The sequence below is a fragment of the Ochotona curzoniae genome, unplaced genomic scaffold (assembly GCF_017591425.1).
Source record: "Ochotona curzoniae isolate NIBS_2020 unplaced genomic scaffold, NIBS_Ocur_1.0 scaffold_4506, whole genome shotgun sequence".
NCBI classification, from domain to species: domain Eukaryota; kingdom Metazoa; phylum Chordata; class Mammalia; order Lagomorpha; family Ochotonidae; genus Ochotona; species Ochotona curzoniae.
In genome coordinates, this window is record NW_024467119.1 from 51,602,228 (window position 1) to 51,739,023 (window position 136,796).

Genomic DNA, 136,796 nt, shown 5'->3' on the forward strand with positions numbered 1-136,796 from the left:
TCTTGCTAATGCAACTGGTTTAATGGCTCAAGAAGTTGGGTGTCTGCCACCTAGAAGGGACACCTGAATTGAATTTCTAATTCCTGACTTCAGCCTGGCCCAGCCACCAGCCACTGAGGGCGTTTGAGGAGTGAACCAGCAGACAGGAGCTCTTCCATCTGTCTCTCGCTCTCTGCTTCTCACAAAGGTAATTTTTGAGAAATACAAAGGACAATTTGACTATTGCATATTGATATGAAAGTGATCTGGGAGTTTTAGTGGTTGTTTAAAACATACTTGAATGTTGAATGACCCAGTCTGTCCACAGCTCCTCTGCAAAGGTCCAATGAAAGTGACCTCTTTGAATTCTATACGTCAGTTTCCCCCACTGAGGGCTGAAGTGAGACCAAAGGAAACACCTGGCACAGGTTGAACAAATCTACAAACTGGATCCCCTGGATTCTGATTTGTTTAATTGTCAAAGTATAATCTGTGTACCAAATGTGTTCATGTCTGCTGGGACCTTATTAAAAAGGCTATCTCCTCCTCTTGGATTTGCTGAATTATGTTTTGCATTTTTAGAAGTTATGTATTTCTTCGAAAGGAAGAAAGAGAGAATGAGAGAAACTGAGGGAGAGAGAGAGATCTTCCATCCACTGGTTCACTCCTCAGTGGCCACAATGACTCAGCCTGGGTCAGGCTGAAACTAGGATCCAGGAGCTTGCTCTAGATCTACCATGTGGGTGCAGAGGCCCAAGCACCTGGGTGATCCTCTGCTACTTCTCCAAGCACATTAGCAGAGAGCTGAACCAGACATAGAACAGCCAGGGCAAACTGGTATGGGAATTTGGCATTGCAGACAGAAGTTTTACGTGCTATGCCACAGCACTGGCACCCATCATTTGCATTTTAGCAAGATTCCCTAGGTGATGTTGTGGATGTTAAAATTTGAGAACTGGTGTTAAGGGTGGGGGCATTTGAAATGAAATGTTGTGTAGTCCCCTGGTTTCATGGCACATTGGAGCACAGGCACGTCAAAGTACTCAAGATATATAAAATACATGAAAAGAGTACTTTGCCAGGAGAAGATGGAGCATGGAGCAGACCTGCGGAGAGAGGCAGAAGAAACAAGAAAGCCCAGCTCCTGTGGCTCCTGTCTGATGCCCCAAGCACCAGGAAGTATCTTGGATGGATGCCTTGGCAACTTAGCAATGAACACACTTCTTTAGGGCAGTTAGGTCTAGTGAGGTTTGGGTGCTAATTCCTGATTTCTTCTTTGCAAGAAGGCTCCTGAAAGTTTGTGGTGAGTGCGGAGGTTGGAGTAGCAGTTAAATCACTGCTTGGAACACAGAGTCCTATGTCCAATCACCTGGTTCAACTTCCAGCTATTCTAATTCTAATCCAGTTTTCTACTAAAGCACATGGTGGTAGGCAGCAGATGAGGGCTCTGTACTTGAGTGCCTGTCACTCGTGTGGAATGTCTAAATGGAGTTTTGGGCTCCTACTGACAGCCTAGGAGCCCCCATTGTTACAGGGTATGTGTGTGTTGTGGGGGGAGGCATTAGGAAGTGGCCCAGTGAACGGAAGGTCTCAATCTGTCTTTGTCCTTCAAATAAAATGCCAATAAAAACGATGAAGATATATTGTCATTGGAAAGGCAGATTTATGGAGAGAAGGAGATCAAGAGACAAAGATTTTCCATCTGCTGGTTCACTTCCCAGGTGGCCACAGTGGCTGGAGCTCAGCCAATCTGAAGCCAGGAACCAGGAGCATGTTCCAGGTCTCTCGCATGGGTGCAGGGCCCCAAGGCTTTGGATCATCTTCTGTTGGTTTCCCAGGCCATAGGCAGGGAGCTGGAAGGGAAGTGGAATAGCAGGATTAGAACAAGTGCCATGTGGGATCCCAGCACTTGCAAGGGAAGATTTAATTGAGCCTTCACACAGGGACCTACAAACCTATTTTTTTTTTAAAGAACCCTCATACACGCTTGACTATTACATGATTTCTTTCAATATTAGCAGAATGTGGCAAGTATACTATGAAAGGGGGAAAGCAGTCACTCAGTACCACCCAGGGTTTGGCCACACTTGGAGTGTGGTGCCCACTTAGAGCGCCCCACATGAGAAAAGGGATGCTGTCACATTAGAGTAAGTGGTAAAGAGGGAGCACAGCATATAGTCCAGAGACTATTCCTGCTAATTCTGAAAACATAATCCACAACAAAATGGCCCAGACCAATCAAGAAGACATCAGGAGCCAAAGGGACACTATTTGAAATATCTGAAGCATTGGCCTTTGCGGCATCCAGCCCTAGCCGGGTGCAGAGCCGTAATAGCTCTCTGTGGAAAATTTGGTCTCAACTCCAAGGACACAACAGCTGTCCTTCAAAGTCGCCAAGTTCCCTGTGACAGCAAGTGGTAGAAGTGAAAGACTGAAGCCAAAGAAGGAGAGGCAGGAGAGGAAATTCTCCTGGGAGTAGATGTGGCTGGGCCTAGGGTAGGACACGCTTTATCATGAAGATCTTCCGAGTGGTCGGGGCAGCAGCTGTATTGATCCACTGAGTCTCTGCAGTCTCCGGCGTCCTGATCTTCACATGTGTGCCCTGTTCTCTGAGAATTTTGCTGACCGATTTATGAATCAGAAAAGGATGTGGTAGAATCAGAAGTCATTAGGAGCCACGGTGGAAGAGAACTCTGGTTTGGGAATGAGAAAGGAACAAGGCTGGTTCTGAGAGATTAGGAAAACCTTGAAGCACCTGCTTCTACCTGTAGTAATTTTTGAGTTCCTTCAAAAAGAGATCCCTATCCAAAATTGCATGAGTGCAGAGAGCAGTTTCATTCTGAACCCTAGCTCCGGACAAACACAGGCATTGCTGTATGAATCTGCTTAATAATTTAGCAAACACAGAATCGCTTGCACAAGGATTTGAAAAGGAGCATTTAAAACTGAAAGTTAACACAAAACCCAAACAATGGATTGTTGAAGGTTAGCTTGTATTAGCAGGAGAGCAACACCCAGCCCAAATGAACACGGGATATTCTCAAGGCTCCATCTCATCACACTTGCTGAACACCATTTTTATTATTTTATTTTTTATTGGAAAGGCAGATACACAGAGAGAAGGAGATACAAAGGGAAAGATCTTCAGCCCGCTGGTTCACTGCTCAAGTGATCACAGCACGGAGTTGAACTGATCTGAAGCCAGGAACCACGAGCCTCCTCCAGGTCTCTCATGTGGGTGCAGGGTCCCAAGTCTTTGGGGGCATTCTCTACTGCTTTCCTAGAGAGCTGGATGAAAAGTGGAGCAGTCAAGACATAAATTGGTGCCTGTATAGGATCTTGGCAAATGCATGGCAAGAACTTAGCCACCAGACTATCGTGCCAAAACATCCCCAACCCAATAATTTTGTATGAGATTCAAAAAATAAGTATAATGTGCATGTTGTCTTGAGCTTGCTATATCCCATTATCCTATTTCCCCCTTATCTTCCAGTGTCCCGGTTTTCCTTATTATTCTTCTGTTCACCAAGAGTGTTCAAAGTTGTGTAGTAGAAGGTGTTTTCCTTTTCTTCCTTTTTTTTTTTTTTTTTTTTTTGCTTCTCTTCCGTTCCTCTAACTGGGGAGGAAAATTCCCAGCTCAGAAATATGTTAATCCAGCCTTTTGTGTAGCTTCAGGGATCCAGAGTCCAGCAAAACCAGCCAGAATGAATGCAAGGAATGTAAGTAATTCTGCCCTGGATTCCAACAGGGGCTTCAACAGAATTTAAGGACAATTTCTTTTGTGTCCTTTTCACTCTTTTATGAAGTGTAAAATATGTCACAGGGGGAAAAAAGTGAGAGTATATGCCTGTGGGCAATTCACAGAGAAATTGTTGTAACCAAAACAGAGCTGAGGCTTGGGCCAGAGCCCTGCTGCAAGCTCTGGGGTCCCCATTACGGATGGGTTCCTCTCCTGGCACCCAAGACAGCTCCAGTTCTTGATGATGCTCTGACTTTCTTTTGTCTTCCACCACATGGGCCTTCATCAATTCACAACACACTGTTTGATTTTCCTGGTGCATAACATTCATATACAATGTTTCCCTGGTAAAATGTGAACCTTTCCTGTGTGTGTGTGTTTTTTTTAAAGCCTTATTCATATTCAATACATTCTTTTAAATTAATGCATTGTCATGTAAGATTTATTTATTGAATTTGTTTGCTTAAAAAGAGAGGTCTTTCAGCTCCTGGCTCCCTGCGCAAATGCCTGCATAAGCCAGTGGGGTGGGGGCCAAAGCATGGAGCCAGGCTCTTCCTTTAGAGTGGCAGGAACCCAACTACCTGAGGCACACCTGCTGCCTCCCTGCTCCTGCCCCGCTGGCAGAAAGGTGCCAGAGTCAGGGGTTGAACTTGGGCACTCCAGAGTGACATGGGCATTAACCACTAGCACATGCAGCCCAATGCACACACTTCAGTTGCTACACAGTATCCCATAAGAAAATTATATTCTGTGATTTTTTTAAAAATGACTTTTTTTTCATTGCAAAGTCAGATATGCAGAGAGGACAGACAGACAAATCTTCCATCCATTGGTTCATTCCCCAAATAGCCACAATGGTTGGCTCTGGGCCTATCTGAAGTAGAGAGCCAGGAGCTTCTTCTAGCTCTCCTACTTGCAGGTAGGAGTGTAGAGACCCAAGGACTCAGGCCAGCTTCCACTGCTTTTCCAGGTCATTAGCAGGAAGCTGCATCAGAAATAGAGCATCCTGAACTCAAATTGCTGCCCATGTGGGCTGCCAGTGCCACAGAAAGAGGCTTAGCCTTGAACAACACCACAGCAATCACAGTTTGTAACATTTTTGAGTTATTGCTCCTCATTTTTAGACTGTTCTCATATGTCATTCATCTCTTTAAACATTGCTTTTAGGGCATAGCATGATGGCCCAGCAAAATGGCTAAATTCTCACCTTGCAAGCACCAGGATCCCATATAGCCATTGCTTTGTGTCCCGGCCACTCCACTTTCCATCCAGCTCCCTGCATGTGGCCTGGGAAAGCAGTGGAGGACAGCCCAAAGCCTTGGGCCCCTACACCTATGTGGAAGACCAGGAAGAGGCTCTTGGCTCCTGGCTTTAGTTTAGCTCAGTTCCAGCCATTGCAGTTGCTTGGGGAATGAACGAGCAGATGAAAGGTCTTTCTCTCTGTCTCTCTTTATTTCTGTAAATATGCCTTTCCAAAAACAAATCTCTTTTAAAAAATATTATTTTTGACCATTTCTCTTCTAAAATTGAAAACATATGTTTTGGAAGAATTTTGTCCTCACACATTATTCTTTTTTCTGTATTTTGCATCATTTTTCTCTTTTTCTTTGTGGATCAATAGTCATCACTTCTTGTGTGTATGATCTGCAGTTAGATCCATTCGCTAAGTTCTTCATTTCACTTATTGTGTTTTCCAGTGCATTATTTGTAAGGACTCAAATCCACAGTGAAATTATTTTTCTCTGTGTATCTTCTTGTGCAAAAGCTTACATTATTTCAACCCAACATCTGATAAATCTAATAGCTGGATTCCCTGTAGGTCTGTGTACTTGACCTGATTTTCCTTTTCTTGGCTAATTGTTCAGGTTTTTTTTTTTTTCTGAATACCAGATGCCACATATAAAATTTTGAGGAAATAATTAGAGATTCTGAATTATATTATGTTTCCGCAGAGAGGATTCATTTTTGCCAGTAGCAAAGTTAAGGGTTGGATTAGATCATCTTAATCTTATTTTAGAATGAGCTAATTTGAATCTGTGTCTCTGTGTGAGTGCTGGACTATTTCTAATTAGCTTTTGTGCATAGGCTGTGGCATCGCACATATCTTATGTGAAAGCCTGGATTTGTTATCAGGGTCACTTTTCTTTGCCAGTCAGATTTTTATGCACGTCTTCTGGCTCACTAAACTATTAAAACTCTGCCCAATTTCTATCCCATATTACTACTATTCTCTGTTTAACCCTGCATAAATTAACAAGTGCTTAAAGACAGAGAATGACAGGTTTACCTCCTTGCATTTTCCAACTTAAAAAAATTTTTTTAAATTTCTTTTATTTTGACAATCTTTACATAGTTAATTAGGGTAAAAAGTTTCAAGGGCTACAGGAACGTGGGTAGGACTAGTATTTTTTCCATATTGTTTCCTTCATGTTTAAAGGGGGATATTAAGGGAGAAGGCCCACCCAATTTCCCACCCTCCCCAGATCCCGGATGTAGGGTATGCTCTGAGGTTCTTGCTCAGGTGGTTTAGATATTTCAACAGTTATGAATCGCTGCCCATCTTGCCACTCCAAGCACTATGAGGTCCTTGAAGAATCCACTGATTGACATAATCCATCATAGCTGAGATAGTTAGTTGACCTGTTCTGTCTTCTCTCTTTTCATGGTTAGGGTTCTGAGTCCAGCATTTTGATTAGGGAGATCTCCAAAGAAACTTTGTCTGAGGTGTTCTCAGACCAGATTCTTGTATGTGCTAGCAAGTACAGGGCCCGGCACAGTCCATCACCTCGCTCAGCTGGTGGTTGCAATTGCTGGGTTGGTTCTGTTTTCACTCCGACTTCCATTGGAACCAATTGGTGTTGCAGTCCAGCCTGGTTCTGCCCAGCACATATTTGACCCTCGCATAAACCAGTGGGAGCTGCAGCCTAGTTGGAGCGACCCGCAATAATCCTCACCAGGCCCGCCCCCTACCCTGGTTTGCCAGTATGTGTAGCAGTAGCCCAGTCTGTCCCACACCCCATTCCACCCCAGCCGTTGTCCTAGTTTTATGCCCTCCCATGGAAGTGGTAACCCAAGAGGGATGAGCCCACTATTTCCCTCCCAGGCCTCTCCCACTCCCAGATTATGCACTCTCCAGATAATTCTGTGGTTTGACTTGACAGAACTAGCCCACAATGCCAGCTTCTGCCAGCTGATGCTGTGGCTAAGCCCGAACAACCCTCACCCACTCTAATTTTGTTTGCACCAGTAGGAATAATCAGCCCAGCCTGGCTTTTCCCTGATCTAGTCCACATGAGGCGCACAGGTGTTGTAGCCCTGCCTAGTCTGGTCTGCCCCCATCCCAGTTCACGCTCTCCAGTGGGAGTAGCTGTCCAGCAAAGGAACCCTCCCTTATTCCCCTGCCGGCTCTGCCCCTCCCTTCCTTGTTCTCATGCTTGCTGGTTGGGCACTGTGGTCCCTTCCGGTACAGGCAACCTCACCTTGGCATTCCGTATTGTGCACTAGTCTTTGTTGCAACTGCTCTGGTGCTTGAATTTGCCAGTGGATGACGTGGACAGATTCAGCCTGGTCTTCCCCCGAACCCTGCCAATTGTATGTCCGTGGGTAACTTTCCATGGCCTGTTCTGGGCTATTTCCTATCATGTTTCTTGCGCTTACCTGCCGGGTCTGTGTCCTGCCAGAGAAGTTGCTCAGGCTTCTCCATCAGAACCTCTCCCAATGCCAGGTTTCACGCTTACCAGTGGGTTCATAAGCCAGCCCTACTCAGTCCACCTCCTGTCATAGCAGGAACAGTGGCTTTTCCTGACTGGCCTTCAACCCAAGCTGGTTCTTGTTGTTGGATGTTTCAGCCCAGCCATGGCTCTCCATACCCACATATAGCTTCATACATGGCTCAGTAGGGGTTTGAGACCTTGCCTAGTCCATCATAAATCTATCCCGGTCCTCCAGGACACCAGAGGGTGTTGGGGTCTGGCCTGGTTTGGTGCATCCAATCCCAGTCCACACTTGTGTCAAGGGAGACTACAGCTGTTTCCAGATCAGAACACAGCCCCCATTCCAGGTTACACGCCCCTTGGTGGGAACCTCAACCCAGCTAGGGTTGTCCCCTTAGCTCCCCAACTGGGCCTGTTCCCAGCCATAGATCACATGCATGCCAGTGGTTGCTCTGACTCAGCTTGGCACAGCCCCTCACCTTTCCTGACCTCTGCCTTAGACACTGTGGCTTAGCGTTCCTGGCTCACGCAGACCAGTAGGTATAAGAGCCTAGCTTGGTATGACCTGTGCTCTGTCCTGGTCTCTAGTTTTGCTTGTGGGCTAAGGTTTGCTCAGTCCTGCCTGATCTACCCTGTTCCATTACCAATTGACACATTTGCCAGCTGTTGGAGCTACTTTGCTCAGCTTGGCCGACTCCCAGGTCTGGACCAGATGTTCACGAGCGGGAGCTATGACTCACCAGGGGAGTTTCCCAAGTTCCTCCACTTAATCCACTCCCGGACCCAGTTCTCATACATGCCATTGGGTATAGGCCAGTGCCCGTCGCAGTCTGGCCTTCCATTTGGCCTTCTATGAGCTGGTGAACGTTGCAGCCTAGCCCACCCCAGACCCTAATCAGGATGCACATTCGGGTGCTTCTGCCTTGACCAGTTCAGACTATTGGGGGTTCCTTTACCTGTGATTGATGGCAGGCTCCTTGATCACACCTAGCTTAGTCCATCACCACCTCAACTCTTGAGATAACCAGTGGGGCTAGAATTTTCACAGGATGTGGCCCACACATCCCTCACAGAATTTACCCCCGGTTATGGTTCTTGAGTGCTAGTTAATGTAATGGCCCTGCTTAATGTGACCCTTCTCCTGATCCATCATCATGTCAGGTAACATGATATAAATCTGCAGGACAAGCCCCAAGCCATAATTCCTGCATGGACTGGTATTTGGTGGTCAGCATTGTTCAGTGATTACAAGTTTTACAAAGGAAGAGTTACTGCCAATGGGAATCTTTATGATTGCTTCACATCCTAGAAGCACAATGGGTTCAACTTGGAGCTAGTTAAGCAGCGATTCAAAGAACCAAAACCCCAGAGCTTCCTGGCTGGGCGGCCAGTAGGCAGATCCTGGCACCAAATGGGCGCACTGGGCGCCCAGGGACAGCTCACCACGTGCACATGGTGGCTGTCTTCTGGGATCCAGGCATGAGACACCCCGTCCTGAGACCCACCAGCAGCCGGGAGGCTGCTGGAAGTTTAAACTCCCAGGCCCAAGGTCGCGCCCCTCCCCAATCCCATTCACCACCCAATGAAGGCGGTGGATGGGTCCTGGACCTGCCCAGTCACGGAGACCTCCCCGCTCAGTGTACTCACCCCGAAGGGAGCAGCCCCCGGAGCCCAGGCAGGCCCAGGGCAGCTCACCATGTGCACATGGTGGCTGTCATCTGGGATCCAGGCATGAGACACCCCGTCCTGAGACCCACCAGCAGTCGGGAGGGTACAGTAAGTTTAAACTCTAAAAAAACATTTTTAAAGCCTATTTCTTTTAAGGATGACAAAGAAAGACGGAGAGACAAAGAGATCAGTATATTTATTGGCAAACTGCTTGTTCACTGCTCAGAAAAACAGTGAGTACTGTATCAAGGGGAAGGCAGACACAGGGAACTCCATCTAGGGCTTCCACACATGTGGGCAGTGTCCAAGCACTTGGGTCCCTTCCATTGCCCTTCTAGGTTTCATTAGTCAGGAGGCAGATCAGAAGCAAAGCAACCAGGAGTTGAACTAGCACTCCAGTATGGGATGCATAACACTGCTGCACCACCAACACCAGTCCCTGTACATCCAATCCTTTATCTCCAAAATCTCAGCCCTTTGAATTCTCACAGCCTTAAAAAACACACAATGTCTTCCAATGAATTTTGTTGGAATTTTATCTCATTTCCCAAAAACTTTTCCTAGCAGGAGGTTTCTGATAAATCTAGACTTTCATAGTCAGACCTTTTATATGGAATCTAATGACATTAGCCAACTTTTTAAAATGAGATTTTAATTGAAATGTTATTGTGTATGTATGTATGTGTGTGTACATGTACTAAGGGAAAATTGATGACAACAGCATAACATTAAGACTTTATGAACATGGTATATCTTCTTTTAGGTCTTTTTAAATGTCTCATCACTTTTTAATTTTCTAGTATATCTCACCTAGCATATCTTCTAATGTATTCATAATTACTTTACTTTTATATTACCATTATTACTTAAATGCTAATATTATTTGTATTTTCTAGTCAGTAATAGCGAGATAAATTTTGTTACTGCCTATAATTTAACTATAGATAATTTTTGCATTTTGCGGACAACTATGAAAATAATTAACACCATTTCCTCATTTTTACTCTTAACAAATTCCTAAAATATAACCTTAGTACTGAGTGTGATGTCACATTTTTAAGATCTCCAGAACAATGCAGAATATAAATCACGACAACCTTTGTCGTAGTCCCGATCTTAGTGCTAAAAGGAATGCTTTCAACATTCATCATAAAGTATAATGTTTGCCGGAGGGAAGAGAAGATGTTGGCAAATTTCCTTCATCATGATAAGGAATTAAACATTGCTTTATATTTTACTGAGAAGTTTTGTCATGAATGAGTGTTAAGGTTGAAAAATTTTATGCCTCTATTAGAACATGCCAAGTTCCTTTTTCTCTGTTATCATATTAAATTACACATATGGTTTTAAATATCTAATTTTTCATGAACTAGATACCGCTTGATCATAACATGATAGTTTTTTAAAATGCTGCCAAGCTTATTTTAATAGACTTTAAATTTATATATTCGTAACTGAATTTCCTATGTTATATATTGTCATCTGTAGAAATACTGTTAGACCAATCCTATAAAATGAAAGGAAGTGTTTTCTCTTTTCTATTCCATGGAAGAATTTGTGTGAGACTCTAAGTGTATTTAAATATCTAGATGAATTTCTTGTATCAGTCTTCAATAAAGGAAGTGATTCACTGGATATTAGATCACAAGCAATTTATTATAGACATTGACCTTTATAGAATTACAAAGGGAGCTGGGAAAAACAAGCTCCAGAAAGAGGACCTGGAGGATCTGAGTTTCCTAATCAGCATCCCTGCCACGATGCAATACAGGGAAAGGTTGGGCATTGGCAGTGAAACTTACAAAGCCAGGCACTTTTGGCTTCTTACAAGGCATCATGAAAAGGACATCATTTGGAAATCATGGCTAATGGGAAGAAGTGGAATCATATGGTTTCAAAAAATTCAATGTTCAAAGCTTTCTTTGGGTGCTAGAAGAGAGAACAGAATGCTCATTTTAGAAGGTAATATTTAATCAAAAGGAATTTCAATCAGGTAATGTGCACATGAGACCCTGAGGATTGGGAAATATATTCAGTCTGGAAAACATGCAAATCAAACACTGTAGGTGAAAATGCTCTTTTTGTAACCCTAGAATTTTAAAGAAGGGAGAATATTTCTGTAGAGATGTGGAGCTGCAAGAAGTGAAGATGTCATCTGGGGATGACTTGTTGCTTTGTTGCATTGTCTTCAATCTGACCAGGGAGCCGACTGGATAGCCTGGGCAGATTTAACATGGTGACAGTTTTTAATGGTATCTCACTCGTCAAAAATCTCAAAGTACATAGGAAATTTCTGGTTCAAATATACTGGTATATTATAAGTGCTTGCCATATCATATCATTTCCTCAGTGATTTTCAAACCCATAAAAGAAGGTTGTACTAAAGGACAAAAACTGTAATCTAAACATTTAAAGTTTCATTTCACTCATCAGAAATAAAAGACAGGTCTTCTGATCCTTCACGTTATCAATTATCAATCAAAGCAAAACTGAATACAGGAAAATCTAAAGTAGCTGGCACAAATGATGTAACATTTGTAGATCTCAAGTCATCCTCCCCATTGCCATGACGAAATCTGCAGCACAGTTTGGATAAAGTAGTCATTTCAAAGCATGCATTTCAATTCCTTTTTATTCTCTGTTCTGATGTAATCAAAGTCCAAGTCATTTAGGAGAAGTAAAACATAAAAGGCAAGTGAAGGGACTAGTTCATGTATTAACCAAATCTCAATCCAAAGTTATTGTAATAGATAGACTGTGTCATCTATTGTAACAATGCCCTCACTGTAAGAAAAATGATAAATTGGAACACTGTGTGAAGTTTTACTTTATGATGTTGTAGTTTTGAAAAAAAAAAAAAGGTTATAACAACAAGCCTGACAAAACCATTTGGTTCAAGTCTAATATCTCTTTTGATCACAATTGCTTTCATCAAGTAAACAATAAAATATTTGTTTTATGCTGACTTTATCTTAATAATTAAAGAAATTAACTATAATCCATGACAAAAAATAAATAGATCAGGCTGTGTATTTACAACCTCATACCAGGAAACAGGTAGAAAATTGCATACAAACACACAGTGGGAAAATTCAGTATTTTCACTGGAGAAGACATGGTGACAATTGACAGTAATGGCAGGGAAAGTCTCTTGGGTAATATTTAGAAGTTAAATCTTTCCAAAGATTTTAAAATAGAAAAATTAAGCTGTTTAACTTTGAGGAAATTGGTTCACGGATTTATCACAATTCATTCTGCAAAGTTACTAGCAGGGACCAAACTGAAGATCAGTTAAAGATTATGTTGTAACTTAAAAATGATATTCCAATATTTCCATCTAGTTGAGCTAAATGGTCTGACTAGATCAAAAGCTTGCTTTATAACTGACCAAAACCATGGAACTGTCTGTTCTAATCCCATTCTGAGCCTACACGAAGGAAGAAAATATCTATATTTACTATCAAAGACAGCATAGCTTATAAAGTACTATTGCACCAATTTGGTTTTTAATGCTACCAGGTGGTTCTCTTGGTTACTTTAATTTGAATATCTGCCGTGAGATTGCCTGAAAGAAGAAACAAAAGCCTAATCATGCATCTATGTCCAGATTCCTGGATAATTGATTGGTTGTAGAGGATATGAACCCAGTATCTGTAGATTTCCTAGACAATTTATAAGGAGCCATACTACCCACATGTGTGGTTTGTTCCTCTTGGCCTTCCTTATAATTCCAGCTTTTCACTGTACTGGTTCCACCTGGTATGATGAATCTGAGGCCCTTTGCTACCATGATGGATTAGCAGATGAGAAAAACTGGAGCTTATTAACTCCCACAGCAAGGGACTGTGCCCCATGCGAGGGAAGATGCAAGCTTTGCTCCATTAGCTGGGGACCATTCCCCTGAGCACAGGATGGTAGAGTCAAGCAGTCTGGTTCCATGGTCACTCCAAGTATCTGGGGCTCCTTCCCCGCTGGAATCACTTGTATTGATTCTACCAAAAAAAAAAAAAAAAGAATTTTCATCATTCACAGTGGTCAGCAAGAAATATCTTAATAGTGGTGGTTGCAGAAGAGGCCTGAAAAGAGAGAAATGGGAAAATTCTCATTTCCCATTCTCAAATTACTCTAGAATAAATTTTAAATTTTTAAAATGACTTTGACTGGTTGAGCTGATTCAAAAAACTTAACTGTCTGATACTATTCTTTAGCTTCCCTAAGCAACTCCTATATCCCACCTGATCCCTAAGTGATATATGAGCCGAACTCCAGTTTCAAATTATGGGAGCCAGTGTCATGTGATAGTGGGTTAAGCCATTGCTTGCAACACCAACTCCCATATCCAAGTGCTGCTCCATTCCTGAACCAGTTTCCTGTTTTGCCTAGAAAGGCAGTGGAAGGTAGCTCAAGCACTTGGGCCCCTGTCTCATATATGGGAGACCTGGAAGAAGTTTCTGGCACCTGGATTCAGCATGCTCCATATCTGTCTGCTGAGGTTATTTGGAGAATGAATCAGCAGATGGAAGATCTTTCTGTCTCTCCTTCTCTCTGTAAATCTGCCTTTCCAATAAAAAAAAATCCTTTAAAAAGAAAGTAAAATACTGGCCACAAGCTAAATATGATTATTCTATTCCCAAGTCTACCTCACTCTTTCAGGCACATTAGAAAGGAATTCAAATAGAAATGAAGCAGCTGAGACTTGAACTGCTGCCCATAAAGGATGCACAGTGTTATAGTCCACAGCTTAACCCACTTTGCCAAAGCACTGGTTCCTCTGTTGTATTTGATAGAGTCAGTATTACAGCACCAGCAGATTTCCTTTAGGACTTACTTTAGGAAACAGCAAGAATATATAAAAGCTATTTACATGTAAAAGATAATATAGTTTTATGTACATAACCATATAAATTATAGCTTTTATATTTAATCCTTAGGTATACCTTAATACTCAGGCCTCCCTTACATTAGGCCATAAAATTCTACCAAATTTATAACTTTAGATCACAAAATCATATATGTACAAGGGGGTATTTAGAGTGAATTTTTCAAAACAAGAAGCCCATGTTCTCTTTACAAAGGAATCTAAGGAGGGACAATAATAAAAACATTGATAAATATCAACAGATAAAAGTGTAATTAGTATTTCATTAGCTCCTTTGTTTAGCAGAGAAACTGTTTCTGTTGGCTCAAAGTTTCTCTGAACCATACCAAAGGTTTATGGAATTAACTGTGACCAATAATATCCTCTGGATTGTGAAATTAAGCTACAATAACTGAGACCCAATCCAAGAGATTGATCAAAATTGAACTGTTGGCAAAACTATTATGTCAAAGGTTATCTGACTCCATTTCCACCTGTAGCAAACCACATTCCAGAACAGTATGAGAATCCAGGCAGATCTGATAGTCTCAAGAAATGTTTGGTTGGACCTCCTTGGCTGGACCCAGGGGTCTAGCTGAGGTCTGAAATCCCCAGAACAACTAACAAAACAACTTAAATTTACAGGCACCCTTCATTCTAGAACACAGAGATTTTTTAAAGAACAATTTACAGTTGCACCAGAGCCATGTTTAACAGCTACCAACGCAGAACTCCCAAGTTCCAGGAGTGATCCTACAGTGATCCAGGAGACTGCTATAGGACAAGAGTGTTGAGTCAACCTGGAAACCTCACAAAAGACAGAAAGCTACTCCAAGGTTCTTTTCTAAAGCTCCATGCATTCCAAAACAGCCCAGCTGCTCACACATCTTAGACATCTTCACTACTGTCTTTCTAGTTAGACGAGAGTTTTCATCGGAAGACCTCAGGTCCCAGATAATCACTCACCTGGCTTCAGGGAGGACACGTGGCCAACAACTGCTTCCTGGCCATCTGGGCCGGCCACAGGCTGACTCCCCTGCCTGAAGTCCTGCTGTTCCTTTATGACCACAAACTGCAGAAAACAAAAAAGGTAGGGATATGTGGCACAGTATCTCAACACACGTTAAATTAAAGACTGTGGCTTCATCATGTTCATCCTAGGGAAGTTAGAAGTTAGAAGAAAGGTCCTATCAAATGTGTCAGACTTCAGTTAATAAAAGGTTACATTTCCAGTGATCAAATTTCTGTTATTTTTTTCTGTTACATTTTATGAAAGCCAATAGACTACCAGTATTTTCTCTAAAGAATCGATTCTGAAATGTCAACTTTGGGTCATGGATTCTTGGGGACTCCTGTTTTATTATAAGTAACCCACTACTTCCTAAGTATTTTGAGCATATTTTGAGCTCACAAACAATATCACATGTATGTCTATGCTATCACGTTTAAGAAGATGTCATATTTTAAGTAATGAGTCATTTCCATATACCAGTAAATTCTGAATAATGAGTCATTAATAGACATTCTCAGGACATTGATAGTACAGTCATTATTTGGTAAGCAATCTGCCTAATATTTTTGTGTGTTTGAATAGCTTGGGAACCAGAATCCTGACAGGGAGCCCTAGGAAAAAATGTCATTTCTCAGAATAATTTGTTTTTGTCATTATTCATATTGTCTCAAATTGGGCACTTGCAATGCAAGCTGATCACAGTTTATTGGCTCATACTCACTTTAGAGATATAAGGTATCAAAGCAATAAATGACAAAAGGAAAGAAAACAAGGGAATCCAGGATACAGGACACAGGTTGGTGAAGTCCCTCCCTGTCAATCAGCAACCCTGAGGAAGGACTTCCCCGTGGTTTTAGCTGATTGAACTCCACTGGTTCAGAAGAATGGGCTATGAACAGGAGATAGCCTACAGCTCCAATGGGTAAAAGGAAAGAGGGGGAACCATCTTTTGACTACATTTCTGTATGGGCAGATTGCATGAGAGGACGGTGGATGGATTCAGATGGAGGGAGGGAAATGTTGGTCATGGGAAAGCAAGGCCTATGAGCATATTTTTCATTTTCTGGTTTCCAACATTAACTTCATTACCTCCTCATTAGCATTCCTTCAGCCCCTCCTGCTTAGAGGCCTCCCTGTAGCAGCACATGACTTCACCGATGCAAGACCTGTGGCTTAAGAGCTCATGCCCGTTATTTCCGGTTCCAGTTAGAATCCACCTTTACTGCAAACTGTCCAACTCTGAGATTCTCTGCATCAAGAACACGGGGCCGAGAACTCTGGGCTGGGACGAGGAGGGCAGCTGCTGGCACTGGATTTGTTTCAGCTGTCTCTTCTCCCAGTCTAGGTATTTGGTTTGTTCTTACTCATGTCAATTTCTGTTGTAGCAGCTGCTGTGGACATTTTATGATGACTACGAGTGTGAAGTTCATTAGCCCCAGGGTCTTTTAACAGTTCTGGGCCAGTAAGTTGCTCATGTCAACAGCAAATGATTTGGATTTAAAAACAAACAAGAACCACACACACACACACACACACACACACACACACACACACACACAGAGTTTCTTCTTCTTTCCTGTGATGTAAGTAAGATGAATTAAAATCTACTAACCAAGCCTTGAAAGAAATACCTGGTAGACTGACAAAGGCACTGTGGGTTAATTGAAGTCCACAAAATTATGAGGTTTCAAAGAAGAGAGCCCATTCTATAGCTACGTCCCTTATAATCACACACACATGGAATTTACAGAGACAGAAAGGAGCTTAGAAGTCATCCAATCTGGAGTCTGGCATGGTAGCCTAGCAGCTAAAGTCCTTGCCTTGCATGCACCGGGATACCATATGGACGCTGGTTCATGTCCCAGCGACCCTGCTACTCATCCAGCTCTTTGCTTATGGCCTGAGAAAGCAGTCAAGGATGGCCCAAAACCTTGGGACCATGCACCTGCAGGGGAGACCCAGAAGAGGCTTCTGGCTCCTGGCTTTGGATCACTATATCTCTGGCCATTGCAGCCAGTTGGGGAGTGAACCAATGGACAAAAGATCTTTCTCTCTGTGTCTCATTTTCTCTATATTTTCCAGTAAAAATAAACAAATGTTTAAAAAAAGAGAGAAGTCATTTGTTGTACTGAAGAGGCTGCAGTGTCTGCAGAGGTTAAAGACTTGGCTGAAGGTTAGGATTGTCCATATGGGAGAGGCAAAGGCTGGAACTCACATTTGTTATCTTAACTTGTATACTCAAACTCAATCAAAAACTAAGTCAACACTGAGCGTTTATAAGAGGCAGGAACAGAGAGTCGCTTGTTAGCCAGAAGCGGAAGGCACAGGGTGGTGGGAGGCTCTGAGGAATTGGTGAAAGGATTTGGGAAGGATTCCCAAATATTTTGTGTTTGCCCATCCCTAACTTTCTAACAGCTCTTTCTTTACGGTTCCAATTCCCCATGGATCCGTTATGTGTGTAGGCCTCTCCTACAATATACACCACAGAAAATACCAACACTGCCCAAGAAACCAATCAAGTTACCTCTCTGACAGAATTCTGCAAATTGAAATTCCCCAAGCACTTCAAGAGAGTTTAACTTGTCTCACGTCTGCCCCCTAGCGTACTGAAAGGTGATCTATGGAAGCATCTTGACCTCTGCCCACCGCAGTTTTTGGGAAAATATATAGGTTCCCTAATTAAATACAGAAAGCCCAGTTAAATCTGGATTTGGATTTAAACTGAAATTTTATTATTAACACAAAATAAGCACACATATTGCATTCTTATTTGCTGCATCTAGCAACTATTTTATTACTTAAAGTTTAAGCACTGAAAACATTTGTGAGAAAAGCCAACCATGGTTTGAGAAAAGCCCTTGGATTCTGTATCCATGGATTCAACCAACTATGGACATAAAATGTCATTAGGCTACTAATGGTTATGTTTGTGCTGAACAAGTATAGATGTCATTATTCCATAGGGAACAAGCATAACAACTATTTTCCTATCACTGACATTATATGAGGTAATTTACATAAATTATAGATTGGGATGAGCATAGGCAATATGCAGCGCCATGCTATTTTAAGTAATGGATTTGCTATTCAAGGACATTCGTATGTATGGGTGAAGTGGTTCTCAAACCAATCCCCCTCAGATACCAAGGAAGGACTGTATTAAGAAGGTAAGAAGCATTGTATTGTTGTTGTTGTTTTTTAAGACATTAACCCGGATCCAGTACAATGCATATGAGGTTATTCTGCCACCTAAAATGCCAGCATGTTTGTTGGGCACCTGTTCTTGTCTTGGCTGCTCCACTCCCAATCCAGAACTCCCTTTGTATGGCCTGGAAAAGCGGTAAGGATGGCCCAAGACCTTGGGTCCCTATACCCATTAGCAGGCTGGGAAAAAGCTCCTGGCCCCCAGTCTGATCAGCTCAGCTCCAGCCATTGCAGCCATCTGGGGAGTGAACCAGTCGATTCAAGACCTCTCTGAGTGTCTCTCCTTTTCTCTCTGTAAAAATCTGCCCTTAAAACAAACAGACATTCACTGTAAGGGATGGTCTAAGAATAAGAGTTGGGAAGGACATATTATAAAACACACAAAAATCTAAGTGTTTGGAAGAAGCTAGGTAACAGGGAAAGTTTCATCGAGTTTTTGCGCCATTAAATTATGGTTCCACTTTCACTTGTCCAATATGCTTAAGGACACGATTCACCTACCCTCCCGCCTAGGGCCACCCCAGATCATACGGTGCCAGCATTGATATCAGATGGAAGCTCTAATAGATTCCATTCACTCTCACTCAGTTATGAATGGGCAAAAAATGGGCTCAGGTTAACAGCAAGCCACTTCCTCGTTTCAGATGGTTTGTATACATTACCCAAGGTTGAGGGCAAGAAGACATCCCAGTCTCGGTAGGCCTGTTACTGCTCCCATTTCCGCTTGACTCTTCATAAGGGTTCTTTGGATGTTTTAATTGCATCTTCTGAGTCCTGCAATAAGCCAAAGTTTGAGACAGACTCAACATTCAACAAAGTACCCCCCACTCAGAAACGGTCAGGAACGACTATCTTGCTAACAACAGTCTATCCTCAGTGAAAACATAATCAAACGCATCACTGAAACCTTGCAGAGGTAGTCAGCTACACTGATAGGAATTGTTAGGTAAGATACCAAAGACTGCTACTGGCACCATGCTGCAGTGGGTCAAGCCACTGCCTGTGATGCTGCCATCCCATACTGCAGTTCCTATTCCCGTCCTGGATGCTCTGCTTCCAATCCTGCTTCACACAAACACACATGGGCAAACGGAGGAAGATGGCCCAAGCACACGGCCCCCTGTCCTAGAGTGCAGCTTTAGCCTGGCCCAGCCCTGGCAATTACAGCCATCTGGGGAAGTGAACCAGCAAAGGAAGATCTATTTCTCTCCATGTCTCTCTGCCTTTCAAATAACTAAATCGTCTTTAAAGAGAAAAAGACACCAGAGATTCATGCAGAAGCAATTTTACTACTCTGATTCCATTTTAGCCACAAGAATGTGTTCCGTAGAGCTTTCTCTTTGAAGAAATTATCCTAGCCTCAATTTTCAGCAAATGGAAGTAACAGGGTGACGATTTTAATACCAGTATCTGGTGCCTATAGGCGCCTTTCAGCAGAAATGGCCTTTGAATCCTAAGACAAAAATCTAGCAATTCACCATTCCCTTTCAAACCAGATCTCTGAAAAATTTAAAAAGTAGATTTAAAGTAAACTTAAAAATAAGAATTTATGTATGTGCAATTAATATTTACATATCAGCGCATGTTTAATATATTAGATCAATAAATGTAATTATCACATATCAATAATGTGGTAATATCTATTTCCACATAAACTTAAATCTCCTTAAATTTCCCAAGCACCTTCCTTCCCTTTGGCATTCTCCATTGCATTCTCTTTTTTCCACATCCTTTTTTGCAAACTTCTTAGATATTGAACATTAGGCTAAAAAGCGAAAGTGTTCATGATGAACTACTGAATTGTGATTTTAAGTTTCTGCCTGAGAATACTGTTGCTCATGAGGTGGCAAAAAAGGAATTTGAAGCGTATGACTCATTTAAGCAAGATTCCAGTTCGTATAAAATCATAATAATAACAACAGATGACATTCGTTACACCAGATCTACCTTAAACCTTTGCTTAGATTAATTCAATTCATCTCAGTACTGTTCTCATCCATCTTTTAATAAAAAGTGAAACTAATGAATAAAGGGGTTAGGAGGTATGTCTGATGTCATTTGACACCGACTAGGATTTGAACTTGTGCACTCTTGGATAGAGCAGGATTTGAGACAAGTGTATCTTGGCTGATCTGTTGGATTTTCCGCGATACAGGACTGTTGCCACTCCCGTGGCTGTGGGACACCTGTAAATGTGGTTGTGTTTCATATGCAGGTAGGAGGCATTTGGATATTCTCAGAGAAGTGGGATGCATTAGTTAAGTGGCTCTTAGGTTCTTCAGCACGGGATGATGATAGTGACCTGGATAATTCTATAAAGTTCCCTTCATCCCCAAAATATTATGTCTCAGATTTTGTACAACACAACTGTAACAGTAAGTAAAATGCTTTTCTATAACGGTAACAGTAGAGAATACTGCCCCACTTTTGAAAACATGGAAAATGGGACCTGGTGCAATAACACAGTGGCTAAATCTTTGCCTTACACACCCAGGATCCCATATGAGCATCAGTTAGTATCCTGACTGCTCCACTTCCCTTCTAGTTCCCTGTTTGTGGGCTGGGAAAGCAGAAGAGGACGGCCCAAAGCCTTGGAACCCTGTACCCATGTGGGAGACACAGACAAGGCTTCTGGCTCCTGGTTTTTGGCCTCTGATGCGCACAGTTCCAGGCATTGTAGTCATTTGAGTGAATCAGCAGACAGAAGACCCCCCCCCCGTCTCTTCTTCTCTCTGTAAATCTGCCTTTCCAATAAAAATAAATACATCTTTAAAAGAAATGGAAAATGAGAAGTGTCATGCCAATACAGGCAAGGAAAAATATGAGATGCTAAGAGAGGAAAGTAGAACACAACAACACACAATTTTAACGAACAACAACCACATTTAACACACAAATTTATGGAAAAGATTGATGAGGAAAAGTAAAAGCACTGATGATTTTAGACAAGAACATCCTAGGTCCATAGGGGACATAACAAATGCACTTAAAAACTAGCATTATTTATTTAAGAAGCACGAATACCAACAAAGGAGAGACAGAAAGAGAGATTGTTTAAGAAAAAGAGAAGTTTTATTTACTGATTGACTTATTAAAGATTTATTGATTTTTGTTGGAAAGAGAGGATGAGAGACAGAAAGGAAGATCTTCCATCTGATGATTCACTCCCCAAGCGGCCACAACAGCCGGAGCTAAGCCAATTCGAAGCCAGGAGTCAGGAGCTTCTGCCGGTCTCCCACGCGGGTGCAGGGTTCAAGGCTTTGGGCCGTCCTCAACTGCTTTCCCAGGCCACAGAGAGTGGGTTGGGAAGTGGGCCGCTGAGATATGAACTGGTGCCCATAGGATCCTTTAATCTCTCTGGTCCACTTTCTAAATGCTCATAATAGCTGGGGCTGTACTAGGAAAAAGGCAGGAGCTATGAACTCAACCCAGGGCTTCCATGTAGATGGCAGAGATCCAAATCCTGCGGCTTTGCGGGGTCTGCGTTGGCAGGAAGCTGCCCATGGGAATCAGAGCCAGGACTCCAGGCCAGGTACAGGCATCTGAAGCCCTTGGCCAAATAGCTGCCTCTATTTACGTTTCTAAAGGCAGCAAGGACACCCAAGTTCACCTCCAGGAGACGGGGGCTCCTCTGGCCCAAAGGAAGGAAGGGGTCACCTGTAGGAATGAGCCCCCCAGAGGCCCAGGAGGAGCAGCAGCAGCAGCAGCACCACGCAGACGATCGCCACAGTGAGATCCCGCTGCCGAGCTCTGCCGGCATGGCGCAGCTCCCACCACCTGAGGTCCCGGTGCTGACAGCGCTCCCCGACGTAGCCAACCACACAGCTGTGACAACACATAAAGAACCGCCATCAGAGACTGCAGCGCCATAGCTGCCACCCAGGCATCTCTCCTCCCCTACGTGTTCACTCAGTGCTATGGAAGCCTGGGGGGCGAGGGAGAAAAAGCCATCAGGGGTCAGGTGCAAACACCACAACTCACAAGTCTATGCAGCATGATCTTCCCCGTTGCCTTGGAGAGAAAGGGAGGGAGGGAAATATTGTTTTCATAGTGCCTCCACAAGGCTTCAGAGGAAATTGATTAAAGATCAATTTCTGTTAGGCTGAAATCTGGAGGAGTCACCTTTTAAGGCCAATGCCAAGAGACTGTGTCCTCAGGGCCCAGGGAGTTGGGAAGCAAATGTTTGCAATAAGCAGAGGTGAACAGAAGGAAGAATCTGAGGCAGAGCCCCTCCCTGGGAACCAGGCTGTCCAAGACGAATGTGCCCAGCACAGCAAGCGCAACCCAGCCTGTCACCACTGACAGCCTATCACCACTGACCCAAGGAAAAGACACTTCCATGGTAACACAGGGATTCTCCAGTTTTCTGCAAGGTGGGGAAGAACTCTAGAGCAAAAAAGAACTTTCCCACATAGACGCTGGGCTGTCCAACAAATGAAATTGTTACTGGAACTGTCCGGGAAGGATGCACTGTGGAACCTTTGCAGTCAATGAAACAATGCTGCCATCTACTGGACATGTTCGTACCCAGAAATTGTCAGGACATTGGTTAACAAGCGGTCTTCTGTTTGCAAGAGCACTAATAGAAACACCTGGTTAACACTTTGTTATGCTCACTTACTAGGAATTCCCTCTCCTTGAAACAGCTATCTATGTGTGCAGGTCCCCTGCCTGTTCCAAAAGGACTTGAAGGAATGAGTCCAGAGAACAGATATGAGCACCTGTGGCAGAAGACGTAGCATGCAGAAAGCACAGGAAAGCTTCTGAAGGCCTGGGCCCTGGTCCCCGTTCTATAATGAGCTCACCCTGAGGGCTCTAAGAGGCAGGAAGAAAAGGAATGAGCACTCGCCATGTGCCTTTGTATGTCTGATGCCGTGGTAGGCATGTTACCTCAATGTCATGCTCCATTTTTACAGATGAGAAAACGGAGGCTTGAGGAATTCATTGGCACAAGGTTGAACAACTAACGACAGGTTTGATTCAGGCCTTGCACCAAGACAGAGCCATCGGTGGCTTCACTCTCTTCCACGAATTCTGGGGTCTGCTTCAAATGACTCTTCAACATCCAAGCCCATGTTCTTTCTACTACATTTGGCTCATTCCCAAAAGAGTGTGCAGGGCTATTCACCTCTGAAAAGCTATTCTTCTAGAACTGACCACATGAGAGATGGTAGGGCCTGAGTGTAGAACCAATGGGACCATCATGCTGTCTCAGACTTTCCCGGGCACACTCTTCACTCTAGCTCTCTTTGGTTATGGCCACTCCCATCAATGTCTAGCATCTGCTTTTAAGCTGCTACATATTAACAGACCACATACTCCTCTGATGCTCTGAGAGATGTGGGGAGCTTGTGGACTCGGCCAGTCATGGGTCCATGAGTTCTCCAGAGCCACGTTAGCCTGCAGGAGCAGAGCTTCTCTGGGCTTTTATTATGGGGTGGGACAGAAACTCCAAGTTCTTTGGGTTGTCAAGACTCTCTAGCCAAATATGTTCCATTTCCCTTGGTCAAATAAGTTACATAAAGGCAAGTAAGTCTTGTCAATGAGTTGCAGTGAACCGAAGGCTAGAGTATCAGGCATTTCTTGGACTGCAATGATCACACAACAAGGGCTAAGGGATCTTGATTTAAACACCTGCCCAGAAAGTGGCTGGACCAAAAGCTAAAGCAGAAGGCACAGAGACCTCTTGTGAGCTCAAGAGGCTTAAAGCTACTTGAAAATTGGCACAGCAGGAGACTTCTGAGGAACATGGTGGGCATGGGGTCTTCCAGTTCTCTGTCCTTCCACCTCTCAGAAAGTCTGGGCTCCCACGAATTTCAGGGGAATGTCCACTGCCTCCAGGTAAGAAAGAGCCAGCCCACTGGAACGTGCTGTGCAGAACGGTGCCTACAAAGTGCTTCTTGTAAAAACTGGACTGATAAGCACTTCCTAGAGATTTGCTGATTGGGAATTAATAAGGCATAAGGTGAGGTTATTAGGGTAGGGTGGGGGGGAGGGAAGAGTTGAATATTTGTTTAAACAATACTGTTAAATTGAATGCACAAGTCAAAAAGCTATGATTCAGATTATGGTGAATTCTGATGTCATTTTAAACATTGCTTTCCACTAAAGGCCCTTCGAGTTGAATGCAACCTCCAGTTTAATTATCACTTTGCAGCAATTTGTGTTTAAATTATTATCAGGTACATACAATATTTCCATCAGGAGTGACTGGTAAAAAAAAACACACTGAGCTAAACAGCTCATCAATCATTAAGGGGATTGGTGCTATCAGTTCCACATGAAAAGACTGCATGAAATACAATATACAATACCCCATCTCCCACTCTACCCTCTGTATATTATGATTTTGGAATAGAAAGTTACAGCATCATAGAGGAAAACAATGAATGACCTGATAAACCAGAATATTTCTTTTTGTAATTTTCTTATCTGTGATAAGAAAAAATGAACTGATTTTACTAACCTGGCTCTTAATGTTAAAATTAAAGAGAATGAAAGCATTAGTTTTATCATTCATTAGAGAGTTACGGCCCGTAAATATGAAGATGAAAGCAGAAGTCCACCAGAAGAAAGCCCTTTTTGCTGACACTTTAGAGCCCTTCCCTGACTTGCGTCCCACTCACATGGTTTCCAAAACAAGACCATACACTCAGAGAATATAGCTTATTCTAACCATTTAGACTGTAATTCCACTCATTATCACTGATGACATTTTTAAAAATCCTCTCTGCTTTAACATCTGTTTGTGAGGATCAGAATATTCTATGACACCTCCCCCAACACACACACACACGCACACAGAAAATTATTAAAGAATCAGGACTCTAACTGTGGGAGATCTACTTATTTTCACTACCAGTGGCTTTGAGATATGAAATTAATCTAGGGAAAAACTTGATACCTATCAAGATACTGTCAGCTTGGGTTTTGTTAAAGTCTCCATGGAAAGGTCTTCCCAGTAAATACCCTACACATTCAGACCTTCCTCTGATATCCATTTTGTGCTGACAGTGTCCACAAGAAACCCCCAGGCCAAGAGAGAGCAGCAACAGCAGTTGCAGAATCCACTGATTCTCACTAAATGACAAAAATGCAAAGCCAACTATTAGGAAGTAAAGTAATAAAAGGTTTTTAAACACAAAGCAAGAAACCCAGTGTGGATATGTACACATTTTTGTAACTCTAGACAAATACTGTGGCCTGTGAATGCTCTCCACATATTTGGCAGGAAAGAAATTGCAATTTCAAGAAATCCTCTCACAAACCTGCATCTTTTTTTTTTCCAATCAGTATGAGAAGCACAATCCCCAGATAATGCTAATAGTAATGTTGAATGATTTAAGAAAAACAAAAATCCCCAGCTCTGTCAGCTATAATTTAGCACTGGTGGTTGGCCAGGGAGGAAAGGGGTCATATATAAATATGGAGGGTGCTATGGAACATGCACGTGGGCCCACACACACACAACACAGTTTTTGTGTGTGTGCATCTTCCTAAGTACAAACCTAATGGTAGAAAAGTTACTTCTTATAAATTTCACCAGCTAGTGAAAAGTTCTAGACCGTGAGACAGGTGACGTACTTGCATGCATAGTTGTCCACTGCTTCAATGTACATGCACACGCCACCATGGAGGCAGTAGCCGTCGTGTGATGCGGGGCATCCCGGGTAACTATTTCTGCCGGGAGAAGGCTCATCTTCCCTGAGGTGAGATGGTGGAACGGAATCTAGGAGAATCAAAGACATGGCTTTTATTTTCTGAAGTGATCAGAGTGTTTAGGAACGAGTTTCTGTGAACAACTTGTGATAGAGCAGGGACAGTAGAACCATCAGGAAAGGCAACAGGTTCACTTTCCTCAATAGATCTTATGTCACTCAGAGTGACCCAGATATAAAGCACCCTGGAGAAAAGTAAGTTACCGTATGAACTTGGTCAATGACCCCCTTACTATAGCAAATCTATCGTCCATGGATATGCACTGACTTCATGAACTGACAGCCTGAAGAAGGTTTCACTGACCAACCATTATCTTTGTATGACTTCATAAGTACACAGCCTATTCCCCTTAGTATCTTGAGTCTCAAAAATTTCTCCCATATAATGTTGTCTACTAAAAACGAACTATCCTGGGAAACTTCAAACACAAGACTATAGCAACTTGGACAGGAAGGGAATGTTACTATAACAGAGGGAATGCCAAAGCAATGAAGTCTTCTTTATTGAATGGTTCACTGCTCCTTGAAACAAAACATCAGGGTGTGCCGCTGACTATACAAACAGTAGGTTTTTTCAGTATCTTAAAGAACAATATTTTCTTTTCCTTTTTTTTTTTTTGTAGAAAAGTCTCAAGCTAAACAGACCAGGTACGTGTAGGATTTTCGTTTTTCATAATGTTTTTGCTTGCAGAGAGAGGGAGACAACTAGGGACACTGCAATGGAATCCTGATTTCGGTTTCATGGTCAAGATCAAACCAGCTTCTTTTGTGGGGTGCTGATGGTGAGACGTTTTAAGAAGCATGAGGTGACCCTTTGTGAACATCTTAAAACAAAAGTAAGAGAGCTGGAGTTCTAACTCAGATCAAGAAATGTGAACTTTTAGAAGTAGTATTTGAAAATTCTTGACTGCAGCTGAAAATGTTAGGAGTCCCCAGACACCCTCACGACCTGCCTGCCCTGTGAAAGTTTTTCCAGCAGCCCCAGGAATCAACATTTCAAGCTGGGAGATTAGTTGCATGGTTAAAAAGAGCCATCTGTGGTCCCAGCTTCACTGAATTGTGAACAATAAAAAGGGATTTCTTCCAGATACTTCTAAATGAAGAAAGCCTGGATCATTTCAAATTCTCAAGCCCAGCATCAACCTGCCCAGAATAATCAGTTTTCCAGCCTGATCAAGTGCAATGATTTCTAGATTAACACAAACATTCTGGGTGCAGAATTTCCCAGAAACAGTCCCCTCCCTTTCCAACCAGGCCATCCACCCACCTACCAGGGCACATCAGGCCAGGTTCAGATGGGCTGCCAGCACACGTGCATGTGTAGCCTCCCTCTGTATTTGTGCAGTTGGCATTCTCTCCGCAGCTGTGCACCCCCAAGTGGCACTCATCAATATCTGCCAGAAAAATAGGGTGCAGGGAAGGAAAGAGTGTTACATAAGCAAGCCCAACACCCTGAAGGGATGCCTCCTCGGGTCTGCCCCACGGCCTGTTCTCCGAGGCTTGTGCATTTTCATGTGTACAGGTGATTAGGCGGATTGCCAGAGAGAGAGTTTTGGCCCTTCAGCTGCATGTGCACACAGATGAGCCACACTTCTGGTGGATGTTTTCCAATTGCCAAGTCTTCCTCCTGCTTGGCAGGAAAAGAGACTTGTCCAAATTATCCACTGGGAAACTACCTCGGTCAATCATTTTAGAAGGTCAGATACTAAAGATTCATAACTTCACTTTCATGATTTGATATCTAACTATTCACACACACACATGCTATATCAGACATGATATTTTTAGGTTTACACATAAACATGAATGACATAATTAAGCCAACTTTGACTTTCTGACTTATCCAATCCACATTTTCTTGTCTCAGCTAATGCTACCCTAACAGGTCTCTCCTTGCACCTGCCATCACTGCACGCACAGCCCCATCCCATTCCTGCATCCTAGCTCTCCTCAAGCTCCACACCTAAACATCAGTACCAGGCGGTTGTCCCTGGATCACATGATGATAAAACCATCACAAACTCAGACGTTGCCAGTGGCTCTCTCAGATCCTTATGGAAAGGCTGGCATTGTAGCCATCACCAAATGTGGGCTTCAGCCACTTGAAGTGCATGATTCCACACAGACATGGACTATAGGTATCAAGCATACAGCAGATTCTGAAGACTCAATATCAAAATCAGAAAGAATGTAAGATAGTTCAATCATGTTGATGCTTACCACACATTAAAATGTTAATATTTTAGAGATGTTAGAATAAAAACCGTGACATGAAAATTAATTTCAACCATCCTTTTTATTCCTTATAACATGGCTACCAGAAAACCTGTGAGATCACTGGTCAAAGGAAGTAAATTCCCAATGACTGACCCTCACATTCCAGTCTTCCACAAGTCCTAACAAAATGGAACTTATGTCCTTAAAGTAGCAGAAGAACTCTCAGAGTGCCCACTCACTCGATCTTTCTGGCATGCTCTCTTGTCACTCCTGGCTCTCTCCGAACACTGCAGAGAAAAAGCTGTCTAAGCTAATGAAAAAGAGGCTGTCTACAATTTAGGAAGTGATCCTTCACCAGACACCAAGCCAACTAGAATGATCTCTGGGGCTTGTAGATTCCAGAACTGTGAGGAATCAAACTTCTGTTATCCAAGTCACCAGCTCGATGGTACTCAGCTTCTGCCCTTCTCACTCTCGGTGCTCACCTAGACTATTCTTAACCGCACATAGAAGACACATGGTTTGTTTACACCTGGAATACTCTCTACTTCTGCCAATGTCACCTAATGAAAGTGTATTCATCCTTTCATGGTCCCATTAGAATCACATTGTCTCTGTGTCATCCCTCCTGACCCTTCATATATTTCTCCAAGTTTTGAATTTCCACTGTAGTTCTAACTTTTGACATGACCATTTCTTCATGAACTTTGCTTACAATCATGTGTTTTGGCAGATGACATCATTCTCAGTACAAACAAGGATTGCCTTTCCTATCTTGACATTCCCCATAATTCCTAGCACTGCGCCTTTGTACCTAAAAGAGACTGATCAAATATTCATCATGGCGATTCACTAGTCTGAATGACCCAATCAACTCCTTTACCATGAACCATAATTTGATAGAGAAATAGAAAATTTTTGCAAATGTAAAAACAAAAATGCATTCTTGGCCAAGATTTAAACTATTGTTCATAATAACAACAATAAGACTTTTCTATAACAATTACTGTGTATAACCCACAGTCTATAGAATTTTATCTACATGTCTTTAGGAAGACAGAGAAAGAGGAAATAATAGGGAGAGAAAGGAGAGTAACACAGGGAGTGAGCCCTATGTCTCAGTGGAGGCCCAAGGACTGTGCCAACCAGACAGGCAGGGTCATGATCTCGTCTTGTGTATTTGACACTGGAAGGGGGTAGGTTAGTAACCCAGAGGGAACCAAGAGGAGAACGAGGTTAAACATCCACAAACGAGACCTCTTTCTCTTCAAAGCAAATTAAGAAATCTGCCTAATTATCTATGAGTCAGCTTAATTAGAGTAGTGACATTTTCCTGACTGATAGCCAACTCAGTGTTTATAAGAGCATTTGCAGTTGTCAGTGGACTATACAAAATGAATCTGATAAAGGGTTGATTCAAATCAACTCCATCTAGAAAATTCTGCATTTTCACTGCTATGTCATCCTTAGCCTTAACACATGGGACAAGGCAGTATCACTGGAGTTTGCTAGCAGGGCATCTGCACCTCAGCTTCCAGAAGAAGGAAAGCACAGAAAGGAAAATTCTACAGCTTGATAAAACTGCAGATAACCCCTTGACTAGGTCACAGAGAGCTTCAGGCAGGCCTGTGCTCGCAGGGCGATGCTCTGCTACAAACACCTGGCAAGGTGCATCTGCCGGGTGAATTCCCAACCAATAGACCTTCCCCAGCCTTGGCCAAGGATGGTGACTATGCAAGAGCTTTTAAACACTCTTTACTTATACCCTAAGTGCCAGTGGCTGGAATCTCTCATCTGCTAAACTCACAAGAAACACTGATGAATCCCTTCACAGAAGCAAGTCACGCCTTTTTAAAATTTGCTTGTAGCGGGCGGGGACTTTAAACAAACCCACAGCAGCCCTTAATTCACCCCCACTCCAGCTGCCAAACGCAGTGACAAAAACAGTGTGGCTTGATTCCTTCACATTGGTTCAAAATGCAGAGTACCAATGAGACACTAGTAGCACTGGGACCCCCAGAGAAAGAGCAAGAAAGACATGGGGGATTGAGCAGGCAGGGCAAGGACTTGGAGCTGACTAATGCAGCAAACACAAGGAAACACACACTCAACTATTTACCAAGAATCGAACTATGCCAGTTTGAACTGGTTGTACAACTTGTCTTTCAGTCTTGTTATGTGTCACCTCAGTTATTCCCCGTCTTCTCTCAGCCTACCACACCCACAGGGTATAAGATTGCCCAGGGCTGGCCCCCGCCCTTTTCCCTTGGCACACGTTCTCTCACCGAGACAGTGAATCCCATCTCCGTGGTAGCCTTCTGAGCACTGGCACACATAACCACCTTCCGTATTGATGCACTTGGAGGAGACAGGAGGGCAAATTGTGTTCCCCATCTCACATTCATCTATATCTATGGGTAAAACAGGGAGCTAATGAGGTATTCAGGCAATCCTGGTAGCAATGGGTACAGCAGGAAACAACAAACAGAATCTGAAATGCAGCTAATCAGTCAATTACAGGCACTGTCTGCAAAAATAACACAAACCATTGCCTCATGAATGTAAAGCTCACTTCTGAATCAACTTTTAGAGTTCTCAGTCTGACGGCTAAATGGGTTTAAATAAATCACCTTCCTAGAGTTTCAGACCACAGATAGTGAGCTCTTTTCAGCAATCACTAACATAATTTTCAGACTTTCAATATAAAACAGAAACCTAATCTATCACTTGATGAATACTTAGACCTAAGCTTCTGGTGAACAAAAACAAAAGTTGCATTTTCATCAGAATTGGTGGATTCATAAATGTGACCTGAACTCCAATCTGTGCTTCTCAAACTAATTATAAATTCTCCCCCTTAACTTTAACTGCTTGTATTATGTAATATTAATGCAAATGCAGCATAATGTTTATATTGTATATTTAAAATGTTTAGTATTTTCTATGCATATTATCCAATATCTTTTAGTTATCATATAATAACTTACTCAAATCTGTTGATTATGTAAATCTTCCTGGAGATTTTTAGGCAATATGAGCAAAAAAATGTTTTTGGTTTAAGGTTTTCCAAATGTGTATGCCTGGCCTTTACTCTTACCAGAACAAAGCTTTCCATCTCCAGCAAATCCTTCCAAACACTGGCATGTGGCAACCTCTCCCTCAGAGATACACTGGGCATGCTCACCACAGCCTGTAGGTACGCAGTCATCTTGCTCTGCAAACAAGGAGAACCACGTGCTATATAATTTCCAGATCTTAGAGGAGAGAATGGACTTTAATGTTCCACATGCTACAGAACATCCCAGCATTTCCCTTCTCCAGTGCTGGGACAGGTTAATCCAGATAGAAACGCTTCACTTGCCTAAAAGCTACGTTGTAGTACTCAGGATCCACACACCAGGTGACTCCATTTACAAGCTCCCATTAAGGTTCCATCTTGGAGGATGATGTGGTCTCCAACGAGCCCTGTGTGCCCCTGTTTATGAACCTTTTAAAAATGCTTGCAAACTTGAGCTATAAAATTATTAGAACAGATTGACTCAAATTTTAAGAAGCCTGGTTACTTATTTTACAATCCTAACCATTTGAAACATACAAGGAATCAATCTCTTTTTATTCCCCTAAGACACACAGATCAATTTGAAGTGAGAAGATCTGTTCACCAAAGTGGCCAAGAGCTTCAACCATAAAAAGATTTATTGTTGATTTCCTAATAGTCAGTCTCATATGTAATAGAATACAGATAATCAACTACGTATGTTGATTATTCAGAGCTATGCAGTGACTTGCAAGCCTCCAGGCACTTTTCCAAAGTCATTAACCATGTTAGTTAGATGCTATAAAAGAATCATTTTATTCTGCACTAAAATCAAATGCAAATGCCCCAAGGGACAGATTTACTACATGCTGAGCCATAAATGTGAACAATTTTGTTGTTGTTGTTGTTGTTGTTGTGTGTGTGTGTGTGTGTGTGTGTGTGTGTGTGTACGATCATTCTTCAAATTCTATCCCTCCGATACTTAGAGTTTGGGGAACCTGACACACAAACTATTACCTATTCATTGGAAAATGAAGCACAGAATAGACCAAAGAAACCCTCCAATCAGTCTATAAATTAGACAGTTAAATGGGCAGGATCCAGGTGCAGACATTGGATACTGAACATGACTTGCTTATAGAAGGTTTCTGTTGATGGAACACATCCCTTTCATGGTTGTTTGATCATCTCTTGTCACTCACAACTCCTGAAGATGGATACATTCAGGCTAATCACGCTTTCATTTCATTCAGTGTTTGTTCGGAAAGAGGGTGGATGGTGCCCAATTACTCAAGATATGATGTAAATACCTGCAGAATCATCTTAAATAAGAATATGATTCTGAACTTAATGTGGCAACTTGTACAATCAAAGCCAGCTTTGCATAATGAAAAGTGAGTGGGTATGCAGTTTTACAGGGAAGGGGGTTAGGCTAGAGTTGATCCCACCTTAATGGTTGTTGCATTTTAAGGGGTAAGCCAGTGGATGGAAAATCTCTCTGTGTCTGTCTCTGTCTTCCTTGTCATTCAAATATATTAAAATGAGTAAATAGATGTTTACTATCTGTTCCTCCTACTTCTGGAAGTACAGCTAGATGGACCCAAATCCTAAAACATTGGGTATGGACAGAGACATCGAAATCTTCTCTGGCCTATTCTTCACCGTTGTTTCAAAGTTACACAAGGAATCTTCAAAAAGTTCACAGAAAATCTGTAATTATGAAAACCATCAGGCCCGGCGGCGTGGCCTAGAGGCTAAAGCCCTCGCCTTGAACGCCCCGGGATCCCATATGGGCGCTGGGTCTAATCCCAGCAGCTCCACTTCCCTTCCAGCTCCCTGCTTATAGCCTGGGAAAGCAGTCAAGGACGGCCCAAAGCCTTGGGACCCTGCACCCGTGTGGGATACCCAGAAGAAGTTCCTGGATCCTGGCTTTGGATCAGCATAGCATCGGCCGTTGCACTCACTTGGGGAGTGAATCATTGGACAGATGATCTTCCTCTCTGTCTCTCCTCCTCTCTGTATATCTGACTTTCCAATAAATAAATAAATCTTTAAAAAAATAAAGAAAACCATCATGAATTCCAAGATTGTTTTAATACCAAACTGAATTCATCTTTTAATTCCATTTCCCACAAACTGTTTGAAGTTGCTCTTGTATTTCTCCAAAGAATGATCATTCCAAAAGCTCTCAAGGTACATAGTTTATGTTTACTGTGGAGCCATCTGCCTCAGGCTCTCCACCCAAAGGGAAGGCCTGTACTCCTAGGCTTGGCTTCGTTAACTTTGTGTAGGTATAGCTTACATTCAATAAGACAGAAATCAGAATTTTTCACATGTCAGATGGCAATTGTTGGAACCAAGGCTGTGCCAGAAAACTCCCCATTCATACCTGACACCATGATCTCTATCACCAGTGTGTGCTTAGATGCTGCAACATCCTCTTCTGATGCTCTGGTCCCCAAGGTGTCCACTGGGGTCATCTGACTATTCAGATCAGCTTCACCACCTGCTGGAGGACAACAAATTCAATTAATGGTGTTTCTATTGCAAAGGGAGTATGATTTGATTTATATGCATGGTGATTCACTAGTTGTGAGGTCAGCTCCTTCTTACAGTTGAAGATTCAGGAAAATTGGAGGGTCTCAGTGATTCAGCACATCTTGCTCTGCTCTCTCCCATTCTTCCAACTTCATTCAGTGCACTTATAGATTCAGGGAACAGAGCCAAGCAGGGAAGGTAAGTAGGCCTCTTTTAGGTACTGCCAAAATACATGCATCAAGTACCAAAATCCTTTGGAATATATTCAGTTGATAATCTCAGCATGCCTCTGGCAACGACCAAGGAGGGATGATTGCAACCTACCTTCCATACACACCCCTGCTTTAATGCTTACATTAGCTTCATTTTACCAGAATGATACAATGTGAAAAGACATAAACAAACAAACCATGATTTAATATAGACATTGAATTCTTGACCCTTCCATCCCAAAACATGAAGAAGTGGATTCTCTAAGGAAGCTGTTCTCTAAATTGTGATCTGCAGACCCTTGGCAGACTCGGTGCAGAGAGTCCATTTCATCAAAACTGTGACTGTGTTTATAATCTAATGGTCTTTGCCTCTTTTGACTGTGTTCATGTTCATACTAATACAACAAGAGCTAAGAGTGGGTAAAACATGCCTCATCATGGATCAAGGCAATGACACCAAACTCCACCAGCATTCACATTAAAAAACAAACAGGTTTCACAAGAAGATTGTGGCAAACCAATAAGAATTAGTAATTTCTGAAACTCTCAACTATTTACTGCATGGTTTGTAATATTCTGTGATACAAAAGGAATGATAAACATTATTTCTTCCAATGTATACTGAAGCTATGATGGCAATTCAGTGACAAAGTGCTCAAGCAACTTTCGAGTTGTGATCAGAAATTAACCCTAACCCTGCCCACTGACTTAGTGTTTGGCAAGCATTTTCTCAAAACGAATGAAGTGAACCTGTTACTTTAAGGAAAAAAAAACCTACCTATATTTGTTGCCACAGTCAGATTTCATTTTGTCTCTGAGCTGCAAGACTACCAGCTTTGGTGCAGTATTAAAAAAACAGAACCCCAAAAAGACACTTTAAACAGGCTGTTGGACAATACTCTCTTCTCCAACTTCACATCTGTGAGAGGTCAGCTTTTCTTCACTGATTTTAACCAAAACAATGCATAACAACCAGGAGTGGCTACAAGAATCCAGCTGTCCTGTCAAGCCAGACACCCAAACCATATAGAAAAGGAAAACCATACCACTCTTCTCACTACAAACCTTCACATCTTGAAAATATGGTTATCTTAGCTTTATGAATATGTATTATATTAATAAACAATGGACTTATTATTACAATTTCAATAGAAACCTTTAAAATGTTTTTACTTCAATATAATAAATATTGAATAGGCATAAATAAGAACTCTTTGGAGCTCTCAAAAATTTTTAAGAGCATAATGAGGTCGGAAACTAAGAGTTCTGAAACTGTTGTCTTAAAGCAAACAAAACAAAACAAAACAAAACAAGCCCACTAATAGAAAACTTTGAAAATCACCCAAATATCTGGCTCTGGTGTAGGATAGAGCAATCCATTTATTTGTTATCCACCTAGCACCCATCTTATATTTATACTGTGCTTACCAAGTAAACATAAATTCTTTTAAAATGCTGTAGTAAAATTTATTTTTGACCTATGTTTCATATAAAGATATCAAAGTTGAATTTAAAAATGCCTAAATTGTTTGATAAATACATGGACACATTACAAGGGAGGCTAATCAGTGGTACTAGTTACATATCACTCTTGGTTTTCTGATCCTTTCTCGTCCTCAAAATTATATTTAGTTTGCTAAAAGTGGATCAAATATTAAGTTTTTCACAACTTAAATTCAAGAAATTTACTGTTCATATTAATACCTTTCTGGTGGCAGGGTCAAATATATGACTACCTGTAAATTTGAGAACATAAACTTCTACACAAAATGTCTCTAAACATTTTTAAAAATTTGATAAATTTCCTGTATCCATTCCACTTCAAACAGGCAAACAGGTAGATTAAAGTGTAAAACTTTTACAATTGGATATCATCCTCTAACAAGGAGTTCAAAACATATCAGGGTAGGAACTCGAAAATATTCTTAACAGTCCTAAGAAGAGTAGTTTTTAGTAATAAAATATTAAAAGTCAGGTTGTGCAACTCTATTCCTGAACTGAGGGAGGACCCTTCAACTATAGCATGTATTATTAGGTTACCTGCCCACATCGGGTCACCATTCAGAGCCAAGCACTTTTTCCCATCTGGGGATTTTATAAAACCTTCACGACATGAACACTGAGCAGTTCCAAATCTCTCTTGGCAAGTATGTTCACAGCCTCCATTTTGGTGTAGGCAGGGATTTGTTCCTAGCGGAGAAGAGAGACAAATTCACACATGGGCTTGGAGATGCAAAGGATGCTGTAGATGCAAATCACCTTCTACAACTTTCGGGGAAAAATATTGAGTGAGACTAAACACAGAGTGTGTCAAGAGCTATCCCAGAAGTGTTCCCATAGTGAGCCACGGATTCTAAGAGAAGTTTAGGATGCAGTTGCCTTTTCCATATCTACTGAGTATAGACAGCCCTCTGGTTCAAGAAGCTCCTTGGTCAGATGTGATTCCTATCGCTTGATCCATCCTCCAGTCAGACTGCAAAGAGCAACTCAGAAACGAGGAGACTGAAGGCAGGTGCCTTTTGCATTTGCTTAGCCCTGGCTGACACTAATTTCTTGGCACTCTCTAGGGGGAGAGGAGACCCAGTGCAGGTTTCTAAATTGTCTGCCCTTATTGCCTTTAATCCAAGGGTCTCTGCAATGTAGCCATCAAGAAAAGCTGATCCTGGAAGGAAAATCACCAAATTGAAGTTACCAGACTACCAAACTGTCTTAGTTATAATGAAGTCCAAATTTCAAAAAATGCTAGCATCTTTTCAGACTAGTGAGAACTGCAAAGCTCTCTTGATGTCCCCTGCCCGTCATGAGTTAAAACAGTCACAGATTGCAGCCAAGGAAAAGGCTGATTAACTTCCAGTGTACCTGGTTTTGCCAACGGATGGACCACAACCAGTGATGAGGGCTTCATCATGCTGCCTCGCAGACGTACCCTGTTTTTGCCAGTCCTCTTGTTCATTCTTATTACAGATGGCACAGCCCAATCTGAGAACCACACATAATCCTCAAATACAGCTACAGCAAACGGGTGACCTGAAAGTAATTCAGACCCATTAAGTACACCCTCGGTGGCATGGTTGTGAAAACTTACCAAAGGACAGATTTCAAACATACACAACTCCAGCACTAAAGCAGTACTTTATCTGCTTAGACATGGTATAGGCTACTGGTTCACAACATTAAGCAGAACCCACACAATAAAGGCCCCTCGTTTGAGAATGGGAGTCTGTTGGTATGAGGTACTTGCAAAGCCCAGCATCTCTTCAGCATTTGGACAGAGAGAGAACTTGGGCTGATTGATTTTACAGTACTAAGAAGAGGGGGTCAAGATGGGCGTTTCCTATTCGTACATCTGTCATTATTTACAGACTCAGCTCCAGTGATTGCTCTATGCTTTGCTCCTTACCCTGGGTTCTTCATCATTTGAGTGGCAATAATGTACCATAGACCAAATTCATAGGTTGCAAACAAATGTTATTAAATATTTGGGTAACAGTCTCCCGAAAGTCCCCTGGTAGCCCCGCTCTCCTGCCTCTTTCTTCCCTTTCCTCTTGGCACAGACCTGTGCTCCTGACATCATCTTTCCTTCCTTGATCCATCAACAATCACCACTTTACTCTTTCTCTCATTCCACTTTCCCTCAGTCTACTAACACCCCATCTTCACCTCCTATTCCCCGTATGCCCTCTGGTTTCTCTTTGTCAAGTTTTGTTAGTTTGTTTTAATTTGAAAGGGACAGACATACAGGAGAAACAGAGATCCTCCATCTGTAGGTTCACTTCCCAAAATGCCTGCACCAGTCAGGGCTGCGCCAAGCCAAAGCCAGGTGTCTGAAACAATCTGGCTCTCCCACATGAGCAGCAGCAGGCAGCTGGGACTGGAAGTTGAGCTGAGACTGTGCTCTGGAATGCAGGCATCCTAAGCGGCATCTTAAATGCTGCCCAAATGATTACTCCAAAGCTAAGAGTCATTTATCATCTACTGCCTCCATTCTCATGGTCCCTGTTGACTTCCAAATGAATTGCATTTGCAGTCCAATTCAGCCAAATCCAAGTCAGGCTTTCAAATCCCTGGAATACCCCTGATGAGGTATTCAAAGATACAACAGGCAAGGAAATGTTTCCTTTCTCAAGCACTTAGAAACTAAACTTAAATAGGCCTAAATTTGGAAGTTTGAACCAGTGTCTACTCACATTCCTTTAGGTAGGGTTTTTTGGGTTTGTTTTTGTTTTTGTTTTGCCTAGGAGTAATGTTATTTGGTGAATTAGAGGGGATGTCTCCCTCTACTGGCAGCAAACCCAAGTGACTTGAGAACAATGAGTTTCCACTCGTTGCTGACCAGTCATTAAGACTTATTTTTTGGTCTAGTTTATAATCCAACTACAGTAGTCTCCCTTATCCATAGGAACTTCTCAAGATGTTCTGCAGAAGTCATTAACATTACTAAACCTATACTTATATGTACCTAAATGCTGGTTTTTCCTGTATGAGAGATCTTCAAATACATTTTTGCAAGAACTCACATTATGAAAAACTATGCCTGGATTCCAAAAAAGATGTGACACTAAAATCAATTTATTTTTAATTTAACTTTCCACAAACTTTCTGAAGTACTCTCATACATATATATCAATGGTAAATTTTATATATTAGGCGCAATCTAAGATTAAGGACAGTAATAGCATAGAACAATCATTAACAACTGACTTCAACAAAAGCTACTTAAAACTTATGGATTGTTTATTTCTCTTTTTTTCTTCACACAATTTACCACAGTTAACTAAGGCTGTGAGAAACAAAACTTATGAAAAAAGGAGGTTTATTTTAAAACCATGAATACAGAATGACCATTTTTTTTATGTACCCACAGTTATTTTCATTGTGGCACCACATTTTTCCAATTTTGACCATCTCTCAGCGAACCATTCAGAAGAGGTAAGTCCATTCAGAAACTGATAGGCAACTAATCTTTGGAACTTTTCATCTTGCAAAGCCCACCCTCTGTGCCTTGAAGCAGCTCTGCATTTCCTTCTGTCCTCAGTCCCCGGAAATCACCATTCCCTCTTCTGTTTCCTTAAATGTGACCACTCTAGATATCTCAAACAGGAGGGATTGTATAATACGTGCCTTTTGGTGACTAGCTTATTTCACTTAGCACAATGTACTCAAGGTCCATCCATGTTGAAGTACATGTTAGAATGATAGTGTTTCAACAGATAACCTACATGACAAATCATCTTCATTATTTTTTTTATTAGAAGAAGTACATTGGTTGTACTTCAACGATAAGAAGGGGTCAGTAAGCTCATTCAATCCTGAGTTTGATTCCCAGTTCTGGCTCTTCAGATTCCCAACCAGTACAAATTGTGAGGCCTGAAGTGATTGGCTCACGTAATCAGGTTCCTGCCAGCCCTGTGGAAGATGTGGATTGCATTCCCATCTCCCAGATCATGCCTTGACCTGGCTCAGGCTGCAGGCTGTTGGGTAGTGAACTAGTGCCTGGGAATACGCACTCATTCTCTCTTCCCTTTCATCCCCTCCCCTGAATAAGTAAGTAAGTAAATAAATAAACCATGAATTGGAGTTATGAAGAATATATACCAGCAGAGGGCACTATTATGATGGGAATGGTTAGATTACTTTAACACAAAATTAGCTGGTAATGACTGTCAATGGAAAATTGGGTTCACCATAGATACAGTAGTAATATAAATTATTCTCAAAATATCTGCTATGCTTTTTTTGGAATATGATGTCTTTACATTCTGGTAAAGACCCCAGTCAATTCTTTCATATCAAAGCTATAGGTTTATATTTACATGAATTTGAGTGATGTATTTTTTTAAAATATTGTATATATCTTGCTAGAATCCATGATTTCATAGAAATCATAATATGGTCCCTGTATCTGCACTTCCTATAAGGGATCTTTGTTAAAGTGCATGGATGAAATTGAAGACTGTTTGCAAGTTTATCACTTTTAAAAAAGTAAATATTTAATTCTTGAAGAATCTTAAAAATTTATAAAATTTTAAATTATATTTATTTTGTTGTGTTTAACTCATATCACAAATGTACATATTCATTACTTCTAAAGCTAGATAGTGGAATGGACAACCCGTGTGGCGGTTAAAACACCACTTGGGGCCCATCCAATCCCCCTTCCCCACATTGTGGAGTTTGGGTTCAAGTTCTGGCTCCACTTGTGATTCCAGTTTCCTACCAACTTGTATCCCTGGAGGCATATAGGGATGGTTCAAACTGTTGGCTCCACACACACACATGAAAAGTCCTAACTGAGCCCCTGGCACCTGGCCTCCACTCGCCTCATTCTGGTGATGCAGGCTCCTAGGGAGTGAAATCAGCAGATAGATGTGCTTTCTCTCTCACTCCCTTCCTGCCTTTCAAATAAATAAACAGAAAATTTTTCAAACTTTTTAAACCAAAGAGGAAAATCAAAAACATATCCTGTACAAATTATTAAACAAGAGAGATCATGCTTTTCCTCTCCTAAAAAAGAGAAACTGTGTTTTTCCACCAAATGGTTTCTAGTTCTCCAAATCACCTTTAACACCTCCCTGGCTCTCCTTTTCTGTATCTAATCTGTTACCAAATCTTCTCAATTTTTCATTCACAATAATCTTTACTATCCTCCATTTCATTTTTAAATGGCCATGTTCTAGGACAGGTCTTCATTAACTATTACAAGCATACTTGCTATAGCCTTCTAGCTGATTCCTTTTTCCAAATTCCAATCTACCCTTTATCCTATTTCCTAAGTGTTTAACTATTCTAACACGTCAGTCTGCTGAAGAATACTCAGTAGCTCCCTAATAAGTTCAGAATAAAGTTCAGTTAACATATCCTGGCAGTACCAACATGTAGGGACCCATCTTCACATATAAAGGTCTGTCACATGTCCAGTTCAATGTTGCCTTTACTGATATCCTGAGTCAAAATGGAGCTCCCACTATTCACATATCCTCATGGTCATTTGCACTTCTCTTTCAAGAGTAAGCATAGGCTCTAATATTTTAACACTTTTTCCTGAAAATGCCCAATAGCCCATGGAAACAGTTTCAAAATACAACAGAGAAAATAGTTTTTTTTTAAGTTTTATTTCATTTATTGAAAGACAAAGTTACAGAGACAGAGAGAGGGAGAGACAAAAAAAGAGACCTTTCATCCACTGATTCACCCCCCATATAGCCATAATGCCTGAAACCAGGTCAGGCTGAAGGCAGGAGACGGGAGCCTCTTCTGGGTCTTCCGCACGGGGGTCCAAGCACTTGGATCATCCCCTGCAGATTTCCTAGGTGTGTTAGCAGGGAACTGGATCAGAAGTGGAGCAAGTATGAATTGAACCGGTACCCATACTGGATGTAAGCATCATAGGTGGTAGCTTTAGCTCAACATCCACCCCAGAAAAACTTTACTATTTTTAGTACACATTATCAATTAACTTTCATTATTACTGCCGTGAAAGACATTTTCTAAAACTTAAGAAATGTAACAGTTAAATTAAGTATTTATTCTTAAAGAAATTGAGAAATTTTTACTGTTTCTATTCTGATTTGGGAATCTAATAGAAAAGAGGAAATGATTAACACTATGTGTATCTGCTAGTCTCACCATCTTTGTAATTTATATGTCCCTGGAGCAGACTTTCTGTCTGTTTTTTTCTCATCATATGGTAAGGATGTGTGTGTGTGCATGTGTGTCTATGTAAACACACTTCATATTTAACACTCAGCAATATGAAGACATCACCCACTCCAAAGCCTCACCTACATCATTCTGGGCAAGTCTTTGGCGTTTCGAACCATCCAGATTGGCCATTTCAATCACTGACTTCTGGGCATCACACCAATACAGTTTGTCAGTCACGTAGTCAATTGTGATTCCACTGGGCCCAATCAGATCAGAACTGGCTATGATCGATCGGCCAAAGCCTTGAAGGGAAGAACTTTCAATGCGTGGACTGATCCCCGAGTCAGTCCAGAACAATCTCCTTTAATCAAGGAAGCACACAACAAACAAAAACTGTATGAAAAGGCACTTCCGCTCTTTCATCACTGCAAGCATCGATGCAAATCACTTCAGAATACATTAAAATGGCACAGGAAGGAATGTAGAAGGGAAAAATATAGCAGCATACTATACTACTGTGATCAAATGAAGGAGACTAATGGGAGGGGAAATGAGGGAGGGAAGTGGGAAGGAGGTAGAAGAAATCCTTATACATATAAAACTGTATCATGGAAAATAATAACAATAACAAACGCACCACCACTTGTTGAATAAGTAGCTTTGAAATGCAAAACAATTTATCTTGTATCTTGCTAAGAAGTGCTGAAATAAGGCTCAGATCACTAGATCAATGAATTATTTCTAAAGACTTTTATTTATTTAAAAGACAGAGTACTAGAGAAAGAAGGAAAGACAAAAAGAAAGATGTCTTGGGCCCGACGCGATGGTGCAAGTGGTTAAGGTCCTCGCCTTGCATGCCCGGGATCCCATATGGGCACTGGTTCTAATCCTGGCAGCCCCGCTTCCCTTCCAGCTCCCTGCCTGTGGCCCGGGAAAGCAGTCGAAGATGGCCCAAAGCTTTGGGACCCTGCACCCGCGTGGGAGACCTGAAGGAGGCTCCTGGCTTTGGATTGGCATAGCATCGGCCGTTGCGGCTCACTTGGGGAGTGAATCATGGGACGGAGGATCTTCCTCTCTGCCTCTCCTCTCTGTATATCTGCCTTTCCAATAAAAATAAAATAAATCTTTAAAAAAAAGAAAGGAAGGAAGGAAGGAAGGAAAGGAAGGAAAGGAAGAAAGAAAGAAAGAAAGAAAGAAAGAAAGAAAGAAAGAAAGAAAGAAAGAAAGAAAGAAAGAAAGAAAGAAAGAAAGAAAGAAAGCTATCTTCCATTACTGGTTCTCTCCCCAAATGGCTACATTAGCCTGAGCTGGGTCAGGCTGAAACTGGGAGTCAGAAATTCCACCAAGGTCTCGCAGTGGGTTAGCAGGAGCCCAGACACTTGGGCCATCCTCTGCTGCCTTCCCAGGCACATAAGCAGGAAGCTGGATTGTCAGTGGGGCAGCCAGGCCTCAAACAGGCATTCTGGTATGGACTGACAAGATTGCAAGCTGTAGCTTAACCGCATGTTCCACAATGCTGGCCTCACGGACTTTTTTTTTTTTAATCAAGTAGATAACTGTTGGCTTAAGTTTGAGTAGTGTATGACTTATGGCATACTTTGTTTCAAAAAGAAATTGAATTCATTTAAAATAGAAAGGTATTTTGGTAATAAAATTATTATTTAAAAATAGAAGTCCAAAGACATTAAAAGGTTGAAGAATACATGCAGTTCCATCACTTCTGAAGATTTCAACAACTTCCTTGGATTCTTCCTGCTTTCTGATCCCACCAACCACCTGAGCTCTATGGCAAATTCTGACCTGACACACGGCCTCTTTGTAGGGTCGCCTTGTCTTCACAACTACTTACTTGGCCATGGGATGAACAGCAATTCCTCGTGGTTGGGAGATATTCTCCTTTATGATTATTTCACGGTGTTTTCCATTCAAATTACTCCCTTCAATGAGAGACTTCCTAAAATGCATATAATATAAAAGGGTTTGTTTTCAATCGAAAATATTCCTTTTCCCTGTTCCAGTCATCAAGGATAGGCATTCTGGACTACTATTAATCCCTCTTTTGCTTTCTCTGTTAAACACATACACACATACACACCCCAACCAGTCCACAAATTCCATTTTTAAAAAAGCATGATCCCTTAATTAACCTCTGAGTATTCATCTCAGGAACTTAAAAAAATACCTTGACAGGATAAGGTAAAAAAAAAAAGGGACAGTGTCAGGGCCCTGGTGGGGAGGTGGGGACAAAGTCACACTGATCTCTTTCTCTTCACAGACCCTCTGCTGTAACTGAGGGAGGCCAGAGGCAGGAGAGGGGTCCAACTCTTGAGTTACAGACTCTTAGGAGGAATGACACAAAACAGCACAGAACGCTAGAGATTTTATTGGCTTTCACATTGTTTCAACTGAAATATTATTTGCTGCCTATTGTGTTTAAAAAAAATAATAATCTGGGGAGAACATTTAGCTTAGTGGCTAAGAAGTCGTTTTACATAACTATGACCCATATCAAAGTGCTTGTGTTTATGTCTGGCTCTGACTCGAGCCCAACGTCCTGTTGGTGTAAACCCTGGGGGATCAGCAGGCAATGGCACAACTGGCTGGGGCTCTGCCACCCACAAGGGAAACCTGGACTGGGTTCCTCTCTCCCAGCTTTGGCTTGGTCTAGCCCCAGTTGTTTTGGCAGGTGGGGAGAAAAGCACAGAATAGGAGAGCTTGCTCGCTCACTTGCCTGCTATTATTTTCCGTGTCTCTCTAAATAAATAAATAAATAAATAAGAATTAAACGTCACTCTTTGAAACCTAGAAAGAAAGAAAATTCTTATATTCCAGCTGTGCTACTGATTTGCCAAATAAATATTTATTATAAAGCAAATATTTACTGAGCATCTACTGTGTGCAAGGTATTAATCTCACACTGGGGACACAATAATAAACAAAACCCTGTCTCTACCCTACTGAAGTCATAGTTCAATAGGAATAAAGGAGAAGGGGAAGTAGAGGGAGCAGGGAGGGGTAGGAAGGAGAGACGACACAGCATCTGCAGGCACACGGAAGAGGAGAGAGTGGGTAGCCCAGCAGCGGCAGCAGAAGGACTCTTGGAGGTAATAATACAGCAGGATTAGAGGAAGGGAGGCAGGCAAAGATGGGTGGTAAAGAAAGCAGGCCTGAGAGGAAGAAACTTTTGGTACAAGTTCCAGAGATATAAAGAGTGCAGGATTGTCACAATTTCACTTAGGAAAGTTTGTTATATAGAGAAGATGAGGTAGGTAGGAAATGATTAGGGTGAAATGAAGTGGCAAAATACACACACACACACACACACACACACACACACACAAAGCAAGCATTGGCACTAAGAATAGAGAAAAACATATGGTTTCCTGTAATGTACAAGTTCGTAACATCCCTTTCAGGGGCTAACAAGTGATGCTGGCATCTCATAGCAGAGCTCCATTTCAAGTCCAGGCTGCTCTGCTTCCAATTCACCTTCCGTCTAATGCACCTGTAAAAGCAGGAGATGCTGGCCCAAGTATTTGGATCCCTGTCTCTTATGTGGGAGAGCCAGATATGTTGTGTGACTCCTGGCTTTGACCTAACCCACCCCTACAAGGAATAATCCAACAGATGGAAGATCTTTTGATGTCTCTCTCTTTCTCTCATAAATAAGTCTTTTTTCTTCTTCATCTTTGTCTTCTTCTTTTTATTCTTCTGAATCTCAAGAAAAGAAGCAAGGGATTCTGGAGAGTTTCCCGGAGCAGGTAGGGTACAACAGAGTGTAGCAATAGAGTGAAGAAGAGCCTCCTATTCCCACTCCAATGTACCTTCTGCTTGTTCCAAATTCTACAGGCTAGAGAATGTAACTACACTGAATTCATTCAACAAGCATCCATCAGGGTCTAACTACCTTGTCCCTGTGGACAAAATCAATAAGAGACATGCCCAGAAACAGAACAGGTTCATTCTCTGCTCCTCATTCTACAAAATGTCAAGGAAATTTTCTCCATAGCCTTATTCCAGTCCATCCTTAGCTGCTGAGTGGGGCACAGGGCTTTTCTGTGTACTCCTCCTCAAAGGACTGAAGCAAAGGGAAGCAGAGAGGAGACAGACTTGGGGCCTGTGTTGGGTCACAAACACTGACAATGTGAAGCAAGAGATCATCAAAAACTATCTATACTCCAACACTACTTTTCAGATAATTTTGTCTCTAGATGAAATGGAAGGGAAATTAATTGTGTTGAATTCTCTCCTCCCTTGGACGTAACTGTCACAGTGCCTCTTCCCCTGGTGGTAGGCAAGGAATTATGAAACTACCTGCTTGCTTGTGGCTAGGAGAGATGAAACTGTCAATTCTGATATTGCTATAATATTATCTCTAAATTTTTAAGCAAGAGTTAGAGGATAAGAATAGAGTATGACAAAAGAGTCTGACTGGTTCTCGCTAAAAACAAGATTGCTGGAATCCATTTTTCCAGAGCCCCAACAAGTTCCAACAGCCATACATTTCTACTGGCTTCAGATGCGCACAATGGCTACTTTATGGTGTTCAATTTCTCTCAGAAAATATCCTAAGGCACACAGCACATCTCACATTACCCTATGAGGGGCTTTCAGGTTAGCAGTTTCACTCGCAGAAGCAAGAGGACGGAACTCTGGCAACTTCTCTCTGCTCTGGTCCCCACCAAAGGAAGGGGCATTGTGCTGGATCTCCTGAACTTCCCTAGCAGGAGGATATTACAGCCGGAGTCAGCACATGGATTCTGGTCACCTGCACATTGTTTGACTTTGAATAACTCCCTTAGCCTCCCGGCTTTTAGATTTCTCACTTGTAAAATCAAAGGGTCAGGCCAGCTGAAACCCCTTCCATTCCCCGAGAGAGTTTGCACTGTTCTGTTGGCAATTATTTTCACATTGCTCTAAAAACATTTCTTGTACTATATTTAGACCACTCCATTTGTTGTATTATTATTATTAAAATATGCCTTATCTCTCAGATAATCTAAGGGTCAACTGAAAAGATGAGGCATGTCTCATGCTCCATGTACCATCTATGAGATCTAGCAGGTAGGTTTACACAGATCTTGGGTTTCTTTATTAACAGTGACCTGAACTACAAAAACACGTGTTATTTTCTTCATCCTAGAAATCCTTCTGTAGATACAAATCCAACACATCCAGTTTTTAAATTTTTTCATTGGGTCATTTTTACATATTTGAAAAGCATGGAGACAGAGACCTTCCACCCACTGGTTTATTCCTCAAATGTCCATAAGAGCTAGGGCTAGCCCAGGCCAAGCCAGGAGTCCAGAACTCAGTCTGGGTCTCCCATAAGGGTAGCACACACTCACACGAGAGCACATTAACAGGAAACTGGATCAGAAGCAGAGCCAGGACTCATACATCTGACAGTCCAATATGGGATGCAGGACTCCAAGCAGCATCTTTCTACTGTACCAAACATCTGTTCCTCTAGCTTCAAAAAAAATTTAATAAATCTTATCTCGGTAAAAGAGGGACTGTCTTGTTTGGAGAGAGTAGAAGTGTTAAGTAGCAATGAGGGCTTCCTTCCTCCAATTCCATCCACCTAGCCCGACAATATTTTTCTATCATTACAGCGGAGAATCAAATGAGCTGTATTACCTATCACATCACTCCCAACACACATAACTTAAAAGCTAATGCCACAAACCTACCCTCTGTCCGTCCAATAGAATCGACGGCCAATCCAGTCCACAGCAAGACCTTCCGGCAAATCTACTCCTTCTTCAATCAGCCTTTCTCTCTGGGAACCATCCATATTAGCTCTCTCTATCCACTTCAGGACTGTATGGGCAAAGTATATCTACAAAAGAGAACACAGGCTTTTCTGACTGAACTGGGGGAAAATATGGTATGGATCCAAATTGGGTTGGTAAGTTTTCAGCACCTACAGTGTAACTGCTAAGAGGGTGGTCTTGGAGATGGAGACGCCTGCAACAAAATTCCAACTTTGCTACAACTCAGAAAGAGTTGTACAAACAACCTTTAGCAAGTTACTCAGGTGTCTTGGCATCTCAGTTTCTTCATTGATCAAACAGGGGACAGCAATAGCATTAGTGTAATCACATGTACAATTACCCTTTGCCTTTTTCTGCATATCTGCTGTTACTGACAATTTCTTGATCTTTAATCATTAGTCAGTGGCACAGCCATTTTATCTCAACCCTAGTGATTTACACACACAAAAGTGAGCAAGACTCTGCAATTTAATGAGGACTGCAAACTGGGATCCATCTCTGCTCAAATCACAGCATTCCATAGCAAATCAGGAGACACCAATGCCTCTCCCAATTTTGCCACTTATCTGCTTGATTGCCAAGGCCAAGTCATTTAACCTGAACTTTCTAAACTGGAAAAATGAGAAGGTTGCACTAGAAACTTAATAAGGTTCCTATCATGTCTAATGTTACATAACTTTATTGCTATTACCTGGATTGTCCCACACAGTATCCTTTGTAAGTGCAATGTTCTTTTTCCAGTGCAGGTTCTCCAATAGGTACAAGTTTCATTAAAGTATTAAAAAATGCTAAGGGTCTGCCAACAATTTAGTGATAACATTTGTGGAATTTTAACTGTGATTATACAAGAGAACTTAAAAAACGTTGTGGGAATGAAATGAAATGGTAAGTTCTGGTAATTTTTTTAAATCCATGCATATATACAAAAGAACTTCAAAAGTTCATAGAAATTTGTATCACGAAAATTCCATGCAGGGACTTCAAATTTTTTAAAACAAAATAAATTTATCTTCTGATTCTATTCCCACATAAGCCATAAAGCTTCTTTCCTAATTTTCAGGGTAAAGAGATGATTGAATTCCATCCCCCTATCAATAATATATCTTAAATGCAAATTATGTGACCCTTACTAGTGTTACTATGTCCCCACTTCTCACTCCTTCAACTATCAACAAATGATCATAAACCTACTTATGGAGCCCCTTCCATGGGTATGGCTCTGTGTTCGCCTAGTCTGTTATATTGTCATCTGCAAAAAACAAACTAAAAATGTAGATCTTGCATGATCATTGCCAGTAAAATGGCTGAACCATAGCAAGAACAAGGGCACAGTTATGCTAGATCGAAAGTGCTTAAACTATCTCAAAGGATGCACTAGCATCTATTTTCAACTTGTTCCATGCCTGTTGGTCCTGGGCTTAGTAGAGGATTTTCATATAACAGAGGTCATTTGTTGGGTTCCTGTACTTGGCCCTCAAAGTGAGCATCTCTCCATGTCTGTTGAAGCAACAAAGCCATACCTTATTTTCCACAGGGTCATGATCTAGAGCAAAAACCATTCCCATCTGCTGGCTGACCAGGGTTCCATACTCTGTTCCATCAAAATGCATGTGTCGAACATCTTGAGAATTTGCAAACAGCAAAAATGGTGGTGGACCTGTCAGTAAGATTTCAGATATGGTTACATTGCAAACATACTTTAGAACCCAAGAGGTATTTCTGACTCCTCCCTTTCAGGGCACCCTCTTTAATTTTGGTAGTACTGTTTTTCTTAATTTCCCCAGCTTGATGTAGGTAAGTCAGGCAAGGTTGTCTTCCAGAAGGAGACCCATTGCCAGAGTGTCATCAGCAGGTCCTTCCCTCTCCTGGTGTCTACTTTTGAAATATAAATAAATTGTAAAAAAAAAAAACAGCATTGAAAAAAACACCATAATTAAATAATGCAAGTTTTAGGGCTATACCCTCCTCATTCATACACACTGCAACATACTAAAATCATACTAATGCTGAATAACTAACCTTTCCTGGCCTGGATACTTTCGAAAATGAGGTATTTTCAGAACTTGGTGTTACCCATGTTAATTCCAAGACCTTTAATTATACTTAGACACAGATACTGCAATTTCCTTGAGAAATTAACACAATTGGGTCTCATTAAAACATGCTACACAGCAGCGTCATTATAATATCCCAGAATAAAGCATACTGAATCTGCTGAAGAAATGAAATTAATCTAGGATTTCCAAAGCTGTTGAAAGACATAGGAAACGTGATCTCACAAAACAGAAAGACAGCTGAGGCATACAGCTTCTTATTGAATAATGACACAGTAAGGACAGGATTTGTCAAAGTATTACGATTATCACATTCACAGGAGAGATGAAAACCAAATCAATCAACCAAGATTCATCAACCACTTTCAAAACAGAAAGTGTTTTAAGATTGTTCTGGTCAGGACATTCTCATCCCCCACAAACATTATACCTGACACTATGTCAAATGGTTGCTGGATGCTAAAGAACTTAGAAATGTTCTTCAAAAACACATTTATGTATTACTTATGTTATTATTTATTCATGCTTACAATGTAACTGGTTTTCTATTTCCAATAATTAGAAATTAGACTTTCTACCCAGAAACTAAGAGAAATTCAACTGTCTGTGTTTCTAGAAGAAATGTTGTTTTCATATCATCTTTCTGCAGGGCCACACTTTGAGACAGTCACGGCACTGACCTGCAGCTGCACAGCTTTTCTGGTCTGGCTGTAGATCATACCCAGGCAAGCAATCACATTTCCAGGATACGGGACTGAAAGGAACGCAGAGCTGGCTACACCCGCCATTGTCAGGAGACGAACAGCCTGCAAAACACAATCGCTCAGTAAGGATGTTCTAATGATGATCCAAAACAGAACAAAGTATTGGGGTGAACCAACTATATGTAGATTTGTAAAGCCATAGACACGAACATGTGTACTGCTCTATAGTCAGGCTTATGTTGCAGAGGTCAGGAGCAAATGTCATAGTGTCCTCCTTTTGTATAACTCACCATCTTGGTGGCTAATGGCCCTTGTCCTCTAGAGCTACCACTAAGTTCAAGAATCAGCACATGTACAGCTGACTGGAATAAGGGACACATTTTGCTGAGTTTGGCAGCTGGTCTAGCTCTTCCTATGAGGAATATATTTTCCTCAGTTACATGTTTGGCCTGGGTGAAGCTGTCTGCCTCCTGCATCAGAGTAGTAATCATCAGTGGTCAGTTCTGCCTTCTGACTCCAGCTCCCTACCAAGGCAGATGCCCAGAGACAGTGGGAAGGCCTCCACTTCCTGGATCCTTGTCACCTCGGTGGGAGAATTAGACTGCCTTCCCAGCTCCTGGTTACAACGCCTGCCTAAAGTCCAAGCCACTGTGGGCATTTGGAGAGTGAGCCAGGGGACAGGAGCCTCTATCTAAAGAAAAACAAAAAAATAATCTTTTCTTTTTTTAAGGAAAAAGTCACTCCCGGGTCACTACATGGTAAAGTCTCTATGGAAATCAAGGAAGACAGGAATTTATTAGGTGTAAGGAAGAGGCCAAGCACTCAGTATCTGTCATCTTATTTAATCCAGTTGGCAATTATCAGTACCTCTACTGATAAAAAAACAAGACTGAGAGAGAATAAATAATTAGTCCCCAACCACACTGCTATTAATGGATAAAGCTATTACAAGGCCGTTTAAATTCAGAGTCCTTGCTCATAACCATTGCACTACGCGCTCAAAAAAAAAAAAAAAAAAAAACCAAAAACAAACCTGCATTTAAATCTGTGTACTAATCTTTTACTTAAACATCTTTCAGTGTGTAACATTAGAAAGTCAATTCTCCTTTGACAATAAGATCAAGTGTTAACTATGATTTGGGAAATATAAAGAAAATCTAAATAAACTCACCACTACATGTTTTTCCATCTTTCTCAAGCACGGAGCCTTCAGGACAGAAGCAAAGGGGACCGTCTGATGTCAGCACACAACCATGGCTGCACTCAGAGGCATTGCTAGGACAGGAAACTAGTTCTAATTTTTATAAAGAACAAAGTGGAATTAGTGTTGGGTTAGGGTTGTGGAAATTAATTAGTTTCAAATACAAAAATGTTACCATAAGCTTAAAATGACTAACTGTTGGGGCTAGCCTGGTGGCAGAGAGGCTAATCTTCCATTGCAAGGTGCTAGCATCCGCAAAGGGCAAAGGTTCTAGTTCTGGTGGCTTCACTTTCCCAACCAGCTCCCTGCAAGTGGCCTGGGAAAGCAGCGGAGGGTGGCCTAAGTCCTTGGGCCGCTGGACCCAAGTGGGACACCCAGAAGAAGCTCATGGCTTCTGGTCAGCTTAGCTCTGGCCATTGTGGCCATTTGAGAGATAAAACCACAGATAGAAGATCTCTCTTAAGATCTGCCTTCCAAATAAAAATAAAACTTTAAAAAAAGATTATGAAAAGCTGTAGTCATAGTCACAAAATAAAGAAAAAAATCAAATAAAAAACTAAACCTCTGATTTTTGAAAAATCACTCTACTTGTTTCATTTTTTTTAAATAAGATTTTTTAAATTGTTAGTCATTGAAATTTCAATATATTTTAAATGAAACTTGACCAAATGATTGAAAACTAGAGTGATTTTGTGGGTTTGTTTATATTTAGGAAGATAAAATAAGAGGCTCTTAACAGATATCAATGTTTCATACAAGTGCAATCAATAGATAGCTGGGAATAGGTACAAAAATAGGTTAATAGGACAGAGCAAAGTTAAATCTAGAAAATAATGAAGTATGTGTAAGAATGTACTTTTTAAAATACTGTACATATGAAAGATCATTCAATAAGTGTTGGAGAATAATTGAGTGGTGATTTGGGGTCAGGGGATCTAAATCCCTATCCTGTATCATGTATCAAAATGCATTCAAAGTAAATCAAAGGCTTCAATATAAAATATGTACCATAAAAGTTTTACAACTTTTGAGAATCACGTGAGATTATGTGTGAAATGTCTGAAACATAATGGATCCTACAACACAGTAACACCCTACACTTCAGTATATTTGCCAATAGGCAAATCATGTAGTATCAAGAGAGGGCCAAGTTTCACAGACAGGCACAGCTACTAGAGAATTCCCAAGAAATCTATTAGTATTCATCCATTTCCATGTGCCTGGTGTCACAGGCACAGATGACAGAGTTGTTCTCCATCATTTCTGAAACCCAGATAATATACATAATCTAAAAAATTCACTTCTATGTAGCCATGTTAGTCTATTTGATAAGAAACACATTAGAAGGTATTTGAATATGTTTTTCTAAATTTGAGTTGGTATATCTATAAATGTCTAACTTTTTCACTTTTTTGTACATACATTTTTAGCTTTAAAGCTCCAAAAGGCCCAGGAACTAACTGGTAGTAAGACTGTAGCATTTAAAAGCAATTTCTCATTCATAAGAAGCCGTGCTCCTTGAGAAATGTTAGGTCTAGATATTAGCTCTAGAACATGAAATGTGTGAGATGAGTCTATAAAATACATCCACGGGAAGTATCAAAGACTGCTGGGGTCAGGCACCCCTTGAGAAGGCTCCCACTAGCCAAGGAAGATAAGATCTGCTTGTGAGTTGGAATAACCGCAGTGTGTCAAAGTATTTTTTACATTTTTTAATTCCAGTAAGTCAAAAATGCCTAATTTTAAAACAATTTAAAAAAAAAATTTTTTTAATTGGAAAGTCAGATATACAGAGAGGAGGAGATACAGAGAGGAAGCTCTTTCATCCACTGATTCACTCCACAAGTGGCTGAAAGGGCCAGAACTGAGCCAATTCGAAGCCAAGAGCCAGGAGCTTCTCCAGGGTCTCCCACATGGGTTCAGGGACCCAAGGCTTTGGGCCGTCCTCGACTGCTTTCCCAGGCCACAAGCAGGGAGCTGGAAGGGAAGCTGGGCTGCCAGAATTAGAACCAGCACCCATATGGGATCCCAATACATGCAAGGCAAGGACTTTAGCTGCTAGCCTTCCACGCTATGCCCCCAAATACCTAATTTTTAAGAGTACTAACTGGCCACCTTAGGAAAGTATTCACATACTAAACCATTTGCTATATGTAAGTAAATAAAGAAAAAAAATCTAATACTTATTTGGCCTTTATTATAAGAATTGCATGAAGGCTTATTGCTAATATGGCTGAGGGGTTGTTTTGTTCATCTCTAGCAAATGGCTTTTTCTTGTTTCGATTTAAAGTTTTTTTGGTGCCAAACCTAATTTTTTTTCTGTGAATTTTATCTTTTTGCACTTTCTAGTCACTTGTATTTTTCTCAGTGAGTCCTTGTGATTCATTAATTGATCATCCATAAGAAACTTTGATTGTTTGTTAGCACCTGAGGTTGTAAAAGTCCCTTTCAGTACTGTTTTTGCTACATCTCGTGGTCAATGATGTTCTTGTTTGTATTGTAATTTCTTCAACGCCACATGGGCCGTGCAGTAGCATCAGTTTCTACCAGAAGGCTTTTGATTTTCTTTTTATCACCTTAGCAGCGCATTGGCAATTCTGTAACATGTTGCTTAACTTCATGTTGATGTAAACTTTCTGTTTTTCTCCTTTTTGTAAACTGTGTTTTCTGGTTCTGTGTTTAAGGGGATGTATAACAGAAGTGTAGCGGAGACTGATAAGTCTAAATGTGGTGACATAGTGCAGTATGTCTCTCTGCATCCAGAACAAAGATTAACTCCCAGTGAAACAGTTGAAAAAACCCTGACAACAGAAGCTGGACTCTATGATATTGTCTATGCACACAATGTCAGGAAACACTTCAACAACAGAATGATGGACTTAAGACTAGCAGAATACCCATCGTAATACCACAGGGGAAATCAATGGGGGGGGAAGGGACTTGGGGAGGAGGATGAAAAATCCCAGAACCTATGTAACTGTATCACAAAACAATAATATAACTAAATAGGATATGTATATGTACACATTATAGAACTCATCTATTAATTCGTTCATTAGTACATGAATTTATTTTTCACTTTAATGAACTAATACTTATTATGTAAAAAAAACCCGAACTGCATGAAGGTACTTCAAAACACTCATGATAAATGAAATTATAAGGTAGATTTATTTTGGTGCCAAAAATTCCACATAATTTTTTTCGTGATGTACCTTTTCTGTGAATTGTCTGAAGATTCCTATATCTTGAGACAACTAGTCAATGAAAGCTCTCCTTATAATGACATTCCAATTAACAATCAAAAAGAAATAGCACAACTAGAATTTCTTTCTATGACGCTCTTAATGAAGCAATGGATCTAGTAAATGATTGCTGCAAACATCCACTGAAAGACTTCTGGGGAATTGTACAATGGATGTATGAACATATTAGCTAACGGTGAGAAAGAACCTCATGTGTATCTTGATCAAGTACAGACATCTCATTGAAGGATTCCTCCCCAGAATGTCAAACCCGAACTTGATCAGCCTGCCGATCTAACAAAAAATTTGCAGAAAACAGAGACATCACAAAGGTCTGATTAGCAAATGAGTTGAAAAAAAAAATGGATAAAGAAGGGAGTCAATCCCTACAGTCAAAGAGAGATGTATCAGGCTACATAAAACACGAAGCTTGTCTGAATATCTCTTAATGCAAATCCCAAAGATTTTAAAGAAAGCTTTGAGATAACAGGAGAATTTTGGAAACTGATTAGAAAGTTGATGTTATTAAGGAATTATAGTTGATTTTTAAATATAACGATATTGTGCTTAAACCTGAAAATTGACTGAATATTATTTTTCAGAATGGAGAATTCATTATTTTTTTAGATATAAAAGCACATCAGGATTATTTTCCACATACTCATCTTTTGGAGATAACCAATGAAATACAAGATAACATGTTAAACACACAGGAAAGCAAATCTCTCTGTTTCCCAATTCTTTGTGATATAATCGGATTGTTCCAGGCATCCTTGTTTTTAAAAACAAAGCACTACAAAATTCTAAGATAATTCTGATGCTCGCTGCTGATGGATGAGCACTAACCCAGATCACTATGGAAACATTATGGACAATGATGCGATAAATACTAGCTGCTGTGACTTACCATGACACCGTTTCCCATCTGGAAGCAGGACAAATCCTACTGGACATGTGCAGTAATAGGATCCAAGGATGTTTTCACATCCCAGAGAACAGCCATGATTCCAAAAGGCACATTCGTTTACATCTGTACGACAACAGCAACAAAGCACAGATTTTTTAAACATACAAACTTATATTTAATATCAGTACAGAGTAGTATATCTCCTACTGCTTCACTTTGTAACCGACCAATGAAAGGCTGACAGTATTTATAGCAAAGGGTGACAGAAGTCAGCTTAATGTTGATGCAAATATTTTCTGTCATAGTTTACATTTTCAAATATATTTCAATATATTTCAAATATATTTCCACACTAAAGTGACCTTGGCGAGGGGCGGGTATTGTGGGGAGAGTGGTATTATTTCTCTCCAAAGGTTACAGCATTCTATTTAAGTTATAAACTGTGGAAAGTTCCTCACCCACTTAGGACACTTTCTGCTGGCAGGAGGAAGCCTTCCCCGAAGTGTGGGAAACTTTCCCAGCAGCCTTTCTGCTTTTATTTCTAGGAAGCATGACATTTGCTACTGGAGCAGGAGACCGTAATTAACAGGTGTATGCTAGATTCACCTTTGTCTCAGTCGACTAACTACTGTAGCCATTGAATTCTTCTTCTGAGTCAACTGCTGCACCTTGCAGGTGAAACAACAAAGTATTTCTCCTGGGTGCATTAACTAGAAAGGCCCCTATCCCTTTCAGGGATAACCTATGAGAGATTCCTACTACTTCTCGGAAAGGTTAAGATTAGCTCTGGCACCACGCCCCTACAGAGAACCACATCTTTCCCATCTTTTTTCAGTCCTTGATTCTTCAACACAAGATATAAAGAAAATCAGAAAGACCGAGAGAGTGCGCGCAAGCGAGTGTTTTTGGAGCGAGCTGGGGTTGGACTTGAAACTGCTTTCCCGCGAGTTTAGGGGAGCCGCGCACCCTGAAATCCAGGTTCCTGCCCGCCCCGCCCCGCGCCCCTGACCTTCGCAGGACTTCCGGTCTCGGCTTAAAGTGTAGCCCTCCGCACATGCGCACTGGCCGGACTTGGGGTCTGCACCGCACACGCTTCCCGAGCATTTTTCCTTCCTGGGGTTGCAGAGTTTCTGTTCTGATGGAGAAGGAACAGAGGTGTGTTTGTACGGGTGGTCAGGCTTCTCTCCCCGTGGTTAAGAAGTGGACTAGGTCATGTGGCTCTAGTTGGGATCCCCAGCGTCTGCAGCCGGCGGAGTCTCTAATTGTTGTTTGCCCAAGCAGCTCCCGGATTAGGGCATTTTAGTCCCTTGGAGATGGCATGCCCCCAGGCTGCAGATAAAAAGCTCAATTTGCTAACTTTTTTGTTCTGCTTTTTTTTTCTTTTCCAGAAAGGTACTGTGGATTGTGAAAAGGAAATTTTTAAAGCTTCAAACCTCAAAATAAGTAATATTTATAGTCCAGATCTAGTTGATATTATGTTTTTACAATCTTTCTTTAAAGAACACCTTTTAGACTTAAATACCGTTGCCCTGTGCTTTACTCCCAATTTCTACATTTACTGCATTAAAATCTCCCAGAGTAAATATAAAATTTGATCCATGAAGTGGGTGGTTGGATTGAACTAGTCAAGCTGACTGAACGATGGTTGATCAACTTAGTGCATTTGTTTTTCAGAGACAGCATCAACAGCTAATTTCTGGTTCAAAAAATTAGGATCTTTGATTCTTTTGCTTCTTTTTCTTTTCTTTTTTTCTAGTTTTACCAATGACAAAGGCCTTTGTAAGGGGTCAGCTTGAGTGTGAGGGCAGGTGTCCATTATGCACAGAGATCAGGCACGAGGTGGAAGATCGGGGTCCTGGGCCCCAGGGTCAGCTAAGGCCAAGGGCCAGTGGAGACTGCGTGTCCTGGGGAGAGCCCAGGGCCTGGGAAATGACCTGAAGACAGACGCAGTGTGTGAAAGATACAAGAATCAAAGCCAGAAGTCTCCACTCACCTATCTCCCATCTCTGCCTGCTCCATCGGATTTGACTTATTCCCTTGTTTCAAGCCTTGTCAAGGATAAAATTTCAACAGTGATCTAATTTGTTTTTATTTGGGACAGAGTTAGGAATCAGTATTTTAATTATTCTGGTAGTTTTCAAATTCACACTTTGGGAAACAAGCCTAATGTACTAATGAAACATTCTACCTTCATCTTAATTACAAGCGACTACTTTTAAGTACTTTGCAATCTTTTCTAGGCTGTTTTGAACCTGCTTCTCCAAATCTCTTCACCATTGCAACTAAAGCAGATAAGATTACATTAAACACATTTGGAGACAGATGTTGTGGTGTACTGGGTTAACCACCACTTGGAATTGCCAACTCAATTCCCCAAGTGCTTCACTTGTGATTTGGCTTTCTGTTAACCTACCCGGAAGGAGCAGGTGGTGGCCCACGTGCTTGAGTTCCAGCCAGCATCTGGCTGTCCCCTGGCTTCAGCCTGACTGAGCCTCTGCTGTTGTGAGTATATACACAGTGGGTTAGGGGAGGGAGCGTTCTCTTTCTCTCTCTCCATGGCACTCTACTTTTGAAATAAAATTAACTACTAAAAATGCTTTAAGACTATCGAGATTTTAATTAAGCCAAAGAAAAAATAAAATGGCCCAAATTTTTATAAAAGTAGAGTGACTAAAATTAGAAACAGGTAAATTTGTTGGAGATAAAATGTTCCCACTTTTGATTTTTTTAAAAGACTGGGTAAGTACTGGATTAGGAATCAGAAAAACAGATTTATGTTTTGGTTCTGCCTTCTGTAACAGATCACTTTATGTCTTTGATGTTCATGTTCTAATCTGTGAAATAAAACTGTTGAAGTTGATAGTTCCTGAGATAGGGCCTTTAAAATTGATTGCTCTAGACAGAATTCAGTCTTTGTGGTAAATTCCTCTAACTTTATTCCTCTAAAAGTTCTCAGCCTTAGTTATTGTTTATAATAGAGTAATGAAGAATCCAAGTGACCAAAAAGGAAAGCAACTGGTGTCTGGGTATACTGAATGCTCCATATACAAGTGCTCCATTCTCACTCTCGATCCAGTATTAGTTTTTCCTGTACCTTTCTCCTATCTCTTACCTGGACTTACAGGTGTTGTTGTCATCATGCCTATTATCACCATCACATTGCCATACGTACATCTTTTCTCCAATGTCTGATCATCTTCCAAAGATAAGGCATGTGTTCTGTTCACATTTGGGGTCCCTCTAGCCCCTGAGGATACCACCTTTCAGAACACAAGTGTACAGCATGTGCAACAGAGGCCCCCAAACCTCTGATCCTTTCACCTGCATGCTGAATATTTAATTTCACCTTAAATCTGTGGAAGACCATAGAGACGGTGTTCAGCTTGTCAGGTGGTGCCAGACTAGCGCTCTGCCACTGGTCGCTGAGTGGTACAGCAAAAATGTTAATGATATACATGAGTTCACTGAGGAGCAGAAAGGAGGCAAGTAATTGCTGTTCTTTGCATGGCTGAGCTGCTGATGTGACCTGAATTCAGACACTAACCAGTTTAAAAGGCTGTTTTAGGAAGGGATCGCACAGGAGATTGTGGGTTATGTATTTGTTTAATCCCCTTAACCTTCTGCTGTTCTTTAGCAGCCCCAAATGCTGCTGCTGACCTCAAATAACACAGGTCTCAGCTCAACTTAATGCCCTATGAGATCAATTAAAGCTCCTAATCAGGGAGTTGACTGTGCATTGCCAACTGCGCCTCCAATCGTTTGCCTGCTGCACACGCCAGGCACTGGTAAGCTTCAGTGTAGCCAAGGAAGTCTGTTACAGCTTTTACCCTGGCCTAGTTCTCAAACAGCATGCGTGGGATTTGCTGTTTAACTTTCTCCCAACTGATCACCTTGTTTTTTCCAACCTCTAATTCTGCACAAGACTCCCGTCATCAACAAAGCCAAAAACAAAGAAACACTCTCCTATTCACTTGTCTCAAAATATTTGGTATCTCCAGTATTTAGCACATAAAGCATTTGAATACCACTTTATCAGGTGTCTACATTCTCCCATTTAATTTCCACAATAAGCACCTGTGCTAGTAATAAAAACAAGCATCATAAATTTCATAGATTAGAAAACAGTAGCTTATCAAAAAAAAAAAAAAACTTAGGCAATAAGGAGGAGAATGGTTCCTGAGCCTGACCCCACATCTTCATCACCACTTGTAACTATGTGTGTGTGCATATACTTGTATGTGTGGAAATACACATGTATATATGTGGAAAGTGAGTTCAGAGCTTTTCGCAGAATAAACATCATTGAATTTCACTTCCTATGAACTTTTTGAAGTATTCTCATATAAATAAAAATATATACACACACATATGAATGTATTTACATCGATGTATGACATTAATAACTGTGGGCTTTATGAAATATCTATGAAAAACAGCTACACTTTAGTGTTCTTTTTAAAGATTTATTTATTTTTATTGGAAAGGCAGATATACAGATAAAAATGCAATAAAAATAAACAAATCTTAAAAAATAGAAAATTAAAATAAACACAGGCTTCCTAGCCACACTTGCAGAGACCAGCAAGGTATTAGGGCTGCCAGCAACAAAGAAGACACAAGGAGTCAGACGGAGAAGAGGAAAGGGGAGAGCAAGGAGAAAGACGAGGAAAAGAAGATGAAGAAATCCCAAATAATCTAAGAGACATTTCAAGTTGCAGCTTTTTGGTGTCAGGGCAAATCTGGACCAAAAACTCCACTTTACCAAAATAGTCCTATGCTCCTCCAGTGGTAGGCATCCTCCATACAAGTGACTTGAGTCACTAAGAAAATGGCAGTAATTGCAAATATTACCAGGACAATATGGTAATCCACAGTTTAGAAAAATTTCTATGGCAATAACAGAACTTTGCATGCTTTAACTGGTAGTGAAGAATTATAAGAAAGAAAAATATTCATCTTTAGGATGATTCTTTCCTAAAGTTTTCCAAATAAACAAAGGTTTTACGGTAGGCATGCCAGCAACAAACAATAAACTGTAAAATGCACAGAAGTTGGGCTTGAAATAGTGTCATTAACAATAATGTGTGCGAGAGAGATTCTTATAATTGTATAGCTGTCAGGAGAGGTGACTAGGAATTTCAGTCATGCCCAACAAACATGTGAGAACAACTCCAGGTCTGTTTTCAGACGCCAGAGAAGAGAGGGGTGGGAGGGGAGAGGAGAGAGTTTCTAATTAGGAAATTGAAAAGAGAGAGAGAAATAATGTTTTATCCCCAAGATCTATGAAAGCTGAAGCATTTTAATCAGCAAGTAGCCATGGATATACAAAGATAGGCCATATTACAAATTTTTCTCCCGACAACGCAAGTCGAAGACATGAAATGATAGATTGTCGTGGAAGTACAGTTAGAGGGCAAGCATGGTATCACTTCTTGGATTCAAATTCAGTTTCCACCTGTAGCACCCACAGTGACATCTCTTAATTTCATTTACTAATGATATAAAATGTTAATAATCACACTTAATCCATGGGGTGTTCTGAAAACTTAATGAGGTAATGTAGGAAAAGCTCAGAGGAACTAACTCTGCATACAAGAACCATGGCTCTTTCTGTCAGGAAGGCTATATATCCTTAGAATACATTTTTGAAGATTGCTTCTTTTTTAAAAAAAGATTTATTTATTTTTATTGCAAAGTCAGATACACAGAGAGGAGGAGAGACAGAGAGGAAGATCTTCCATCCACTGGTTCACTCCCCAAGTGGCTGCAATGGCTGGAGCTGAGCTGATCTGAGGCCAGGAGCCAGGAGCTTCTTCCGGGTCTCCCATGAAGGTGTAGGGTCCCAAGGCTTTGAGCTGTCCCCAAGCCACTAGCAGGGAGCTGGATGGGAAATGGGACCACTGGGAAAAATTAGAAATGATGCCCATATGGGATCCCAATGCGTGCAAGGCGAGGACTTTAGACACTAGGCTATAGCACAGGACCCTGAAGATTGCTTCTTACGGAATTATTCAGAAAAGAGTGGCAAAGGATAATTTCTTCTATTTTGTCAATTCTTGCTTATGAGAGTCCTTTAGGCATTGAAAACACAATGAAAAGTGGTATCTCCTGTTCTCCTGAGACCTTGACATTTAGGAATACAGACAATTTTGACAAAGCAGGATAAGGGCCACATGATTGGTGCTGCTTTCTGAGGAAACAGAACTGGGACGGCAAATGCAGGCTCCCAGTGGAACTGGTGAAGAAGCCTTGGGATTTTATCCCAGCGGCCGAGCAGTAAGAGCTGGTAAGAAGAGGACAAAGAGCCTTCCTGATCTTGCTGGCAAGCGGTTGAAACAGAGACTGGGAAATAGAGATGGAGGATGATGCTGAGAAAGGAGCAGGGGGTCTGTGAACTAGGTGAAGGACTGAACTTTGAGGATTGCAAGTTGAGAGTGATCAGTGGGTTTCCACCAGGCAATAACATGATTGAGTTTTCATTCGTTAAGGCTTACATCCCATGCAGCACAGTCAAAGAGGCAGGGAGAGCCCTTGGGGGCTCCTGCAGTAGATCTTTGTAGCCCAACACTCACTATGTCTCAGATTCTGTTCCTTGTTGAATATCCTAGAACACCTTTTGGATCCTAGAAATCAAAAAGGAGACCAAGGCTAGAAATAACAGGTGCAAGGGGCATGTGAGAAGTACATAGGAAATAAACCAGAGAAGGCCAATCAGTAGTAGTTAGCCCCAAGGGGAAACACTACACATACCATACCACTGGTTCTGAGAACTTCCACTTGAGAAGCAAACAACCAGTTAAACTTGACTGAGTCTGGGTCTTCTAGGTCACTTCAAAGAACAGCATCATAAATTTCCATACCATTTAAATTTTATAGAATACACTTCAAGAAAAAATAGCTTAGGCGCTTTGCCAAGATAAGTAAGTATAGAGAAATTCTTACTGGTATAAATGTTTGTGTGTTATAACAAAAGTAATATCGACCAGATGACATGAGTTTTCTCAGTTATCAACATAGCTTTATATGAAATGCCTCTTAATCCCAAGTGCCAGTGTTCACTTCTCCAGAGAGGCAGCAGCCACACACATAATATCCTTAGGGAACTGACCACCTTCTAGAGACATGTGATTTTGAATTTGAAAGCCATCAGACACATGAAAGCCTGATGAAAATGATCCACCATTTCCTTAGTTGTTACAATTGTATACTTTCAATTATTATCAAGTAGAGTTTCACAGCCCACCATATCTCAAGTGCAGAATCCCTGCTCTCTGAAGCACTAATGAGTGATGCCCAAATTCACAGTGCTCATGAAACCAAACGCTTATCTCACACAGTGTGTATGTGAAGCCCATCCTAGGAGCCTATGTGAAGCCGATCTACAAGACCAATTACCTCCTAAATCCCAGGTTGAACTGTGGCTTTGCAGTTGACAGAGACTGCTCAAACTATGGTGTTTCTGCTTAATAAGTCACCAGGGATTTTCTTCTGAAATGCAGGCTATCCATTAGTTGATTGCAACTCCACATCAAAGAGGTTGAGTCACAGTGAAGGATTCCAAAGAAAGAATGTGTTTGTGGTAGAAATAACACTAAATAGGAATCTCCTCCCTGCAAATCCAGCCTTAACTAGCCATGTAATCCTGGAAAAGATTCTGTTTAGATTTCTCATCTAGAGAAGAAGCATATTTTTTCCTTCCTTCCTTGTCCCACAATATTATTGTATTGAACCCATAATAAAATGTCAATGAAAACACTGGAAACTATGGGGCCACTTATAAATGTGAGAGATGATGCTAATGATGGCAGCCTTAACTGTCACTGCTGAGACAAAGGGACTTGCTTTTTTAGCTCCCTTTGGTGCAGTTAGTCATCACCACTCTAGACATGAGTTGAATTTGCAGTCAGTATGAGTCAAAATATTCCACAGCCTTTCTGTGCGAACTCTATTCACCATTTGATTTAATAGTATTGCCACTAGGTTGTCACTATGTGATGTAGTGCCACAACTCATAGTTAAATATAAGTTTTTCACAGCTATTGCTTTGTAAATTCAAAAGCAATTTAATAACATGCACCATCAAATGCTTCATCCATGGGACTTTTTTGAATTCTAAGAATAGCTTGTACCAACATATGCTTCATGCATGGGATTTTTAAAAATTCTTTGCAGATTATATTCACTTGCATGGAAAACATAGCTATTATAAAAGTTAAATTACAGTTTCTATCTAGGTTTTTAAAGCAATCAGAGGAAAAGCATTATCACTGTGAGCTTCATGCCCAAGGATATAAGAAAGAAAACCCTGGAGTCCCCCTGAATTCCAGCTTCCTTTGCATAATCTCAAGCCTGTCCTGTTCTGTCACCACAGTACTCTCCAGGAACCGTGTCCCGGGCAAGCGTGAAGATGTTTACACAATACTTATGACAGGGAACTGTCATCCAAAACATTTTCCACACAGTTAGCAATCCTGAATGGTATCTAACAGGAAGGATGTAGAGGAAACAATTTCCTTTTTGAAATAAAATATTTCTATAAGGGTGATATGTTAATGTAGCATCTTTATGTTGTATCTAAGCCATCTTGAGCAACTTAGCAATTATAAAAAAAATATTTAAAAGCCTGGCAAGTAATTAGTAAGTAATTAGCAAGTAATTCGTTCAAGTAATTATATGTTAAAGATTTCTGAGAAGAATTACTCTGGCAATAGAAAATAGAAACTATAGCTAGATTTAGTTATTTTTTAATAGTATCTGTAACCTAAAATTTTTTTATTTATTTACAAATAGCCACTTATATACATTTGGGAATTAAAAGTAAGCATGATTTCCATTTGTATAACACTTATATTCAAGTAAGAAAGAGAATCAAATTGGATGAAATTGATATGCGACTGAATTTGTGATGGGTTCAATGATGGATGCATCAGACAAGAATAGGAGATAAATGGCCCATTTTGATTAATCAGGGTAGGACTATCTGAGGACATGACATTTAATCTTAGAGCTTGAAGATAAGTCTGGGCCAACAGAGGAGAAAAAGGTTAAAGGCAAGAAGGAGTTGCATTGTTGTACGTCTGCAGGAAGGCTTGCAATATATCCTAAGCACAAAAATGAATAAATCAGTTTCAGTATTTAGAGGCAAGAAAGGAAAACAGAAAAAATCAGTTAGTGGCTGTTATAGCAGACCAGACAAGAAATGCTGGATGTTTGGGACATGGTGCTGGAAGTGGAGGAGAAAGGTGTCAGCTGAAATACACCTAGGAGGTAGAATGGATAGATTTCATGGAAGATTTGAAATAGAAAGCAAGGCAGTAGGAAACATCAGAGATGAGAAAATGCTACTGCAAGATAAGGATTGTCGAACTGCAAATAACTAAGGGGCAGTCAGGGGTAACCGCCACTGGCCCATAGTAAAACACAACTTTACAAACATAGAGGGCATCCCCTCTCCCCTCCTAAACACAGAGAACAAATGTTAACCACTGACATCAATTTTTAGATTCTAAGGCCTAGAGATTATTCTGGAGGAATCCACATTACCAAACTCCAGCTAACAAGCCTATATTTGTGATCTTTTTTTGTCCTCTCCTAAGTTGCTACCGTTGGAGGGTCAAAATTATTTTCCTTCCTCTGTCACTTATCTAAAAATGCACCATTCTTTCCTAAACATGCTTTCTGAGCTGGAATTCAAAGTCACTTCTTTAAGAGCCATTCATTCCAGAGTGTCTGCCATGTCTAGGTGAAATACATGTTAATACATGTCTACTGGCTTTTCACTTATTTCTCTTGCTGCCAGGTTCTAAGAATTTACAACAGCTGAAGGAAAAAATCTATTTTACTGTACATCCCGTGCCTGGTTGAAGCAAGCAGAAGGGTGAGGAGTACGCACCAGGCCCTGTGGGAGGTCAAGGTCACTCACCAGGCCTCCAGGCATCGTCCATTGCTTTGGGCTGTACAAGAGGATGTACTACTTTCAATGCACCTGGTGGCACAAATGACGTGTTGAGGTTAATTTTAACCATATCCTTCCCAGTGTGCTTGTTGGCTATCCAAATTGTCCTCTTTTCCCATGTCGAATAGAAGATACGGTCACCAAAAAGGGTCATTGCAAACAAATTGTGCCTAAAAAACAAACAGGGGGAAAAATCCATTACATGGCAAAGCACTTGTAGCCTGACTTGTTAATGTTTCATGCTATTTCAATTTCTTGGCTGACTGTTAATCACCTACCTTTGCAATAATTTATCATTTAAGTCTAGAAAATTTTATTAATAATTTCATTATAATCTGAACTAAGTAGATGTCAGTTCTAGTTCCAGTCCCATTGTCTCATCTTCTCTTTGCAGCCATCACAAAAGTGATGAAAACGGAGAAGAAAATAGGAATAGAGTAAGAATGGATCCCAGTTATATCAGTTCCACATTTGGGCCTCTTCGCACAAGTCTGTCTGCCAACTGCCAGTGTGCTACACAATTATATAAAACATGAGTACATCACAAAATGTGTGATAATCATTCCAAACACATTAACTTTGACTGCCATGTGGGAAGTTATTCTATGCCCAAATCTATTATTTTCATTTGCGTTTATTTAATCTTTATAATAAACAACAGTGACAACAACAAAAATCCACGCTTACCACCCCCACCTTAAAGAAAACTGAGCCTAAGAAAAGTTATGGAAACCATACAGAGTCACCTGTCTAGTGAAGAATAAATCTGGAATTTGAATTCCAGTCCTCTTGGACTCGAAATCTCCATGTCAAACTACTCTACCAATTCAGCTACCAAAAGTAAAATTAGTTCACCACACTAACTTCAAACGATGACTGCTTTATTTGATACCGAGAGCAAAACTTACTGTGCTTGGGGTCTGCTGCAGCGGACAGAGCCCCCATCATAATCACAAGAGCAGATTCTAGAACTGCTTGCATCTGTGCTGAACCCAATCCAAAAGAGCCGCCTATCAAACACATCCAAGGACGCAGCAGGTATTTTCTGTGGCATTTCCAACAGAGTCTTCACTTTAACACCATTGAGGTCGGATCTGTGAAGGCTGCCAGGCATTTCTGAAGACCAAAATATAAACCTAAAGACAAACACATTCCACAAACCCATAACTGAGTGTACCACCATCAATCACTTAAACAGCCAGCTTGTTCAGTGTTCAGCAGCTCCAAACTTGTGCCGAAGATGAGCTTGGCTACTTTGAATGAAAATTCAATTCAACAGGTATGTATTGCTCTTTTATGGAAATGCAATATGATAGCAGAAAGCCATACTAGTTAAGTAGTGTTTGTAAAGGGAGCCTGACTTGAATCAAATCCAGGCTACTTCTTTGCTGCATATGCTGGAGAAGAGGTCCTGGAAAAGAGGACCTTGCCCTCAATCGGAAGGTTCCTTTTGAGTTCAAAATGTTATGATTCTGCAAGTTGTAATTAGAGGTTGAAATGTATTTCAGTGTCTGAAAACAGAATTTACCTTTCTACTGGATCAACTGCTATATGTGCAGGATATTTTAAGGCGCTTAAAAGAACGTAGGAATAGTTTCCTTTCATATCTGTTACTGTAATGATTCCTTCCTGTTGATTTAACCAAATAATTTCTTCATTTATCCAATTTATTGCCATTCCAGAAACATTTTTCTCTATATTGCACACTTTCTGTAAAATCAGATTTCAGAATTATTATTAGCATTCCCCCATTCATAGTCAAAATGTATTAGTATGTACAATAAGTCTACTATTTTAAGTGCTTGTTATTTCTACATATCCCCAGTTTGTTTAAGTGATAAAATGGGCACAGATACTGTGTATTCTGCTGCAGCAAAATAAATTCCCCTCACATGGATATTTCTTTGGCACAGGATTTTTACAATGCTGGCAATTCCTATAGACACTGTTGAAATTAAATAATTCACTGTAAAATATTGATAAGTTCACCTATAGTAACAGTAAATCTCAATGCTACATTCAGGATTGTCTATTCAATTTCCTTTCCTAATTGTATTTTCTGACTCCTCCTCTGAACTCATGTTCAAATTTTGCCAAATTCTGGCAAGACTCCTTTGAAATTCGAGCAAGGCGTTATGAAGTCGATGAATCTCTCGGACCCCTCTCATTCTACTGCCCATGATGTCCTCATCCTATAACTAGTGTTCCAAGGTTTATCTTTCTGCTCCTTGAGTTCTATTCCTCACTGTCTCATGACAGAAACAACTAAACAAAGCCTCCCTTAATTCCTAACTCTAACAAGGAACAGGAAAACCAATCTTTTGGGGGGTTGGAGAGTGCAAAGTAAATAGAAGCCCTGATTTATACAATTGGAGATTTCCATGGTGTAAATATTCCCACTTTCTGGAATTCCAGCTACTCTTTTGACTACTCTTGGAATTTGGAGATTGCAAGTCTCATGAGCCAATTCTTGTTCTACATTGTATGAAGTAATCTACATAAATCACTTTACCAATTTTTATATCTATAATTGCCCATACAGGAAAATTATATTTTAATGGTTATAGTTTATAAATAATGTTTCATTCCAAAGTGAAATCGAGAATTGGAGGAAACAGTTGAGTCACTTGGCATGCAGCTCCCATTAGCTCAAGTCCTACAGCACATAGGTTTGGTTTCTCTTGCCCTCCCTAAAGCTAAACAGACCCCTTGCCTGGAACAGGTTCATACCAGTTTAGAGGGCTACGTGCATCTGCCCTAGATTCACCTATACCTCATTATAGGCTCATTGTAATCAACCTGCCATCAACCATGACAAGAATCGTTAGACCATAAAAGTATGAAAAGGAACAGTAGCTAGATTCTGGGAAATCTTTATCAACTTCCCAGAAAACCCATGACTATTCTGCCCTTTGTTAGAATGTACTGTCTCTCATGAAACGATCCACATGAAATTAACACAGTTCAGAGCCAGACTGTGTGCTCCCAGAGTGAGGTCACAGTTGTGAAGTGTGCATTTTTCTTCTCCCAGTTAGATGCCTGCTGCTGCTACCCACTCTTCTCTGGTTCTCTCAGGAATCCTTTTTCACAGTGAAGTCATGAACCTGGATCCTGGTGGGAGCCCCTCAATACAAGAGTGGAACCTTAGACATTAGGCCTGTCCTTTCATAGGACTAACACAAGTTCACAACTGGCTGACGTTTTTTCTTGTTCTGTGACAGATTCTTAAACTCAAAATTTTGAACTGTCTACCAGATGGCTGGAGAATGAGGGCCTTCCTTTGTTAGAAGTGAGATTAGAAAGTGTTAGAAATGGAATGAGATAAATTAGAGAACAGGAGCTTTATGGAAGGAAAAAGTTTTGAAAAACAAAACAAGCCAAAACAATGGACACTTTGTTGGGAATAAATGCTTAAAGTTTCTCCAGTCATGCGCTCTCTAATCTGTAACCAAAGAAATGCAAGGACACTCCTTCTGGGGTGGGTTGAAGAGTTCTGTCAAATAAAAAAAGGAAAGATGAAGGATCCTTTGTATGTACTTAAAATACTTAAATCTGCCATTTGGGCTTTTTTTTTTCTCTCTTAATTTTTTCTAACAGAGTGTAAACATTTTGAGATTAAACAGAAAAACAACTTTCTTCCTCAGTGTTAGGTGCTGAAACTCATGACAGATAACTCGGGATAAAGCAGGTGCTCCAAGCTGCAGCACAATTGGCAGCTCACACCAGTCAAGTCTGTGCCAAGTGGCTTCCCCAAGGATTGAAGGGTGTTTGGTGGTATCCCTGGCCTCCGCTCACTACAAGCCAGTGACATTTCCCTCCTCCAACCTTGCCCAACTCTGACAGCCAAAATTGTTTTTCAGATATGGCCAGATGCCCCCTGCAAGGCACTCGTTTCCAACTAAGAACTACTGGGACAGAACATATCATGCCAATAATCTGTTTTAACCATAAAATAACAGTCTGACTTAATAACCGTGGATATGTTCAAAATTATATTCATGTCCTTATTCTCTCTCTCAGGGGGTTTCTAAATATCAATTGATGAGCTTTTTAAATCATATAGTTCTATAACTGCAGATTACAGGAAAATCTACATTGGTCAGACACATTTAAATCATATTGTTGTCTTCATTTACTATACAATAAGAATAAGAATGCACTATATCCTGTGAGTCTATGCAAACACTTCTTAAACACTGTGGGTCATGGTACCTTACCTCTTGCATTGAGCCATTCATAAAAGCTCTTTGTAAAACTTGTCTTTCCAGATCCACCCAATAGATTCTTTCCTCTTTGTAGTGAAAATCCATGATGATTGAGACACCAGCATCCACCACCAGTTGTTCATGATTTGTTCCTTCTGGGTCAATCCTAAAGATGCTATTTCCATGCGAGAAAATTAAGAAGGGTACAGGACCTGAGTGGGGACAAAAGAAAAAAAAGCTACTTATTTTCTATGGTACTTCTGTGATACTTTATCTGATTTGGACAAAATTTTTCTCCCTGACAATCAACAACAGAATTAATATTTAATTCCTGATTCTTAAATTTTAAGTAAAAATTTCTGTAAAATAAAGAGCTCCTAGAGATGTAACAATTAGTTTTTTAAAGTGTCTCCTCCACAAACTAAATATTAGAAATTAGCATTGCTAATTTGTGGAAAATGAACTATTTGAAGAGAAAGTTGGTTTCTTTACTCTCATCTATAAAATGCCTTTTAGTATTTCAAAAGAAACCCTCTATGAAACTCTATTAAGAGGCCACATGAATGTAGACTTTAACTGATTAAATTGGAAATGAAACACAATTGTGATCAATTTGAAGAGGACCTTGTGCTCCTCTCTCCTAACCTATGACTACAACCTTCGGTGTGATGGCATAGAAGATGGTGAAAGCAAGAGAGAGAGAGCTGTCTCAAGAGAAAAAACAAAAAGTATAAATGCTGCCCTGTGTAAGTTCTGAAATATTTTTACTTGGTTAAGCATTGTCACATGAAATACAAGAACCCCGGTTAGAAATGAGCGAATCCCAAAAGGTTAGATACCACATGTTTGCTTTAATTTAACCAGTAATTTCATTTGTTTGTTGGCTTATTTGTTTTTGAACCTGTCATTGATACCGTCTCAATCCATGTGTTGTGAAAAATTGAACTTGCATTACTTTTAACATATTGTTTACTCAATAAAAAAAAAGAACCCCGGTTAAATTTGAATTAAGCCTCTGTAATTCAAAACCCAAAAATCCAAAGTGTGCCACAGTCCAAAGTTCTTGCATGTCTTCCTGATGTGCAAGTGGAAAATTCTACACCTGACCCCAGGTGATGAATTATAGTCAACACTCACTAGGCAACACCAAGGTGTAGGTATTTGGCCCAGTGGTTAAGACAAAAGCATCTTATATTGAAATGCCTGGTTCAAGTCCCAGCTCTGATTCCTGACTTCAGCTTTTTCCAATGCAGATCCTAGGAAGCAGCGAGTGATGCTTTGGGTAGTCATATTCTTACTATTCACGTGGAAGACCTGGATTCAGTTCTATCTCCAGGTCCACTTCTGCCCTCAGACACTTGTGGTCATTTGAGAAGAGAATCAGCACCTGGGAGGGCTCACTTTCTTTTTTTCTCCCCACCACTCAAAAAAATTTTTGACAGACCCAGTGCAATGGCTCAATGGCTTTATCCTCATTTTGCAAGTACCAGCATCACATATAGGTGCCAGTTCATGTACTGGCTGCTTCATTTCCCATCCAGCTCCTTGAATGTAGTCTGGGAAAGCAGCCAAAAATGGTCCAAAGCACTGGAACCCTGCACCTGCATGGGAGACTCAGAAGAAGCTCCTGGCTCATGGCTTCAGATCAGCTCAGCTTTGGTCCCTGCAACTATTTGAAGAGTGTACTAGGTCTTTCTCTCTGTCTCTCCTTCTCTCCATAAATATGATCTGCCTTTCCAATAAAAATAAATCTTGAAAGATTTTCTTGAGAAAAGAAAGCTTATGCATGCTAAAATTTTGGCACAACACTACCTTCAGGATACATGTGTAAAGTGTCTATTAAATATACATGAATTTCATGTTTACACTTGGGTTTCAAGCCCAAGATATCTCATTAAGTATATACAAATATCCCAAAATACAAAATGCTTCTGATCTCGGACATTTTGGATAATGAATATTCAACCCATATATGCATAGTACAAGCAGTGAAAATTATCCTCTGTTTACTTGGAATTTAAATTTAACTGAGTGTGATTGCATTTTTATATGCTAAATCTGCGTGGTGGACCTCACTAAATGTCCTGATTCTTACAGGACTTGCTCAGCATCCTAACCCTGGATCAGGGATTCCACATTGCTCAAGGTGATGGTGAAGTGTCCCCTCGGGTTTCCAGTAACCAGTTTTTTCTTGGGAACTTGTTTCCATCTATAGAAGCCTGAGCATTAATTTCTAGAAGACTCCATGCTCAACTTGCCTTGCATGCTCTGAAGTGACTCAGCCCCATCTCCTATCAAGGCACTGCAGCAAATAGGGTATGAAAGGAGAATCATAACACTTCCATGTTTCCACCTGGATTTACTCCACTTTGCTTTAACTTCAAATTTGAAATCCCAAGATGTTTGTTTTCTTAAGGAATAAGTAGAAAGCCTTGTATTTCCTTAAGAGGATACATAGGGATAGAGATGCAAAAGATTGGGAGAACCGTAAGAGCATGAGAACTTATAGACCTAGACGTAAATGTCCAAGAGAAATAGCTCAAATAGCTCTCCATCTTTGCAACACACAAGCCTCCCTGGTCAAACACATGGCACAGTCCATGCACCATTGACCTCTGGTTATAGAATTACACAGGTACCTTGGATTAAAGAGAAAGGGTCCTGGACAGAGAGCCAGAAGGTTTGTTTTTTAGTTCCAGCTCAGAGACGAGCTGAACACGGATCTCTCCTATTGCATAGCTCCTGAAACACGTGTCAGATTACTGTAGGCTTAAAGGCTGGCTGCCAGGAGTGCTCATTAATACAGATGTCATTCATTATTTATAAAAGGAATAAATGTGTCCAATATATGTTACTATTTTCTAAAACTTCATGACCTGAAACTGAGTGTTCAGCTTTCCCAAAGTACTACTCTTTGCAGGTTTTCCTTGCCTGGGTCCCTATGTCAAGTCATTACTGTAGCCATTCTACTTGAGTAGCTGATTCTAATTCCTATGCTCTCAAAACACAGTTTTTTTCTTTTCATAAACCCTCAGAATTGTGTTATACAAAGCAAAGCCTGGACCGAGTATCTGTAAAAATTATACACAGTATGATCTGAAACAAAATGAGACACTTTTGAGAATTAGGCTTAGAAAAATAGGAATTACTCTGCACCACTCAAAACGACAAGTAAGTCTTCAGGTATTTTTTTTTTAGGACTCTAAAAACGCTGTTGTGCAGTCCAATCTGGGGATGAGAATGTCAGCAGAGTCCTCATGTTTGAACAGCTTATGCCTTCCCATGTCAAAACCTACTGCATTTACTTTGGGTGCAGTTCAGCAAAAGAGAAAAACCTAGAAAATCAAACATCATTGCTAAGGAGCACAAACCCAAAGACAGCAAACAGTTCTGAGCAAATCCACTGGAACCTCTGCCTTCTGGAGCTAGGCATTAGTGGGAGATCTGCAGGCATTAGAAAGGAGTCCAGAATGTTTGGAGACTCCAGTAGAGACTGCAAGGATGTGGAGCCTCTGTGGACTGAAGGTCAATTACAAAGAGCAGGTTTGGACTGATGCGGCACTGGAGGAGTAGACACATAACGTTTCCAAGCCTGCAACCCCTCCTCCCCGTGAAGCTGTGAGAGGAGCCTGAGCAGCTAAATAAAAGAAGTTGATTGTCTTCTGCACACCTCAAGAGCAAAGGCTCATGGGAGCTGTTGAACACCCAAGTGTCACAGCCAGTTTAACCAGGTTCTCCCAGGCCAACACTCCCACCTGCCCCTAAAGTTACAGATTTCTAGCTCTAAATCTGTCAACAGACCAAACACTCACAGAACAAAGAAGGAAAGGGGTTTTTCTGGACTTTAAGATTGCATGCCACCATGAGAAAAGAGAGTAGCTGAAGGGCACCCCCCCACACACTGCTCCTGCCCTGGTTCCCACCAAGAAACTTTCCTGCCACTCCTCGGGATTGGCTCCCATGATATCTTGGATTGTAAAAAATGCAGAGTCTCATTTCACTATGAGAGATTGCCTCATCTCCTTTGTACAGTCATGGGACTTCAAAGGGCACAGATGTATACTTGGGACCAATGACAGCCTTCCTCTTGGCTTATTTGGCTTATTCTCTTTTTTCTTTTAAAGATTTATTTATTTTTACTGGAAAGGCAGATTTACAGAGAGAGATGAGACACAGAGAAAGATCTTCCACCTGCTAGTTCACTCCTCAATGACTGCAATGGTTGGAACTGAGCCAATGCAAAGCTAGGAACCAGGAGCATTTTCCAGGTCTCCTATGTAGATGCAGGGTCCCAAGGCTTTGGGCCATCCTCCACTTTCCCAGGCTGCAAGCAGGGAGCTAGATGGGAAGTGGAGCATCTGGAAGACAAACTGGTACCCATATGGGATCCTGACCCATGCAATGTGAGCATTTAGCCACTAGGCTATGATTCCGGCCCTCTGGCTTAATTTTTAAAGTCAAAATTCAAGTTAAAGGGAGAAGCCAGTTAATTGAGAAACAATACACCCAGAGAGGAACACCAGCAGATTTTGTTCAATGCTGAGCTCAATGCTAATTTCTGGGCTCTTATTATCTCCATAGCCATAAAAAATATATAGAGAAAAAGCCCAAAGAATTGGGAAATTGTGCTATACTTTATCACCAATATAACAAATCAGAATGACAGAATAACCATGGTGATGGTGATCCTTAGGACAAGGCTTGTCCTTTTGAAACCAATTGGATTTCTCTGAGCAAAGGGAAAAACATGAAGCTACTATAGGTATTAGAAAAATCACAAAGCAAAGGTGTTTCAGTTTATGAGCCTTGAGAGAAAGCAATAGCCAATATTTCCCAGGAGCTCTTGTGGTGTCAGACAAGATTCTAAGAATTTCTATTTAATAATTTATTTAGTCTTTGTGACAAGCTGGTGAGGTAGAAGCTTAACAGTTTGCACCAACCAAATAACTGTACCTTCCAAATTTCAAAAGCTGATGCTTAACACAATATGCCACACATAATGTATTGTCTCCTTCATGCAAAGCCAGGCAACAAGCAAGCAAGTGGGGCCCACTGTCCAATACTTATGTAAAGTAGCCATCACAATTCACTGCAGTTAAAATACAGCTTAGGCAGGTGTTCAGCACGGAAGTTGACCGTGCTTGAAACATTCACACCCCACTGCAGAGTGCCTGAGTGGAAGTCTTGACTCCGCTTCTGATTCCAACTTCTATTTATGCATACCCTTGGAAGGCAACAGGTAATGGCAGCATAGGTGAGCCCTTGGCTCTAATATGGGAGTCCCAGATTGAGTTCCCGGCTCCTGCCTCAGCCTGGCCCAACCGTATATAGACATGTTATAGACATTTGGAGAATGAACCTTTCTCTCTGTGTATCTCTTCCTCCTCTTTCCTTCTCTCTTTTTCCTTTTTTTCCATCCACTTAGAGTATCTAAAATTCTAAATAATATTGCTGAAATCTAAGATACACATTTCCTTATATGTAATAAGTTAGCATAAATAAGCAGGAAACTTTACAAGATGCGAACTCCCTTTGTGGTGAAAATGCTATGGCAAAGAATCACCATGTGCTTGGGAGGGAGTGGATCGGCATAACCAGTGTGGCTTGCTACACTCAGGCAAGAGCAGATCTTGCTGATATGGCAAGGGACTGATGCCTAGGCTTAGGGAGGCTCCTGGAAAGCCCTGCAATAGACAACAATAATTTTGCAAACTTTAGGAACAGGAGTGATCTTCAGAAAACTGAAAACAGAGGTACCGTATGATCAAGCTATACCACACCTAAAGAAGGCGAAACAGCACACGCAAGAGTTACCTGCACGCTAATGTTCATAGCAATACAGTTCATAGGTTGTGGAATCAGTTGATGTCCATCAACTGATGGCTGGATAAAGAATATATGACACACACATACAAGATGGAATACTACTAAGTCATAAAAAAAAGTGAAATCTTGATGTTGGAAACAAAATTAATGCGACTGGAGAGTATAATGCTAAATGAAGTAACTCAGATTCAATAAGAAAACTACCACATGTTTTCTTTTGTATGTGATAGTGTGAATGTCATACAATTTTCCCACACTGAATCATATCATGTAAATGACACAAAACAGGGCCTGGTGCGATGGCCTAGCGGCTAAAGTCCTTGCCTTGAACATGCCAGGATCCCATATGGGCACCTGTTCTAATCCTGGCAGCTCCACTTCCCATCCAGCTCTCTGCTTGTGGCCTGGGAAAGCAGTGGAGGACGGCCCAAAGCCTTGGGACCCTGCACCCGTGTGGGAGACCTGGACAAACTTCCTGACTCCTGGCTTCGGATCAGCACAGCACCAGCTGTTGCAGTCACTTGGAGAGTGAATCATAGGATGGAAGATCTTCTTCTCTGTCTCTCCTCCTCTCTGTATATCTGACTTTGCAATAAAAATAAATAAAATCTTCAAAAATTTTTTTAAAATGACAACACAACCGCTTTACACATTACTAATAGAGAGAAGAGAGGAATGGTAAGAACTCTTGGAGTACTCATACCACTTTGTTCTTATTTTGGGTATTGTTTAGGAGTCGGACCAGATGACCAAAGAGATCATGTATGTATACTTATGTGCAATATTGCTCTGTATATTGTGTTTTCACAAAATGCTTTTTGAAAAGGGGGGCAGCGCAAAAGCTTTCAAAGAAAAAAAAAACAGAAATTAAATATGTTTTGCTTTCATTGTGCACTGAGCTGTCCAGAATGCAAAAGCAAGCAGGCTTATGGTGGTTGTTGCAAGCCTTCTCTTAGTGCCTGCACTTCACCCTCATAACACGGGTTCTTTCCCAACGTAAGAGAAACTGAGCGGGGGAATAATCTGGTGATGCAGCATGGAAAGCAGGGTGTACAGGAGGAAAGTGACACACGGAAGTGACCAAGAGGTCAGCGGAAGGACCAGAAGGATATGCAGCTTCATCTTATCCCAGGGGACACCCATTTTTGATGGAAACAATCAATGGCTTTGTGTTCTATCTGAACACAAGTAAATCATTCTTACTCGCCAAACCCTAACTAGCCCAACAATGTAAGCTGATGAAAAGAATCAATGACCTTTATGTGTCTTCAGCAGCTTTGAAAGACTCAAAGAATATGCCACATCCTTTACCAGAGTGCCATACCTTCAGTCCCAACTCTCTCACTTTCAATTCAAGCTGCCTGCTAATTGAAAGTCCAGGGAAGCAGCCAGTGATGACTCAACACGATCCTTGGGTCCCTGACACTCCTGTGGGACACTGGAATTGAATTCTGGGCTCCTGACTTTGGTCTGGCTCATTCCCAGCTGTTGTAGATGTTTGTGGATTAAACCAGTAGATGAAAGATCTCACTCTTCCTGCCTTTCAAGAATCAATCAGTCAATCACTCAGTTTGAGTTGAGCCAATCTGAAGGTCTCCTCCAGGTCTCCCATGCGGATGCAATGTCCCAAGACTCTGAGCCATCCTCGATTGCTTTCCCAGGCCACAAACATAGAACTGGATGGGAAATGCGGCTGCTGGGATTAGAACCAGCACCCATATGGGATCCCAGCATGTGCAAGGTAAGGACTTTAGCTGCTAGGCTACCGTGCCCAAGAAAATTTTTTGTTATGAAACACTCACCGGGTTTCTCAACATGAATTTTTTAATATGCGTGTGCGTGCGCGCGTGTGTGTGTGTGTATGATTGTAGCTAAAGGCAAGCCACATTCTGAAAATTGTATTACCATAAATGCCAATAAAGATTATTTTAACAATAATAATAAAAATATTCTGAGTGTTTTTTACAGGCTGGCTCTGTTTTGTGTACTTTGTATGTATTGATTTAGTTATTCTATGCCCAAACTACAGATTAGACTCACCAAGGGAGCATTTAAAAAAGACCTGGATTCCACCCCCAGAACAGACTGTACTCCAGACTGGGATGCTGATCTTGACACTGATAAGTTTATGTAATGCATTGTGTGGGCACCGGAGAGGACTACGTTAGCATGATGCTGACCATAGCTCTGGGAGAGAGTAATTAACCTTACTTCGTGGTAGGAAACTTCAGACACGCAGTTGCAAGCAGTAGGATCAGGACTGAGACAGTCTGTCTCCAAAATGTACGCTTTTAACCACCAAATTCTACCACCCTCTAAGGACCAAGCACCACTGACTCATTGAAGGAATGGTTTTATTCCTATATATATATATAAAGGCTTGTATATATATGTATATATAAAGGCTTCTTCTGCAACTTCTCTGTAGTAAAACTTTTAAACACCTTTGTACAACTCTGACTAAAAAGAAGCAAAATTCTGATGTAGGAATCACTGAGGTTTGCACATGACGGAGAAACTGACCAAAACTTCACTGGTGAACTCCAGGATTTCACTGTTTGCTGCTAAACGGATCTACCGGTTGGTAACCTTTGAACCACCCAGCAGCCGGCTCTCTGAGGTTGAACTTCTTCCTTGCCCTGTGTTTACCAAGAAAGTTCATACAAATAATGCAAGGACGAACGTCAAGCAGGAAATGTTCCTCTTACAGCTGATATTTGTCCTCAAGGGCAAATTGGCTTCCAAGTTCAGAAGCCAAATGCCGGCTGCTTTCTTTGCTGTTCTCTTCATCTTGAGTTCAAATGGAAGCTAACAGAATACTCATTCAATTTCTTACAAGGGGGTGGGAGAGGGGAGTGGAAACAAAACCTTTCTGTGTTGCTATTGTTTGATTTATCTGGCTAGCAGTCCTTGGAGTATATCTAAATCTTGTTAAACCACAAAGCATTGTTCTTGCTATGTAAGACTGGCTGCAGAAATGCTCTGTCTCAATACCAAGGGGGAAAAAAAAGGTAGAATTTGAATGAGGGAAAGGCAGAAGATGGCAGCATATCTAGAGAGGAGAAATGCCAGGCGTAACAGGCTGTGACCCCAGCAGTTATTAGCTAATATGAGGCCTGGAGTGTAAACAAGGGGGCTCTAGCCAGGGGCATGCAAAGAACAGGGGAGTAAAGAGGCAGACAGTAACACAAAGCAGCATCCTTCCACTCTGTTGGGGTCTTAGAGGATGACCTGAACAAAGAGGTTTAGCCAAGATCTGGAGCTCACAAGGACATTTACTCAGCTAGTCACTGGGAAAGGTACTTCTCACAAGTTTTCTCAGACCGTCTTAGCAACAGTCCTAACAGCAGACATATTATTTCCCAGTGACAATCTAAGGCCATTCAAGCAGTAAATCAATAGCATGAAATTCAGTTGTAGGCTTACTTCTAAAACCTGAATTTCCTCCAGTGTATGAGACAAACTGTTGTCCCTATGGTAGACTCCCTGTTGCTTTGGTGCGATCCTCTCCAGCACAGGCGTTCCAGAGCAGGATGGCAAGAAACACAGGAGATAGGCTGTTGACCAGCAGGAATCACACACCAGAGCTAAGCACACAAGCCCATCTCTCCCTTTTTCTAGGCTCTACTTCAGGGGATCAGTTCTTTTTTCCTCACCACCAGCTGTCTGATTGGCTTCCACCCTCACCCCTTGCATTCTACAAAACTGGCAGTCCCTGACTTGGGTAACTTGCCAACTGCTCTAGGAAAATTCTCCCACCCCAGAGGGGCTCCAGTGCATCTGACATAACTGCACAGTTATTATTTGTGCCTTTAACAGCTAAGTGAGAGGTTCATGAGGTTGTTCCTATCTTTCGTCACTCCCTTTTGTCAGGATTCTCCAGAACTCTGCTGTTAACACGTCAAACAAAGACTGCATTCAATCATCGACAAGTACTGAGACCATCTGATCAAAGTGGGAATGTTCACTACGCACTGGGGACATAAAGATAATTAGCATACAGCCCTTCCTTCAAATAACTTAAGGTTCTGCACACCTGTTACAAAGAGTTCTGCCTAGCGATAAAGCCAGAGCCTGGGAGCAAGAACACCTGATTTCCTGACTGTTAACTTCCTTCATGGAGAGCCAGGACAGCAGCCCAGCTCTGGCAGTGAGCCTAAGCTCAGCTCAGCTCTCTATACTTGTCAGCTTGCTTTCTTCTGGAGGTTTCTTTCCTGGATACTTTACTAGGTTTCCCTTCATCTACCTCTTTTTGAAGGTCAGACGTCATCTCAGAAGGGCAAGATAACAAGACCAAAATTTCAGTGCATTCATACCTGAGTAGGTACAAATGGTTTCTTGTCTGGGCAGAAGTTCAGAGACCCTCCCCAAGACAAAACAAATGCATGGATAGGGAGGTGTTTTTGTTTGTTTTTAGGTGGTTTTTTTTGGCAAAATATTTGAGCAGGATAATAATCTGCATTACAATCTTCATTTCTTGATGACTGCAAATCCACTTACTGTGAGAGGGGTTGATATGCTCATTGTCATTTCTTAGTGGTTCTCAAAGTTACAAGGCACCTGTCGCTGAAAAGCTGGTCTGCGTCACAGCTGCAGCCACTGCCACGGAGGCAAAAAGGAAGAAGGTGGCTGAACTCGAAACTTGGGTTAATTTTCACAGTGACAGAACCACCTTTGTTCCCAATTCCCTCCCCACACATCACCAATTTTTGGCAACTTCTGGGTTCTTACAGAGAGGTATCAGAAGGAAGGATTTTTTTCCCCCTTACAGCTTAGTTAGAGCCAGTTTTCAAAATCTGAGAATCCTTGCATCTCTGCACTTTCTAATACGAAGCTATTTACCAGCTGCTAGTTCCTCTTCATGTCAGAATAAACACGGGTTTGCGTGACAAGAAATATCCAGCTAATTTAAAATGTCCTCTATTTAGGCACACACAGAAGAGCAGTTTGAGAGCCATGAACCTTTATAATCTGTAGCAGATGAGCCAATGAGAAAATAAACATGCAGTGGAAAAGAAAAAAAAAATAAGCCAATACACATACCCGGAGACGAATCAGAAAAAAAAAAAAAATCCAAGAATAAATAGGTGCTGCACAGGTGTAAAAGCAGGTGTCTGAGGGCTATTTCCAGGAGGGTCTGAGGTCCTGCTCAAGGACTTACCCACACAAGGAGAGTGCCCATGTCCCCGGACGTGTCTTTCAGGACCACTCTGGGGCTGGAGTGCTGAGACATTCACACGACTGAATGTAAAGATTCCGGACAGTAGAATGAGCAAGAGCAGCATAATCGTGGTGGGGTTGAGCTCTCAGTAGAAAACAATCTGAATGAGCTCCAGCAGAGCCCAAGCACGGTGGTTCAGCGTGACCAGGTTGGCGTCTCGGCAGGTGGGTCTTCAGCCCGGGACATGTCCCACTTTGCTCTGTCCTGGCTGTCTTCCTCCAATCGCCAAGGCAGCTTCCCAAGGGAGTTTCTGTAACTATGGGTTCTTAGGAGCTAGGAAGAAATACCTGACACACTTCTAACAAATTTCATTCTGTTTCACAGCCAAGCTCTGGAGGCCTGCGGCTGCTTTCCCTGTGACAGGCAGGACTGGGGCAAAGGCTGAGAGAGAGAGAGAGAGAAAGAATGGATAGAAAGTTTCAATCCTGACCCTTGGGTGAAGCTGAAGAAAGAAATATGTAGATAGGAATCTTCCCAAGCACAGTTCTCTTTTAGAAGAGTGGATGACTCCTTGTTCTCTTTTAAGGCTCTTAAACCCCGCCCCTCTCCCTTAGTGACATTCGCTTTGCAAATGGGAATGTGGGCAACTCTGCCCGGCAGGAAATCAGGGCCAGCTGCCAAAGAGACGATAGCTGGCCTCTCACCATAAATATTCCAGGCCGACCAGGGGAAGAGCGATTACGAGCTAATGGTGCCTTGGAGGTGCCTGTTGAATACTGGTTATATTGATTATCTTGAAGAATAAAACCAAATGAAGCCATTGCCATACTAATCAATGGTGAACAACACTGCTGATAATTCGAATTTACAATAATTGATCATCCACAGGCATGATACCAAAAGGTAATCTATCCTCAAAAGCTCATTATTTTGAACAAGATATAGACACCATTGCACTTTCCCGGGGCTTAATTGCTTTCTCTATCTCTCCTGTATGTTTTAGAGCAGAATTGGAACGATTATTCTTTCCAAGTCCAAGGGAAATCCCTGGAGCCAAATGCAAAGACACAGCATGCACTGACACCTTTTCTTTCAGCAGGAGCATAATAAAACATCATGTGGGGCTCGGAGTACAGGGAAAAGAGTGGATGTTATTACAGAGCATGTTGGAAAAACTCATCTACTAGGGCAAAGGCTGGGAAGCACTGGAAATTCAGCACTAGGGCAGGCTCTTCCTTCCCGGGGGGATGTGGGCTCCTTTCAGACCTCAGTGGTAGGAAACAAATGCTTAATGCATCCTTCTGTTACTCCTCGGGAATAATCTTCTAGTGAGCAGAAGCTTCCAGCTTCAACAAACACTTTATTTACATCATTTTCAATGAACAAAGGAGATTTCTGCCAAATTACTTCTTCCTGAAGAACTGACATTCAGTTGCCCAGAGCTAGTGCTCTGAACAGGAATCAGCATGGAGATAAAGCGATAGAAAAGCCAGTCACTAGTGAAACCCACTGATGGAAGGCAAAACGACCCTAAGCATGTATTCATTTCTACCTGTATCCAGACTACTCCTCAGAGACTGGGACACTACCTGTGTCCAGGGACACTCCCCGGAGACTGGGACACTCCTCAGGAACTGGCACACCTGAGGTCAGGATTTCTGTGACACCAGCCAACCTCTGCCAACAGTTGTGACCCTTTATAAGAGAAACAGACTTTGGGTGGGAGAAATACACAGAAGACTTGTGGAGATATGGAATATTCCAGGGCTTTCTAGACTCATTCAGACTCAGGATTTAGAATGGGCCTCCTACAAATAACTTGCACTGACTGTTCAAGTCCCTGACTAATTAGCTTCTCCTTATGCAAATATACTGTCATTGTCATAGAGGATAGCAACAGAAAAAGCTTAGAGGACACTCACGCTGTGCTAGGGAAGAAGAATGGAAAGAATAATATAAAAAGAAATATTAAATAGTCCACATAATTGTGTTCTACTTAGATTTGGAATCTCTCATGCTATTTTTTTTTTTAAAAAAAAAAGACTTACTTATTTTTATTGGAAAGACAGAGTTAGAGAGAGAAGAAGCAGAGAGAGAACTTCCACTGGTTGGTTCACTCTCCAAATGGTCGCAACAGCCAGAGCTGGGTTCATCTAAAGATAAGAGCCAGGAGCATTCTTTAGGTCTCCCACACTGGTGCAGGAGCCCAAGAATGTGGGCCAGGTTGCCCTGCCTCCCCAGGCCATTAGCAGGGAGCTGGATCACCAAGCACATCAGCCAGAGCTCTAATGGGTGTCCATGTGGGAGGCCAGCACTATAGGTCGAGACTCTGTTCTATATCACCATGCTGACTCCTCTTATATCATTTTTTACCTTAAAAATGTTCACTTTCAGGAAATACTATTTGGTCTAGGAGGTTAAGACCCTGCCCGGGCTGTCTGCATTCCATTTCTAAATGATTGGGTTTGAGCCCTGGCTTTATTGCTGATTCCGGTTTCCAGCCAGCATGTACTGTGAAAAGCAACAGAAGATGGAGCAAGCTGTTGCATTCCAACTCCCCACATGAGAAACCTGGGTGGAAGTGTGCTTGCTGTCTCTCCCAGTCAAACAAAAATTAGTAATTAAAAATTAAGAAAGGTGTCCTAGTTACATGTCACTTGGGCTAGTGTTGCCATTAATGTGGCAAGTAAGCCCCCTAGGAAATAATGAAGTCTACAGGAAGGAGATATTTATTAAGTCCATATTCTTACTTCTAGGTAGGATCAGGTATTTCCTAGACAAATGAATATCTTCCCTATTTTAGAGTTAACTAGAAATCTATTACAAGTTTTGGGGTTAAAGCTGCCTGCATCTTATAAGGGCACTGGTTCATGTTCCAAATGCTCCACTTCCAATCCAGCTCTCTGCTTATGGCTGGCAAAGCAGCAGAGGATGGCCGAAGTCTTTGGGACTCTGCACCGATGTGGGAAGCCCAGAAGAAGCTCCTGGTTCCTGGCTTCAGATCAGCTCAGCTCTAGTCATTGTGACCATTTGGGGAGTGAACTAGTAGATAGAAAACCTTCTATCTCTGTCTCTGTCTCCACTTCCCATTCAGCTCCCTGCTTGTGGCCTGGGAAAGCAGTTGAGGACGGCCCAAAGCCTTGGGACCCAGTATCTACATGGGAGACCTGGAGGAGGTTCCTGGCTCCTGGCTTTGGATCAGCGCAGCTCCGGCTCTGTTGGTCACTTGGGGAGCAAATCATCAGACGGAAGATCTTCCTCTCTGTCTCTCCTCTATGTGTATCTGACTTTGCAATAAAAATAAAGACTTTTTTTTTTTTAAAGAATGACTGTCTTGGTGGGGTGGGTAGGTGAATAAACGGTATATTAAAATTCTGTGTCCTTTCTGTTCAGCTTTTCTGTCAGTGTAAAACTTTTAAAAGTTCTTTTCTTTTTTTTTCAAAATGAGTCACTATATAATTAAAATTACACAGATTAAATAATGTCACGTTCCTATCTAACAACATATAAATTTAAAAACATAATGGGGCCTGGTGCAATGGTTTAGTAGCTAAATCCTTGACTTGCATGACTGGAATCTCCTATGGGCACCCGTTCATATCCCAGCTGCTCCACTTCCCATCCAGCTCCCTGCTTGTGGCTTGGGAAAGCAGCAGAGGACAGCTCAAAAGCCTTGGGACACTGTACCCACGTGGGAGACCCAAAAGAAGCTCCTGGCTTAGGATCAGCTCAGCTCTGGCCATTGTGGCCACTTGGGGAATGAATCAGCAGATGAAACAGCTTTCTCTGTGTCTCTACTTCTGTGTGTTTATCTTGCCTTTCTAATAAAAGTAGGTGAATCTTTAAAAAAGGAAATTTAAAAACATTTTGCGCAAGTTAGTCATTTTTCATTTAACCAGTTAGTTTAACCCAATTATCAAGAAAATTTCCATAAAGAGAAACAAGCCCCCAAAACTGGACACATAGCAAGGAAACACATGATAATACATAATACATAAACACAATCCTAAACAGATTTAAATCTGAAAACATAAACTGTCCACGTAAAATTGCATTGAATTTGTTTGCATTACCTGCCTCATTCTTCCTGGCACTTTGACTTCAACTACGTCGAGGTTTAGAGATACAACCTGAGCTTTTCTATCATCCACAATACAATTTCCCTCCCTAACTTTCCATTTTGTCCCATCCATAACAAACACATTGCCATGAAACAGGAAGCATTTGAAGTCCAAGCAAGCGTACTATGGATGCTATGAATTGCACATAGTTGAACACCACTTGCTGGCAACCGAGGCACTTGCAAACGTTGCCTGCAGCTCTTCGCTCTTACAAAACTGTGAATCGCTATCTTTCTTCTCCTCTATGTCCAAGACAGAAATCACTTTGGTGAGAATAATCGTTGTTTGCCTCTCAGGAATGGGAGAGAAGCATACAATAAACGGCAGAGAAAAAACATGTAATCGTAAATTTTTGAAATTTTAAGTTCTTGATCACAGAAACAAAATTACTTACATGAAGTTGTTTCATTTGCTTTTCCCAGTCTGACTTTTTTTCAATTGAGATGCATCCACTTTTTTGTTCAAAGTGAGCAGATCTTCAATCTTAAATGTTTGATTTGCTGAGTTTTGGTAAATGTTATCTACACATTTCACCAAGATATGGAACGTTTCCTTTATCACCAAAATTTCCCCTGTGCTCCTTTCAGTGAACTCCACCCATAGGAAACCATTGTTCTTACTTCTGTTGTCATAGCTTAGTTTTGTCTGTTCTTGACCTTTGTATTAGTACAATCACATGGTATGTTTAATTTTGCACTTAGCTTTTTTTTTTTAACATTTTTTATTCACCTAGGTTATGTATGTCAGTACTGCATTCTTTTTCATTTCTGATAAGTAATTTCTGTATGAATATAACACAATTTGTGTATCAGTCTCCTTTTGATGGACCTTTGGGTTGTTTCCAGGTTTGGTTCAATGAATGTTTTCACTTCCTTTCAGTTAATATCTAATTTCTGCTTCATTGGGTAGGTATATGTTTAACTTCATAAGGAACTGCCAAGTATTTTATTAAAGTGGTTGCTCCATTTTATATTTTGATCAGCAATATATGTAAGCTCCTTTCTTTTATTCACAGTTGGTTTTGTTAGTCTTTTGTATGAATGACATAGTATTACATTGCAATTTTAATTAGCCTTTCTTCAATGACTGCAGTATTGAACATATTTTTGTGTTTGTTCATATTACATAGAATGTTTTGTGACATATCTATTCAAACCTTTGGCTTATTTTTATTTAATTGTTTAGCTTCTTCTTATTAATTTATAGAAGCTCATCATACATATTCTAGATTCAAATGCTTTATCTGACCATATGTATTGCAAATATTTACTCCCAGTTTATCAATTTTCTCAATAGTATCTTTCGGTGTGCAAAAGATTTTAATTTTGATGAAGTTGACTTGGTCAATCTTTGTTTTGTGATAACATTTTTTATGTGTTCTCTCTTATAACTCATTGTCTACTGTGAGGTCTCTAAGATACTCTTTTTTCTTTTCTTGCTGCTGTTAGAGTTTTAGCTTTCATGTTAGTGACTAGTATTTATACAGTATATGAAGTTGAAGCTTATTAGTTTTTTTATGATATCTAATTATTTCCGTATCACTTGTAAAACATGTTTTCTTTTTCCTTGAATTGCTTCGATATCTGTGGAGAAATTATTTCACCATTTGTCTATGGATATCTATCTAGACGTTTTGCTTTGGCTGTTTTTTCTATCCTTACACTATTACCATATTATCTTGACTACTGTAGCTTTGAAGTGTCTCAAAACCTGTTTCCATACATCCTCCAACTTTATTTTTAAAGTTTTTTTCCTTTGGATATTTTTGATTCTTCGCATTTCACTATAGATTTTAGAATTAGCTTGACAACTTCTACCAAGCAAAAAGAAAAATAGTTCTTTTGGGGATCTTAATTGGGATGCCATTTAAATAATTAACCTAATTTAGAAAGCACTGACATTTTAACAACATGGAATTTTTCGATGTATAAACACAATGTATTTTGCCAATTATTTAGACCATCTTAAACACACTTCATCAATGTGTTAGGATGTTTAGTGTTGAGCTTCCCAAACCTTCTGTTAAAATTATTATACATATTTTAATAAATGAAATATTTCTATTAATTTTGTTTTCCAATATTCTGCTGTTGCTTTATGGCAATAGAATTAAATTTTTATGGAGTTTTTGTCTTTTCCTGATTGCTAAACATTTAATTATGTCTGGAGTTGTCATTGAATGCAAGGTCTGGAATGAAAAGTCCCATTCAGTTTTTTTTTTTAAACATCAGCCATCACTGTTTAGCATCATTCAGTGTACCTCATGAGGAAGATCAAGCCAGGACAACTTCTACCTGCCATGTGGGGAAGTAGGCATTACCTCCATTTGACAGGAGATAATCCTGAGGTTAATGATCTTACCCAGTCTCACAGTTGTAAAGTGAGGGAAATAGTACAAAAGTCCAGCTCTCTCTATCCCTAGGGCCTCTCCCCAACTCCTGCTTTGTAAGACTCTTTTTATATCCCTAAGGATGCCAAGGTGAGCACTTCTCTCTCATGCCTGCCCTGAGACCACGACACCAGCAGCAGGCATGAGTTTCCATCCTTTCTTCTAGCATCTTCCAACTCCTCCTGTGTGTCTCCCCAAATGCCTAAATGCCCGCCAGCAAGGTGGTTCTCACTTCTGGTGAAGATCATAATCTAAGCTGTTTGAGAAATGAGAGTCTTCTTCAGTGACCCATGAAGTTGCACCTGGACATGATACAAGAAAGAGACAACCGTTAAATTAGATTGCTTAGATGCCCTGATCTTCAAGAACATTTATGTATCTGAAACAGGGAAATCAAAGATAAACATAGGAAAGTAACTTCAAGAATCAGCAAGAGCAAATGTCTTGGATAACTAATAAATGATGTTATTCCAAATTCTTCTCAGTCATTTCAAGTATATTTCAGAAAGAAGGAGGCAAGGGACTTGACTATTTTTGCAGAGACTGATACAACCGGGAGCAGTTTTTAAAACACTGGTTATCAGATCCTATGATTGCTCACTTAATGTAATCCATGTCACGGAAATGATCCATCATCTTTTAGGTCACCTGTGGCTCCAGTTTCCCTGGCTGCATTCACATACCCGCTGTAGCCTTTTCACAAGGTATCTGCTAAACCAAGAATAACAAAATAATACAGTCCTGGCTTTGTGCAGATGAAACCTCCTGTGCACAGTATTTTATTTTTTTAAGAATTATTTATTTATTTTTGATGGGGGCTGGTGCCATGGCAAAGTATACTCAGCTTCTCCTGCCATCCCATGAGTGCCAGTTCAAGTCCTGGCTGTTCCACTTCTGATCCCGCTCCCCATTTATGGTCTAGAGAAGCAGAAGAGGATAGCCCAAGTCTTTCAGTCTCTGCACCTGCATGGAAAACTCAGAAGAAGCTCCTGGCTTCAGATTTGCTCAGCTTCAGTTATTTCAGCTCTCCAGGGAGTGAACCAGCAAATGGAAAACCTCTCTCTCCTCTCTCCTTCCCTCTCTCCTTCCTTCTCTCTGTGACTTTGCATTTCAAATACATAATATTTTGAAGATTTGTTTTAGTTTCATTTTTTCAAGTAACTCTTCCTTTCAAATAAAACCAAGCTAAATCTTTCTCACCAAAAGAATTATGTATTTAGGGCCTGGTACAGCAGCCTAGTGCCTGAAATCCTCGCCTTGCATCTGTCAGGATCCCATACGAGCACTGGTTCGTATCCAAGCTGCTCCACTTCCCATCCAGCTCCCTAGCTCCCCACTTGTGGCCTGGGAATGTAGTTGAGGACAGTCCAAAGCCTTGGGACCCTGCATCCATGTGGGAGACCTGGAAGAAGCTCCTAGCTCCTGGCTTCGGATTAGCTCAGCTCCAGCCTTTGCAGTCACTTGGGGAGTGAACCAGTGGACAGAAGATCTTTCTCTCTGTTTCTCGTTCTCTCTGCTTATCTGCTTTTGCAATAAAAAAAATAAATAAAATAGATCTTTAAAAAAGGAATTATGTGTTTGAAAGGCAGGGTTACAGAGGGAGAAAGAGAGAAAAATCTTTCATCCCCGGGTTCACTCTCCAAATGGATGCTATAAGGCCAGTGTTGGGCTGGTCTGAAACCAGGAGTCTCCTTGAGGGTCTCTGAAATGGTTGCAGGAGCCCAAAGACCCAGGCCATCCTCCACTGCTTTCCCAAGTACGTCAGCAGGATCAGAAGTAGAACTTCATGGGGAATAGAGCAGCTGGGACTAGAACCAGCGCTCACATGGGCTATGGCTACAACAGCAACTTTACTTACTACCCGACAGTGTTGGCCCAATGTTTTTGAAACTACATGTCAGAATCTGACTGCTTTATGAAGTAGAAAATTACATTGTTTCTAGAGAATCTGGCAATCAGTTCTAATCTTCATTCCTAATCTCCAACACAGGAGACCATGAAATAAAATGGAAGGTAACATGTGCATGCACACACACACACACACACACACACACACACACACACACACTAAACTAAGCCTCAGCCCTTCCCAGGCATTGTGTCACTCAAAGAAGCATTTAGAAAGATCATACCTGTGGTTTGGGCCATGGTTTAGCCAAAAGGTCACCCTCAGATGTGCAAACATATTTCATAATTCTGACCAAAATGAACAAGACTGACCCATTTACAGCACGGCAGACTTCAGCTAAATTCCTGCAATATATTCTTCTTCTGTTAGGAAATGATATATTTTATTTCTCATCAGTCAAGTCGTTAGTTTAATATAACTTACCTTGATCTTGTGTCAAAATAAGTCTGACCTTTAAAAGCCAGCTCGCTCCCAGCATGATCCTTTCAGTAAGTAATTTGACAACGCAGTCAGTGCCATAAAAATATTCAGAGGCGTTGACCATGTAATCTCACTCCTGGCAATTTCTCCCTAAACGAATAATCTCTCCACTAAAAAAAGAAGTTGTAGTCATACGAATATATTTTTTGTTATCATTTGTGGTAGCCAAAATTACAAGCTTTCATTTACAGTTACAGAAATGGTTAAGAAATTGGTAAAAGAACATGATATTAGCCTTAAAAGGCAGCATGCACTGCAATATTAACAAAAAAATATAAAAATCACATTCATCCTATTATCACAGTATTTTTCTTTTATATACATGAATAAGAGCCCCCTTCCAACAGAAATAGTTCATTGGAAAAGATCATGGATTTTCTTTCGTTTCAATTTGTTTTTATTACCTTAAAGTTGTAAATATATGTAATTTGAGAGATAAAGGTCCCATCCATTGGTTTACTCTCTAGATACCCATAACAGCTACAGATGGACAAGGGCTGACGCTGGGAGCCAAGAATGCAATCCAAATCTTTCATGTGAGTGGCAGAGACCCAACTGCTTGAACCATCATTGCTGCACTCCCCAACCCCAACCCCAAGGTATGCTTAAGCAGGGAGCTGAAATCAGGGGCCTGGGCCAAGTACCAAACTCTCACACTTCATTGTGGTACATGAGCATCCTAGTTTAACAGGTGTTTTAACCACACTTGCCCCTAAAGTTGTATTTTTTTTAAGTTTATTTATTTTTTATTTGAAAGGCAGGTTTACAGAAAAGAGGAGCGACAGCAGGAGAGATCTGCCATTCACTCTTCAAATGGTCACAATGGTTGGAGCTGAGTTGGTTTAAAGCCAGGAACCAGAACTTTCTTGTGGGTTTCCAGTGTGGGTGTAGAGACCCAAGTCCTTGGGCAATTTTCTAAAGCTTTCCCAGGCTATAAGCAAGGAGCTGAATCAAAAGCGGAGCATCTGGGGTACACACTGGCCAATATGGACTGCTGATGTTGGCAGGTGGAAGATTAGCCTGTTGAGCCACAGTACCACCACCACCACCCCTGTCCCATTCAATGTTGTAATTTTAAATGAGACTTAGCAAACTATCCAATGCTCAGATGAAGAGCATTATGATCAGCTTTTAAAGTTGCTGATGCCCAAGCCCCAGCCCTGCCAATAAAGTGTAAGCCTTGAGGTGAGGCACCTTGGTCTCTGCATCACTTGAAGCCTGTTGGGAACACAGATCTCAGGGCTGTCACCATGGTTCAACTGGCTAATCTTCTACTTTCAAGTGCCAGCATCACATATGGGTGCCAATTATTGTCCCTGCTTTTCCACTTCCCATCTAGCTCCCTGCTTGTGGCCTGGGAAAGCAGTAGAGTTTGGCCAAATGCTTGGTGCCCTGCAACTGTATAAAAGACCTGGAAGAAGCTCCTGGCTCCTGGCTTGCACCAGCTCAGCTTTGGCCTTTGTGACCATTTGGGGAGTGAAACAGCAGATGGAGGATCTTTGTCTCTCCTTCTCTATCTCTTTCTAGTGATAATAAATTAACCTTGAAAGAAGGAAGGAAGGGAGAGAGGGAGGGCAGGAGAGAGGAAAGGGAGGGAGAAAGGGAGGAAGGAAGGAAGGAAGGAAACAAACAAACAAACAAATGAACAAACAAGGGAGGGGCCGAGGTGAATCATAGCTACTAAATTAGAACCTCCAGCATGGTTCCGGAACAATAGCACAGTGACTAAATCCTTGCCTTGCTCATTCCGGGATTCCATATGGGACTTCAAAAAATATTTATTCATTTTCATTGGAAAGGGAAATTTACAGAGAGAAGGAGAGACAAACAGATCTTCTGTCTGCTGGTTCACTATCCAATTAGCTGCACTGGCCCAAACTGAGCTGACCTTAAGCCAAGAGCTTCTTCTGGCTCTCCACATGGACGCAGGGGTCCAAGGCTTTACGTCATCCTCTATTACTTTCCCCAGCCACAAGCAGGGAGCTGGATGGGAAGTGGAGCATGTGAGACATGAACTGGTGCCAGTGCTCATATAGGATCCTGGCACTTGCAAGGTGAGGGTATAGTCATTGAGCTATAGTGCTGGGCCGAAATAAATCTTTTCTTAGAGAGAAAGGGAATGAATGAACCTTCAGTACATTAAGATCCCCAAATGGGCCATTACGCCTGTAGATGTTTGAAAAACATGGGCATAGTCTCAAATGATTACTAAAAGGAAAAAAGAAAGTGTCCCATGCACTTGACTCTCCAGCACAATGCACTAAATTGCTGTTTGTATTTTGAAATGTTCTTTGTGGGATGTGTCATAGCCTAATGATTAAATCCTCACCTTGCATGTGCCAGGATCCCATATGGGCACCAGTTTGTGTCCCAGATGCTCCACTTCCCATCTGATTCCCTGCTTGTGGCCTGGGAAGGCAGTAGAGAATGGCCCAAAATTTTGAGATCCTGCATCTGCATGGGAGGGAGGCCCAGAAGAAGCTCCTGGCTCCTGGCTTCAGATTGGCTCAGCACCGGCCATTACCGTCATCTGGGGAGTGCACCAGCAAATGGAAAATCTTTTTGTCTTTCCTCTGTAAATCTGCCTTTCCAATAAAAATAAATAAATTGGATAGATGGAAGGAAGGAAGTAAAGAAGGAAGGAAAGAAGGAAGGAAGGAAGGAAGGAAGCAAGGAAGGAAGCAAGGAAAGAAGGAAGCAAGGAAGGAAGGAAGATTCCTTGTGTTACAGGACCTTATACCTAGTGCAGGGTGTAGTATTCTCCCTCCCTCCTCCTCCCAAGAAATGTTAATGTCTTAGTTCACATTCTGTTGCTGTAATGGAGTATCTCAGCCTGGGGAGTTTCTCAAGAGATTGCTTTTTTATGGTCCAAGGGCACAGCACCAGCATGTGGTAAGAGCTTTTCTGCTGCATCCGAAACTGGCAGCAGATACCACACGTTGAGAAAGAGCAAGCTTACCGGTCTCTCTTCAGTGTCTCAGAAAGCCAAGAAGGCCATTCTGGGGCCCACCTCATGACCCCTATCACAGTTATTATCTACCAAAGGCCCCCTCCAATTACCATCCATATATGAATCTGAGGATTCAATGTCCAACACATGGGCTCTCACATTCAGGCCCTAGCAGCCAGTTAAAACCCCAATCCTATTGACAACCAAAAGCACCTCAAAGCTGCTTCCTGTGGATGTATAGTACTTTTTGTGGATGTAACTATTAGTCTAGGAAGATTTGACCTTATTTTATGAGAAGTCAAGTTGACTCCTGTTACCTTTGCTCCCAAATTGCCCTTTTCTCCTCCTTCAGGACTCTTGCTATAGTCCATTATTTCATACCCTTCCTAACCTCACTGAAACTCTTTGAGAATATTCATCCTTTAGTCACTCAACCATTTGTTGGAAAAACCTCAACAGTTTGATTATTGAGTTTGTGCCACTCACTCCACACACACACATATATATATATTTACCTAGAAGGACTGCATAAGGGAGAGTAGCACACCGAGAAGTGAAGACACAGTGCAGTATATGTCTCTAATCATGAATAAAACATGGACTCCCAATGAAACTGTTAAGAACAGATTTACAATGGAATGCCGGACTCTCTACCATTGTCTATACCTACAACGTCAGGATACACTTAAATAGCAGAAAGATGGACTTGTGACTGTTGCTACAGGACTTCACTATTGTAACAATACAGGGGAAGATGTTGACAAGGGCAGGAAAATGGAGAGAGTAGAAAGGGAATTCTCTAAGCCTATGGAGCTATAGCATGGAAAATAAAAAGTTAAAAATTGACATATGCTTAGGTCAAAGACAGGGATTAGAGCTGCCTTTGAAGACTTTCATTCCTGGAGAAAAGCATAATTTTTTTTTTATCTGCCACATTTTACAAGAAGAATACCAAAGTATAGAATTCAACTAAAAGTTAGAAAATTACTTTTGGCTGTATTTCTGATCATTCATACTCATCTATTAAAGTTACAGAACATCCTAGGTTCAAAGAGCATTTAAAATAGCCTTGGCACTCATTGGAAGAGATCGGTGTAACTGGAATCCTAACGGCATTACAGAAGTCACGTTCTGATTCCTGAGCCCGGAGAGCTCCTTAACTCTGAAGAAAACATCAACTGCATCATTATCTCATGATCACACAACTAAGAAAGTTTGTGCTGGGAATAGAAGTTGGAGGCTACAAATTTCCCCTTTCCTTTTTTGGGGTTCCTAAAATATACAACTGCTAGATGACTGGCTGATTTTTTTTATTTAAAGTTACTTATCTCAGTGGGAGTACTTCAAAATGCTTCTACCAGATTCCCAAATTGCAAGATCAACCATATACCTTACTAACAGACAGTTCGTGAAACACAGTGAGCAATCAATATATCTTTATCAAATAGCTAAATGAATGGCTGCTAGGGAGATGTTAAAAAGAAGCAGAGGAACCCATCTTGCAGTGTGTGTGTGTGTGTGTGTACACTAATAAAAAACACCCAAAAGCCAAGCCACAAACAAATAAAGTCTCCAAAAACTCAATAACAGCAAAATCCTCCGTGAGGCTATGGTGGGTAAACTGCTTTCCCTTGTGGGAGTCATCCAGACACTACAGCATCTACCTAAGAGCCAAACACCACCTGATTATTTGGACACTTGTGAGGAATCCCCAAGAGAGAGCAGAGATGCATCACTTCTACCATAGAAGGCAATGAGGCCAGCAGAAAAGAGCAGTCAGGAGCCTGTGACCCCATGCAACCTCCCAGCTGCCCAGGGAGCAATGCCAACATGTGAATCTCAAACTCAAATGTCATGATGAGCGAGAATCCACAGAGTGGTGTCTGGGAGCCATAGCCAAGACACACCCTGCTTTCAGGCCCAGCTGTCCATGCTCTTCTGGGATGGGATGCCCGCTGAGAGCCAAATCCCAGGGCTGTGGGTAAGGTCGTGGAGGTGAAATTGGTCACTGAGCTCACTCAAAGGCTTACACAAACCGATCATTGCTAGAATTTAATCCATTTTGAATGGTTTTGAAAGTAATCTTTACCTTCTCAAAGTTAGTAAGGGCATTACAGGAAACTGAAAACACAAGAAGCCAAAGACAAAGTCATCTACAATGCCAAGTAGCTGAGTTCGAATTGTCCTTTTGGGTCCCATGCCTACACACACAATATCCACTAACATGCAACTGGAATCACACAGAATGAATCCACCTTTAAAGTAGGATTTTATTTGACTTGTTGATGCTTTTTCCAGCACGCCACAGGGCAACTCACTCTTTTTATTCCTACACCCAACATTCGACTGGAAGTTACTGATTATAAAGTAACCCAAACAAGAGTTAGAGAACACCAAGCTCACCTCAAACCAAAAATAGAGTTTATTTTGTTGGCTATCAACATGCTGTTTATTCTGAAATGGACAAAGCAAAATTCTCAGCACCTTGTAGTCTATTTCACATGATTTTTTAATGTTCCTAAAAACCTGATTAATGACATTCCTGAGAACAGTGGCATTTCTGGGGCACAGCAAGTTGAATTCACAGCTTATTCCCAGTCACATTTACTACCTGGTGCCAAGAATGCCCAGCTGATGCTCAGGGGAATTTGCCTCACCTGATACACCCTTGAATTGCCTGCCTATGTCTTAATGCTGATTATGTAGAGCAAAATTCTGTTGGGTACTTGGTCCAGCAGCTCTTAAGTGAATTTTGTTTTCCTAAATAACACATTGCTTTGAGTGACTCACCTGCATGAAAATGAGCAAACCTGTGTGCCTACAGTGGCTTTAATTTCCAAAAGTAGTATTCTGTTACTTTGTTTTACCAGAAAGGAAAATTTTAAATGACCACGTGCAGCCTAAAATTTTCCCTTGCAAAACTCTTAGAAAAGTTCTCCTTTATTAATATGCAAAATCATAATAGAGGGGTGTCAGTATTTGGCAAAGCAATTAAAATGTGGTTGGTTGGGGCACCCACATTCCATTTTGAATGGTTGACTTTGAGTCCTGGTCCCAGTCCTAATTCCAGCTTCCTGCCAATGCTCACCCTGGGAAGAGTAGATAACTCAAGTTGGGTTCCTGCCATCCATATGGTAGACTTGGATTCTGGCTTTAGCCTGGTTCAGCCCTTTGCTGTTGTGGGCATTTGGGGTGTAAAACAACAGATGGAAATGTTCTGTCTAACTATTAATTCTTTTTTAATCAATATTTAAATATTTTAAACCAAATTATCATGCTTCCACCTGGAGGCAAAAAAACATAAAGGATTAAAAAAAAGATCAGTTGTTTTCCCACCAAGAAGATTAGGCCTTCATTGTAAGTTGGTATAGAATGCTTTGCTTATTCATTCGTTCATTTCCTTATTCTTTGGGAAGGCACTTCAAGTATCTTGTATTTACTGAAGGATGACATGAGAAAAAAAAAAATACTGCTGGGCTTCCTTCTGAGCCAATCACATCCCTCTGGTTTGCCTTCTAATGTGAAGATTAGTATTCATCAGTTTTTTATAATTCATTCACATTGAAAACAGAAAAGGAGCATCAAGAAGGAGCTCAAAAATAGGCCTGGGTCCCTTCCACCAATGTGAGAGTCCTGGATGAAACTCCAGCTCCTGCTTTAGCCTCGCATCCGGCCAGGTCATTGCAGCTGTCTGGGGAGTGAACCAGTGGATGGAAAGTATTTTTCTCGCTCTGCATCTTTATCTCTCCATAACTTTGACCTTTTAAAATAGATAAATAAATAAATACATTTAAAAAATATGTTAGTGAATCCCACAGCCCTGTATTCTCAAAAAGAGAACTGTATTCTCAAAAAGAGTTTCCTTGGCCCTTGTGATAGCAGCGAGTAAAAAACTATTTGTCTACTTGGAAATTAGAGTGGCTTCCTTCTTTGAGTCTGGTTTCTAAAAATGACTGCAGTTAACAATCTTCAATTCATATACACAATTATTTGAATTCAAGAGAGGAGTCAGTTTATCAAAGAGCAGGCACATGAGCACATATGCGTATTAGAAGAGGGAACTGAGACACACCCACACACCCTGAGCAACCCTTTGAAACTGAAAACCTCCGCTCATCCCTGATTCAAAGGTACCTTCATTTTTGTACAGTTATTTAAGTTATCATTGTTTTTCATAAACTCTAAAATCCTTACTAATAGTTTTCACCAGAGTTGTTCAATGGAATTAATTTCCATGTGGGAGAGTCTACTTAATGCATCAAAGATGGTTATACCCAACATGTGAACCACTTGGCTTGGTAGTCTAACATTGTTCTATAGTTACCACATTTTGAATGCAATATTATTCAAGAAGTTTGTTTCTAAGAGGCTTTTAAATACATGATAATGAAATTGCATGGTGTCTGTAGCATAGTAAAGAAAAGAAAGTTATAAGCTTTAGATTTAAAATAAGTTGTTCTAATACAAATTGAAATTGAGCATGCAATTGTTATGCAAATGATGTGTTTAAAAGATATCCCAACAATAAATAGTAAATTAGCAATGATCGGGTCTCTAGAAGATGCACTCAGTGATCAAAGCACCAGAAATAAAAAGGCAAAAAAAAAAGGAAAGGAAGGGCAGGCAGTTATATTCCTCTAAGAAGGGGAAATTTGGGAATTCTGAGTATGCCATTTATCTGTACTGATCTGATATGCGGTTTATATCTAAGCTAAAACTCTTTCTTTTTGGATAAAATACATCCAGATGAAATAATTTCTATTCTCCATCCATTTGTATTATAATTTCTTCAATTTATTATGTTAAAACTAAATACCCATTTTTTTTAAAGATTTATTTATTTTTATTGCAAAGTCAGATCTACAGAGAGGAGGAGAGACATAGAAAGATTTTCCATCCGATGATTCACTCCCCAAGTGAGCGCAACGGCCGGTACTGCACTGATCCGAAGCCAGGAGCCATGAAGCTTGTCCAGGTCTCCCACGCAGGTTCAGGGTCCCAAGGCTTTGGGCTGTCCTAGACTGCTTTCCCAGGCCACAAGCAGGGAAGCTGGATGGGAAGCGGGGCTGCCAGGATTAGAACCGGCAATCATATGGAATCCCGGTGCATTCAAGGCAAGGACTTTAGCCGCTAGGCCACCGCACCAGGCCCTAATACTGCATTTTTTAAAAACTTGTTTCTTAGAATATTTCAGGACTCCTTTAGAAATCTAACTTATCTATGTTCTAACACTTTGATGTAAAGAAAATATGATCCTTAGTAAAATGTTGCCACAATTACCCCTGCTGGGTGCTTGTGGTGTCACAAAGGGACAGGGACATGGAGACACAGCACTAACAGAATTTACAGTTGTATCAAGGTGCAGGTGAAGAAGTTAAAAATTGCATCCATAAGCCTGTAGGTAAGCAGAGTGAAAAGAGAGTCACTGAAATAAGACCACTCATCCTCAGCAAACACTCAGGCTCTTAAGAGGTGCCCTACCAGCCAGCCCAAGTGGCCCAATCAGCTTCAGAAGTTCCTGTAGGAGGATATGCTGTGATATGGTACAGTAATTAATGGCATCCTTAGAACAATTTGGTGGAAACTGAACTACACTGGCAGAGAAGGCAAAGTCTAGCATTCAGCTAAGTGATCAGGAAAAACAATGAGTGGGCTCTCCTGTGGATCTGGGACAGTGTCAGCAGTAGCAAGAGAAAAGTAGTTGACATATAGCAGCCAGAGTTTGTGAGGAAATGGAGAAGTGGCCTAGGGTTTGGAAAAATGTGCTCCGTGACTCAGAAGTTTGGCGACCTTGTGGGAGCCTGAAATGACCTTGTGAGGGAGATTGTCAGTGACTTCAGTACCGAATAATCACTAAATACATCCACAGAGGCCAGAATGGATGTGAAAAGTCTGAGCACCTAGAGCAGTGAAGGGCAGTGGGTCTCCTGGCATTTGGAATCATGGTCACGTGGGAATGCACGTACATAGTGCTCATAGACTCAGAGCTGCTTTCTTGCAAAAACACTGGCCAGCTGAAATACGAGAGGAGGACCAAGAGGACTCAAAGCTAAGCAGTAATGTCTTAAGAAACAATGTGTGGGACCCGGCGTGATGGCGCAGTGGTTAAGGTCCTCGCCTTGCACACTAGACTTGTGTGCTAGACATGATATCATAAACATGAAAGCTTGATCTTAAAGTTAGTCCCCTCAATCCAAAGTTATAGCTCTTCTCCAATGGCTATCAAGTGCAAATAGGCTCCACATGTGCCCAGGAAATTCAACCCTTGGACACAGCAGTGATCTAACAGACTGATGCCTAAATAATATTGTGGAAAGAGCCTTGCCAGACAAGGACAGAGTCAGAGACGGTGGGGTGGTCTGTGAACCTGTCCTGGAAGCAGGACAGAAAGTCAAGGGTGAAGGTGTCTTCCTGCAGAGGAAAATAAGCTGGTGTTCTGCCCGGGAGGACAAGTCAGAAGGCAGAACAAAGCCGACATACCCAATGAAGAAATCCACAAGGTGCCATCCAAGTTCTGGATCTCAAAATCTTATAGTTGGGCTCTGCCAAGGCAACTACAGGCAGGATTCAAAATTCAAGAAGTCTATAGCAAGCTAATTTTAAGGTGATAGTTTTAATGATGTCATAAAAATCAAATTGAACTTTGGCATAAAAAGGTTCTTCATCCCTCTTAAGTTTCTTTCGCAAAATCCTAAACTATGCTTTAGGGATTTAAAAAAAAAAAAGACTTTTAAAAGCCAGTAATTTTAAAGTCCTTCTGTATCTCTAGAGTCAAAATATAATGTGACAAAAGACAGACCTTCTAGCCTGTGATCCTTTGGCTACACGTACACCTTTTGAAAAACCAGAAGGGGAAAGATGAGGAAGGAAGGAAACAGGCACGAGAAAATGGGGGAGGTTTGAAGAGCAAATATGAAATAATAACAAGATGACTTTAAAATAATTTTAAACAATCAATACAGTCTATCAGAAGTTGTGTTCAAACATGTTATGTTGCTGAGAATCTCTATTCCTAAGGTTAAGGAGAGAATTCACTTACAAGCTATATGAATTCTGCTATACAGTAGGTTAAGACTAATGGCCACAAGAGACACAGTCCTCCCTCTCCAATGAGGTGGAATTAACCATATTAAGCATAAAAATCCCATGCTTGCCTATCAGGCAATGGCAGAAAACATCCACAGCAAATGCTGTAAAGCACTTCAACTGTGAGTGAACATCAAGGCTTAGCTGGCTATACCATTATTTTCTCTCCCTTGCTCTACACACAGAGTTCACTTGTTTTAACTATTTTAACATTAATTTATTTTTAAAGAACTGGAATATGATCCTAAAAAAAAGTATTATTAGCTCATTAATCAATATTCCAAAAACTAATTCTGTGCACATCCCCTCACACAACAAAAAAATCAAGATTTAGTTTCAAAATCTCGTGATTTGTTTAAGAAGGGCTCCATATGTGATTTTCATGTAGAATCTGAATGTCTGCTCAAGATCCAGCCGGAGGATGAACTACACTCTCGGACCCTTAATTTGGTAGTTCACATCCTCTCTGAGTTGTACATGCTTAGCAGTAATACACAGGCTTCAAGTCCTCGCTTTTAAAAGTCAACTGAGACTCCTCCTTTGGCTTAGAATAAAGAAGTAATTTTTCTGTGTCTTCTTTGTGCCTTCGTGTCCAGAGCTCCCCTAAACTTTGAGACCTGGGGGATAGTGTCTCAAATTGGATATAAGTCTCTTTTGACAAATCATCTTCCCAGAAAGGTTCTGACTGACATTGCAGTTTGCAAACTTTGTACAACAAAAAACATATCAATGGCACGACCAGCACACAAGCAGTACTGGTCACCACGATTAGGAATGACCACTGAGAATCCCCTTCTTCAACTCTGTCTGTAGAAAAGATGATACAGTGATCTCTCTGCGGAGGCACCCCTTTGGGACTGACACATGCCATATATTGTCCACCAGGCTCCAAACCATCTATAGTTACTTGGTTCTGGCTGGAGTCTGCATCCCATAGAAGCAGATCCTTCTCCCCATACTTGGAATACAACACAGTCATTGCAGAGTTCTGCATGGTGTTGGCGGTGTCCCATCTCAAAGTCACGCTCTCTTCTGTCTCACTGACCACCCTGAGGTTTTCTATGGTGCCATTCGTCTCCATAGGCATTGCTTGGTCCAGCAGTGCCAGCTCTTCCCTCCGACTCACGTTGGCTGGAGAGAGCTTATTCCCATTCGTCTCTATCTTTCCATTTTTTTTCCTGTCTGAGTGGAGCTGGAGTGACTGTCTGCTGGCTATGCTTGCTGCAATGATAGTGTTTGGAGTGTTGGTTGAAGAAATGATGGAGGAGAAGAAAGGAGACAATGAGGAGGAAGTAGTTGGAGAAGACCAAGCAGAATTAGAAAGAGAAGCAGAAGAAGCAGGTAAAGAAGAGGAAAGGAACCGTGGAGACGATGATGATGATGTGGACATGGACGTTGGTCTCTCGGATCCAGGCTGCATCTCCTGCTCAGCAAGATTCCCATTTCTTCCTTCAGAGATGACTGATGAGCTGGTGGTGGAGACATCACCAACCACTGTCACTGTAACCACAGCTTCTGCCGTCCCAGCCAGATTTTTGGCTTTACATTTGTAGTCCCCAGCATCCTTGTGAGAAATGCCTGCCAGGCTGATGATGGACCACCGGACTCCTTCCCCTGGAGATTCCTGAATGACTAGAAGGAGACAAATACGCAGTGTGTGAGGAGAAAAGGAAAAGCCCAGGAGGCCACACCAACTGGGAAGGAAGCTGCATCTGGTCTACACTTGTGCCTCTCACCGAGGCCAAGAGGACAACAGGTGGTAATGGGCGTGCAGGCGGCTTCACATGGAGATTGGGATGGTCTGCCAAGCACTAAGGCATCTGGATGAGGAATGATGATTTTCAAAACCTAGTGATGGAGTCTAACTCAATGGTCCAGTGGCTAAATCTTCACCTTGCACACACTGGGATCCCATATGAGTGCCAGTTCATGTCCCCATTGCTCTGCTTCCCATCCAGCCCCCTGCTTGTGGCCTGGGAAAGCATTCGAGGATGGCCCAAAGCCTTGGGACCCTACACCTGCTTGGGAGACCTAGAAGAGGTACCTGGCTTTAGATTAGCTTAGTGGCCCCTTGGGAAATAAATAAGCCATTGTGGCCACTTGGGAGGTAAACAAGCAGGCAGAAGATCTTTATCTCTTTATCTCCTTCTCTCTGTAAATCTGCCTTTCCAAGAAAAATGAATAAATCTAAAAAAAAAAAAAAAACCTTAGGGATGGAACCCAGGAAGCTTGGGTGTTTGACAACTTTTGTTCCATAGGTAGTATGTGCCTTTTACTCAAGACAATTAGTGTCTTTAGTTCTCTGCTTCTGCATTTGTAAATTAAGAGGGTAAGGCAAAGTGATCTTGAAGGTCTCTTTTAATGCTAACCATGATACTATAAAATGGTTCTCATAAGATCTTCCTCTCAAGATAAGTTTTTGTTGGAATAAAATGTGTCTGTCCACATAGCCACGAAGCATAGCAGGTTATTTCTGGCTATAGAGGGCTATTCATTTGTACTCATTTTATATCTAATTTATATAAACTAGCAAAGCATGGATTTTTTTGGTATACAAAATGACATAGAACTTTTCCAAAAATCGGAGTCTTGCCTTCCTAAATGCTAAATGTTCTTCTGTTATGTCTTGTGTTCAGAAACTGTCTAAAGAATAATGTTTGGGGTGGTATCTCAGTAACATAATGCTTCTCTCCTTACACTCCTTACACTTTGTTATTTGTAGGAATATTAGGCTCAAATGTATTTTTGTCCATGAAGTTTAATTGTTTTCCATCTCAATTTTAATTTGATTTTTAAAAATTTTCAAAACATATGCCTTGGAAAACTCAGAATGTCACTACAGAAGCTGGAACCTGGGCCATGACTTGTTCATTGAAAGATTCGAACTGGCTTTATTAACTGATATTTCTTGAAATTATACTTCATGACTCATAATAAGGTTTCCATATAGTTTAGTATTAAAATAATCATTAAATGAAAAACTTGTGTAAGAGATCCTTCTTTAGAAAATAATGTTTATACAAATTTTTAAATTAGCTGTATCCAAGATCACAGGACAAGTCAATCCCTTTCCAGCAACCATCCATCCACTGGGTCACTTTGTTTTCTACCTAAAAGAGAAAAAAAACTTGGGTGTCTAACTTTATCTTGGTACAGGTTAAGTATCCCTTTTCCAAAATGTTTGGGAAAAGAAGTGTTTCAGAGTTTGAATAGCGTTGAGATTTTGGTGTGTTTGCACATACATAATGAGATATTTGGAGGTTGATAGAACCTGAATCTAGGCATGAAACTCAAGTATGTTTTGTGAGAGTTGAAGGGAACTTTATGCAATATTTTAGCACCCCTGCATTTTGGCCATAACCCATCACATGAGGTCAAATGTGTAATTATGGCATTTAATTGGTGCTCAAAATGTTTGGGCATTTGGATTATTTCAGATTTCAGATTTTCCATTTAGGGATACTTAATCTGTAGTGAGATAAATGGAGGGAGATAATGAAATGTGTTCTTCAAATTCCTTGCACTCAGTCCTCTTGGTATACTTTATTAGACTTAAGCAACCAATTTCAAATCACACCAAGACACGGAATTGAGTTCAGACACTGGGAAGCTCCTTGTTTCAAAGAGCTGAGTGAAGAAATATACCTGTGTGATTCACTGGTGAGCTGTCAGACCTGGTCCACGTGAGGAGGGGTGTGGGATAACCAGTGGCATCACATTGCAGCAGAACATTACTGCCCAAGGCAGATGTGATCTTGGTGGCCGAGGTCATCACTAAAGGTTTCTGACACCGCTCCAACTCAGCCCGCTGAAACAAGACTCCTGTGAGGCGCTCGGGCTCACTGCAAACCATCAGTGGGTCAAGAAGTATGATAGCGGGGTCGGTGATCTTTGACAGCTCGATAATTTTGGAAATGTGACAGTCACAGAACCAGGGGTTATCCTGCAAACCTAAAAGAGAAGGCAGAAAAAGACTGATGAAAGTTTTCTGGTGAATTCAGTTTAAGTCAAGTTCTCTTGGAAAAGGAGGTGTCTACTCTATCTCCCTGAAAACAGAAGTTCTTTGGGAAATGAATTAAAGTCATCACTGTGTTACCTTTGCCCTACAAACATGCACCTGAATTAATATGTCCTGTCTAAACCCAGGCGAAGCTCTTGGCTCCTAGCTTGAGCCAGGCTTAACCCTGGCTGCTGTGGTCATTTGCAGAGGGAACCATAGGATGGAAGATCTCATTGTGTATGTTTCTCCCTCTCTGTAACTCTGCCTTTCAAAATAACTAAAATCTTTTCTAAAAGTATGTTCTTCTCTTAGTTCAGATCATTAAGTCAGAGCTAATATTTGTTGTACATTTACTTTGTGTTAGGTTCTGTTCTGAGCACTTACCTGTGTTATATCATTTAATCTCAACAACTCTGTGAAAAAGTGTCACTGTGCACATTTTGTAGATGAAGCTGAGAACCAGCGAAGCCAAACTACTTCCCCAGAGTCGCACGGCTAGTCAGTGTCAAAGGTAAGATTTGAACCCAAGTATTACAGAATCCCATAAATAAATATATTGCCAGGGATAGAAGTCTTACGCAGTGCAAAGCAGCATCCAACTCAACCTGGACTGTGCCAGGGTTTGGTTTGGGGTGACTTAAAGATTAATTGGCTAATATAAGTTTTGCATAGTAAAAATAGAGTGTACCACACATGCTATGGCAGGAGATGAGACCGAAGAGACTGACCAAGACAGAAACACCACTCCTCACGAATGCCACATGTGGTGGCCATGGAGGAGCTCTGCTTAAATCTCACTTCAACAGAGGATCAGGTACAAGGAATGCACTTGGCAGACAACCTCATCTTGTAGATGCCTTTATGGTCTCCCTCCACTTTCTGAATTGCTAGCAGCATTCTTTTATCCTTTAAAGAGGCTGTCAGCCAGAGCTCAAAGGAAAATTGGAAAATTGTTACCAGAAACTAGAAGAAAGAGTATCTTTGTTGTGGAGTGGCAGAGAGATGAACAGCACTGTATATGACCTGTGGCACACACGGAATGTGGAAAGCATACTCAACAAGGTGGATGATCTACCTAGGACATTCTGAGTTTTGAAACTTGTATCTGGCATCTGCTTGGTGGTTAATGGTGAGAGACAGAGAAAGGCTAAATAACTGCACCACACACACAGGAGGCAAAACTTTCTGAGTTTTATTACAAAGTTTTCTCATTCCTAGCCTCCTCCAAATTCCCAAATTAAAAGGGGATTTCAGAGTGAAAATCAAATCCAGCATGGGGCAGAAGTGTCCCAAAATGTCAGAAGGAGCTCAGATGGAATTGAGCACTTCATGTCAGAAAACCAGTCTTTTCAAGGGCCTGGCAGACAACATCCCACAACCCAAAGACCAATATAGAAAAGGGTTTATCTCATAAATGCATGGGGATGAATTTTACTAATGAAGTAGATTGCAAAGTGAGAAGAAAAGACAGCATAACAATTTTAAGGACCACAATGTCACTGACTAGTTATGTAATTTTGGAAAGTGGTTCATTCTATGTTTATGTCTATGCCCATTTAATATTTTATTTTAGAAAATTGCTTTTGTTCCCTGAGTGGCTAACCATGAAAATTTCCTTCCTATGTTTCCATGAACCTATGACTTGTTCTCTAATTAATATTAGTTTGAATTCTATTCAATTAAGTGTTGCTCTTTCATCCAATTTTGTGCCAAAAATATACTGCCTTGTCTATTTTTATATTGAAGTGACTAAGTGTTACCCTTGAACCTAACATTGTGACAAGAAGTCTGATTCTACAAAGCTGCAGCACCATGACTAAGTATTTCTCTTAGCCTCATGTACAGGATATAATAATGGCAGTAATTCTTTCACAGAACTGCATGAAATATTAATTAGCGAATTCACATAAGCTACCTAGGACAATGGTTTATTCCTGGTTTTTTGAAAAAAATCACTATAAATGTTAGGCATCCTTGCTAAACGTAGTTCTTAAAGCTTCTGCTTAAATAGTCAAAGTTTTAATGTATAGAGGGCAAGTGGAGTGTCATAGCAGGCTAAGCTCTGCCTTTGGCACCAGCATCCCAAATGGGCACTGGTTCATGTCCCAGATGCTCCACTTCCCATCTAGCTCCCTGCTTATGGCCTGAGAAAGTAGGAGAATGGTTTAAGTCTTTGGGACCCTGTACCTACATGAGAGACCAGGAAGAAGCTCCTGACTCCTGTCTTTGCATCAACTCGGCTCTGGTTGTTTCAACACTTTGCGAAGCGAACCAGCAGATAGGTTCTCTCTCTCTTTGCTTCTCTCTCTTCTCTGTAAATCTTTCAAATGACAAATGTTTTATTAAAAAGTTTCAATATATAGTAATAACAGCATAATTTCAAAATTGTTGATTGTTTATTACATGGCAAATATTACCACAAAACAATAAAGGGGCCCAGCATGATGGCTGAGTGGCTAAATCTTTGCCTTGCCTGTGCCAGGATCCAGTTCATGCCCCAGCTGCTCTACTTCCCTTCTAGCTCCCTGCTTGTGGCCTAGGAAAGCAGTAGAAGATAGCTCAAAAGGCGAGGATAGTACAAAACTTTGAAACCGTGCACCCACATGGGAAGTCAGAGGAGGCTCTTGGCTTTAGACCAGTTTAACTCCAGCTGTTGCAGCCATTTGGGGAGTGGACCAGTGGACAGAGGATCTTTCTGTCTCTCCTCCTCCTCTCTATAGATCTACCTTTCCAATAAAAATTAATGAATCATAAAAAATTTTCTAAAGATATACCTTCATGTTATGGTGACCAAAACAGCCCAGTTGGTCCAATACATTTTTTCTTTTAGCACTAAGAAGGTAACCTGGAAAGTTTAGTCTTGGGAGAAAACGTATGCAGAAACTAGTCTAGACAAACTAACCTGAAAAATCACAAAGCTATGTAAAGAATCCAAGAAAAACCAACCTAGATAGAGGAACTGGCCTGGAAGGACGGTGGAGAGCACTAGCCTTGATGACCTAACCTCATGGGTCAGCAGGGAGGAATCATCCTACCACAGCAACTCACTTGTGCTTTTGGCAAAAGACCCAAGACTCCTGCTTAGAGCTGAAGGATGGTGCTAGCGCTCACAGCAGTGGGAGGACACAGCAGTGGGAGGACACAGCAGTGGGAGAACACTGCAGTGAGAGGTCACTCCACTGGGCAGCAAGCATGCCAGTCCTTACTCTGGAAGAAGCCATGTCTCTACCTTCTACACCTGCTCTGCATAAACATTCTTGAAGAAATCATGTGAAATAAAAGGGTCAACACCTGCCTGCTCACAAGACATGCCAAAATTTAAGTTCCTCAAAAAAATAAGATGTTTATTTCAGTTGTGAAATCTTTAAGATCAAAGGCACAATTTTTGAGCTTGAATGAAAACAGTGATCCAAGAACCAAATAATCTCATCAAACTATTTCTCCCCCTGGGGGCAAAGGTACAAGAACTCTCTAAAGTTAAACTATTACTTGCACTTCATTCCTTCAAGGTAGCATGCCAACTACTAGCACAGCATGAATTAATTTATGTTATATTAACTATTCTTGCCTGGGACAAGTGAACTTTGCTTTTATCCCTTTTTTAAAAAGTAATGTTTTTCATGTATCAGAGTAATTGGGTTATTTTTCACAAAAAATCAGTAATAAATTCATATGCAAAAAAATTCATATGCAAAAGTTGCGCTTCAGATTATAAACTTTTGGAAGCAAAGAACATGCGTTAGGTTCATGGAATCCTCAGTGTTTAGCAGGAGAAAAAAGTAGTTTCAACAAATGGTGTTAAAACAATAGAGCATCTATTCAGAAAAACTTAAACCTCATCCTTAACTCACACTATATTCAAAATCTATTTTGACATGGATCACAGACATAAACAAAAAAGTTTAGAATATAAAGTTAAAAACTAAATGCAGGCTAGAATCACAAGGAGAATAGAAAAGCTCTGTGTCCCAGAGACAGGCAAGTACTTCTTAGGTGGCACATAGAAAGCAGCAACTCTAAAGAAAATTTAAAAATTAGATGCCATTAATATTTTAAATTTTCATATCAAAGGCAACATGAAAAAAATGAATATACAGGCCAGCCCTGGAGAAAATATTCATGATGTATATAACTAGCAAAACAGTTTTATCAATTAATAACAAATGTATGTAACTCTGAGCTATTAGGCAAAATACAATGAACAGATGCTTTTTAATGAAGACATATGAAGGACCAATTACCATTATTCCTCAGGAAAATAGAAATTAAAGTCACATTATGTTCATTCAGACAGTTGAATGTGATTCTGCAGGGAGGAACTATCTCTGATCCTCTCATTTCCACAACAGCAGAAGTTAAAATAATTGATACCACGAAATGTTAGTGAGGATATGGAATAACCAGACTATCACATACTGCCCACTGTCATTTTCAACGTTTTATAATTTCTTTGGAAAATCAGTGATTTCTTTAAAAGTTACACATGCAGTCATCCTACCACTCAGCCATTTGAAACCTACAAAGTTAACCCAAGAAACAAAAACATATATCACACACAAAAAAACGTTTTCCAATGTGTTAGTATCACATTGAGTCATAATAGTTCTAAACTGGAAACAACCCTTTTGCCCAACATCAGAAGAAATCACAAACACTGGTTCATTTACACAGTTGCGTTTGATGTTGTAATAGAAATTTACCAGGAGGGCAGTATTGTGGCATAGCAAATTAAGCCACCACCTGCAATGCCAGTATCCCATCTGGGTGTCACTTGAACAAGTCCTGGCATTTCCCACCCAGGTCCCTGCTAACGCAGCTGGGTGAAGCAACAGAAGAAGGCCCAAGTACTTCGGCCCCTGCCACCTATGTGGAAGACCAGGATGAAGCTCCAGGCTCCTGCCTTCAACAGGACTCCATCCCCACTGTTGCAGACATTCTCGGAATGAACCGGTGATGGAATATCACTCTTTGAATTTCTCCAAGTCTCTCTGTAACTCTACCTTTTAAATAAATAAACAATGTCTTTTCTTTAAAAATAATAAGGAACTACCAAAAGGTACAACAACTTAGATGATTCCCAAAAACCTGGTTCTGAGTAAAATAAGCTTGGGACAGAAGTATATGTTGTGTGATCCCATTGATGACATCCTGGAAAAAGTGAAATTACTTTACAGTGATGGAGACCAAAATGCTGGTTGTATGGGGCAAGCAGGATTAGCTAGGAAGGAGCAAGGAGAGCTTTCTAAGTGTTGAGACTATGCTGTATCCTGATGAGGGAGAGGGCTTCCTGGGGCACACATATTTCAGCCTTGAATGCATTCTACCTTCAAGAACCTTCATTCCATTGTAGACAAAGCACACTGTAATCCTTCGATGTAAGCAGAAGTTTGAAAAAATGAAAGAGTGATGTATCTGAAGGTTAGTGCACTTGAAACTTGATGCTACCTGCTTCCCTGCAATAAGAAGGTGATGACCATCACATCACACAAGGGGGCGGGGATATTGAGGACACACATGTGAGATCTCCAGAAGAGCCTCTGGCAAGGTGACACTTTCACCATGTGGAATGTTCTCCTCCAGACCCTATCAACAGAGGTCACTCGGGTCTGATGAACTAAACGTCATTTTGAAAAATTCTGTGCAAGTACTCAGGCTGCAACTGCCTCTCCATCAAACTTCTTTAGAAGAATCTATGTTTGCTGCTCATGACTAAGCAGATCTGGGTACCAGTAAGTAAAATGCCCAGAAAGCCTCTTACGCCTACAGACCAAGGCTGCGTAAATATTTACTTAAACTTGAGAAAGAGGTCACGAAAATTTACCTGTTGCAAATCAAAAATCTAGTCTCATTGTTCTTAAACCCTTTCTAGTTGGTGTTTTTATGGACATGTAAAAGGACAGTTTCACAAAGTTGATATTTTTACTTATATAGAAGAGAGCACTGAAAATCCTTGCCCTGACTATTCTGTTATCAGATAAATGCATGACTTAATGGTAACGTACATATGAGTAAAGTGACACTGGCGTTACTACATACCTTGTGTTATAAAGAAATGGGGAAGCTCTTGGGCCCCAGTGGACCATTAAGTCAAATCCCAGCTCCATTCTTTTATACTGAGTGAATCTGGACAAGTGTCCTACCTTGTGCTTCCTCCCTTCTTTTATAAAACAGGGATGAAATGGCAGAGACTGCAAGGTTAATGTGAGACTAGAAGTACTACAATAAGCCTTAGCCATGAGTCATCCCAATGATGGACACAGGGAATAAAAGTAAATGGACCCAGCTGTGTATCCCACTGCAGGGGTACACAGTTGCAAGGTACCTGGAAAGACATAATTCCTACAGTTAAACATTGAGTTCTGCAGAAATCTAGAACTGTTTCTCATCACGGTATCTTAATAATGCATCTGGAAGACTCAAATACTGTTTGGATTAAAAACGAAAAAGGTATCTAGAGAACTCTTGTAATATATGCCACCCCATTCACTGTGGTGGTAGATGATTATTATCTAAAAATGTAACCTTAGCCAGATATCATGGTTCAGCAGATTAAACCATCACTTGAGACACCCACATTCCCTATTGCAGGGACTGAGCTCCAGCTCTGCTTTGGATCCTGCCTCCTGCCAACGAGCCTGGGACACAGCAGGTAATGACACAAACACTTAGGATCCTGCTGCTCATGTAGACAACCCAGATGAATCCCCTGGCTCCTGGCTTTGACCTACCCCAACCTGACAATCACAGATATTTGCAGAGTGAGCCAGCAAATGGAAGACCTCACTCTGAATATCTTTCTGTCTCTCGTCTGCTTTCCTTTTAAACAAATAGATTTCTTAGGCATTCATTCAGAGATTTTGTACTTCATAGTCCTGACCACTATCACATAAAACATCTCACTTTATTCTCTTAACAGTCCTACAAGCAAATGGAGCAAGTTTGCATCTCCTTTCATAGATGCAAACTGAGTTTTTGTTTTTTGGTTTTTTTCATTTGTTTGGTGTATGATCCTTACACCTTGGTTAGGCCTGATCCCAGAGGATGGCACTTCTTTATAGTACAACAAGCATGGCTTTGCTAAAGTCAGCTGCCACCCACAGCTCAGTATGTTCCACACTCTATGCTATTCATGTTCACTGTCATTATTACAACACACTCAAGGTGGTGACTGGAATGTCTGGCTTCAGGTAGGAACTGAAACTAACCCCACAGAAAAGCAGAGCTCGGGGGCTGCCAGTGTCCAGCCTTGAATGGCATGGGCCATGGAGCAGCCTGTGAGACACAGCAAATCCATCATTTACTTGAAGACTCCAACAGTGACAATGGTTTTGTCTCTACAACTGTACCCTTAAACAAGGTACCAAGAACATCACTGAAGGAGTTCAAACAAGACAAGAAAAAACACAGCTCCAAGTTCTCCAGGAGGAAAACGTCCCAGTCTGAAGGAAATCCCTCAGAGAAGGGTGGCTTTAGATGGCAAGCTCTGCCAGAGAGAAATGTAGAAACTGCACCTGCTTTATCAGTGAAGGAGCTTTCTGCAGTCACCACTGATGCACAAAGAAAGCGTGGAAGCTGTGACCACAGTGAAACAGAAGTTTCCTCAGAGCTACAGCTGCAGTGTGACCAGGGATTATCTGAGTGAAGTCCGTGAGGAAGATGGTGTCTGTGGGGATCGAGGTGGCATTCAGACCCGAACTGCAGCAGAGGAAAACTCTGCCAGAAGGAAGTGATGACAATGGAGCTAAAGATGCTGAGCCAGACTTTGCAACCCATGCAGACTCTGTAGATGATTCTAAGAGTAAAGACAATGATGAAACGTTCGCCATGAGAAAGAGTAAAGAAATCATAAGAAAGAAGTGAGAGTAAAATCCCCAGTACCAAAAAAGAAGAAACCAAAATGCAATGTGATGCTTTCATTCATTAGATTCTGCTCCATCTGCTATCAGATCAAAACCACAGCTCTCACTAAGACACACTGATCTTCATTCAGAGGCCACTGGGATATCATTACAAACATACATCCACTCAGCTGAAAGCAAGAGGCCCCAGCGGATCCCATCAGAGGCAAGTGGGTGTGGCAGCTACAGTAGCAGCAACCCCCTGACGGGAGTGAATGCCCCATCTCCAAATTAGGGTACAAATGGCTAGTCCAGATTAACACGAGTTAAACCTCTGTGTCTGAGCACCACTAGCAGCTGTGGGTAGTGGCAATGATACGTTTGATTACGAGAATCACAATTTTGCAAATACGTGTGTGTTCAGGTTGTGTTTATACTTGTATTTGAAGAGGGCAATGTAATACAGCATGCTTGCTGTAAAAATGGCCCCTGCCCACTTCCTTTGGTGATTCTGTTCATTCTAAAGCAGTTCAAGACTTCAGGAACAGATTGTTTGTCAGAATTATTTTCTCCTGCTGTTTCCCTCTGAAGAGTGCGTTCTACCTTCCAGAGCTATCATAGTGCATTGTCATTATGTGATTGTCAGTGTGACAAGGAGCAAGTCCCTGTCCCAGGCCATTCTGAAAATGTGCTGCTCTTTTCTAGCTTTGTCAAGTTGATGACACCTTCACTTGAACTGTTGAGAGTTTAACTGGCTGTGGAAAGCAATGATTTTCAGAGGACAATTCTGAAATTCTACAAGCTACTTAAACAGCACTGTCAGTTTTATTGCAAGTATGCTCCATATTCTACCTAAGTCATTTTATAATAGAATTCAGAATTATTTTACATATCAAAGCAGTTAGTGGGACTTCTCCCACTTGGAAATAAATAGTTACTGTTTATTAAATGGCATTTAATGATGTTTATGATGTCTCCACTGTCAAAGCTTTATCAAAAGTGAAAATGTTTAACAAAAACAAAGCAAAAATGTAATTGCCATAATCATCACAGAGCATCTCAAAACCGTTTTTATAAAACTCAAAAGACACGGTCCAGTGTGATGGCTCAACGGTTGAATCCTCACCTTGAAAGCACTGGGATCTTGTGTGGACACGGTTCATGTGCTGGCTGCTCTACTTCCCATATAACTCCCTGCTTGTGGCCTGGGAAAGCAGTGGTGATGGCCCAAGGCCTTGAGATCCTGCACCTGAATGGGGGACCTGGAAGAAGTTCCTGACTCTTGGCTTCAGATCAGTTTGGTTTCAACCATTGCAGCCACTTGGGGAAGGAACCAGCAGATAGGAGATCTTTCTCTCTGTCTCTCCTTCTCTCTGTAAATCTGATCTGCCTTTACAATAAAAATAAATAAATCTTTTTTAAAAATGAAAAAAAAGAAAGACACTCCCCCCAGAGATGACAGTTAACCAGTTAATATATTTTGTCAGCCTTTCTTTGTACATTTTTAAGTAACTATGACCATGCTTTATACAAAATGAAACACCTGCTTTGATTTTTAAAAGCTTTGCTTATTTGTATTTGAAAGACAGAGATATATAAAGAGAAAAAGGGACACAGAATGAGATCTTCTATACATTGGTTCACTCTCCAATTGGCTGCAATGGTAGAGGTAGGGCAGGCTGAAGCCACAAGCCAGAAGCTTCTTTTGGGTCTTCCACATGGATACAGAGACCCAAACACATGAGTCATTTTCCAATGCTTTCCCACTCACATTAGCAGGTAGATAGAGAGGAAGTGGAGCAGCTAGGATTCAAAATGGCATCTATATGCCGTGACACAAACCCCATACCTGCTTTTTAAATTTAATGTTCTAACAAATGTGCTTTTCTGTTACTACTTTTAAAAAAATGTAAGCTCTAAAACATAAAATAATATATTTGAATAATTCTTCCTGGACACTGAAATATGTTAGCCCTTTCCATTTACTTCCTAAGCTTTCACTGAGCTTTAACTCCAAGTGAGAATAAATCTTAAGAAAACCTCTCTTTTACTCCTTTCCCTCTCTCAAATAAGACAAAAATAATTTTTCTAAAGTGCAAATACAGAGTAAGACACCAAATTCAATACACCTTAAAAAACTGGAAAGCTAAAGTAAAAATACAGAAATCTCAGAAGATCATGCATTTACCAAGTATAATTCTTTTGGATGGAAGCTCTGGGCTTCTAGAAGGTATTGATACCAAGTGGGACCAGCTCTCCAGGAAATCTGGCGGCAAAGTGGTTAGCCTGTTGCTTGATAAATCCAAGTAGCTGAGGTTCTTTAGACACCTGACTGCCTCATTTGGCACACTGGTTATTCTGTTGTTGTGCAAATCCAGAATCCTCAGGTGGGGCATGTCCAGCAGAGAAGTCCAGGGGAAAGTGGCCAAATAATTGCCATCTAAGCGCAACTCATGCAGTTGTTTGAGGTTATAAAAGCTGCTGGAGTCTACGCTGGCCACAGAGTTGTAAGTCACCCAGAGGAACTGGAGCTCTTCCAGGTAGTAGAAGGCCTCGGCGGGGATGCTGCGGATGACAGTCTTCTCTATCTGCAGCTTCACTGTGTCCACGGGGAAGTTGGTAGGGACTTCATTCATGTCCAGGTCATTACATAGCACCAATCTGAAGTCACAGCAGAGTGATGCAAAGAGATGCGTTAAAAAACAAGAAAAAAAACCTCATTTAAAATGTATTAATTTTTGTCCCCTAGTGTTCAGACTTAGCTGCTCTGTTTATTAACAATGTATTTTCTCCAACATGACAGACTCTACAATTGAGCTCAGCCATAAGGAACTTCCCACTTCGTGGCAGTGCCCGGCGGATGTCTCTACAACACCTGAATGCAGCTCCGCCTCCCTTTGCATGGACACTGGACAACCCCATTGAGATTTCTGTAATCTATTTAGGCATTGTCTGCCTCTGCGGAGTTACTGTTAAATATCAGTAGGAGCTTAGAAGCTGATGTTGCTGTTACCGTTTTTAGCCAAAAAGCTGTTATTGCTGTTATGGCTGCATCCTATGGCAATATGCTAATCAAGGGTGCTAACTCCCCTTTTGATCCTATGCTAATCAAGGGTGTTCTGTCTTCAGGTGTAGTGGAATCTATTCTTTCCCTCTTTCTTTGATCTTTTAGGTCCCTCCTGTGAAGCCCTTCCTTACTTGACTGTCTCAAGACCAAACTGTAGAGTAATTGTGGTTGGAATGTGTTACTAATTGATATGCACCATCTATTGAACTTTTTCCTAGCCAGGCACCAGGTGCCAGGTGTCAGGTGGATAACACCCTAGCCTTAGGTGAAACAAATGGCAGAATCATCTTTAGAAACACCCACTTGACCATGACGTAAAAAGTCTGAGCCAGAGTTTGACTGGTTTTGTATAAATACAGCGGACAGCTTTTGTGCATGGTCCAGGATGATCAAGAGTTCTTAGTGGTCCGTCTCTTTCTTTCTTTGAGCCTCATCCATGCACCCTTCGTGAGTTCCAAACTCAGCTGGAGCTGGACTCCTGCAATTTAACTTCATGGCATTGTAAATTTCTATTTTTCTTTCTATTGTTGATTTTGTATTGTGGCTTTTCATTTAAGGGGATATAAAGTAACTGTGAAATGGAGACTAACATATCCACATGTGAGGATACAATGTAGTATGCATTTCTGCTTCCAGACAAAGATGGACTTACAATGAAACTATAGATACTATATCTTGTCAATAGGATTCTGGACTCTCTGCCATTGTCCATGCCCACAATGATGGATATATGACTATGTATGAAGAACTATACTTTAGTAATGATATAGGGGAACTCAGTGTGTGGGGGGCAGAATTTGGGGAGGGGATAAGGGAATTCCCAAGAGCCTATGGAATTGTATTATAAAATGATAATAAATAATAATTTTAAAAGAAAAAAATAATGAAGCATATAGCAGAATATGAAAAATTGGCAAATATTGATGTAAGGTATATACTTTTATACTACTCGTTAAAAAAAAAAAAACCTACCTAACCTGAACTTCAAAGTGTATTTGTTAAGAAACTGCCCCATTTTGAAAGAAGCCCCTGTTAAAATCATAATTTGAATCTCTTTACTGGGACAATTTTATTTTAAAAAGAACATGTTCATACCAGATGTTTAGAATTGAGCTCTGTTTCAGCAACATAACTTGTGCATGATTTTCTGCCTCGGGGTAAATGGGAAAAGTAAGTTTATTACCTTTAGCACTCACTAACTTAAGTGACCTTCAGCAAGTCACACTGTGATCCAGCGTTTTGGTATGTGGAAAACAGGCAAAGAAAAACAAACCTGTCCCACACACGGGTTTAGCAAATGAGGAATCTAACACAGGCATTTGGTAAAGTAGTTAAGACCCCACTTGGCACATCCTGTATCAGAGTCCCTGGATGGAATCCCAGCTCTGTTTTTGCATCAGCTACCTGCTAATGCACACCCCCAGGAAGCCACAGGGGCGACTTGGCTATCTAGGTCTCTGTCATGTGTGCACAAGCCATGAGTTTCCATATCTGATTTTGGCCTGGCCAACTCCCAGGCATTTGAGAATGAACCAATAGATGGAAGATCTCTCTGTCTCTCTCAATTCCTTTTAAACAAATTAAATAGATTTTTCTTTTAAGCTAAAAATGGAGTATTGAAAACAAAGTTTTGTGAAAGATCTGAGAATTTGGGCTGAAACATTATTTTCTTCTATAATAATAATATCTGAATTGTTGAACACAAATAATAAGTTTTTGCAAAAATATGTGTAAATCATAATATATAACACATTTAATAAATAGTAAGGTGACCAATCAGTAAAACATATTACAGTGAATCAGCAATTTTTAAAAGATTCATTTATTTTTATTTGAAGGAGTAACAGAAAGAACAAGAAAGAAATCTTCTATCCTGTGGTTCACTCCAGCAACAACCAGGCCTGAATCAGGGCAAGAAGTCCACCCACATCCCCCACAGGAATGGCAGGTGCCCCCGGCAACTTGAGTCATTTCCACTGCTTTTCCTAGGCTTTTTACCAGGGAGATCAGTTGAGAGTGCAGCAGCCACAACAGGAACCAACACCCAAATGGGATGATTTTGCCTGCTAGGCCATAACATCAGCCCAGGATGTCAACCCAGAATGCAGAAAGATACAAGCAGCTCAGCTGTCTCATTCTTGTAGTAGCATCTCCTTGCTGTCATTTCAGAAGTCCCCATGGAATCACTGGAATTTTTTAATGTTACCTGTTGTCCTCCACCTTGACTTTGGATCACAAATTCTAGAGCTTACTTTGTACTACAATAGCAGCTGCAAGTCATCAGACAAGCTTTCCATTGTGCTGTAGCAGAAGAAAGTCCAAATTGGACATTAGAGGATCTGGCATATGGATCACCCAGTCACCACATAAAACAGTTGCATGACCTAGGCCAAAGCATTCAGTCTCTAGTTTCTTCACTTGTGAAATAGCAGGGGCTGAGCTAGGTTATTTCTGGAGTTCCTTCCAGGCTTTACAACCCATCAGTCATGGGATCAACCATGAAGAAATCATTTCTCCAGCCTTGACTTTCCCAGGTACATTAGAAAGGTGCTGGTTGGGAAGTAGATCAACCGGGACTTGAACCTGCACCCACATGGGATCTGTTATCACATATGGCAGTTCAAACCACTCTATCACAGCACTAACAACCATGTCCGATCCTAACTGCTGCACATCCCTGGTCAGCAGATCTTTCATTTGATAGTTCTCTTCAGTGTCTTTAACCAAGCAAAGAATATTTCAAAAATATTCTATTCTACTATGAAGTAGTTCAGTAAATTTTAGAAATAACAAAATAAGCTACTCAGAAATATATTTCAGTTACTATAATTTTTGTTCAGAATTGTAAAGCATGAGTTGAACAATTATTCCAGTAAGTCACTTTAAGGTACTCACTGTTGATTGCAACCAAATTACAAACAGTCCTGTTTGGGGATTTAACACCCTCTCCAAAAACTAGCAAGAACCATGCCCTGTTTTACACTTACACCTATTATGGACCCCAATACATTGTAAGAAAGTGACTATTCTTACCTCACAGACAAGTGTCAAAGCAAAATGGGGATTAAATAATATCTGTGATGCCCTAGAAAATCAGCAACAGACATTATCCAAACTTCTTTAGTTTGTACATGCTATCAGTTTAAAGCAAAAATTTCCAGTTAGGAATCTCTCTACATTCACTCATGTGATCTTCATCTCTCCAATTCCATTGACGTGAAATGGGAAACCTCAAATGAAATAGAAAACCCAGAAGGCAAATGATGGAGAGAACATCCTTCAGACTCCACTTGACGGTAAACGGGATGAGCTGGCCATGCACATTTAAATGAGTGAAAAAAAGGACACATTTTGTAATATGAGCCTAATGACTATTTTTGTAACACAGGACATGTTAGGCAGTCTCAAAGAATTGGGAGCTTTTAAAAGTTAAGCTACTCAAAATGAAAATAATAAAGCCATGAGCAAGCAGTATTAACCCAATTAAATGGAAGCTTTGTAGAAATTATATCTCATCACCGATTTTTAGCCATCAATGAGCTGTCAAAATAAGGCTGTAATGTTTGTGTTCTTTAGGTCAGAATAACTGAAACTCTAAGCATTAGAGCCAGCTGCATACCTTGCTCCTGAGCCGTCGTTTCTGCCATGATACTCGCAGGTGCACTGGGAGGGACACGAACAACTCACACCTTGCAGACAACTAAGCACAACACACAGGCATGCAAAGAGACGCATTGCTGCTTCTGGAAGTTACTGAAACAAAAGGTAACAGCTAAGTTTTAGGCATTCAGAAGTTGGCATGCTGGCATTGTAAACAGCCAATTAGTAACAGCAGATTACACAGGATTAACTGAGATCTGTAGTTACTTAACCTTCAAGTGTATCTTGCAGAGGATCAAACCACTCAGACTAAGAATATGGTTTCCACAAAGTTACACATTCCAAAAAAAATGCAAATCAAGCACATGTTCAGACAGTTTCAGTAGCTGCCCACATCTGGATATGCAAAAATATGCCTACAAAAGTGTTTCAAAGGACGTAATTACCACTGCATCTTAAATCCGTATTACTGTTGAAAATGTTTCTGCCTTCGTAGATTCCTTACACATTGTATCGCTGCAAATTTTGCATTTGTATTTTCTTTTTACCACCATATGACATTCAGTTATACAAAATTTAGTTTTAAATATAGGAGTGCATGGCAAAATGAATTTTTAAAGGAGATTTATCTATGTTATCAAGTACTTATCGTCACAAAAGCAAATTAAACCAAGTCCAGGTCATACATTTTGGGGAGAATGACTCTGCCATCTCCCATTAAGTGGCAAGGAAGCTTACAGAGAATGTTCTGAGACTCTTCCTGATTCTCTCTGTGCAAGGGAGGGTCAGTCCTGCGTGCCAACGTTTACATACATACAACCTTTTATTTCAAGTCAGTTTCATGAGTTATGCATCAGAACTGTACCTAGAGATCAGTGGCAAGTTTTTCAAACATAATGAGTCTCCTCCAAAATAAAAATTAAATTAAAATAAACTGGAAAACTACCTCCAAATGCATAAACTGGACAATTCATAGGATAATCTTGGAGTGAAGTAATACTATATGTCATTTAGCCTTCTGATTGGGTTATTCTACTTGTCATCTTTAGACTAAATCTTAAAAAAACAAAGAAAGAAAGAGAGAGAGAGAGAGAGAGAGAGAAAGAGAGAGAGAGAAAGAAAGAGAGAGAGAGAAAGAAAGAAAGGAAGAAAGAAAGAAAGGAAGAAAGAAAGAGAGAAAAAAGGAAATTCTGCAAAAAGAAAAATGATATGGGAAGTATTTCAAACTACCACAATCTGTATAAAAACATTTGAATCTGAAAAGTTTCCTTGATTTCCTTGGTTGAAAAACAATGAGGTTTTTCAAATTCTGCAAAAATCCATTGTCCCTCAAATACTTACTGAGTAGTGACTAGATACCAAGCTCTCACCTATGTACTAGGAGTAAGAAGAGCTTCAGGCACCCCACATAAGACACTCACATGACAGAGAGAGACATTGAGTTCAGAAGCAGCACAAGAAAAGAACAGAAAACCCTAGCCAGGGTCATGCCTGGACTGCCTCTGATAAGGTGCATGTTAAAGCACTGGGAGAAAATTTGGAAAGAGCCATTGTAAGCCAAGGGAATAAATAGCAGGAGCAAAGGAACGGAAGCCCAAAACAGTCTGCCATCCCCAGAGAACTGCAAGTACTTCCTGCTACTCTGGCATAAGATATTGAGAGTCCAAAAAAAAAAAAAAAGTTTTAAAGAGGTATTATCCCAGCCCCTTAATGGCTCTGTGACTTTGGGCCCAGATCACCTCTGTGCTTTCTCTGTAAATGGGTCAGGGACAGAGGAGAGGTATAGCAAACAAGCGCATGACATGGGATATTCAGAGATCAGGAACACTAACACATTTTCCTTTGCAGTGGAGAAAGACCAAAAACTCACAAGTGCCTTTGGGGCCATGTTAAAGAAAGCTTGAAACTCCAGTGGAGTTTTGTGCTGACTTCTCAGGCAACTGAGTGTTTTCTAAGCTGAAGATTTGGAGGACTTCGATTTTATTTTTAAAAGAGTAACTATAGGAGTAGGAGTTGTGACTTAGTGAGTTAGGCTGCTGCCTCCAAGGCCATATGAGTACTAGTTAGAGTCCTACCTGCTCCACCACCCAGCTCCCCGTTAATGTGTCTGGAGGTGGAGGAAGATGGCACAAGTGCTTGGGCCATGGTAACACATGGGAGACCTGGAAGAAACTCCCAGCTCTTGGCTTCAGCCTGGCTCAGCCCTGGCCATTGTGTCCATTTAGGGAGTGAACCAACAAATGGATGATGGATATTTTTCTCTCTCTCTCTCTCTTTTTCTCTCTCTAACTCTCTCTCTCTCTAACTCTGCCTTTAAAATATATAGATTTTAAAAATTAGTTATGCAGTTAAACCATTGATTACAATGGGGAACGCAAGTGGGGAAATATATTAGAAGATTATGATAATCTACCATGCCACATACAAGGAGAATTAGACATACAAATCAATACTAATTGTTACTTAATATACATGAAGAAGTACTAAAGAGATAATTTAGTTTGGGCCCAGCAGCGTGGCCTAGCGGCTAAAGTCCTTGCCTGAACACGTCAGGATCCCAGATGGGTGCTGGTTCTAATCCCAGCAGCTCCACTTCCCATCCAGCTCCCTGCTTGTGGCCTGGGAAAGCATTCGAGGGCGGCCCAAAGCTTTGGGACCCTGCACCAGTGTTGGATACCCAGAAGAAGTTCCTGGATCCTGGCTTCGGATCGGCATAGCATCGGCCGTTGCGCTCACTTGGGGAGTGAATCATTTGTCGGAAGATCTTCCTCTTTGTGTCTCCTCCTTTCTGTATATCTGACTTTCCAATAAATAAATAAATCTTTAAAAAGAAATAATTTATTTTAAAAAGCTAAAAGCAGAGTATGCAATGGTATGCAATTTTACCAGAAGTTAAATAAAAGGAATTTAAGTTATAGAACAAGGACTCTTCAAAAAGTTCATAAAAAACTTCTATTATTAAAAAAAAGCATGCATTCCAAAATTGCACGGAAATAAACTTACATTTTAATTCTATTTCCACGGGTTTTGATAATCCTCATAATTATCAATATAGCATCCAGTGTATTTTGAAAGAAAGCTGGAAAGAATAACATTGTTTTTATTCTACTCTGAGAGAATACCACTCCCAGGGCCAGCATTGTGCATAGCAAGTTAAGGTACCACCTGCAACACTGGCAAATGAGCACTGGCTCGAGTCCTGGCTGCTCCACTTCCAATTCAGCTCCCTGCTAATGCATCTAGGTAAGTAACAGAAGATGATCCAAGTGCTTGGGCCTTTGACACCTACATGGGAGACCAGATGGAGTTCTATGCTCCTGGCTTCAGCCTAGCTCAGCCATAGCCATTGTAGCCCTTTGGGGACTGAGCCAATCTTTCTCTGTCTCTCCTTCTCTCTCTCTGTAACCCTGCCTTTAAAATAAATAAATAAAAGAATTACTCTTCCAAAGGAAAAAAGCATATTTGTGCTTAAACAATCCCAATGTTGCATCCATGAAACTAAAAATTAGAAATGACTTTACCATTTGCTATTCAAACAGTGGTGTATTATGCTATTCTTTTTTATTATTATTGCTTCATTTTATGACACAGTTTCATGGGTTCTGGGATTCCCCCAACCCCTCCCCAAGCCCTCCCCCCATATTGAATTCCTCCATATTGTTACAGTAGTACAGTACAGCTCATAACCAGTCATAATTCCTTCATTGCAGACAAGGACCATGTGGAGTCCAGCATCTTATTGTCCAGATAAATTCAACAGTTTCATTGGGAGACCATCCTTGGTCTGAAAATAGAGCTGGCAGAATATCATCCCCTCCAATTAAAAGCCACTAGAACAATAGGAAGAAACATGGAAATTTACAACAGCATTATGCTATTCTTAATAGTCATTAAAATGGCAAATACATTGGTCTAAAAATTTGTTCAACTTTAAACATGTACTAAGGGTATGTCAACATGTGCTAAGTGTATTTAAAGAAAAAATATATAAATATCCCTTCCCTGAACTTGCTAATTGAATTTAATTTTTGTAGTGAATATATGGAAATACATATGCAGAAAAATAGAAACAGGATTCAAAATACATAACAAATTGCACAGATTGTATTGCTATGTAATGATATGATTTTGAAGTAGTATTTAGTAGTATATAACTGTTTTTGTTAAATAAAGCATAAATTAATAATTGATATAAAATATAAAATTTTGAAACACTAAAATGTATTTTAGCTGAGAGCATTCAACAATTCATTTCATTAATTATTTATTGAGTATAATTAATTATTGCTATTATCTATTGTAACATTAAAATAGTGACTATGTCTAGTCTAATAAAGGACCCCAGAAAATAATAGATCATCAGCACAATGTAATGTATGCCTGGAGAGGGACAAAGATAAGAGACTGAAATTTCATGTTCCTGAATTTATTCCAAGAGCTAAACAATAATTTTACATAGAAGGAAACAGAGAAATATGTACTACAGTGGCCAGTGTACTAGCAATAGGATGATAAACTGCATTTGAGGAACTTGTGATACAATAAAAAGCAATATAGGTCTGTATTTGATCTAAGTAGATCATATTTAAAACAAAAGTAAAGCACTGCAAAAAATAAAATGTTTTCAACTGTGTGTTTTTCTCTCATTTCAGGTTCTTCCAGAAGATAACGGGCTTTGAGATACATCCATTGGCAAAATACTTGTCACGGGCATTGCTTGGTGAGTCTGGCATTTGAACATGGCAAACATTGCCCTCCGAAACCTATGATTGAGAAAAAAAAAAAGGAAAATCTGAAATCATCCTACAATGACCTAGAATTTTTAGAATATTTTTCAAATATTTATTATTTTTTATTGGAAAGGCAGTTTAAAAAGAGAAGAAAAGACAGAGAGAAAGATCTTTCATCCACTGGTTCATTCCCTAAATGACCGAAATGGCTGAAGCTCAGCCAATCCAAAGCCAAGAGCCAGGAAACTCTTCCAGGCCTCCCACATCGGTGCGGCGTCCCTAAGGCTTTGGACCATGCTCCACTGCTTTCCCAGGCCATAAACAGGGAGCTGGATTGGAGGTGGAGCATCCAGGACACAAACCAGCATCCATATGAGATGTCAGTGCTGCAAAGCTAGGGATTGGCCAGTTGAGCCGCGATGTCAGCCCCTAAAATAGTTTTGTACGTGACTAAAGTAACACTTTTGTCAACTGACTTACCCAATTTTTTTCCTTCTCTTCTTAACATCCCTTATTGAAAGCTGTTACAAATATATAGGACATAGGATATAATTAAAGATCAATTTTATACCACTATTATAAATATTAATGTCATTTAATGTTAATCATAATGTGTGTACAAAACGACACTTTCTAAGGTCAACAAAATATTTGAAGTAAAGATGGCTGTTCCATGAAAATGTTCTTTTTAGCAACAGCCACTGAAATTAAGCAGGCAGAGCTGGCACTGTGGCATAGCCACCTGTGGTGCCAATACCTCATGTGAGCACTGGTTCATGTCCTGGCCACTTCACTTCCAATCCAACTCCTGCCAATGACTTGGGAAAAGCAGAAGGAGGTGGCCCACATGCTTGGGTCTCTGTCTCTTACTTGAAAGACCTGGAAGACACTCCTGGCTCCTGGTTTCGGCCAGGGTGCAGCCCTGATGGATGCAGCCATCTAGGGAGTGAACGGTTAGAAGGAAGTTTTCTTTTTTCTCTCTCTCTTTCATATGTGCATGTGTGCACATTTGTGTTGTTCTGCCTTTTTAGTAGGTGAAAATAAACATTTCTAAAAATGCTTTAAGCAAGTTCTTCCTTCTGCTATAGGTTTATAAACTTTCTACAATCTCACAAGGATGTAGCTGAAAATGCTCTCAAAAATTGGCATAAATACCCAGGTTAAGTAGCATGAGCATTCCAGGATCAAATCCTCTAAACTCTATTATGACAGTCTAGCCAGGCCCAGCACAGTAGCCTAGCAGCTAAAGTCCTTGCTTTGCATTAACCAGGATCACATGTGGGCGCCATTTCTATTCCCAGGAGCACCACTTCCCATCCAGCTCTCTGCTTGTGGCCTGAGAAAGCAGTCGATAATGGCCCAAAGCCTTGGACCCCTGCACCAGTGTGGGATACCTGAAAGAGGCTCAGCTCCAGCCCTTGCAGCTGCTTGGCGAGTGATTCAACAGATGCAACATCTTCTCTGTCTCTCTTCTCTCTGTATATTTGACTTTACAATAAAAATAGATAAGTAAATCTTTAGAGGGAGAGAGAGACTTTTTAGCCAATATTGAAGCACAGTTGATCTGATCATTCTGTCTGTCTGCAAATCCATGAAATGAAATCATCTAAACATCACTGAGAAAACAGGAAAGGAACGCTGCCCAAAAGCAGAGCAGAAAAGAACTGCCTCTCACTGCAAGTGATAACACCCCTCCACACTCCCGTGTTGACACTGGAGTTTTCTCTTGCAAAACATTCTCTCTAGTGATGTCTTGTTCCCAGGAAACATAAATAGACTTCCACTAAGGGAATCCAACATTGGCTTGGCCATTTTCTGATTAGAGAATTACCCTATTCTTTGGAATGCACTATTCTAGATATTTGGGTTTTTCTGCCATAGAGCCATCCAAGATGTAGCTTGCATTTGGGGATGCTTAGCTAGTGGAATTTGTGTTGTGGGGAGCCCATGGACACCTCTGCCACTGTGTGGGAAGAATCTATCACAAAGCAAAACCTCTAAGTATCAAAAGTCCTAGATGCACTTCTAGTTACAGCAGCCAAATAATCTCCTGCTAGATTGAGGACAATTTCTGTCAGACACCCTCTGGGAAATTTTAAAAATCTCTGACTTTCTGTATCTTTTCTTATTCACAAGTATTTTAGACATTACTTACCTTTTGTTAGCAGCTACATAAATACAGGGATTGTAGAATGTAGAAGATTTTGCAAACAGAGGTGCTATGATGGCCATTGAGGGAGGAATCTTCTGTGGGTCACCAAATGAAGCCCACAGGCATACGATGGAATAAGGAGACCATGCCACCAAAAACATCAAGATCATGATCACAGACATCTGTTAGAAAAAAAAGGGGGTGCTAGGTCCAAAATCAAAATCTAAAATCTAAACCACCAAAGTACTAATCTGTCTAAAACAGGATGAAAGTCTACCAGAATTGGAATTTGAATAGGTTTACATCATTGATGACATGAAGGAACCAGTTGAGATTTTTATCTCCAACGTTCTGTGTTTAGGTGCCTGAAGTTACCTATGATAACAAGAGCTGATGCAGTCGGTATGTCAATCAACATTGCCTTTAGGAACGTTAGCGTGGGTGAGGAATGCCTTCTTTTCTTCCAGTGTAAATGACAAAAGCTTGATGAAGGACAGATGAGAACTCACCCCACCCACTCACAGCAATCGCTGGCATTGCTTTTCTCCACATTCACTGTGGTTGCCTGCTAACCTAAAATAAAAATCTTTGTAACTTTTGAAACTCTTCTTAGAAAGCACACCTCCCTGTGACCTCAGGAATCTATTAGAACACATACTCTGACAAATCAGAGAGTATAAGCCTCCAAAAGGTAGAGAGCATCGCAGAAAACGGAGGACCAGACCCTGGAAAGAGGCAAAAGGCAGGCACTTCCAGCGGATGAGAAAGGGAGATCTGAGGCTGACAGCTTTAAGAACATCATCTTAAAGAACAGCCAGATCATATGTTTGCTATAATATAATATAATATAATATAATATAATATAATATAATATAATATAATATAATATAAAATCTAGAGATAGCATATGTGAATCTTACTCTATGTTAATCAATGCTAACTCATACTTACTTGTACCTAATGTAACAAGAACTTGTGATGTGATTCATTAATTAACCATCTACAAGAGATGGATTGTTTAGAACAACCTGACACAGTGTCCACATATAACTGTTGTTGGTACGACCTATAAACAACAAAGGTTTAATCCTCACGGTACCTACATTAGGGCCCCAGGATACAAGAATTAACCTACAATGAAAAGTTATTCTCCTACATGGCTGGGAGACACTCCAGTGGAAGCACGATGGACTTGGGAAAATTCACAACAGACACACATTATGAACCTAGAGGGGAGAACAAAGGGGAGGGGAGGAAATTTGGGGGAGTCAAAGGGGAGAGCCCACCACCAACTAAATTGTATCAAAAACAATTAAAAAAATGAAAAAAGAACAGCCAGATCAAGAGTACAGCACGAGGCCTGAGAGCTGCAACAAGAGGATAAAAGAAAGGAATCTGGGCTGTGATGTGTCTGGACCAATTGAGAGAAGAAATGCCCCCTAACCTAATCACAGATTGTAAACATGACAATGAATGGATGAGCAGAGAGGAGAGTGTGCGGGAGCGATGGGCCAAGTGGGTGGCACAAGAGAAATACATTGTCACCATTCACAACAGGAAATCATTGAGACATGACAATAAACAGAAAAATCTGAAAGAGCTCAAAAACAGCCCATTCGGAAATGGAGTGGCAAACGCCAGAAGAGTCAGCAGGGGGAGTGAGGATCAAGGACCTGGGAGAGGAGACAAGCCAAGGACTCCTTCAGCTCCAGGAAGCTTAATTATAAAACACCTTTTAAAGGTATTGGCTTCTTACCTTTGTTACATCTACCTGGTCTGACCAGTCTCTGTTGAGAGACTTAGTGCAGTCACTGGCAGTATGATGTTTGATGGACTGAGTGACATAGTAATAGCAGTAAAACATCACCGTCAAGGGCACAATAAAATTCACCGCAATAACTGCCATTGTGAAGGATACAAAAGATCTGGAAGTAAGAACAGTAAGGCTCATGACTACTTATTTAATGTCCTACATGGAGGGAGAGGCAGGAGAAGATAATTATTAGAAATAATATTAGCAATCATTATGTTGTTAAATAGCTTTAACAGTAGATTTGACCTCTAGTTCATGCTGTTCATACTTATTTAGTTAGAGTAACAAACAGTCAGTGAACTATCTTCCATTTGCTGGTCGAGTGGTCTCCCACACAGGTGCTCTCCCACATGGTGGCAATGGTTCAGTTACCTGAGACATTCACCTGCATCTCCCAGGATGTACAGTAGCAGGAAGATGGGTCAGCATCAGAGGCACTGGGCCACAAACCAGGCACTAGGGTATAGGATGTAGGCTTCCCAGGCAGTGGTTTAACCCAGGGCACAATCTAACAAAGGTTGGGCAAATTCTAGGCCGGCACATATGTTTAACAATAAAGTTGTATTGGAACACAGTCATACACATTTATTCATACGCTGTCTGCGGCTGCTTTCACAGTACAAAGGACAAATGGGAGAATTGTAAAACAGACCATCTGACTTAGGAAGCCTGACTGTTTATCCTGGGAGAACTCGTAGAGATAACTTCAAATTTAGATTTCATATGAGACTTAGAAATTTTGCTTTCTATTTGCTAAGTGAATCGTTTCTTTCTTCCTTTAATTAGCTAAATGATTCCCTTTCCCCTGCTAAGTGGAGGGGAGCCTCACTCACTGGAAGCAAGTCCTTGCAGTGAGCATACTTTGGTGTCTGGTCTCAGAATATGCTTCAATGAGAGATCACTTTGAAAAGACACCAAGAAGGTAGCCTGAGCTTCCATGAGAGTATCATGCTGTCTGCCTTCACTAATACTTTTCCTACTCATGACCCAATCTCTGTGATGTGCACATGTGGAAAAGGTGATTGTTATACACGCCTCACCCTATTTGCTGTCTTAGAAGAGAGAAGGGTCTGAGTATGGGTGGAGAAGAAAGCTAAATGATCTCTACTTTCAAACAAGCATAAATAGCTTTCTCAATTCCGTCTTCTGCTTGAATCTCTTTGCCACCACAGAAGCGCTTAGCACATGCCATCTAAAGAACAGGAGATCTAAGCCTGAAGTTCAACGGATGAGGAAACATCTGTATTGGAACTATTTGATTCTAAAGTGCAAATGTCTCTTACTTGTCATTTTTCCTCCAGTTGATGGTACAGGTAGCTCCAGTAGGATCTGGGGCATAGCTAGCCCACCCTACAATGGGCATCAAAGCCCAAAACAGGCCATTGATCCAGGCCCCCAGAATCATGCCAGAGTAGGTGTGAGTGGTCATTCTTCTCCCTGTTAACAAGTATATGAACTGTTAGCATCAATTGGCAATATTGGACTCCCTTTGTTTTATATGATGATGCGAACTTATCAAGTCAATCACTTATAGATACTTTGATTCACTCAAAGCCTAGCCACCTGAATTCTTATACTGAACAAGAAAATGGTATGTAAGCTAAAATCTGAATGATGAAAGGATCAGCCAGAGAGCGAGCAGGGAGCAGTACTCCTACAGAGAGTGGTGAAAGCCACACTGGAAAAGTATTCATTCTGCAGCACATTGCTGGCTGCCTTGTGAAATGTGGGGTTTACTCCAAGAAGCCACTAAAAATCTAGCAAGAACTATGGTTGGCCCTAATTGCAAACCATCATGAGTAAGTTTTATAGGCAATATGTATTGTGCAACTGATATAGTGTGAAATGAGAAAGCTGAGAAAGATGTTGTACCTATGTCAGGCTGACAGATGGTCAGGTATCGATCCATGGCCACAACTGTGAGCAGCCCAATACTTGCCATTCCAAAAAAGATATTCAATCCAGCATAAATCTGAAAGGAAAAACTGGAATGAACCCATGATTCTAAACACCCTCTCAGCCAACATTAAACTTTTTTGTCCCATAGTCAGAATATATTTTGAATAGTTAAAGGCTTTTTATTGGACTTTCAAAACACATCTTGAGCTGTCAAAACACAACTGTTTTAATGAAGACATTTAAGGAAGATGTTTGAGGATTTCACTAGTGTATTTGTAAGACTTAAGATGAAACTTCTGTATGATGTACTCAAATACAAAATAGGTCATTAAATAGGGTGCAGTGAGTGCCTTTAAATAAGAAATATTAGTGTGCAGAAGATGGGCAGTTTAACAGGGGACAGAAACAGCTCAGTAGGAAAATGGCCAAATGATGGCTGGTCTACTCACACAACCTGCTTATGATAAGCATATTTGTAATGCAGGAAAGTATGTATAACCACAATAAGGACCCAAAGAAAGGTAAATTATAGGGCATCATCTCATATCACAAAAATGGTAGAAACTAAAAAACCCGACAATTGCCAGTATTGGGAAGAATGTAGACAGATAAGGTATCTCAAAATTAGAATGACCATCTTGGAGAGTAAGGAGGCCACACTCAATAAAGTTGAGTAGTGTCTACAACTCAACTATTTGTCTCCTAAAATATGGCTACACCCTCAGTTATTGTAAAATAGATCAACATTTATTGAAGCCTTGTTTGTGAAGTTAAAAAATTTATGAACAAATGTTCAATCATAATAAAATGGAAAAGTACATTAAGCCATGTTTATAAAACAGAATATGATATTATCGTTAAGAAGAATACCTTTACAGTCACATCCATCAACACAGATAAACTCTAACATATCTGTCAAGGAAAGGATATTATATAACTAGCAAACAGCATGCTATTATTCACACAAACTTAAAACATCTAGACAATGTCTGGTTGATGTACATGTATATGTAACAAAACAGAAAAACATTCCCAGGATAGAAGAGCACGGAGCTGAGAATGGAATGCAACAGCCTGCAACAGTGAGATTTTAAATCTCTAAAAAAACTTACACTGTGCTTTCCACCATTGTCTATACTTACAGGGTCCTGATACACTTACAGCAGAATAACGGAGTGTAACTGCTGCTTCAGGGCTGTACTATTGTAGTAATATAGGGGAAAACAGAGGGAGGGTAGGAAATGGGGAGAGAAGAAGGGGAAATCCCTGAGCAAAAACCCTGAAGCAGAGATCCCAAACTTTAAAACCTGACAAAATTGGTTGGTGCATATGTCAATATCTAATATTTTCATAATTATTGTCATTTCTGTTCTCTATAATTTTATGGCTTAAATCATAAATTGCTTAAAAAAAAAAGCAAGCCAAAGGCTGTTTTTGACAAATATATTAAAGCAAATTAATATTAATTTCTTTGTCAGTAAAAATACAGTAGATGTGTTTAATACCAAATATTGATTGCTATTGTTTTTGGTCTCTCACCGAGGGCTTTTTACAGGAGAAAGTAAGTAATCAACAAGTTGTTAGCTTAATGATATCTTCTAGATGGTATCAGTAAGTCACTAAGTATTTTATTGTTTCTGATGAAAACAGGACATTTCCTTTTTGGATTTGCAGCATGCCAATTTTTGTTTGAACACACAGACTTTCACTTTTCTCTGGTTGAGTGCTTGTTGTTAGTTTCTTTTTTCTCTTTGGCTTGGAGGGGTTTGGGAAGTGGAATGAGACTTAGTGATTTTATTTCCCTTATTAAAGAATATACTCTCAGACATTTTTTCATAAAATCACAGAGTCTAGTATCCTACAGTATATTGGTTAAATTCCTAGTATTTTCTTAAATACTTAGAGTCATATCTCTTTGATATACTTTATTGTGTTTTCATTTCACAGTACCTGACAGCCTGCATATCCGAATTTCCAACTTCCATGCAGATCTGAAGCAGCAGACATGGGGTACCCGATGCTACTGACACCTATATCCGTAAAGGCCAGATTAATAATAATTGCATTCGTAGGTGTCCGAAGTTCCTTGTACTTAATGAAGATGCCTAGCACTATTAAGTTGCTAAGAATACTTATCATACCTGAGAACACAAAAAATATTATGCACTTGCTTTAATTGCAATGTTAGAAAGTAGAGTCAGAAATGAATATTTAAGTCCGTTCAAAAACATGGCAAATCTATTTTGATTTATCTTAAGGATTGTTTTTTAATTTATTTGAACAACAGAGAACAATCTTCTATCCCTTGGTTCATTCCCCAAATGGTTGAAACAGCCAAGTTTGGGTGTGACCAAGACCAGGAGCCAGAAGCCAGGAATTCCATGTGTGGACCCAAGTACGTGGGCCATCTTCTACTGCTTTCTAGAAGCATTTACAGCAAGCTGAACAGCGGCAGAACAGCCAGGACACTCTCCTATGGGATGCTGGTGTCACAGGTGACAATTTACTGCACGGAACTTACTGCACTTCCTGCACTACATTGCTGGCCCCCATGTATCTACTTTAGTTCATTTACTTGAGCTGTTGGTCTTTAAATTGTGACATCAGCTTGGCCCTTCTGTAAAATAGAAACTAAAAAATTAACACAAAAAATAAAAAGAAAGAAAAGGTGAGGAACAAGATAGCTTTCTCCAGCATGTAGAAAACTAATTGAAACCAAAAACTTAGGGACAAAGGACTTCCTTAGCTGCGATGGGGAGACGATCATTTTTTGGTAACAGCAAACAAAGGAGAAAATGGAACTTTCACAGTACTTGTAAGAAAGCATTCAAATGAATGAGTTTCCACATCACTAAAACTACAAAAATCAAAGAATTCACAATTTCAAACACAAGATACAATACTCTAATTGTGACTTGTTTTATAAAGAACAAACTGGATGCAGAAAAAATTGGTACACTTTTTCCTTTCCTTTTGGATGTTTGGAAACTTTCATGAAAGTCAAGCTAATAAAAAATGAACCCAATATAGCAGAGTTACTTCATACCCCTGTTACTAAGTATAAAACTGTAATTAAGCCACTGCTCAATGTAAGTTACACCACAATTAACATTAACAGAAAACTCGAGAAACTGCTATTCTTTCTCCAGCTCTTCTCCCCCACCGCACACAAGCCTATGTTTAAGCCCAATATTTATATCAATAAGTGTTTGTGAAAGAGGCAAATATTTGTCCAACCCACCTATTGTGTACGTGACTTAGCTGCACTCACATATCGTTTTTCTCCTCGCAGCCATCATGAGTAGCTCATTTATTCCTACCTCCATTTTACAGACAGGAGCATCGAAAAGCAGCAAGGGGGAGAACTTGTTCCCAGTTGCAAATTCAAAGCTCGAGTCTTCCAGCACAGCATTCTGGACCGAAGTGGATTTTCAGACTCTGTCCCCAGTGATAGTACCACGCTTAACTCACTCTCTTGCTAGGACTTCAGTTCCTTTCATTCTAGCTAATTCTGCACCATAATTAAGTCACGAGTGGCAATTAATTTAAATTTGTTATTTAATTTTCTTTCAATTTGTAGCTGGAGGCTACCACTAAGACTAGAATAATGAAAATTATGTCTGAGAAAAGTAAATGACATAAAAATATTTTTTCCCAAAGTGCATACCCTTTCCTCTCTGCTAGAAAAAAAGATTTTTTAAACTTAATTTGCCAATGTGATCATCAAATATATGGATGATTTTATATAAGAACTACTCATTTTATAGGAAAATTTTTTCAGTCTGCTTGACTATTCTCACATTATCAAGACTTAACATAACCTGTAACATTAGCCACCATTATAAATGCTCTCACTCATTCCATATTGTCTTAGTTGACCTTTCCAGCCCAGAAATACAATATTGTAATATTTATTCACATGAGTGAGCTAACTCCAAAAGAGCAAGTGATGTGTCAAGACTGACCAAGAATATGGAACTTGAGCGATACATCTTCTTTCCATGGACTTATGCAGGTAAATTTCACCCATTCTGAAGCATAACTCTGAGTGAAGTAAGGTCTCATACCTGCCAGAATCAAGTAAGCTGCGACAATGTTGTGTTCAGTCTGTGAGAAGACAGAGCCGGCTTCAACGTTAGCTTCTGAACTGTTGCCTAAGCTGTGCCTCAGCATGTTGGAGTGAAGACGCTGCTACAGGCTTCCTAAGAAACTGCGGTGCTTTTTCAGGACCAATCATTTCCACTGAGCGAGCTCCAAGAAAGGCCTTTTCATAGAGCCACCCCCCTTCATAAGTGTAATTAGGCAAAAGAGAAAAGGATTTTAATGGCTACAAGGGAAAAGCTTATTAGCACAAGAAACAACAACTGCTACACATTTTTGCCCATTTGGACATTAGTCTGACTTGCAAAGAGCTTATCAAGCACAGGCACACCCATTTAAACAATAAACAAGCTCAGAAAATTAGTGCAGGAGATAATTTTTCTCTTGGGAATCCCTTCTGAAACTAGGACCGGTCTCACTGCTCTAGCACTATTCAGATTAACGCCTTTGTTTCCCAATGATCCTTCTAAATTTTCCCATTTCAGTTCCTTCTCTTCATCCTACAATGTGTTAAATAATTAGAGATATAGAAATAATCTTTCTAAAAAGATCTGTTTGAGGACTAGAATGAGCTCATAGCTGCTGGTTGATTCCTCAAAGCCTGCCAATGGCCCTGGGCTAGATCAGCCCAAAGCTGGGGTTCCAACCCAGATTTCCCCTTGTGGATATAGAAACCCAGCTAAGAGTGCTGTCATCGCTTCCTCCCAGGGTCCCAGCAAGCTGGAGTTGGAAGCTAAAGACAGGTGTCATATCCTGGCGCCTCAGTGTGAGATGAGAGCATCCCAACTAGAGGCATGACTGCCAAGCTAACATCTACCCTGAAAGAACAAACATTGCCCCATGCCTCAAGTATCACTTCCCTAAAGACAGCAACATTGTTGGGGGTGCATCCTTTCGCACTGTTCTTTCCTTACATATTCATATGAGGGTATTTTCCCTACTATCTTTTAAACAAAAATGGGAGAGAGAGAGAGAGAGAGAGAGAGTGTGTGTGTGTGTGTGTGTGTGTGTAGGAGGGGACTGCAAAAGGTTGATGAAAATGTGCTATTCCACAGTTCAACTATATATATTTGAAATGAATGCATATTACATGTGTGTATATACATGTATATATGTACGTATATACACAGAGGAGAGATATTATGCAACTTAGTTTCTCTTACATCCATTTCATGAATTCCAGTTCAATAAGCCTTACTTATCAACATCTATGTATTTCATAGAATGGATACACCAAGATCTCCGAGATCTACCTCAATTAACCCTGCATGTTATTATACACGAGAATGATGATTATTTGATGACACATACAACAGCAAAGTGTCTACATTCAATCATTCACTGAGTAAAGTTCCAAACAATTACACCCTGGACTATCACATGATGTGTAATATTAACATGAACATGTATTATCTAAATGATAGGGAAGGGCCTGGTGCGATAGCCTGGTGGCTAAATCCTCACCTTGCAACCACCAGGATCCCCTGTGGGCACTGGTTCTAATCCCAGCAGCCCCCGCTTCCCATCCAGTTCCCTGCCTATGGACTGGGAAAGCAGTTGTGGATGGCCCAAAGCCTTGGGACCCTGCTGCACCCACATGGGAGACTTGGAAGAAGTTCCTGGCTCCTGGCTTCAGATCAGCTCAGCTCTGGCTGTTGTGGCCACTTGGGGAGTGGATGGAAGATCTTTCTCTCTGTCTCTTCTTCTCTCTGCAAATCTGCCTTTCCAATAAAAATAAAGAAATCTTAAAGATAAAATGACAGGGTATCACTACCATGTCTCTTTCCTATTCTATCATGTAACATTAAAATCTGATTCTTCTCAAGTGAATTTCTTTAAATCAGCAACATTTCAGAATGTTAATTGCAGGTGTAATCATGGACAGAACCACTAGAGGGCGATGGTTACTCACGTAGTTTAACATTGTAGCACGGTTGAGAAGCAGGCGATGACCCAACTGTATAGTCAAGGTAGTAAGTTGATTGGTCTATTCCGGATTTTAAAGTCTATGTTATCACATTTTTATAAGTCTAAACTTATAAAGAGGAGTACCTACACTTCAGAAGTCAATTTCCTTAGTATTCCAAAATACCATCATATTCTCAAATGATCTAAAAGCCATAAGCATAATTTCTAAGATAATGAAGTCTTTTAGAAATCCATAGGTTGTTGGCTTTTATTTTATTGCTTTTTTAAAAGTTAGTATGTAAATTAAATCGTAAGACTTTCTTGGTAATGGATTATACATGATTGCCATTCCCACTAAAAATTTTCCACAAAAGATTTCCATTTAAAACTGAAAGCAATCCCAGATAACCAGCTTTCTGCTGTAAATGAAGTTCTATAGATGGGCGGTAGGTTTAGTGAAAGCATTTTTCATGCTTCCTCCATGAGCAGCAAAACTATATGAAACACAGCTGCAAGTCTATTGTATTTATATACCTTGATCATCGCCTTCCTTCATTGGCTTGAAGTCATTGCTACTTTTATGATCACGTTCCCATTTTCAGGAATACCAGCAAATGTTAATGCTTTTTTCCACTAATGTGGTTCACTGTTGTAGCAGCAAATGCATTTTAACATAATACAAGCGATCAGGATGTTATTTAGTTACCAACTCACAAGATTGAAAATGTGAGCATTAAAAATTGTTTACAAAATAAACTCAGTAATGGTTCCCATAGCACCAAACTCAATCATGTCAGGCCTAAACAGGAGTTTGATTCAAATAATCCCAAAGAACCACAATGTGATTACAGTTTTAAAACAATGTTCACTGTATATATACACACACCCAAGGTAAGAGGGGAGACTCGCCAACCCGGTTTCCACTGAGCTACACATTGCTTCCGTCGTTGCTATCTACCTTTGTCATACAAGGTACAGGGAACCCGCGCCTTGTCCTGTGGACAGCGCATTGCCGTGTGTGTGCTCAGCTCTCACACAGGTCAAGAGCAGAAACCTTGCCCTAACACTCAATAACCATGTCATCCTACGGCTTCTCAAAGAGCAGTTTTTCCCCAAGTTGGATCTTTTCTGTTTTTTTCAATAAAAAAAGTTAATCTCAACTATGTAAAGAAGGTCAAAAATAAAGAAAAAATGGGGAAAAAGTTAATCTCAAAATATTTCTTCCTATTACATGAGGGTTCAGGGTAATATGAAAAAAATTTTTATTTTGTAATTTTTTTTTATAACAATTACATGGTAGATCAAGATGTAAGGATCTAGGTTTAGGGAAAATTGGGTGTACTCATTGCTTCCAGATTTGCTATTTCTTCTTGGGCAACATTGAATTATAAGAGAAACAAGTTTTTCATGGACATTCTTAAGTCCCTTTGCATATTTATACTATTATTAATTCTGCTGTAATTCTATTATCAAAAAGGGCAAGAAAAACTAATTGTAATAAAAATCAAGGAAATAGACACGCCCTCCTCAGAAATGAGGGAAGTAAAACAATATTAGTAGACTAGAAGGTTCCACATCATGCTCCTCTCAACTGCCATGCTTGTTTCTAGATACTGCGCTGGCAATGGTGACCCAAAGGTTTCATTTTTAACGTCCCCACCCAGGAATCTGAACATGAAGCCAATCCACTATTTCCTTAAGATGAGTAACAATGTAGACACCTTCCATCCTTTAAAAATAGCAAAAATAAAACAGGTACAAAGATTCAACATTCCATGCTGAGTGAAAATTCATCAGGAATGTTTTTCATAGCTCCCACATGAACAGAACCATCCTAACTTTAGATTCACAATAAAAAAAAAATTAAATTAATTTTTAGCTTTAGATGATGTTACCACAGCTGTTCGGAGTGGAATAGGTCAAGGGTTAGGGAAAAGTGGGCGTGATCATTGTCTCCAAATTTTCGGTTTCTCCTTGCTTAGGGGTGGGTGCAGGGAAGCATAAGGGGAGAAGCCACACCCAGCCTCCCAACTGCTCCAGTCCCCAGGGACGGAGAATGGCCACTCGATATCAAGCCACGGTCCCAATGTGGCACATACACCAAGGGTTCTGCCCAGGTGATTTTGATAGTTCTGAAATGTTGTTGACCTCACCAACCCAGGGATGAGGGAACCCTTTC

General features: G+C 40.7%; 3 protein-coding genes across 3 annotated transcripts; all 3 read right to left on the reverse strand.

Annotated features, from left to right (window-relative positions):
• Positions 1-12,169: 12,169 nt before the first annotated feature.
• EGF (epidermal growth factor) lies at positions 12,170-89,537 on the reverse strand. The gene is made up of 25 exons (XM_040967381.1): positions 89,417-89,537; positions 70,890-70,944; positions 69,600-69,804; positions 66,911-67,092; positions 66,291-66,518; positions 65,350-65,552; positions 56,437-56,562; positions 55,428-55,550; positions 51,246-51,368; positions 50,051-50,176; positions 48,837-48,973; positions 47,233-47,381; positions 43,389-43,493; positions 41,677-41,900; positions 36,755-36,922; positions 35,936-36,085; positions 33,535-33,651; positions 31,206-31,322; positions 30,394-30,519; positions 27,163-27,285; positions 25,758-25,902; positions 21,831-21,998; positions 18,836-18,947; positions 14,924-15,029; positions 12,170-13,091 (listed from the first exon to the last, which is right to left on the reverse strand). The coding sequence occupies exons 1-25, from the start codon at positions 89,535-89,537 to the stop codon at positions 12,883-12,885; spliced, it is 3,648 nt and encodes a 1,215-aa protein (XP_040823315.1). The 3' UTR covers positions 12,170-12,882.
• Positions 89,538-99,990: 10,453 nt separating this feature from the next.
• LRIT3 (leucine rich repeat, Ig-like and transmembrane domains 3) lies at positions 99,991-118,149 on the reverse strand. The gene is made up of 4 exons (XM_040966513.1): positions 118,034-118,149; positions 113,536-114,008; positions 103,155-103,460; positions 99,991-101,141 (listed from the first exon to the last, which is right to left on the reverse strand). Exons 1-4 carry the CDS (start codon positions 118,147-118,149, stop codon positions 99,991-99,993), a joined length of 2,046 nt encoding a protein of 681 aa, XP_040822447.1.
• Positions 118,150-122,536: 4,387 nt separating this feature from the next.
• On the reverse strand, positions 122,537-132,814 carry RRH (retinal pigment epithelium-derived rhodopsin homolog). The gene is made up of 7 exons (XM_040967242.1): positions 132,676-132,814; positions 130,559-130,749; positions 128,582-128,681; positions 127,993-128,146; positions 126,653-126,821; positions 124,900-125,078; positions 122,537-122,777 (listed from the first exon to the last, which is right to left on the reverse strand). The coding sequence occupies exons 1-7, from the start codon at positions 132,779-132,781 to the stop codon at positions 122,663-122,665; spliced, it is 1,014 nt and encodes a 337-aa protein (XP_040823176.1). The 5' UTR covers positions 132,782-132,814; the 3' UTR covers positions 122,537-122,662.
• Between the last annotated feature and the right edge of the window lie 3,982 nt (positions 132,815-136,796).

Bases quoted from the DNA above. Each gene is read 5' to 3' on its own strand.
- EGF (XM_040967381.1), bottom strand. From the start codon at position 89,537: ATGGTCAACGCCTCTGAATATTTTTATGGCACTGACTGCGTTGTCAAA. The intron at 51,369-55,427 runs GTAAGTCACAGC...TATAAAAATTAG, and splicing joins AGATGGGAAACGGTGTCATG to AACTAGTTTCCTGTCCTAGC. The intron at 50,177-51,245 runs GTGAGTTTATTT...TGTGTTTTGCAG, and splicing joins AGATGGAAAAACATGTAGTG to GCTGTTCGTCTCCTGACAAT.
- LRIT3 (XM_040966513.1), bottom strand. From the start codon at position 118,149: ATGCGTCTCTTTGCATGCCTGTGTGTTGTGCTTAGTTGTCTGCAAGGT. The intron at 114,009-118,033 runs GTATGCAGCTGG...CTGTGACTTCAG, and splicing joins AACGACGGCTCAGGAGCAAG to ATTGGTGCTATGTAATGACC. The intron at 101,142-103,154 runs GTATATTTCTTC...GTCTCCTTCTAG, and splicing joins CTCACCAGTGAATCACACAG to TCATTCAGGAATCTCCAGGG.
- RRH (XM_040967242.1), bottom strand. From the start codon at position 132,781: ATGCTGAGGCACAGCTTAGGCAACAGTTCAGAAGCTAACGTTGAAGCC. The intron at 126,822-127,992 runs GTAAGAGACATT...TCTTACTTCCAG, and splicing joins AACTGGAGGAAAAATGACAA to ATCTTTTGTATCCTTCACAA. The intron at 122,778-124,899 runs GTAAGTAATGTC...TCTCAATCATAG, and splicing joins TATGTAGCTGCTAACAAAAG to GTTTCGGAGGGCAATGTTTG.